Source organism: Salvelinus namaycush, chromosome 11 (genome assembly GCF_016432855.1).
Source record: "Salvelinus namaycush isolate Seneca chromosome 11, SaNama_1.0, whole genome shotgun sequence".
NCBI classification, from domain to species: Eukaryota; Metazoa; Chordata; class Actinopteri; order Salmoniformes; family Salmonidae; genus Salvelinus; species Salvelinus namaycush.
The window spans coordinates 32,299,839-32,410,334 of NC_052317.1; the positions used below are offsets into that span (position 1 = coordinate 32,299,839).

At 42.9% G+C, this 110,496-nt stretch overlaps 4 protein-coding genes and 1 pseudogene across 5 annotated transcripts; 2 read left to right on the forward strand and 3 right to left on the reverse strand.

Annotated features, from left to right (window-relative positions):
• The first annotated feature begins 9,198 nt into the window (after positions 1-9,198).
• LOC120055354 (relaxin-3 receptor 1-like) lies at positions 9,199-46,226 on the forward strand. The gene is made up of 6 exons (XM_039003223.1): positions 9,199-9,341; positions 9,504-9,609; positions 29,229-29,280; positions 43,962-44,101; positions 45,064-45,504; positions 45,636-46,226. The coding sequence occupies exons 1-6, from the start codon at positions 9,199-9,201 to the stop codon at positions 46,224-46,226; spliced, it is 1,473 nt and encodes a 490-aa protein (XP_038859151.1).
• A 13,412-nt stretch (positions 46,227-59,638) lies between these two features.
• LOC120055355 lies at positions 59,639-71,266 on the reverse strand (annotated as a pseudogene).
• Positions 71,267-73,030: 1,764 nt separating this feature from the next.
• Positions 73,031-79,297, reverse strand: LOC120056029 (ubiquitin-conjugating enzyme E2 R1-like). Of its 2 annotated transcripts, XM_039004163.1 has the most exons (5): positions 77,432-79,295; positions 76,972-77,058; positions 76,685-76,782; positions 74,793-74,921; positions 73,031-74,714 (listed from the first exon to the last, which is right to left on the reverse strand). In XM_039004163.1, the coding sequence occupies exons 1-5, from the start codon at positions 77,615-77,617 to the stop codon at positions 74,501-74,503; spliced, it is 714 nt and encodes a 237-aa protein (XP_038860091.1). In that variant the 5' UTR covers positions 77,618-79,295; the 3' UTR covers positions 73,031-74,500. The 2 variants fall into 2 exon arrangements, with proteins under 2 accessions (XP_038860091.1, XP_038860090.1); XM_039004162.1 differs by having other exon boundaries at positions 73,031-74,921; positions 77,432-79,297.
• On the forward strand, positions 78,593-84,920 carry LOC120056028 (cactin-like). The gene is made up of 10 exons (XM_039004161.1): positions 78,593-79,106; positions 80,015-80,699; positions 80,840-80,935; positions 81,053-81,198; positions 81,373-81,535; positions 82,785-82,899; positions 83,173-83,365; positions 83,464-83,583; positions 83,688-84,028; positions 84,134-84,920. Exons 1-10 carry the CDS (start codon positions 78,817-78,819, stop codon positions 84,622-84,624), a joined length of 2,640 nt encoding a protein of 879 aa, XP_038860089.1. The 5' UTR covers positions 78,593-78,816; the 3' UTR covers positions 84,625-84,920.
• Positions 84,921-86,893: 1,973 nt separating this feature from the next.
• On the reverse strand, positions 86,894-95,681 carry LOC120056030 (semaphorin-4E-like). The gene is made up of 15 exons (XM_039004164.1): positions 95,295-95,681; positions 93,311-93,690; positions 92,874-93,019; positions 91,867-91,926; positions 91,643-91,741; positions 91,442-91,541; positions 90,972-91,082; positions 90,623-90,774; positions 90,318-90,493; positions 89,499-89,655; positions 89,064-89,286; positions 88,861-88,976; positions 88,598-88,761; positions 88,421-88,473; positions 86,894-88,348 (listed from the first exon to the last, which is right to left on the reverse strand). The coding sequence occupies exons 2-15, from the start codon at positions 93,417-93,419 to the stop codon at positions 87,675-87,677; spliced, it is 2,340 nt and encodes a 779-aa protein (XP_038860092.1). The 5' UTR covers positions 93,420-93,690; positions 95,295-95,681; the 3' UTR covers positions 86,894-87,674.
• Positions 95,682-110,496: the final 14,815 nt, after the last annotated feature.

The window sequence follows — 110,496 nt, forward strand, 5'->3', positions numbered from 1 at the left end:
CCAGTTGGTGAGGACGGCTCGCTAACAGGCACAGCAGGAACGGAGGCTAGCCTCACTGTGTCCGCCTCCAGTTCCATCGGGCGCATTTTGAACTCCAACTGCCGCTGTTCTCTTTCTGCCTCAATTCTACACATTTCCAACTGGAGATTTTCTCGCCTAATTTGGGCTCTCTTCCGCCTCCAGTTGGAGCCGTGTCGCACGGACATCCCTCATGGCATCACCATTTGACAGTGGGGAGAGTGGATCAAAACGGGGCAATGTGGCTGGAGCTTTAGCCTCGCCCTCGTTCTCAGACACCAACGGGCTTACAGGAGCAGCAACATCCCCTATAGGGGTAGTAGGCTCAGGCAGCGGTAACACAAGAACTTGCTCTTCCAACAAAACATTTAACACCAGTTGTTTAACCTCCGCTTTAACTAAACTCCGCGGAATAGATACAGAATAATGGTCAGCCAAGGTCTGTAAATCAACTCTACGACTTTTGTCAAAAACGTCCCACGTAGGGCTATCCAAAAAGGATTTCAAATCGAAAGTAGCCATTTTGAACTACCACAAACACAAGAGCCAACAAATAGCAAACACTAATGTTACATCAGCGATTCCCAGCGGTGACGCTCAACACTGAACTAGACCACCACCATAATTTGCACGAGAGGCATGGGTGTCAGTAAAGACAGATCCCGGACGAGCCCCCACTTATGTTACAAACCCCTTTGGCCCTGCAGTCTAGGGGGGGATGGAAACGAGACCCGTAACATATCTCATGCTGGATACAGCACAAACAAGTAATGGTAAGGTTGTGGGTTTGATTCCTGTAGTGTCCACAATTAAACTCTTACTGTAAAGTAATTCTGGACTGGATCTTGTATTAGTACATGGGCAATGTATTGTAACATCTAACATCAATGACTAGGGTGGAAATATATGTATATAGCTACACAGCAAAATCAGAAGTGTTAAACTAACTCGCTGTCGTGTTAACAATTTTGAGGTGTGTATATGCATATACTCTCAACAGGGTGACGTTAACACTTTCAAATGTGTTAAAATGTTAACATTTAGACAGTGTTTCTGTAACTATACAGAGTAGAAAATTAACACTGGCTGTGTGAAATTCATAATAACTGGAGTGAAATATTAAGGATTTAACTATAAACTGGAGTGAACTAATAGGCATTTCAATATACACTGGAGTGAACTAATTAGTATTTCCCTCTACAGTGGAGTGAAATATAATGAAATGGTGTATGGTGTAAAGCAGGGGTGTCAAACTCATTCCACGGAGGGCCTAGTGTCTGCAGGTTTTTGGTTTTTCCTTTCAATAAAGCCCTAGACAACCAGGTGTGGGGAGTTCCTAACTAATTAGTGATGTTAATTCATCAATCAAGTACAAGGGAGGAGCGAAAACCCGCAGACACTCGGCCCCCCGTGGAATGAGTTTGACACCTGTGGTGTAAAGCCTAATTTGCATATTTCCCAGGGTGCCTTTTATTTTTGATTGAATTGTAGCGTTGCCACCCATGAGTGTATATATTGTATGTTAGTGACACAGACATGGTTATTGAAGTGAGTTCCTAGGTGAATGTTATCATTAAAATGAATCTCTATTCAAAATATATGTTAAAAATATATGTATATCATAAGGCCTTACTTTGATGGCCTAGTTTTATCCTAACTCAGTGGTGTTAGGATACTCCTGGTTTACAGGCCACATCAGGCGTGCAAGTGAAATTATGCTGGCTTACAAAATATGTGTAATTCCTATTGGAATCCAGACTGAGATAGGATACTCAATAGTTGGAATTTTATTCACCCACTGACCACATTCAGAATGACTTTTAAGATAATAGGAATTGGTAAAGGAGACTACCTAAACCATTTAAACTGGAACAATACATTTCGGTTACGGATGCAATATATCTAACTGATTGGATTAGTTTAGAAAGATATGTTATTTATTTTGTGCAGCATAAGATTAATAACTCAATCAATGTATATGCAAAGACACAGACATTTAAAAACAATCCTAAAAAAAATCTACTTGCGGAAAAATGATAATGATGGCTGCGGTTTTGATTGGACTGTTTTATTCTCCACAACACTAGGGGTTCACCAACACTAGGGGTTCTTTGACACCACTGAGTGTTAAATTCACTCTTGCAGAGTGAATTTAACTCCTGAGTCAACACTAGAAATGTAACACTGAAAAATCAACACTGGCCAATTTGCTGTGTACTATTTATTGCTGTTGTGTAATATCTATGTGCCCTTTGGAGCTCTCAATTCCCCATAGAACATCAATACAGATGAGAGAATTCAGCTAGCATACTGTTATTACAAATACAGATCATTCTGTGTCCCATTTCATAGATAAAAGTGCTACAATGGAGCAATAAATACACTTAGACAGAGATAGGGAGGGAGGGAGAGAGCGAGAGAGAAGTTATAGATAGGTGTTGCATGTTGTTTATTACATGCAGTCATTACAGGACAGTCATAATAATTTAATGGGACCAAAAGCTCTCCACACTGTGCCTGTGGGTGTGGTTACACTTACATCAGGGCCCGTGTTCATAAAGCATCTCAGAGTAAGGATCAGTTTTGCCTTTTAGATTATTAATGAACAGACAGTGGGAACTGATCCTAGATCAGTACTCTGAGACACTCTATGGATATGGACCCAGAGCAGCAACTCTCAACAAAGGGGGTCTGGGAGTGAATGTATTGCATTTGATGTAGTCTTACAAATTGTATCTCTGGGGTCAGATTTGTTTTAAACTGAGTCTCAGTGGGTGTTTGAGATTGAAAGCTTGAAAACAGAGAGACCCAATCTAAACACACTGTGCAATTCTAACTGTGAGTTGCTTGTGTAGTTGGGTTTTGTACACACACACATCATTTGTGTAATACATCTGCATGGAAAAAAACATATTCTGAAAGATGCAGCTCTGTTGATGTTTTTACATGAGAATGTGCTCTTTATGGTAGGTTTAATTCTGACACACACACACATTGGCAGGCAGACGCCCTCATACAAAACCGATAAGAAGACTAACGCACATTGATAAGGCATCAGGCATTGGCTAACTGAGAAATGGCTGTTATTATTCACTAAACACAACAAAAGATATTCAGATGTCAATGTCAATGAGTCATATATTATACCAGCAGAATTGTTATGTAATATTGGAAGAAAAAAAAAACATTGGTAACCTCTGTTGGATTAAATTCAAGATGGTACCTTGTATGATTGATATAGCAGGTACCCACCCCTGTGTCGATTGCGTTAATAGAATATCTAAAAGATGAAACATGGAAAGGAATTTAGGAGTTAACTATTCAGATTAATCTAAACTTTTTTTCTACCTATCTACCCATTAGTGGCTCCTGAGCCATCATTTGTGATACACTTGCCTAATGTTATGTCGAGAGTTTATCCTGGTCAGTAACTACTACCCATATTTTTTCCTGGTAAGTTCATGGGATAAGAAAAAACTCCTGGCCCGAGTAATAACCAATCAGTGTGTTTCTCCTCTATACGTAGGAATGTAATTTATAGATCTCCTGCTCAACCAGACAGATGGAACCCTCAGCTGCCATGGTAAACAGCCCTGGCAAATCACCCCGTGTGAGTGACATGACCATTCCACTCTCTCCTCCGGCCCTTACCAGCAGTGAAAGCACCCTAGGGATTCTACAGTCATACCTATGGAAAGTCAGTCACAACTGTAACCAATACGATTATGATCTGTCCATGTTGACCCCGTCCACCTGCCAATCATATTTTCCCACAGCCCCATTTTTTTTAAATAGTTTTTTTATTTTTAGCAGGGGCTCCCATTGAGATATTGCTATTTTTAACAAGGGAGCCCTGTATATACACAATTTATAAATACAACATAATACAAATAAACAAGATTACAAAACATACTCAAGAGAGACAATCACATTCCTTAGCAAAGAGGGCCCTAATCAACTATTTAAACTATTTAAACGTCCCAACTATTTAAACGTCCCTAGAGGCACCAGAACATGAAGTTGCAGCAAACTCTGTAGACTGTTCCATGTATCGGGTATAAAGAAACTACAAGATCATTTACCTAACTCAGTGGAGACCGAAGGGATCTTCAGAGTTAGCTATCCCTGAGACCGGGTCTGGTATCTCATACGTCTTTAAGTTAACAATGAAGTAAGGTACGGCGGACGTTTATGTAGGAGGGCTTTATAAATAAAATAGAGAGCAATGAATCAATCTACACAACTTCAAAGAGGGCCAGCCCACTGTCTGATACAGAATGCAGTGATGTGTACTGGACCTGACGCTCGTAATAAAGCATAGTGCGCTATGCTCTCTCTAATTCTCTCTCTCTTTTCTCTCTAATTCTCTCCTTTCTTTCTTTCTCTCTCTCTCTCTCTCTCTCTCTCTCTCTCTCTCTCTCTCTCGGAGGACCATGCCTCAGGACTACCTGGCCTGATGACTCCTTGCTGTCCCCAGTCCACCTGGCCGTGCTGCTCCAGTTTCAACTGTTCTGCCTGCGGCTATGGAACCCTGACCTGTTCACCGGATGTGCTACCTGTCCCAGACCTGCTGTTTTCAACTCTCTAGAGACAGCAGGAACGGTAGAGATACTCTGAATGATCGGCTATGAAAAGCCAACTGACATTTACTCCTAAGGTGCTGACCTGTTGCACCCTCGACAACCACTGTGATTATTATTATTTGACACTGCTGGTCATCTATGAACATTTGAACATCTTGGCCATGTTCTGTTATAATCTCCAACAAGCACAGCCAGAAGAGGACTGGCCACCCCTCATAGCCTGGTTCCTCTCTAGGTTTCTTCCTAGGTTCTGGCCTTTCTAGGGTGTTTTTCCTAGCCATCGGGCTTCTACACCTGCATTGCTTGCTGTTTGGGGTTTTAGGCTGGGTTTCTGTACAGCACTTTGTGACATCAACTGATGTCAGAAGGGTTTTATAAATACATTTGATTGCTTGATGATAAACTGTGTCTAGTCAATGGTTTCAATCATGCCAGTGATTGATTGACAGCAGAGCCATATACTTACAATTGTAAATATATTGCTCTGACTGGCACCTTGTGGGGTCAGGAGTCATGGACGATGGGACCTTCACTACAACTGTCAGACCTCAATCATAACACGTTATCTCCTTCATCTCTGGCCCCAGACAGTGGTATTATCTCTGGCCGGTGTGTGTGTGTGTGTTCGTGTGTGTGTGGCTGCATTATTCACGATAGTATAGTATACAGTAGTACTAAAGTATATAGTAACATAACCTGTAACCTGTTTGTATACTGCATGTATATCACACAGACACCACACACACACACACACTCACACAACCCCCTGCAGTCTCTGAGGCCAGTAGGTGGCAGTGATGATTTCCTGGATCCCCTGTTAAGTGGCAGTGACTCATCGTCTGCCCCTGCGGCCCTCCTTCCTCTCCTCGCCCAGTAACAGTGGCATCAGTGAGGTTTTCATCCCTCCCTCTAATCTGATTCGTCCCGGTGGGGACACTAGGGGAATTGACTCTACATTGAGTCTACCAATCATAGTATTTTCAATTGACTACCAGGGATAAAAGACAACCTGCAGTGGAGCTGCGGGCCTTGATTTCTGGATTTGAATACCCCTGTTCTAAGGAGTGTTCCTGCAATAGAAAGTATCTCTGTGATGAATCCATTAAACACTCCACATGGAGCACCATCAACGGCAGTCAGGACCACCGAATGTTGCTTTGAATGGAAATCCCCAGTCTACCCAACTCATTCTATTTCATTCCCCTTTTCTTATTCTAGCCACACAAAAGCATACAGCCAAAGAGATCCCCGAGAGACCATCACACTCTTCTAGCTTTGTTGAAGTCTTTTTGTTGGTGCATAACATAACAGCAGGCTCTAATCCCTCGGCAATACCTGATGGGAAATAGATGCAAAGAGTGTAAGGCCCACACTCAAAAAGAGATCCAAGTGCACTATACTGTTTTTGTGTGTGTGGGACTGTTTCTTTTTTAAGTAAATAAAGCCCTTTTAGTCTGAACTAGGACAATTCACAGGCAGTAGGAGATTACAACACATTATAGTCATCCTGCTTTCTGAGGCAGTCATAATAATAGGACACTTACTGTACAATACAGTGCTAAACCTCCAAGTTAACAGGTCACTTTGACCCATCAAGTGACCATATCTATATCAGAGGTTAAGGGAAAAGACTGACGCGTAAAAAAACTAAACTCAGATAACGTGTCACGTCCTGACCATAGAAAGCCTGTATTTTCTATGGTAGAGTAGGTCAGGGCGTGACTAGGGGTTTTAGTCTAGTTTATTATTTCTATGTGGGGTTCTAGGTTTCATTTTCTATGTTGGGGTTTGTGTATGATTCCCAATTAGAGGCAGCTGGTATTGTTGTCTCTAATTGGGGATCATACTTAATTTGCATTTTTTCCACCTGTGGGTTATGGGATATTGTTTATGTTTAGTTGCCTGTTAGCACTGCATTGTCGTCACGGTTCGTTTATTGTTTATTGTTTTTTGTTTTCTAAGTTTCACTTTCTAATAAAATATGTGGAACTCTACCTACGCTGCGCCTTGGTCCATACATCCTTCAAACAACGTGACATAACGGTGCTTTTTAGAGACTGAATTCCTAAATAAAGTACTCCTTCCATAAAAACTATTTCTTGAAAGGCGTGCCATGTGCAGTATGAAAATACTTTAATAAACATCTCTGTCACAAAGGTTTTTTTTTTACTAGGAGTGCACGTGATGAATTTGACCCAGTGCAGGAACCAAGCAGGACACAGCCAATGATGATACAGTTGAAGTCGGAAGTTTACATACACCTTAGCCAAATACATTTAAACTCAGTTTTTCACAATTCCTGACATTTAATTATAGTAAAAATTCCCTGTTTTAGGTCAGTTAGGATCACCACCTTATTTTAAGAATGTGAAATGTCAGAATAATAGTAGAGAGAATGATTTATTTCAGCTTTTATTTCTTTCATCACATTCCCAGTGGTTCAGGAGTTTACATACACTCAATTAATATTTGGTAGCATTGCCTTTAAATTGTTTAACTTGGGTCAAATGTTTCGGGTAGCCTTCCACAAGCTTCCCACAATAAGTTGGGTGAATTTTGGCCCATTCCTCCTGACAGAGCTGGTGTAACTGAGTCAGGTTTGTAGGCCTCCTTGCTCGCACATGCTTTTTCAGTTCTGCCCACAAATTTTCTATAGGATTGAGGTCAGGGCTTTGTGATGGCCACTCCAATACCTTGACTTTGTTGTCCTTAAGCCATTTTGCCACAACTTTGGAACTATGCTTGGGGTCATCGTCCATTTGGAAGACCCATTTGCGACCAAGCTTTAACTTCCTGACTGATGTCGTCAGATGTTGCTTCAATATATCCACATCATTTTCCTCCCTCATGATGCCATCTATTTTGTGAAGTGCACCAGCCCCTCCTGCAGCAAAGCACCCCCACAACATGATGCTGCCACCCCCGTGCTTCACGGTTGTGATGGTGTTCTTCGGCTTGCAAGCCTCGACCTTTTTCCTCCAAACATAACAATGGTCATTATGGCCATTTTTGTTTCATCAGACCAGAGGACATTTCTTCAAAATGTACAATCTTTGTCCCCATGTGCAGTTGCAAACCGTAGTCTGTTTTTTTTATGGCGGTTTTGGAGCAGTGGCTTCTTCCTTGCTGAGCTGCCTTCAGGTTATGTCGATATAGGACTCGTTTTACTGTGGATATAGATACTTTTGTACCTGTTTCTTCCAGCATCTTCACAAGGTCCTTTGCTGTTGTTCTGGGATTGATTTGCACTTTTCGCACCAAAGTATGTTCATCTCTAGGAGACAGAACGCGTCTCCTGCCTGAGCGGTATGACGGCTGCGTGGTCCCATGGTGTTTATACTTGCGTACTATTGTTTGTACAGATGAACATGGTACCTTCAGGCGTTTGGAAATTGCTCCCAAGGATGAACCAGACTTGTGGAGGTCTGCAATTTTTTTTCTGAGGTCTTGGGTGATTTCTTTTGATTCTCCCATGATGTCAAGCAAAGAGGCACTGAGTTTTAAGGTAGGCCTTGAAATACATCCACAGTTACACCTCCAATTGACTCAAATTATGTCAATTAGCCTATCAGAAGCTTCTAAAGCCATGACATCATTTTCCAAGCTGTTTAAAGGCACAGTCAACTTAGTGTATGTAAACTTATAACCCACTGGAATTGTGATACAGTGAATTATAAGTGAAATAATCTGTCTGTAAACAATTGATGGAAAAATTACTTGTATCATGCACAAAGTAGATGTCCTAACCAACTTGCCAAAACTACAGTTTGTTAACAAGGAATTTGTGGAGTGGTTGAAAAACGAGTTTTAATGACACCAACCTAAGTGTATGTAGACTTCAGACTTAAACTGTATAAAGCCTGGATTGCTGATGCTATGTATTGGCCAATTAGTGGGTTTGAAGCCACCGGTCGGCCATATTGCCACTCCCAAGAAGAACCAGTCCTCCATAGGAATGAAAGGAATTTCACACTATATCAATTAAATGGACACATTACTTGAGTATTTTCTTGTTGTAGTGGGGACAGTAACATTAGAACTTTGGTCTCCGAGCATCGCAGGTTCAATCCCAGTACAAGGCACTCATTTTGTAATTTCATACAGCAGATGAAAGCAATATGATGGAGCCTCAACTCCCCTGCCACTCTGACTCACCGCCTCTCTTATTCCTGTTTGTCTAAGCTAGATGGGAGTCTGGCCTCTTCCAAGAGAGCAATGGGAATACCCACAACCCCCGGCTGCCCTCTGGTTACCCTCACACTGTAATGGACTTGCTGCTGTCTGGAATAAGATAGAAGGTGAGTCAGAGGGGCAGGGGAGTTGAGGCTCCAACATATTGCCTTCATCTACTGTATGAAATCCATTCAGAACTGATAAAACTGTAACTGTATGTCTAGGTCCTAGGGGAGGAGGCAAGAGACAGAGAGAGACAGACAGAGAGAGAGAGACAGAGAGACAGAGAGAGACAGAGAGACAGAGAGACGGAGAGAGAGAGAGAGATGATACAACGTGATCCAGATGGAGAGTCAGACACAGAGAGAGATGAGGAGACAATAGGACATAAACACAGTGTGTGACTGTCTAAAGTCTTGCAGTTATGACTGTCTTTCCTCCCTCCGGTGATTGGCAGGCTCAGTGGGGCTCCCAGCATTCCCTGCAGGAGCTGGTCCTTAACGAGGATGAGAAGAAGTTGTTGTATAAAGAGGGGTCCACCTGCCCAGCCAACTGCCCCTTACTAAGGTAGGCTACTACAGGCCTTAATGTCCACCTGCCCAGCCAACTGCCGCTGAATTTGTTACAGTTGAACTTTAAATAACCGTTTGTACTCTCTCTATATCTCTCTCTATTTATCTTTGTCTCTCTCTCACTCCATCCCTTTCTCCTGTCTCTCCTGTCTGACAGTGTTCTCTTGGATCAGTATGATGAGAGGATTCTGAAGAAGATCCGCAGGAAGATCCCAGGAGAGCAGGAAGAAGAAGAGGGAGTACGTGGACAGTCTGGAGAGCAGGTAAGGACCAATGGACAGTCTGGATAGCAGATAAGGACCAATGGACAGTCTGGATAGCAGGTAAGGACCAATGGACAGTCTGGATAGCAGGTAAGGACCAATGGACAATCTGGATAGCAGGTAAGGACCAATGGACAATCTGGATAGCAGGTAAGGACCAATGGACAGTCTGGAGAGCAGGTAATGACAAATGGACAGTCTGGAGAGCAGGTAAGGACCAATGGACAGCCTCGAATCAGAACAGTAATTTAGCCCAGTTAAGGGTCCACCGCCCGGTGATTATTGTCATTATCTGGCAATCGATTGAGTATTACATTATCTACATTAAATTCACTTCTGAACTTCATCGATGGCCGTATTAGTCAGACACCACTTCCAAACGAGGTCATCACTTTTTTCATTAGAGTGATTTATTGTTTCTGAACAAAAACATCACAGCCAGCCATTCACACCCATCTGCACAGTGAGAGAGGACGTATTAAACAGTGATAGAGGAGGTATTAAACAGTGAGAGAGGAGGTATTAAACAGTGAGAGAGGAGATATTAAACAGTGAGAGAGGATGTATTAAACAGTGAGAGAGGACGTATTAAACAGTGAGAGAGGACGTATTAAACAGTGATAGAGGAGGTATTAAACAGTGAGAGAGGAGGTATTAAACAGTGAGAGAGGAGATATTAAACAGTGAGAGAGGATGTATTAAACAGTGAGAGAGGACGTATTAAACAGTGAGAGAGGACGTATTAAACAGTGAGAGAGGACGTATTAAACAGTGATAGAGGAGGTATTAAACAGTGATAGAGGAGGTATTAAACAGTGAGAGAGGACGTATTAAACAGTGAGAGAGGACGTATTAAACAGTGAGAGAGGACGTATTAAACAGTAAGAGAGGACGTATTAAACAGTGAGAGAGGACGTATTAAACAGTAAGAGAGGACGTATTAAACAGTGAGAGAGGACGTATTAAACAGTAAGAGAGGGCGTATTAAACAGTGACAGGAGGTATTAAACATTATGAGAGGACGTATTAAACTGTGAGAGAGGATGTATTAAACAGTCAGAGAGGACGTATTAAACTGTCAGAGAGGACATATTAAACAGTGAGATGATGTATTAAACAGTGAGATGATGTATTAAACAGTGACAGGAGGTATTAAACAGTGAGAGAGGAGGTATTAAACAGTGACAGGAGGTATTAAACAGTGACAGGAGTTATTAAACAGTGAGAGAGGACATATTAAACAGTGACAGGAGGTATTAAACAGTGAGAGTGGACGTATTAAACAGTGACAGGAAGTATTAAACAGTGAGAGGATGTATTAAACAGTGAGAGGATGTATTAAACAGTGACAGGAGGTATTAAACAGTGAGAGTGGACGTATTAAACAGTGACAGGAGGTATTAAACAGTGAGAGTGGACGTATTAAACAGTGACAGGAAGTATTAAACAGTGACAGGAGTTATTAAACAGTGAGAGGATGTATTAAACAGTGACAGGAGGTATTAAACAGTGAGAGAGGACGTATTAAACAGTGACAGGAGGTATTAAACAGTGAGAGTGGACGTATTAAACAGTGACAGGAAGTATTAAACAGTGACAGGAGTTATTAAACAGTGAGAGAGGACGTATTAAACAGTGAGAGAGGACGTATTAAACAGTGAGAGAGGACGTATTAAACAGTAAGAGAGGACGTATTAAACAGTGAGAGAGGACGTATTAAACAGTAAGAGAGGGCGTATTAAACAGTGACAGGAGGTATTAAACATTATGAGAGGACGTATTAAACAGTGACAGGAGGTATTAAACAGTGAGAGAGGACGTATTAAACAGTAAGAGAGGGCGTATTAAACAGTGAGAGAGGACGTATTAAACAGTGAGAGAGGAGGTATTAAACAGTGACAGGAGGTATTAAACAGTGACAGGAGTTATTAAACAGTGAGAGAGGACGTATTAAACAGTGACAGGAGGTATTAAACAGTGAGAGAGGACGTATTAAACAGTGACAGGAGGTATTAAACAGTGACAGGAGTTATTAAACAGTGAGAGAGGACGTATTAAACAGTGACAGGAGGTATTAAACAGTGAGAGTGGACGTATTAAACAGTGACAGGAGATATTAAACAGTGAGAGAGGACGTATTAAACAGTGACAGGAGGTATTAAACAGTGAGAGTGGACGTATTAAACAGTGAGAGAGGACGTATTAAACAGTGAGAGAGGACGTATTAAACAGTGATAGAGGAGGTATTAAACAGTGAGAGAGGAGGTATTAAACAGTGAGAGAGGAGATATTAAACAGTGAGAGGGGATGTATTAAACAGTGAGAGAGGACGTATTAAACAGTGAGAGAGGACGTATTAAACAGTGAGAGAGGAGGTATTAAACAGTGAGAGAGGAGGTATTAAACAGTGAGAGAGGAGATATTAAACAGTGAGAGAGGATGTATTAAACAGTGAGAGAGGACGTATTAAACAGTGAGAGAGGACGTATTAAACAGTGAGAGAGGACGTATTAAACAGTGATAGAGGAGGTATTAAACAGTGAGAGAGGAGGTATTAAACAGTGATAGAGGAGGTATTAAACAGTGAGAGAGGACGTATTAAACAGTGAGAGAGGACGTATTAAACAGTGAGAGAGGACGTATTAAACAGTGAGAGAGGACGTATTAAACAGTAAGAGAGGACGTATTAAACAGTGAGAGAGGACGTATTAAACAGTAAGAGAGGGCGTATTAAACAGTGACAGGAGGTATTAAACATTATGAGAGGACGTATTAAACAGTAAGAGAGGACGTATTAAACAGTGAGAGAGGACGTATTAAACAGTAAGAGAGGGCGTATTAAACAGTGACAGGAGGTATTAAACATTATGAGAGGACGTATTAAACTGTGAGAGAGGATGTATTAAACAGTCAGAGAGGACGTATTAAACTGTCAGAGAGGACATATTAAACAGTGAGATGATGTATTAAACAGTGAGATGATGTATTAAACAGTGACAGGAGGTATTAAACAGTGAGAGAGGAGGTATTAAACAGTGACAGGAGGTATTAAACAGTGAGAGAGGACGTATTAAACAGTGACAGGAGGTATTAAACAGTGAGAGAGGACGTATTAAACAGTGACAGGAGGTATTAAACAGTGACAGGAGTTATTAAACAGTGAGAGAGGACATATTAAACAGTGACAGGAGGTATTAAACAGTGAGAGTGGACGTATTAAACAGTGACAGGAAGTATTAAACAGTGACAGGAGTTATTAAACAGTGAGAGGATGTATTAAACAGTGACAGGAGTTATTAAACAGTGAGAGAGGACGTATTAAACAGTGATAGAGGAGGTATTAAACAGTGAGAGAGGAGGTATTAAACAGTGAGAGAGGAGATATTAAACAGTGAGAGAGGATGTATTAAACAGTGAGAGAGGACGTATTAAACAGTGAGAGAGGACGTATTAAACAGTGAGAGAGGACGTATTAAACAGTGATAGAGGAGGTATTAAACAGTGATAGAGGAGGTATTAAACAGTGAGAGAGGACGTATTAAACAGTGAGAGAGGACGTATTAAACAGTGAGAGAGGACGTATTAAACAGTAAGAGAGGACGTATTAAACAGTGAGAGAGGACGTATTAAACAGTAAGAGAGGGCGTATTAAACAGTGACAGGAGGTATTAAACATTATGAGAGGACGTATTAAACAGTAAGAGAGGACGTATTAAACAGTGAGAGAGGACGTATTAAACAGTAAGAGAGGGCGTATTAAACAGTGACAGGAGGTATTAAACATTATGAGAGGACGTATTAAACTGTGAGAGAGGATGTATTAAACAGTCAGAGAGGACGTATTAAACTGTCAGAGAGGACATATTAAACAGTGAGATGATGTATTAAACAGTGAGATGATGTATTAAACAGTGACAGGAGGTATTAAACAGTGAGAGAGGAGGTATTAAACAGTGACAGGAGGTATTAAACAGTGACAGGAGTTATTAAACAGTGAGAGAGGACATATTAAACAGTGACAGGAGGTATTAAACAGTGAGAGTGGACGTATTAAACAGTGACAGGAAGTATTAAACAGTGAGAGGATGTATTAAACAGTGAGAGGATGTATTAAACAGTGACAGGAGGTATTAAACAGTGAGAGTGGACGTATTAAACAGTGACAGGAGGTATTAAACAGTGAGAGTGGACGTATTAAACAGTGACAGGAAGTATTAAACAGTGACAGGAGTTATTAAACAGTGAGAGGATGTATTAAACAGTGACAGGAGGTATTAAACAGTGAGAGAGGACGTATTAAACAGTGACAGGAGGTATTAAACAGTGAGAGTGGACGTATTAAACAGTGACAGGAAGTATTAAACAGTGACAGGAGTTATTAAACAGTGAGAGAGGACGTATTAAACAGTGAGAGAGGACGTATTAAACAGTGAGAGAGGACGTATTAAACAGTAAGAGAGGACGTATTAAACAGTGAGAGAGGACGTATTAAACAGTAAGAGAGGGCGTATTAAACAGTGACAGGAGGTATTAAACATTATGAGAGGACGTATTAAACAGTGACAGGAGGTATTAAACAGTGAGAGAGGACGTATTAAACAGTAAGAGAGGGCGTATTAAACAGTGAGAGAGGACGTATTAAACAGTGAGAGAGGAGGTATTAAACAGTGACAGGAGGTATTAAACAGTGACAGGAGTTATTAAACAGTGAGAGAGGACGTATTAAACAGTGACAGGAGGTATTAAACAGTGAGAGAGGACGTATTAAACAGTGACAGGAGGTATTAAACAGTGACAGGAGTTATTAAACAGTGAGAGAGGACGTATTAAACAGTGACAGGAGGTATTAAACAGTGAGAGTGGACGTATTAAACAGTGACAGGAGATATTAAACAGTGAGAGAGGACGTATTAAACAGTGACAGGAGGTATTAAACAGTGAGAGTGGACGTATTAAACAGTGAGAGAGGACGTATTAAACAGTGAGAGAGGACGTATTAAACAGTGATAGAGGAGGTATTAAACAGTGAGAGAGGAGGTATTAAACAGTGAGAGAGGAGATATTAAACAGTGAGAGGGGATGTATTAAACAGTGAGAGAGGACGTATTAAACAGTGAGAGAGGACGTATTAAACAGTGAGAGAGGAGGTATTAAACAGTGAGAGAGGAGGTATTAAACAGTGAGAGAGGAGATATTAAACAGTGAGAGAGGATGTATTAAACAGTGAGAGAGGACGTATTAAACAGTGAGAGAGGACGTATTAAACAGTGAGAGAGGACGTATTAAACAGTGATAGAGGAGGTATTAAACAGTGAGAGAGGAGGTATTAAACAGTGAGAGAGGACGTATTAAACAGTGAGAGAGGACGTATTAAACAGTGAGAGAGGACGTATTAAACAGTGAGAGAGGACGTATTAAACAGTAAGAGAGGACGTATTAAACAGTGAGAGAGGACGTATTAAACAGTAAGAGAGGGCGTATTAAACAGTGACAGGAGGTATTAAACATTATGAGAGGACGTATTAAACAGTAAGAGAGGACGTATTAAACAGTGAGAGAGGACGTATTAAACAGTAAGAGAGGGCGTATTAAACAGTGACAGGAGGTATTAAACATTATGAGAGGACGTATTAAACTGTGAGAGAGGATGTATTAAACAGTCAGAGAGGACGTATTAAACTGTCAGAGAGGACATATTAAACAGTGAGATGATGTATTAAACAGTGAGATGATGTATTAAACAGTGACAGGAGGTATTAAACAGTGAGAGAGGAGGTATTAAACAGTGACAGGAGGTATTAAACAGTGAGAGAGGACGTATTAAACAGTGACAGGAGGTATTAAACAGTGAGAGAGGACGTATTAAACAGTGACAGGAGGTATTAAACAGTGACAGGAGTTATTAAACAGTGAGAGAGGACATATTAAACAGTGACAGGAGGTATTAAACAGTGAGAGTGGACGTATTAAACAGTGACAGGAAGTATTAAACAGTGACAGGAGTTATTAAACAGTGAGAGGATGTATTAAACAGTGACAGGAGTTATTAAACAGTGAGAGAGGACGTATTAAACAGTGACAGGAGGTATTAAACAGTGAGAGTGGACGTATTAAACAGTGACAGGAAGTATTAAACAGTGACAGGAGTTATTAAACAGTGAGAGAGGACGTATTAAACAGTGACAGGAGGTATTAAACAGTGAGAGTGGACGTATTAAACAGTGACAGTAGGTATTAAACAGTGACAGGAGGTATTAATAAACAGTGAGAGAGGACGTATTAAACAGTGACAGGAGTTATTAAACAGTGAGAGGACGTATTAAACAGTGACAGGAGGTATTAAACAGTGAGAGAGGACGTATTAAACAGTAAGAGAGGGCGTATTAAACAGTGAGAGAGGACGTATTAAACAGTGAGAGAGGAGGTATTAAACAGTGACAGGAGGTATTAAACAGTGACAGGAGTTATTAAACAGTGAGAGAGGACGTATTAAACAGTGACAGGAGGTATTAAACAGTGAGAGAGGACGTATTAAACAGTGACAGGAGGTATTAAACAGTGACAGGAGTTATTAAACAGTGAGAGAGGACGTATTAAACAGTGACAGGAGGTATTAAACAGTGAGAGTGGACGTATTAAACAGTGACAGGAAGTATTAAACAGTGACAGGAAGTATTAAACAGTGACAGGAGGTATTAAACAGTGAGAGTGGACGTATTAAACAGTGACAGGAGATATTAAACAGTGAGAGAGGACGTATTAAACAGTGACAGGAGGTATTAAACAGTGAGAGTGGACGTATTAAACAGTGAGAGAGGACGTATTAAACAGTGACAGGAGTTATTAAACAGTGGGAGTGGACGTATTAAACAGTGAGAGAGGACGTATTAAACAGTGACAGGAGGTATTAAACAGTGAGAGAGGACGTATTAAACAGTGACAGGAGTTATTAAACAGTGAGAGTGGACGTATTAAACAGTGAGAGGAGGTATTAAACAGTGAGAGAGGACGTATTAAACAGTGAGAGGATGTATTAAACAGTGACAGGAGGTATTAAACAGTGAAAGAGGACGTATTAAACGGTGACAGGAGTTATTAAACAGTGAGAGTGGACGTATTAAACAGTGAGAGGAGGTATTAAACAGTGACAGGAGGTATTAAACAGTGAGCGAGGACGTATTAAACAGTGACAGGAGTTATTAAACAGTGAGAGTGGACGTATTAAACAGTGACAGGAAGTATTAAACAGTGACAGGAGTTATTAAACAGTGAGAGAGGACGTATTAAACAGTGACAGGAGGTATTAAACAGTGAGAGTGGACGTATTAAACAGTGACAGGAAGTATTAAACAGTGACAGGAGTTATTAAACAGTGAGAGAGGACGTATTAAACAGTGACAGGAGGTATTAAACAGTGAGAGTGGACGTATTAAACAGTGACAGGAGGTATTAAACAGTGAGAGGATGTATTAAACAGTGACAAGAGGTATTAAACAGTGAGAGAGGACGTATTAAACAGTGACAGGAGTTATTAAACAGTGAGAGTGGTGGTATTAAACAGGGACAGGAGGTATTAAACAGTGACAGGAGGTATTATTAAACAGTGAGAGAGGACGTATTAAACAGTGACAGGAGTTATTAAACAGTGAGAGTGGACGTATTAAACAGTGACAGTAGGTATTAAACAGTGAGAGAGGACGTATTAATAAACAGTGAGAGAGGATGTATTAAACAGTGACAGGAGTTATTAAACAGTGAGAGTGGACGTATTAAACAGTGAGAGAGGACGTATTAAACAGTGAGAGAGGAGGTATTAAACAGTGAGAGAGGAGGTATTAAACAGTGACAGGAGGTATTAAACAGTGACAGGAGTTATTAAACAGTGAGAGAGGACGTATTAAACAGTGACAGGAGGTATTAAACAGTGAGAGAGGACGTATTAAACAGTGACAGGAGGTATTAAACAGTGAGAGAGGACGTATTAAACAGTGACAGGAGGTATTAAACAGTGAGAGGAGGTATTAAACAGTGACAGGAGGTATTAAACAGTGAGAGGATGTATTAAACAGTGAGAGTGGACGTATTAAACAGGGACAGGAGGTATTAAACAGTGACAGGAGGTATTAAACAGTGAGAGGATGTATTAAACAGTGACAGGAGGTATTAAACAGTGAGAGAGGACGTATTAAACAGTGACAGGAGTTATTAAACAGTGAGAGAGGACGTATTAAACAGTGACAGGAGGTATTAAACAGTGAGAGTGGACGTATTAAACAGTGACAGGAAGTATTAAACAGTGAGAGTGGACGTATTAAACAGTGACAGGAGGTATTAAACAGTGAGAGGATGTATTAAACAGTGACAAGAGGTATTAAACAGTGAGAGAGGATGTATTAAACAGTGAGAGAGGACGTATTAAACAGTGACAGGAGTTATTAAACAGTGAGAGTGGACGTATTAAACAGTGACAGTAGGTATTAAACAGTGACAGGAGGTATTAATAAACAGTGAGAGAGGATGTATTAAACAGTGACAGGAGGTATTAAACAGTGAGAGAGGGTGTATTTACAGTGAGAGAGGACGTATTAAACAGTGACAGGAGTTATTAAACAGTGAGAGTAGACGTATTAAACAGTGACAGGAGGTATTAAACAGTGAGAGAGGACGTATTAAACAGTGAGAGAGGACGTATTAAACAGTGAGAGAGGAGGTATTAAACAGTGAGAGAGGAGGTATTAAACAGTGAGAGAGGAGATATTAAACAGTGAGAGAGGATGTATTAAACAGTGAGAGAGGACGTATTAAACAGTGAGAGAGGACGTATTAAACAGTGAGAGAGGACGTATTAAACAGTGATAGAGGAGGTATTAAACAGTGAGAGAGGAGGTATTAAACAGTGATAGAGGAGGTATTAAACAGTGAGAGAGGACGTATTAAACAGTGAGAGAGGACGTATTAAACAGTGAGAGAGGATGTATTAAACAGTGAGAGAGGACGTATTAAACAGTAAGAGAGGACGTATTAAACAGTGAGAGAGGACGTATTAAACAGTAAGAGAGGGCGTATTAAACAGTGACAGGAGGTATTAAACATTATGAGAGGACGTATTAAACAGTAAGAGAGGACGTATTAAACAGTGAGAGAGGACGTATTAAACAGTAAGAGAGGGCGTATTAAACAGTGACAGGATGTATTAAACATTATGAGAGGACGTATTAAACTGTGAGAGAGGATGTATTAAACAGTCAGAGAGGACGTATTAAACTGTCAGAGAGGACATATTAAACAGTGAGATGATGTATTAAACAGTGAGATGATGTATTAAACAGTGACAGGAGGTATTAAACAGTGAGAGAGGAGGTATTAAACAGTGACAGGAGGTATTAAACAGTGAGAGAGGACGTATTAAACAGTGACAGGAGGTATTAAACAGTGAGAGAGGACGTATTAAACAGTGACAGGAGGTATTAAACAGTGACAGGAGTTATTAAACAGTGAGAGAGGACATATTAAACAGTGACAGGAGGTATTAAACAGTGAGAGTGGACGTATTAAACAGTGACAGGAAGTATTAAACAGTGACAGGAGTTATTAAACAGTGAGAGGATGTATTAAACAGTGACAGGAGGTATTAAACAGTGAGAGAGGACGTATTAAACAGTGACAGGAGGTATTAAACAGTGAGAGTGGACGTATTAAACAGTGACAGGAAGTATTAAACAGTGACAGGAGTTATTAAACAGTGAGAGAGGACGTATTAAACAGTGACAGGAGTTATTAAACAGTGAGAGTGGACGTATTAAACAGTGACAGTAGGTATTAAACAGTGACAGGAGGTATTAATAAACAGTGAGAGAGGACGTATTAAACAGTGACAGGAGTTATTAAACAGTGAGAGGACGTATTAAACAGTGACAGGAGGTATTAAACAGTGAGAGAGGACGTATTAAACAGTAAGAGAGGGCGTATTAAACAGTGAGAGAGGACGTATTAAACAGTGAGAGAGGAGGTATTAAACAGTGACAGGAGGTATTAAACAGTGACAGGAGTTATTAAACAGTGAGAGAGGACGTATTAAACAGTGACAGGAGGTATTAAACAGTGAGAGAGGACGTATTAAACAGTGACAGGAGGTATTAAACAGTGACAGGAGTTATTAAACAGTGAGAGAGGACGTATTAAACAGTGACAGGAGGTATTAAACAGTGAGAGTGGACGTATTAAACAGTGACAGGAAGTATTAAACAGTGACAGGAAGTATTAAACAGTGACAGGAGTTATTAAACAGTGAGAGAGGACGTATTAAACAGTGAGAGGATGTATTAAACAGTGAGAGTGGACGTATTAAACAGGGACAGGAGGTATTAAACAGTGACAGGAGGTATTAAACAGTGAGAGGATGTATTAAACAGTGACAGGAGGTATTAAACAGTGAGAGAGGACGTATTAAACAGTGACAGGAGTTATTAAACAGTGAGAGAGGACGTATTAAACAGTGACAGGAGGTATTAAACAGTGAGAGTGGACGTATTAAACAGTGACAGGAAGTATTAAACAGTGAGAGTGGACGTATTAAACAGTGACAGGAGGTATTAAACAGTGAGAGGATGTATTAAACAGTGACAAGAGGTATTAAACAGTGAGAGAGGATGTATTAAACAGTGAGAGAGGACGTATTAAACAGTGACAGGAGTTATTAAACAGTGAGAGTGGACGTATTAAACAGTGACAGTAGGTATTAAACAGTGACAGGAGGTATTAATAAACAGTGAGAGAGGATGTATTAAACGGTGACAGGAGGTATTAAACAGTGAGAGAGGGTGTATTTACAGTGAGAGAGGACGTATTAAACAGTGACAGGAGTTATTAAACATTGAGAGTAGACGTATTAAACAGTGACAGGAGGTATTAAACAGTGAGAGAGGACGTATTAAACAGTGAGAGAGGACGTATTAAACAGTGAGAGAGGAGGTATTAAACAGTGAGAGAGGAGGTATTAAACAGTGAGAGAGGAGATATTAAACAGTGAGAGAGGATGTATTAAACAGTGAGAGAGGACGTATTAAACAGTGAGAGAGGACGTATTAAACAGTGAGAGAGGACGTATTAAACAGTGATAGAGGAGGTATTAAACAGTGAGAGAGGAGGTATTAAACAGTGATAGAGGAGGTATTAAACAGTGAGAGAGGACGTATTAAACAGTGAGAGAGGACGTATTAAACAGTGAGAGAGGACGTATTAAACAGTGAGAGAGGACGTATTAAACAGTGAGAGAGGACGTATTAAACAGTAAGAGAGGACGTATTAAACAGTAAGAGAGGGCGTATTAAACAGTGACAGGAGGTATTAAACATTATGAGAGGACGTATTAAACAGTAAGAGAGGACGTATTAAACAGTGAGAGAGGACGTATTAAACAGTAAGAGAGGGCGTATTAAACAGTGACAGGATGTATTAAACATTATGAGAGGACGTATTAAACTGTGAGAGAGGATGTATTAAACAGTCAGAGAGGACGTATTAAACTGTCAGAGAGGACATATTAAACAGTGAGATGATGTATTAAACAGTGAGATGATGTATTAAACAGTGACAGGAGGTATTAAACAGTGAGAGAGGAGGTATTAAACAGTGACAGGAGGTATTAAACAGTGAGAGAGGACGTATTAAACAGTGACAGGAGGTATTAAACAGTGACAGGAGTTATTAAACAGTGAGAGAGGACATATTAAACAGTGACAGGAGGTATTAAACAGTGAGAGTGGACGTATTAAACAGTGACAGGAAGTATTAAACAGTGACAGGAGTTATTAAACAGTGAGAGGATGTATTAAACAGTGACAGGAGGTATTAAACAGTGAGAGAGGACGTATTAAACAGTGACAGGAGGTATTAAACAGTGAGAGTGGACGTATTAAACAGTGACAGGAAGTATTAAACAGTGACAGGAGTTATTAAACAGTGAGAGAGGACGTATTAAACAGTGACAGGAGTTATTAAACAGTGAGAGTGGACGTATTAAACAGTGACAGTAGGTATTAAACAGTGACAGGAGGTATTAATAAACAGTGAGAGAGGACGTATTAAACAGTGACAGGAGTTATTAAACAGTGAGAGGACGTATTAAACAGTGACAGGAGGTATTAAACAGTGAGAGAGGACGTATTAAACAGTAAGAGAGGGCGTATTAAACAGTGAGAGAGGACGTATTAAACAGTGAGAGAGGAGGTATTAAACAGTGACAGGAGTTATTAAACAGTGAGAGAGGACGTATTAAACAGTGACAGGAGGTATTAAACAGTGAGAGAGGACGTATTAAACAGTGACAGGAGGTATTAAACAGTGACAGGAGTTATTAAACAGTGAGAGAGGACGTATTAAACAGTGACAGGAGGTATTAAACAGTGAGAGTGGACGTATTAAACAGTGACAGGAAGTATTAAACAGTGACAGGAAGTATTAAACAGTGACAGGAGTTATTAAACAGTGAGAGAGGACGTATTAAACAGTGACAGGAGGTATTAAACAGTGAGAGTGGACGTATTAAACAGTGACAGGAGATATTAAACAGTGAGACAGGACGTATTAAACAGTGACAGGAGGTATTAAACAGTGAGAGTGGACGTATTAAACAGTGAGAGAGGACGTATTAAACAGTGACAGGAGTTATTAAACAGTGAGAGTGGACGTATTAAACAGTGAGAGAGGACGTATTAAACAGTGACAGGAGGTATTAAACAGTGAGAGAGGACGTATTAAACAGTGACAGGAGTTATTAAACAGTGAGAGTGGACGTATTAAACAGTGAGAGGAGGTATTAAACAGTGAGAGAGGACGTATTAAACAGTGAGAGGATGTATTAAACAGTGACAGGAGGTATTAAACAGTGAGAGAGGACGTATTAAACGGTGACAGGAGTTATTAAACAGTGAGAGTGGACGTATTAAACAGTGAGAGGAGGTATTAAACAGTGACAGGAGGTATTAAACAGTGAGCGAGGACGTATTAAACAGTGACAGGAGTTATTAAACAGTGAGAGTGGACGTATTAAACAGTGACAGGAAGTATTAAACAGTGACAGGAGTTATTAAACAGTGAGAGAGGACGTATTAAACAGTGACAGGAGGTATTAAACAGTGAGAGTGGACGTATTAAACAGTGACAGGAAGTATTAAACAGTGACAGGAGTTATGAAACAGTGAGAGAGGACGTATTAAACAGTGACAGGAGGTATTAAACAGTGAGAGTGGACGTATTAAACAGTGACAGGAGGTATTAAACAGTGAGAGGATGTATTAAACAGTGACAAGAGGTATTAAACAGTGAGAGGATGTATTAAACAGTGACAGGAGTTATTAAACAGTGAGAGTGGTGGTATTAAACAGGGACAGGAGGTATTAAACAGTGACAGGAGGTATTATTAAACAGTGAGAGAGGACGTATTAAACAGTGACAGGAGTTATTAAACAGTGAGAGTGGACGTATTAAACAGTGACAGTAGGTATTAAACAGTGAGAGAGGACGTATTAATAAACAGTGAGAGAGGATGTATTAAACAGTGAGAGAGGAGGTATTAAACAGTGAGAGAGGAGGTATTAAACAGTGACAGGAGGTATTAAACAGTGACAGGAGTTATTAAACAGTGAGAGAGGACGTATTAAACAGTGACAGGAGGTATTAAACAGTGAGAGAGGACGTATTAAACAGTGACAGGAGGTATTAAACAGTGAGAGGAGGTATTAAACAGTGACAGGAGGTATTAAACAGTGAGAGGATGTATTAAACAGTGAGAGTGGACGTATTAAACAGGGACAGGAGGTATTAAACAGTGACAGGAGGTATTAAACAGTGAGAGGATGTATTAAACAGTGACAGGAGGTATTAAACAGTGAGAGAGGACGTATTAAACAGTGACAGGAGTTATTAAACAGTGAGAGAGGACGTATTAAACAGTGACAGGAGGTATTAAACAGTGAGAGTGGACGTATTAAACAGTGACAGGAAGTATTAAACAGTGAGAGTGGACGTATTAAACAGTGACAGGAGGTATTAAACAGTGAGAGGATGTATTAAACAGTGACAAGAGGTATTAAACAGTGAGAGAGGATGTATTAAACAGTGAGAGAGGACGTATTAAACAGTGACAGGAGTTATTAAACAGTGAGAGTGGACGTATTAAACAGTGACAGTAGGTATTAAACAGTGACAGGAGGTATTAATAAACAGTGAGAGAGGACGTATTAAACAGTGACAGGAGGTATTAAACAGTGAGAGAGGGTGTATTTACAGTGAGAGAGGACGTATTAAACAGTGACAGGAGTTATTAAACAGTGAGAGTAGACGTATTAAACAGTGACAGGAGGTATTAAACAGTGAGAGAGGACGTATTAAACAGTAAGAGAGGGCGTATTAAACAGTGAGAGAGGACGTATTAAACAGTGAGAGAGGACGTATTAAACAGTGAGAGAGGAGGTATTAAACAGTGACAGGAGGTATTAAACAGTGACAGGAGTTATTAAACAGTGAGAGAGGACGTATTAAACAGTGACAGGAGGTATTAAACAGTGAGAGAGGACGTATTAAACAGTGACAGGAGGTATTAAACAGTGACAGGAGTTATTAAACAGTGAGAGAGGACGTATTAAACAGTGACAGGAGGTATTAAACAGTGAGAGTGGACGTATTAAACAGTGACAGGAGATATTAAACAGTGAGAGAGGAGGTATTAAACAGTGACAGGAGGTATTAAACAGTGACAGGAGGTATTAAACAGTAAGAGAGGGCGTATTAAACAGTGAGAGAGGACGTATTAAACAGTGAGAGAGGAGGTATTAAACAGTGACAGGAGGTATTAAACAGTGACAGGAGGTATTAAACAGTGACAGGAGTTATTAAACAGTGAGAGAGGACGTATTAAACAGTGACAGGAGGTATTAAACAGTGAGAGAGGACGTATTAAACAGTGACAGGAGGTATTAAACAGTGACAGGAGGTATTAAACAGTGACAGGAGGTATTAAACAGTGACAGGAGGTATTAAACAGTGAGAGAGGACGTATTAAACAGTGAGAGTGGACGTATTAAACAGTGACAGGAAGTATTAAACAGTGACAGGAAGTATTAAACAGTGACAGGAGTTATTAAACAGTGAGAGGGGACGTATTAAACAGTGACAGGAGGTATTAAACAGTGAGAGTGGACGTATTAAACAGTGAGAGTGGACGTATTAAACAGTGACAGGAAGTATTAAACAGTGACAGGAAGTATTAAACAGTGACAGGAGTTATTAAACAGTGAGAGGGGACGTATTAAACAGTGACAGGAGGTATTAAACAGTGAGAGTGGACGTATTAAACAGTGACAGGAGATATTAAACAGTGAGAGAGGACGTATTAAACAGTGACAGGAGGTAGTAAACAGTGAGAGTGGACGTATTAAACAGTGACAGGAGGTATTAAACAGTGAGAGAGGACGTATTAAACAGTGAGAGAGGACGTATTAAACAGTGACAGGAGTTATTGTCACACCCTGGCCTTAGTTATCTTTGTTTTCATTATTATTTTAGTTAGGTCAGGGTGTGACATGGTGAAGTATGTGTTTTGGTCTGTCTAGGGGTTTGTAGGTTTAATGGGGTAATGCCTTGTCTAGGTGTTTGTATGTCGATGGCTGCCTAGATTGGTTCTCAATTAGAGACAGCTGTGGTTTATTGTCTCTAATTGGGAGCCATATTTAAGGCAGCCATGGGCATCATGTGTTTGTGGGTAATTGTCTATGTTGAACGTTTGTGGCTTGTCTGTGCACTTACATTATTTAGCTTCACGGTCGTTTGTTGTTTTTGTTAGTTTGTGTATAGTGTTCGTTTTCGTGTTTTTCTCTCTTTCACAATAAAGAGATGTATTTTGCACACGCTGCGCCTTGGTCCAATCTCTCACAGCAAGACGATCGTGACAGAATTACCCACCAATCTAGGACCAAGCGGCGTGTCAAGCGGCAACAGGACCCACCTACACAGGATTCATGGACATGGGAGGAGATACTGGATGGTAAGGGACCTTGGGCACAACCGGGAGAATATCGCCTCCCTCGTGAAGAGCTGGAGGCAGCTAAAGCCGAGAGGAGGCGATATGAGGAGTTCACAATAAAGAGATGTATTTTGCACACGCTGCGCCTTGGTCCAATCTCTCTCAAGAAGACGGCCGTGACAGTTATTAAACAGTGAGAGTGGACGTATTAAACAGTGACAGGAGTTATTAAACAGTGAGAGTGGACGTATTAAACAGTGAGAGGATGTATTAAACAGTGACAGGAGGTATTAAACAGTGAGAGAGGACGTATTAAACAGTGACAGGAGTTATTAAACAGTGAGAGTGGACGTATTAAACAGTGACAGGAGTTATTAAACAGTGAGAGAGGACGTATTAAACAGTGACGGGAGGTATTAAACAGTGAGAGAGGACGTATTAAACAGTGAGAGGATGTATTAAACAGTGACAGGAGGTATTAAACAGTGAGAGAGGACGTATTAAACAGTGACAGGAGTTATTAAACAGTGAGAGTGGACGTATTAAACAGTGAGAGGAGGTATTAAACAGTGACAGGAGGTATTAAACAGTGAGAGAGGACATATTAAACAGTGACAGGAGTTATTAAACAGTGAGAGTGGACGTATTAAACAGTGACAGGAGGTATTAAACAGTGACAGGAGGTATTAAACAGTGAGAGAGGACATATTAAACAGTGACAGGAGTTATTAAACAGTGACAGGAGGTATTAAACAGTGAGAGGAGGTATTAAACAGTGACAGGAGGTATTAAACAGTGAGAGGATGTATTAAACAGTGAGAGTGGACGTATTAAACAGGGACAGGAGGTATTAAACAGTGACAGGAGGTATTAAACAGTGAGAGGAGTTATTAAACAGTGAGAGTGGACGTATTAAACAGTGACAGGAGGTATTAAACAGTGAGAGGAGTTATTAAACAGTGAGAGAGGACGTATTAAACAGTGACAGGAGGTATTAAACAGTGAGAGGATGTATTAAACAGTGACAGGAGGTATTAAACAGTGAGAGAGGACGTATTAAACAGTAAGAGTGGACGTATTAAACAGTGACAGGAGGTATTAAACAGTGACAGGAGGTATTAAACAGTGAGAGTGGACGTATTAAACAGTGAGAGAGGACGTATTAAACAGTAAGAGTGGACGTATTAAACAGTGACAGGAGGTATTAAACAGTGACAGGAGGTATTAAACAGTGAGAGGATGTATTAAACAGTGACAGGAGTTATTAAACAGTGAGAGAGGACGTATTAAACAGTGACAGGAGGTATTAAACAGTGACAGGAGGTATTAAACAGTGAGAGTGGACGTATTAAACAGTGAGAGAGGACGTATTAAACAGTGAGAGAGGACGTATTAAACAGTAAGAGTGGACGTATTAAACAGTGACAGGATGTATTAAACAGTGACAGGAGTTATTAAACAGTGAGAGAGGACGTATTAAACAGTGACAGGAGGTATTAAACAGTGACAGGAGGTATTAAACAGTGAGAGTGGACGTATTAAACAGTGAGCAAGGACGTATCAAACAGTGACAGGAGGTATTAAACAGTGAGAGTGGAGGTATTAAACAGTGACAGGAGGTATTAAACAGTGAGAGAGGACGTATTAAACAGTGACAGGAGTTAATAAACAGTGAGAGAGGACGTATTAAACAGTGACAGGAGGTATTAAACAGTGAGAGGACGTATTAAACAGTGACAGGAGGTATTAAACAGTGACAGGAGGTATTAAACAGTGACAGGAGGTATTAAACAGTGAGAGAGGACGTATTAAACAGTGACAGGAGGTATTAAACAGTGACAGGAGATATTAAACAGTGAGAGAGGACGTATTAAACAGTGACAGGAGGTATTAAACAGTGACAGGAGGTATTAAACAGTGACAGGGGGTATTAAACAGTGAGAGAGGACGTATTAAACAGTGACAGGAGGTATTAAACAGTGAGAGGAGGTATTAAACAGTGACAGGAGGTATTAAACAGTGACAGGAGGTATTAAACAGTGACAGGAGGTATTAAACAGTGACAGGAGGTATTAAACAGTGACAGGAGGTATTAAACAGTGACAGGAGGTATTAAACAGTGACAGGAGGTATTAAACAGTGAGAGGAGGTATTAAACAGTGAGAGGAGGTATTAAACAGTGACAGGAGGTATTAAACAGTGACAGGAGGTATTAAACAGTGAGAGGATGTATTAAACAGTGACAGGAGATATTAAACAGTGAGAGAGGACGTATTAAACAGTTACAGGAATTATTAAACAGTGAGAGGACGTATTAAACAGTGACCGGAGGTATTAAACAGTGACAGGACGTATTAAACAGTGACAGGAGGTATTAAACAGTGACAGGAGGTATTAAACAGTGAGAGGAGGTATTAAACAGTGACAGGACGTATTAAACAGTGACAGGAGTTATTAAACAGTGAGAGAGGACGTATCAAACAGTGACAGGAGGTATTAAACAGTGAGAGTGGACGTATCAAACAGTGACAGGAGGTATTAAACAGTGAGAGGATGTATTAAACAGTGAGAGTGGACGTATCAAACAGTGACAGGAGTTATTAAACAGTGAGAGTGGACGTATCAAACAGTGACAGGAGTTATTAAACAGTGAGAGAGGACGTATCAAACAGTGACAGGATGTATTAAACAGTGAGAGTGGACATATCAAACAGTGACAGGAGTTATTAAACAGTGAGAGGACGTATTAAACAGTTAGAGGAGGTATTAAGCAGAATAATAGAGGGAGAGAGAGAAGGAGAGAGAGAGGGAAAGATATTGAGAGAACAGGAGAATGGAGACAGAAAATAAAACAACACAAACTAGTTAGAGAGATGGAGAAAGAGAAAAGTAAGTGAATTGATAGAGAGACTGATGGAGTGTCTCTCTGTGCCCCGTCAGGATGAATGCCTGTAGTACACACAACCTAGAGCTGCAGAGTAAAGTTCACCAACTGGAGGGAACCAACACAAGGCATTACAAATCTTGTTTACAAGGGACACATGTTCAAGTCTTCTCCCCTAATCTCTTCCTCTTTCATTCCTCTCCTCTTCCTCCCCTCCTTGTCTACTCTCTTCCTTCCTCCCTTTCTACCTACCCTACACTCTCCTTTCTTTTTCTTCTTTCACACCTTCTCTACTCTCTCCCCCTTCTTTCCTGTCTTGAATGGAATGGACTTTGAATCATCTCTGACTATACAGCTCATGATCCTCTCTGTCTGTGTGTGGTACTGCAGTTCTCTGTTGGAGCGGCTGGCCAGGCTACAGACTCTTCTACCTAATGGCGCCAGTAAGACCGCCCAGAAAAGGACCTGTATCCTGGTAAGGAATATCCTCCATTAAAAATACAGTGTTTTACGTCACTGGGGTGCTCACTGGCCTGTTACCATGTCTGTGATTGAATACTCAGGCCTTGACCCAGATCCACAGTTGAACACTATAAAAATAAAATGGGCCAAGCAGAAGTTTATGCTCTCTCTCCCTTACTCTTTTTCCTTCTCTCTCCCTCTCTCTAGGTGCTGCTCCTCTCTTTCTCACTCCTCCTCTCTCCCCGTCTGCAGCCTGACCCACACAGCCATGTCAGCCAGGACGGAGGCTTCAGCGTGGTCAGAGGTAAGTGTACACACACACCCCAGCTAGCACATAACGTTCTGAGAACCATATGTTTCTTAGAGCTTGGTGCGAGTGTGGTTATCCTATGGTTATTTTGCATACAACCTTCCCACAACTCTCTGGGAATGGAGCAGGATAGTTGCTTGGCTTTGGAACATTCTCAGCACATTTAAGGATCTCGACAAAAACAAAACAAATCTTGTTATTTCATTACTTCAACAGAACATTTCCTAAAAGTTCAAACATTTAATTTCAATTTTGCTAATGTATAAGCTCTCAATTCTGTTCTCAGAACATGAAGAAAACTTTCCATAAAAAAACACAAGAAAACATTATTAACATTCAGAGAACGTTCTAAGAATGATATTTAAAAACATATACATTCCGTTCACAGTATCAACAAATTCTCTATCTGTTCGGGTGTGTTGGCCACACCCACTAATTAGCCACACCTAATCTATGAGTACTTGTTTCCTTTGAAATGGGTTCTGTTTGAATAGACTAAAATGAACAGCTTTGAATGAGTAAAAAAACATGGCATGCTAGCTCCATCCTGGTGGTGCAGTTGAATAATTCCATAGATAGAGAACAGAAGATCATACGTTCACTGATGCCGTGTCACCAGTTGTGGAAAAAGTACCCAATTGTCTTACTTGAGTAAACGTCTAAAAGTATTTGGTTTTAAATATACTTAAGTATCAAAAGTAAAAGTGCGAATAATAAAAAAATCCTTATATTAAGCCAACCAGACGGTACAATTTTCTTGATTTTTTAATTTACGGATAGCCGTACATTTAAAAACAATTCAGAACATTTAAAAAACATTCAGTTTCATCAGTCAGGAAACGTGTGGCTTCGTTCCCACAACCAATGTGAAACCAATGTTCCAACAACTTCAAGGGAACCAAATGTGCTAGCTTGGACACGCACACACTTTATTATCTGACTATACAGTTCATCTCTCTCTCTCTCTCTCTCTCTCTCGCAGTGCATGCTGGGTGTTTTTGGAGTTTGAGTGTTTGGTGTGGAAAGCTCTATCCTAACTAACTTTCTTGATTCCTTTCTTTACATGTTATTTTCTATGGTGGAGGGTTAATGCAATATTTGTTTTAGCGGTATCCAAAGTTTTTTTTTCAAAGTTAGGGTGGAAGAGGACAGAGAAACTTTCCTGGGGTTTGGAAGTTGTGGTGTGCGCGATGGCTTCTCAGCCTAGTGCGGAGGAGACGCTGTCTATACAGCATGGATTCAGGTGTGTTCCTGAGAACGGAGTTAAGGTGGAGGAGGTTCTGCTCGCGGTCGGTGAACAGGTAGGAGCTGAGTTTATACATTCTGCTTCTAGAATGAACAAAGCTGTGGTTGTGTTCATGAAAAGGGCTAATTTGGTTGGTAGGCTAATTGCTAGCGGAATATTTGTAAGGGATGTGTTGGTGTCAATTTCACCTCTCTCTACCCCTTCAACAAGAGTTGTAGTGGCAAATTTGCCTCCGTTTATTACGGATGATCAAATTAGGAAAGAGCTGAGTCGTTTTGGTAAGTTTGCTAGCGGTTTCCGTGTACTGTCAGCAGGGTTTCAGGCAGATGCCGTTAAACACGTTGTTTCGTTCCGGAGGCAAGTGTTTATGTTTCTGAACAACAACGAGCAACAGCTAAATGTGCACTTTAAAGTGAGACATGGGGAGGGGCTCTATGCAGGTTTTGCCAGCACAGATAGTCTACGGTGTTTTGAATGTGGGGATTTGGGGCACAAGAGTTTTGCGTGCCCACACAAAGGCCGTAGACAAGGTGAGGGTACAGGCGCCAGTGGGGGAAATCGAGGTCAAAGTGCAGGGGGTAAGGAGATGCAGACAGCAGAGGCTGGGCCTAGTCAGGCTAGAGATGGTGGTGTAGATGAGGTTGGGCCTAGTCAGGCTAGAGATGGTGGGGTAGCTGTAGCTGAGTTTAGTCAGGCTAGAGATGGTGGGGTAGTGGAGGCTGGGTCTAGTCAGGCTAGAGATGGTGGGGAAGCAGAGGCCGGGTCTAGTCAGGCTAGAGATGGTGGGGTAGCTGAGGCTGGGCCTAGTTATGCTATGGAGGGTGGTGTAAAGGGTGCTGGGTCTAGGCAGGATATGGATGGTGGTATAGAAGAGGCTGAGTCTAGTCAGGCTATGGATGGTGGGGTAGCTGAGGCTGGCCCTAGTCATGCTATGGAGGGTGGTGTAGATGATGCTGGGCCTAGTCATGCTATGGAGGGTGGTGTAGATGATACTGGGTCTAGTCAGGTTATTCTAGTGGATGAGGAGAGTATAGTGGGGAAGTGTAAGAGATTAGGGGTGGAGGAGGAGGGTGTCAAGCGGAAAAGGAAAAAGGGTGTGGGCAAAGGCACAATGGAAATGTTGCCTGTTGCTGTGGGTGAGGCCCTAACCAGAGAGAAAGAGCAGGTGGTCAGGGTGGGAGATAGAGAAGAGGAGGAAAGTGAGTCTGAGGAAGAGGATGAGGAGTTATTTTTTTCAGACTCTTCTTCAATTGGCCCGGAGCTGACAGCCAGTCAACCAGAGGGGTCTAAGTACACGTTGAGAGAACTGACAAGGTTCCTGAATGAGACTAAGGGGAAAAAAGTTAATCTTGAGGCTTTTTTTCCTGATCCTAGAAAGTTTGTAAGATCAGTAAAACATGCAATGAGAAATGAGGGGCATGGTGTCCTCTCACCCAGGAAACGGTTTAGGTTGAGGAAGTGGGTTACAACAGTGCGTAAAGGTTTACCTTCAGACACTGTTTAAATGTTTAATTTCTTTCTGACACTGGGGCTTTTTGAGCTTTGCTATTGGTCTATTTCTCTGCTGGCTTTTCTCCCACTTCTTATGGAGACTCTTCGGGTAGGCTCGCTTAATATAAATGGCGCCAGAGATGCGGGAAAGAGGAGTGTGTTGGGTGAATATGTAAAACAAAAAAAAGTACATGTGTTATTTCTGCAGGAGACGCATAGTGATGTGGTGAATGAAGTCGACTGGGGGCTCTGGTGGAAAGGGGCAAGTGTGTTGAGCCATGGGACAAATCTTAGTGCAGGGGTGGCAGTCCTTTTTGCACCGGGTCTGTCTGTAAAAATTTGCTCCTCAAAGGAAGTGTGTAAGGGTAGGTTGCTTGTTGTTAAAGCAGAAATTAACAGCATGGGTTTTGTTTTTATAAATGTGTATGCGCCTAACACAGGGAGAGAAAGAGGGGTTCTATTTGGGAGTCTTAGACAGGAACTCTCACAAGTAGCGCCTGAGGAGACGCTGGTGATCGGAGGTGACTGGAACTGTACAATGGATTTTACAAAAGACAGAAATGGGGAAGAGCCTCATTCAGTGTCAGTGGGAGTGTTAGGGGACATCATTAATCAGTTTGACCTAGTGGATGTTTGGAGAACTAAACATCCAAACACAAGACAGTATACATGGGTGAAGGTTTTTGGGGCTAGGGTGAGTGCAGCCCGACTTGATCGTTTTTACATATCTAGGAATCAGAGCAATAGGCTGCTGGGCGCTACCATTCTCCCAGTGGGTTTTTCGGACCATCACATAACCATGGCTCGGCTGTCTATTTCACCAGGGCCCCGGCAGGCATCTTATTGGAAGTTCAATGTAAAGCTCTTACAAGATGCCACTTTTTGCTCAGTTTTCCAGACCTTTTGGGAAAGGTGGGGGCAGCGAAGAGAGGAGTATGAGTCTCTGAGTCAATGGTGGGATGTGGGGAAAGTGCAGATTCGGCTTTTCTGTCAACAGTACACAGCTCTCTCATCATCAGAGGCTAGGAGAGTATTGGGGGAACTAGAGCGGTGTATTAGTGAGATGGAGGTAGAGATGGTGGGGCAAGGCAATGTAGGCCTCCAGGCTAATTTAGCCGAATTACGTAGGGACCTGGGCAGTTTTTTCCAGGTTAAAGCAAAGGGAGCACTTGTAAGAGCTAGGTTCTCCATGCTCAAGGAGATGGATGCTCCCAGCTCCTTCTTCTTTGGTTTGGAAAGACAGAGCAGTGAAGCCAAGGGTATGCATTGTCTACGGCTGTCTGATGGGCGGGTGACCTCTGTGGTGGGGGAGATGCGGGAGCGGACTGTGGAGTTTTATACTGAATTGTATAGGGCAGAAATGTGTGATCCTATGTGTGCTCAGGTCTTGTTCGCAGGACTCCCTAAGCTCTCTCGGGCACAGAGGGATGAAATGGACATTCCTCTGTTGTCACATGAACTGGCAGAGGCCGTAACCCAGATGTCCCCCGGTCGTGCACCGGGGGTCGATGGACTCCCAGTGGAGTTTTACAAAAAATTCTGGGGAATAATTGGACAGGATTTCTTTTGCGTCTTGCGTGAATGCATCGGGGTAGGAGAGTTGCCGATGAGCTGCCGTCGGGCGGCTCTGACTCTCCTGCCCAAAAAAGGGGACTTGTGTGAACTTAAGAACTGGAGGCCTGTGGCATTACTCTGTGCGGACTACAAGATTTTTGCCAAGGTCCTCTCTAACAGACTGAAGTCCCATCTGGACTCTATAATACACAAGGACCAGACATATTGTGTACCGGGACGCTCAATCACGGACAACTTGTTCTTGATTAGGGACATGTTGGACTTGTCGAGAGGTTCTAATGTGAACTTTGGACTGGTCTCTTTAGATCAAGAGAAGGCTTTTGATAGAGTGGATCATGAGTATCTGTTTAATGTGATGTCTGTGTTTGGGTTTGGGAAGAGTTTTGTGACCTGTGTGAAGCTGTTGTATGCTGGGGTGTCATGTATGGTTAAGGTGGGAGGGGGGCTCAGTAGGCCAGTCTGGGTGAGACGGGGCATTAGACAAGGATGCCCTCTATCTGGGCAGCTATACACACTAGCCATTGAGCCTTTTTTAGGACTGCTACGCAGGAGACTGCAGGGAGTGTGCTGGACAGGCATGGGGGTGGTGACAGGAATAGCAGTCTCAGCATACGCAGATGATGTTTCTGTGATGGTCAGGGATGGGCAAGATATGCAGGAACTAGAGACCAGTCTGAAGGTGTACGAGGGAGCTTCATCAGCTAAGGTAAACTGGGGAAAGAGCAAAGCTCTGTTATGTGGGGCATGGGGGGATAGGGCTCCTCCTCTGCTTCCAGGGGGTTTGCAGTGGGGTTGTGAAGGGCTTAAAGTGTTGGGGGTGTACCTGGGCTCGGAGAGGTGGGTCAGGAAGAACTGGGAGGGGCTGTCACAGGCAGTGGTGTCAAGACTGGCCAGGTGGAGGTGGCTCCTATCCCAAGTGTCATATAGAGGGAGGGTGCTGATAATTAACAACCTGGTGGCATCTTCCTTGTGGCATAAACTGGCTGTCCTCAACCCCCCCGCCGGTCTGCTTGCAGACCTGCAACGCAAGCTGGTGGATTTCTTTTGGTCGGGACATCACTGGCTGAAGGCAGCAGTGTTGTACATGACCGTCCACGAAGGAGGACAGGGCCTGGTGGAACTGGAGAGCAGGATGGCTGCTTTCCGGCTAAAGGCGGTACAGAGACTGCTGTATCATACCGATGTTGGCTGGAGGGAACCAGCATGCGCACTGCTGAGGAGAGCTGGTGGATTAGGGTTGGACCGGCAGCTGTTCCTCATGAAGCTGGAGAGGCTGAGTACAGCAGGTCTCTCAGAGTTTTACTCTGCGGTGCTGAGGGCCTGGCAGCTGCTAAGGCCCATACGAGAAGGGGGTGTGGAGCCTGGGCAGTGGGTGTGGGAGGAGCCTATTTTCCACAACCCAGCCATCCCTTTGAGATCGGTTCAGTCTGCCACCCTGCAGAGGCAACTGATGGCAGGGGGTTTACGAAGGCTAGGTGACCTGAGACTGCTGGGAGAGGAGGGGTGGAAAACCCCGGAGGTCTTGGCGCAACAAACAGGAATAACGTCTCTTAGACTGTTGGAGAGATTCCTGGAGGAGGTCCAGGAGGCACTGTCTGAGCAGGTAAGGGGGGTGTTTGAGAGGCCAAAGGGAGAGGGGCCACCAATGTTTCCGCCACTGCAGGTGACGGCAGAGACTGGAGACTGGCAAGGGGGTCTGGAGGACTTGTTAGATTTTAACACTCCGAGCCTGGGGGAATTTGAGGGGGTGGGAGGTAAAGCTCTCTACAACCTCTGCGTTAAGGTTAGGAACATTAGAAGTCTAACAGGAGTGAAGGCACATCAGTGGCAGGGGGTATGTGGGGCGGAGAGTATGGTGGGTTTTAGATGGAGGGCGCTCTACAAACCCCCAGTACCAAAGAGGTCAGGGGACCTCCAGTGGAGGGTTCTTCATGGAGCCCTGGCCACTAACAGCTGGTTGGCACGTGTTGATCCGGGAATTGGGCAGGGGTGTCCTTTCTGTCAAATGAATGAAACTGTGATTCATGTGTTTTCTGTGTGCACCAGGTTAATGCCATTAATGTCTCTGTTGGAATGTCTGTGTGAGAGGTTGGGGGTGGTTTTTGCTGTTGGGATGTTTATAATGGGATACAGGTATTCGAGTAAGGAGAAAGAAAAATGTGTTTTGTTGAATTTTCTGTTTGCTCAGGCAAAATTAGCTATTTGGCTAACAAGGAGAAACAGGGTCAAAGGTGGGGGGATAACAGACCCTTTACTATTGTTTAATGGGATGGTCTCTGCGCGCCTTAGGGTTGAGTTTGAGTTCTATAAACTGATCAAATGTGTGGAGATGTTTGAGGAGATATGGTGTGTTGGGGGGGCTGTCTGTATTGCTGGGGAAGATGTTTTGGATATACGGTTGTAGGAGAGGGTATTGTTTTTGTGTATGGTGATGTTGGTTTGTATCATGTGGTAGATGGAAAGGTGAGTATGGTACATGTATGCAGTACAGGATATATTTTTGTTTTTTTATTTTTAGGGGGGGGTGAGTGTTAAATGAAATGAGAATGTTTCAATAAAGAAAGACAAAAAGTCTCTCTCTCTCTCTCTCTCTCTCTCTCTCTCTCTCTCTCTCTCTCTCTCTCTCTCTCTCTCTCTCTCTCTCTCTCTCTCTCTCTCTCTCTCTCTCTCTCTCTCTCTCTCTCTCTCTCTCTCTCTCTCTCTCTCTCTCTCTCTCTCTCTCTCTCTCTCTCTCTCTCTCTCTCTCTCTCTCTCTCTCTCTCTCTCTCTCTCTCTCTCTCTCTCTCTCTCTCTCTCTCAAAATTCAATTCAAGGGGCTTTATTGGCATGGGAAACATGTGTTAACATTGCCAAAGCAAGTGAGGTAGATATTATACAAAAGTGAAATAAACAATACAAATTAACAGTAAACATTACACATACAGAAGTTTCAAAACAATAAAGACATTACAAATGTTATATTATATATATACAGTGTTGTAACAATGTACAAATGGTTAAAGCACACAAGTTAAAATAAATAAGCATAAATATGGGTTGTATTTACAATGGTGTTTGTTCTTCACTGGTTGCCCTTTTCTTGTGGCAACAGGTCACAAATCTTGCTGCTGTGATGGCACACTGTGGAATTTCTCCCAGTAGATATGGGAGTTTATCAAAATTGGATTTGTTTTCAAATTCTTTGTGGATCTGTGTAATCTGAGGGAAATATGTCTCTCTAATATGGTCATACATTGGGCAGGAGGTTAGGAAGTGCAGCTCAGTTTCCACCTCATTTTGTGGGCAGTGTGCACATAGCCTGTCTTCTCTTGAGAGCCATGTCTGCCTACGGCGGCCTTTCTCAATAGCAAGGCTATGCTCACTGAGTCTGTACATAGTCAAAGCTTTCCTTAAGTTTGGGTCAGTCACAGTGGTCAGGTATTCTGCCACTGTGTACTCTCTGTTTAGGGCCAAATAGCATTCTAGTTTGCTCTGTTTTTTTGTTAATTCTTTCCAATGTGTCAAGTAATTATCTTTTTGTTTTCTCATGATTTGGTTGGGTCTAATTGTGCTGTTGTCCTGGGGCTCTGTGGGGTGTGTTTGTGTTTGTGAACAGAGCCCTAGGACCAGCTTGCTTAGGGGACTCTTCTCCAGGTTCATCTCTCTGTAGGTGATGGCTTTGTTATGGAAGGTTTGGGAATCGCTTCCTTTTAGGTGGTTGTAGAATTTAACGGCTCTTTTCTGGATTTTGATAATTAGTGGGTATCTCTCTCTCTCTCTCTCTCTCTCTCAAATTTTTCAAATTCAAGCTGCTTTATTGGCATGAAAAACATTGTGTCAATATTGCCAAAGCAACAATGTGTACAATATACATTGTAATAAAATTATAAACAATGACAAATAATAATATAGAATGGCAGTAAATAATAATACAAAATTAAATATAAAAATAGTAACAATAAAATGGTAACACAGTCAATCTCTCTCTTATCTCTCTCTCTCTCTCTCTCTCTCTCTCTCTCTCTCTGTCTCTCTGTCTCTCTGTCTCTCTGTCTCTCTGTCTCTCTGTCTCTCTGTCTCTCTGTCTCTCTGTCTCTCTGTCTCTCTCTCTCTCTCTCTCTGTCTCTCTGTGGTGGTGGACACAGAGAGATCACCACCACCAGTCTTCTCAGTGCCCACAGGAGTGGAGGCCATGTCAACCCTGGTGAGGAAGCTCCGACTCGGGCAAGAGTATGCAGACTCAGACCTCCTTACCAACCATGACTATGACCACAGCTTCCGACTACTCTATCGCAAACCCGACCACGCAAATACGGAACTCCTTCTCAACCAACACCACCAACTTCCTATTCAACTACTAGGCTCCTGTAGCACCACCAGCTCTAACACACCTGATTCAGCTAATCAAGGTTTTAATGAGTAGTTGATGAGTTAAATCAGGTGTCTTAGTGCTGGGCTGGAACAAAAATGTACACTTGTTAGCTCCCCAGTTAGCACAGTGGATCTGGGCCGATTCCGGCTGAGAGTCGGGCACTTGGCTGAGAGTCAGACTCAGCTGACGTCATGTGGCCCGTGTCTGGGCCGCCTTCGGCAGTATTACTAGGATGTGGGGATTGAGCTCGGGCCGATTCCGGTGTGAGTTATCTGGCCCAAATGTATTACTTGGGGCTCAAACCGATTGTGGCTACTCTCTGGCAGATGATTACATTTGAAGTCGGAAATTTACATACCCTAAGGTTGGAGTCATTAAAACTCGTTTTTCAACCAAACTATAGTTTTGGCAAGTCGGTTAGGACATCTACTTTGTGCATGACACAAGTAATTTTTCCAACAATTGTTTACAGACAGATTATTTCACTTATAATTCACTGTATCACAATTCCAGTGGGTCAGAAGTTACATACACTAAATTGACTGTGCCTTTAGCTTGGAAAATTCCAGAAAATTATGTCATGGCTTTAGAAGCTTCTGATAGGCTAATTGACATAATTTGAGTCAATTGGAGGTGTATCTGTGGATATATTTCAAGGCCTACCTTCAAACTGAGTGCCTCTTTGCTTGACATCATGGGGAAATCAAAAGAAATCAGCCAAGACCTCAGAGAAAAAATTGTAGATCTCCACAAGTCTGGTTCATCCTTGGAAGCAATTTCCAAACGCCTGAAGGTACCAAGTTCTTCTGTACAAACAACAGTACGCAAGTATAAACATCATAGGACCACACAGCCGTCATACTGCTCAGGAAGGAGACTCGTTCTTTGGTTCGAAAAGTGCAAATCAATCCCAGAACAACAGCAAAGGACCTTGTGAAGATGCTGGAGGAAACAGGTACAAAAGTATCTATACCTACAGTAAAACGAGTCCTATATCAACATAACCTGAAAGGCCGCTCAGCAAGGAAAAAGCCACTGCAACAAAACCGCCATAAAAAGCCAGACTACGGTTTGGAACTGCACATGTGGATAAAGATTGTACTTTTTGGAGAAATGTCCTGTGGTCTGATGAAACACAAATAGAACTGTTTGGCCATAATGACCATTGTTATGTTTGGAGGAAAAAGGGGGAAGCTTGCAAGCCGAAGAACACCATCACAACCGTGAAGCACGGGGGTGGCAGCATCATGTTGTGGGGGAGCTTTGCTGCAGGAGGGACTGGTGCACTTCACAAAATAGATGGCATCATGAGGCAGGAAAATGATGTGGATATATTGAAGCAACATCTCAAGACATCAGTCAGGAAGTTAAAGCTTGGTCGCAAATGGGTCTTCCAAATGGACAATGACCCCAAGCATAGCCCATACATATGGGAAGCTTGTGGAAGGCTACCTGAAACGTTTGACCCAAGTTAAACAATTTAAAGGCAATGCCACCAAATACTAATTGAGTGTATGTAAACTTCTGACCCACTGGGAACGTGATGAAAGAAATAAATGCTGAAATAAATCATTCTCTCTACTATTATTCTGACATTTCACATTCTTAAAATAACGTGGTGATCCTAACTGACCTAAAACAGGGAATCTTTACTAGGATTAAATGTCAGGAATAGTGAAAAACTGAGTTTAAATGTATTTGGCCAAGGTGTATGTAAACTTCCAACTTCAACTGTATGTAAGAATGCTGTTCATTGACTACAGCTCAGCATTCAACACCATAGTACCCTCCAAGCTCATCATCAAGCTGGAGGCCCTGGGTCTCAACCACATCCTGTGCAACTGGGTGCTGGACTTTCTGACAGGCCACCCCCAGGTTGTGAAGGTAGGAAACAACATCTCCACTTCGCTGATCCTCAACACTGGGGCCCCATTAAGGGTGTGTGCTCAGCCCCTTCCTGTACTTCTGTTCACCCACGACTGCGTGGCCATGCACGCCTCCAACCCAATCATCAAGTTTGCAGACGACACAACAGTAGTGGACTTGATTACCAACAATGACGAGACAGCCTACAGGGAGGAGGTGAGGGCACCCGGAGTGTGGTGTCAGGAAAACAACGTCAACAAAACAAAAGAGATGATCGTGAACTTCAGGAAACAGCAGAGGGAGCACCGCCTATCCACATCGAAAGGACAGCAGTGGAGAAGGTGGAGAGTTTTAAGTTCCTGGGAGTACACATCACAGACAAACTGAATTGGTCCACCCACACAGACAGTGTGGTGAAGAAGGCGCAACAGCGCCTCTTCAACCTCAGGAGGCTGAAGAAATTTGGCTTGTCAACCAAAACCCTCACAAATTTTTACAGATGCACAATCGAGAGCATCCTGTCGGGCTGTATCACAGCCTGGTACTGCAACTGCACCGCCCACAACCGTAAGGCTCTCCAGAGGGTAGTGAGGTCTGCACAATGCATCACCGGGGGCAAACTACCTGCCCTCCAGGACACCTACAGTACCCAATGTCACAGGAAGGCCAAAAAGATCATCAAGGACAACAACCACCCGAGCCACTGCCTGTTCAACCCGCTATCATCCAGAAGGAGAGGTCAGTACAGGTGCATTAAAGCAGGGACCGAGAGATTGAAAACAGTTTATATCTCAAGGCCATCAGACTGCTAAACAGGAATCACTAACTCAGTGATGCTGCTTACATTGAGACCCAATCACTGGACACTTTAATAAATGGATCACTAGTCACTTTAATCAATGCCACTTTAAATAATGCCACTTTAATAATGTTTACATATCTTACATTACTCATATCACATGGTATAAAATACAGTATATACATCTATTGCACCTTGCCTATGCCGCTTGGCCATCGCTCATCCATATACTTATATGTACACATTCTCATTCACCCCTTTAGATTTGTGTGTATTAGGTAGTTGTTGGGGAATTTTTAGATTACTTGTTAGATATTACTGCACTGTCGGAACTAGAAGCACAAGCATTTCGCTACACTCTTATTAACATCTGCTAACCATGTGTATGTGACCAATAAAATTTGATTTGATTTGATTTTTTAAATGGAGGGGAAAAAGAAACGTCCCAAATAATATGAATTGCCCTGAGGCCAGGTTGCTGAACCCCAATATATGGTGTTATGTATTATAGAGATCCCGTAATATAGAGATTTACTGAATAATGTGGCTACTGAACAATGGCGGCAGATATTAATTTACTTACTTTCTTTTTTTGGACATACTTCACTTACTGTACTTTGATGTAATTTCTTATTTAAGTTTCATTGATGTGTCTGAGCTCAATAAATGATTATTTTAAAAGGTTTCCCTTGCACTGCTTCAGTCTGTACTAGGCAGAATAGGGAAATTATTGTTTTCCATGTAGTCATTGGAATGATGTAAATGTATGTTTTTGAATAAAGTCTTGAATGTTCGAGGCTGTTCAGAGACCCCCCCCCCCCCCCCCCACCCCCCCCCTTCTGGGTTCACACTGGATGAATCAATATTGTTTCCACATCATTTCAATTAAATTACATTGAACCAATGTGGAATAGATGTTGATTAGACGTCTGTGCCCAGTGGGCTAGGGATCCTGCTGGTGTTAATGAGGGTCCTTTGCCTCTCTCTCTGCTGCTGCAGGGATACTATAATCTTCTGATTGATGTTTTTCTCTAGCTTTAAAGCAGTGAACACAGGGCTGCAATAGATGTTTGTTTTGGTAACACTTTAAATGACCTCATCTGTATATGACAAATACTGAATATTCATAACGACTTTTAGCGCCCCATAGGCCTACTATGTTATTAAAAATCAGTAGCACTCAGAAAAATCTAAGTCCGGAACACACTCCAGGATTAAAGAACACTGGTCAAAATGAGTCTGGGATGTTGTGATGATGATTGCCCCTCAAACACAGAGTTGAGGAGCAGAGGTACTACCCCACCAAAGTCCCCAAGTACAGCAGAACAATCACATCCCACACACCACGTCTGCCGTACATCTTTGAGCAGTATGTACAGTCGTGGCCAAAAGTTTTGAGAATGACACAAATATACATTTTTACAAAGTCTGCTGCCTCAGTATGTATGATGGCAATTTGCATATACTCCAGAATGTTATGAAGAGTGATCAGATGAATTGCAATTAATTGCAAAGTCCCTCTTTGCCATACAAATGAACTGAATCCCTAAAAAACATTTCCACTGCATTTCAGTTCTGCCACAAAAGGACCAGCTGACATCATGTCAGTGATTCTCTCGTTAACACAGGTGTGAGTGTTTACGAGGACAAGGCTGGAGATCACTCTGTCATGCTGTCACGTCTCCTAAAGTTGATTCAGCTGTGGGATCGGGGCCCACCAGTACAGAGCTTGCTCAGGAATGGCAGCAGGCAGGTGTGAGTGCATCTGCACGCACAGTGAGGCGAAGACTTTTGGAGGATGGCCTGGTGTCAAGAAGGGCAGCAAAGAAGCCACTTCTCTCCAGGAAAAACATCAGGGACAGACTGATATTCTACAAAAGGTACAGGGATTGGACTGCTGAGGACTGGGGTAAAGTCATTTTCTCTGATGAATCCCCTTTCCGATTGTTTGGGGCATCCGGAAAAAAGCTTGCCCGGAGAAGACAAGGTGAGCGCTACCATCAGTCCTGTGTCATGCCAACAGTAAAGCATCCTGAGACCATTTATGTGTGGGGTTGCTTCTCAGCCAAGGAAGTCGGCTGACTCACAATTTTGCCTAAGAACACAGCCAAGAATAAAGAATGGTACCAACACATCCTCCGAGAGCAACTTCTCCCAACCATCCAGGAACAGTTTGGTGACGAACAATGCCTTTTCCAGCATGATGGAGCACCTTGCCATAAGGAAAAAGTGATAACTAAGTGGCTCGGGGAACAAAACATCGATATTTTGGGTCCATGGCCAGGAAACTCCCCAGACCTTAATCCCATTGAGAACTTGTGGTCAATCCTCAAGAGGTGGGTGGACAAACAAAAACCCACACATTCTGACAAACTCCAAGCATTGATTATGCAAGAATGGGCTGCCATCAGTCAGGATGTGGCCCAGAAGTTAATTGACAGCATGCCAGGGCGGATTGCAGAGGTCTTGAAAAAGAAGGGTAAACACTGCAAATATTGACTCTATGCATCAACTTCATGTAATTGTCAATAAAAGCCTTTGACAATTATGAAATGCTTGTAATTATACTTCAGGATTCCATAGTAACATCTGACAAAAATATCTAAAGACACTGAAGCAGCAAACTTTGTGAAAATTAATATTTGTGTCATTCTCAAAACTTTTGGCCACGACTGTATTGTAAACCTCTATTATGGACCAGTATCGCTGGACACAATTCGTAACATATTGTACGTTTAGCAAATAGGTAACATATAATACTAATTGTAATTCGGAACATATCATACTAAATGGGTGATGGACATCCACAAATGAATGCATACCATACGAAACATAACATATGATACTAAATGTAGTGCCTCGGCCTTATGTACAGAATAATACGAAATGCTTTGAGAGCAGGTTGCAGCCCTCCACATTCTCACCCCTACTCTCCCCCCATTTTATGCACGTGATGGAGTGATAGCAACCGCACAGCGCGAATTCTCGGAGACTTTACCCGCGCATAGCATCTCAAACGGTATAAAAAGCGCAGACTAGACACGTTATGCAACTCATTCGGAAACAAGTCGGACTTGAACAAACACATTCAAATGAAACGAAAAAAACAGTGAATATTTACTAACAATGACTGTTTCCTAAAACACAAAATGTGTCTTACAAAAACGGTGCGGTTGGAATTTGGATATGTTGAGTCTACTCTTAACTCGAAATGTTTGTACCATTACTTCACACTTTGGGTGATGTGAGACCCTGTTTTCATGCGGAGTGTTCTGCTGAATGATAGAGAAGAACCATGCATCAGAGTAACAGCAGTTTGCTACACCTGGGTCTGAGTGGGCGTGTAGGGGGTCAGGAGGACGCGGAGAGCCCAGAGCAGGCTAACCTGTCCGGAGAATCGCTCCACAACCTCTCGCTGGACTGCTGGCTCAATCTCCTCTCCAGAGAGTCTGCTCCGGAGCTGTATGGGGACAGCGCGAACATGACGGTGGGTGTGTGCTCCGAATACCCTCCAAAAGTCCTAACCATTAGGGTGACAAACGCAAAACTAAGTTTAGATCAGTTGTAACTTCATCCTACTTCATAGTAGCCCTGCTAGCGCATAGAGGAGTGATGCTCAGGGATCTGCAACTCTGGACCTAGAGAGCTACTACTGGTTGTGCAGGCTTTTGTTCCAGACTAGCACAAACTAATCTTTTGCAAGAAGTCTGACCAAGACACATTATTTTACCACATTGGCAGATATGTATGTACATATATATATATAATTATTATTTTACACTATATAAACAATAGAAACAGAATATTGTCAAGCTTAAAGATAGAATCCGCAGTATGTGGAAATGGTGCCACTGGTCGCCCCACCGAACTGAGGAGTGTAGCTCAGCATGTTAGTTGTTTTCAGTGACTTCTTTGTTGTTGTAATATCGCAAATGGACATGTCAGTTTCCCCATTAAAGATGCACTCTGCATAAATTGCTCAATTTCCTGGTTGCTAAAACTCGAATAGTTCGCTTAAGTTTTGTTTGTGACAAAACACGCAAGTATAGTGTAGAGAATCGTTGTACCATCTATCTAAACCTCTGTGAAATATATTTTTCATAACCACAAATATTGTATTTAGATTGAAGCTGGTGTACAAAACTGAAAATAAAAGATGCAGAAACGAAATTTAAGAACTGGAAGCATATAAATAGCACACCTACCGCTTCTTAGACTTGAATTCAATGAGAATGACAGAAAGTTACGTATTGCAAGTTTAAATATCCCAGCTTTAAAGTCCTAAAGGTAGATTATCTTGATATAAAATATATTTTTTGTTGTTGTGGGTTAGGATAAATCAATTTAAGATTAACTTCATTATTTTTCTTTTTGATTATTATTAATTAATGACAGTACCAAGCCATTATGTATCAGGATTTGACTCTTGACTGTGTTTCCTTCTTCCAGATGCGAGTGGTCATTGCTCTGGTCTACCTGGTGGTGTGTGCTCTGGGGCTGGTGGGAAACCTCCTGGCGCTGTTCCTTCTCCACTCCCGCCACCAGTTGCACCACTCGTCTATTGACTTCTTTGTGAGGAGCCTGGCAGTGACTGACCTCCAGTTCGTCCTCACCCTGCCCTTCTGGGCTGTGGACACTGCCCTGGACTTCCGCTGGCCCTTCGGCAGGGTCATGTGTAAGATTGTCAGCTCTGTGACGACCATGAACATGTACGCTAGCGTCTTCTTCCTGACGGCCATGAGCGTGGCTCGCTACTGCTCCCTCACCTCCTCACTGAGGATAAGCAGCCCCAAAATGGCTGCGGCTCGCGCCAAGTGGGCCAGTTTTGCCATCTGGGTGGTGTCACTGGCGGTCACGATGCCCCACGCCATCTACTCCACCACAGTCCAGGTTTGTTTGACTGATTTTATTTGCCAATTTAAAAATGCATGTATGGCTGTTTGTGTGTATATCAAAACAAAACACATCAATTGATGTCAAACACTTAATTCCATTGTGGTGCATGTTTTTGCTGTTTCTAGGTGTCTGCGGATGACGAGCTGTGTCTGGTCCGGTTTTCTGGATCTGCCTCGGGTCACTGGGACTCTCAGGTTCTACTGGGCCTCTACCAGACACAGAAGGTACTGCTGGGATTTGTGGTTCCCTTGGTAGTGATCAGTGTGTGTTACCTCCTCCTGAGCCGGCGAGTCAATGGCGTAGTTGGCAGCGTTGGGGTCATGGAGAGTTCAGAGAGGTCCCATCAACGGCGTCGCTCCAAAGTGACCTGCTCGGTTACCATCTTGGTGCTCTCCTTCTTCCTCTGCTGGCTGCCCAACCAGGCTCTTACACTGTGGGGAGTGCTGATAAAATTTGACCTGGTGCCCTTTAGTAAGGCCTTCTACAATGCCCAGGCCTATGCTTTCCCTCTGACTGTTTGCTTGGCTCACACCAACAGCTGCCTGAACCCCGTGCTGTACTGCCTGATGCGACAGGAGTACAGGGCCGGACTCAAGGAGCTGCTGCTCCGAGTCTTGCTGTCCATCAGGAACTTTCTCACCCTGGCTCTGAGAGGGAAGAGAGTGGAGGAGGCACCGCCTAGCATGGTGGTTATACACAGGGATGTCAACGTGTGACTGACTAGGGCCATAAGGATGTTAAGGATGCATTTCATTGACAAGTTTCTCATAGTCGAGGCTGCTGTACAGGTCAGGAACAGTCAAGTTGGAAAGTAGCCTACATGAGTAATTGATTAAACGTTTTCAGCTCGAGACCCAAATGAGAAATATACCGTCCTCCGGCGACCCAAATTAAGAAGAAACAGTGTGTGAATATAGATGTATTCTTTTAACTAGCGACCCACGTGCCCAGGGCCCACTTTGGGTCCTGACCGATAGTTTAAGAAACCCCAATGAATTATATACGACATATGCATTTTCTTGATTCATTGGACACACACATTATTGAGCTATTGTGGGAATGGAGCGGAGATATCAGTGTGAGACTACTTAATGGGCAGTGCAGTTAAAATGTGATTTCCTTGTTTTTTGTGTAAGAGCTGTTTGAAAATAATCCTGAAATGTCATCCTGGTCAGGTGGGATGGGACTTTGGGCCCCACATCATGACTTCACAATAAGATCTGACTATAATAGACCAATAACTGTTCATCTGGGTAAGGGGGTGGGCTCAAGAACATCCTATGAGCTAATCAGGGTTGTGTATGTCAGTATCTTCACATTTGTTTCCTAACGCCCACATGATCAGACTGAGCATTTTAAGGGCCAAAGGAGGCTCAGGGAAATACATAAAAAAAATATATATTTTGGAGTTGTTTTCATTAAATGAACACATACAGTGATTTATTAGACATACAGTGGTAACCAGTGGAAGCAAAATAGCCCCATAACATCAAAGATCCACCACTATATTTTACAGTAGGTACAGTGCCTTGCAAAAGTATTCACCCCCCTTGGTGTTTATCCTATTTTGTTGCATTACAACCTGTAATTTAAATGTATTTTTATTTGGATTTCATGTAATGGATATAAACAAAATAGTCCAAATTGGTGAAGTGAAATTTTAAAAATTACTTGTTTCAAAAAAGTTTTTAAAAAAAGGAATGAAGCCCCTAAATAAGATCTGGTGCAACCAATTACCTTCAGAAGTCACATAATTAGTTAAATCAAGTCCACCTGTGTGCAATCTAAGTGTCACATGATCTCAGTATATATACACCTGTTCTGAAAGGCCCCAGAGTCTGCAATACCACTAAGCAAGGGGCACCACCAAGCAACCAGCGCTATGAAGAGCTATGAAAGTACAGACCAGGGTTAGGTTATAAAGAAATATCAGAAACTTTGAACATCCCATGGAGCACCATTAAATCCATTATTAAAAAATGGAAAGAATATGCCACCACAACAAACCTGCCAAGAGAGGGCCGCCCACCAAAACTCACGGACCAGGCAAGGAGGGCATTAATCAGAGAGGCAACAAAGAGACCAAAGATAACCCTGAAGGAGCTGCAAAGCTCCACAGCGGAGATTGGAGTATCTCCATAGGACCACTTTAAGCTGTACACTCTCCAGAGCTGAGCTTTACGAAAGAGTGTCCAGAAAAAATAAGCAAACATGTTTGGTGTTCACCAAAAGGCATGTGGGAGACTCCCCAAACATATGGAAGAAGGTACTCTGGTCAGATGAGACTAAAATTGAGATTTTTGGCCATCATGGAAAACGCTATGTCTGGCGCAAACCCAACACCTCTCATCACGCCGAGAACACCATCCCAACAGTGAAGCAAGGTGGTGGCAGCATCATTCTGTGGGGATATTTTTCACCGGCAGGGACTGGGAAACTGGTCAGAATTGAAGGAATGATGGATGGCGCTAAATACAGGGAAATTCTTGAGGGAAACCTGTTTCAGTTTTCCAGAGATTTGAGACTGGGACGGAGGTTCACCTTCCAGCAGGACCATGACCCTAAGCATACTGCTAAAGCAACACTTGAGTGGTTTAAGGGGAAACATTTAAATGTCTTGGAATGGCCTAGTCAAAGCCCAGACCTCAATCCAATTGAGAATCTGTGGTATGACTTAAAGATTGCTGTACATCAGTGGAACCCATCCAACTTGAAGGAGCTGGAGCAGTTTTGCCTTGAAGAATGGGTTAGTTCCTTAGTTCCTTTTTTATGTCTATTTTAGTTTCGTCAGGGCGTGAGTTGGGGTGGGCATTCTATGTTGTTTTTCTATGTTTTGTTCTAGTCGTTATATTTCTATGTGTTTGGCCTAGTATGGTTCTCAATCAGAGGCAGGTGTCGATCGTTGTCTCTGATTGCGAATCATACTTAAGTTGCCTGTTTTCCCACTATGGGTTGTGGGTAGTTATTTTCTGTTTAGTGTTTTTGTTTGCACCTTACAGAACTGTTCGTTTGTCGGTTTGTTGTTTTTGTTCAGTATTCATTCTTTATTAAATGTATTATGAATACGTACCATGCTGCACTTTGGTCCTCTTCTCCTTCCACCAACGACAACCGTTACAATATTGACTTTGGGGGGGTGAATAGTTATGCACGCTCAAGTTTTCTGTTTTTTTTTGGTCTAATTTCTTGTTTGTTTCACAATTTAAAAAAAATTGCATCTTCAAAGTGGTAGGCATGTTGAGTTAAGCAAATGATACAAACCCCCCAGAAATCCATTTTAATTCCAGGTTGTAAGGCAACAAAATAGGAAAAATGCCAAGGGAGGTGAATACTTTCGCAAGCCACTGTATGAGGTTATTTTCTGCGTGTGGCCAAAGAGCTTTTCATTTCATCTGACCAAAGCACTGATTCCAAGATGAGTCTGCTAAAGGGCTTGGCACTTGGATTGGAACCAGTGCTTTGGTCAGATGACATGAAAATCAAGCTCTTTGGCCACGCACACCAGTGGTGGGTTTGTCGTTGAAATGAGAACGCATAAGCAGAAAGGAACCACATACCTACTGTAAAATATGGTGGTGGATCTTTGATGTTATGGGGCTATTTTACTTCCACTGGTCCTGGGGCCCGTGTTAAGGTCAACGTCATCATGAACTTTACCCAATACCAGGACATTTTAGCCAAAAACCTGATTGCCTCTGCCAGGAGGTTGAAACTTGGCTGCAAGTGTATCTTCCAGTAAGACAATAACCCCAAGCACACATCGAAAAACCCACAATCAAATGGTTAATTCAACGGGTATCTCAGTCTCCGGACTTGAAACCCATTGAAAACCTGGGGTTTGAAATTAAAAGGGCAGTCCATAAGCGCAGACTAAGGATATCAAGGATTTGGATGGATTCTGTGTGGAGGAATAGTCTAAGATCCCTCCCAATGTGTTCTAAAACATTTTAGAAAAAGTCTCAGTGCCATTATTCTCCCAATGTCAGGTATTGAAAACAAGTGTGCCAATAATTTTGACCCCTACCTTTTTGAGAAAAAAATGTATTATATTATTTTATACTCATACAATAGCTCAGAGAAAGAGATTTTGTTTAACAAATCATTTCAGCAACCAAAAAATTGCATATTTTATACAGTCATTTTTGCTCATATTTATCAAGGGTGGCGATCATTTCAGACCCCACTGTATATTCAGGATCAAAGTTTGTCATCTGTGGTAACTGAGCTGGCAAAGTCTGTGATATTTTGAAGTGGGACGGGGGAAGGGGGCAGAGATGAAAAGTTATGTGATGAGTGAGTTACCCCCATGTAATGTAAAGCGTTTTCAGTTTTAGAAAAGCACTATAAACGATCATATAACCGTGGATGGTTCATCATCAATACATCATCATTATGCTTGTTTGATTCAATAAATTCATCAATACATCATCATTATGCTTGTTTGTTTCAATAAATTAATCAATACATCATCATTATGCTTGTTTGTTTCAATAAATTAATCAATACATCATCATTATGCTTGTTTGTTTCAATAAATTAATCAATACATCATCATTATGCTTGTTTGTTTCAATAAATTAATCAATACATCATCATTGTGCTTGTTTGATTCAATAAATTCTTATCACATCATCTTGAATGTACATTTTTATCTTTTAAAATGAACCTTATTTGTTTATTTTTCTGCTCCAGGAATAGCAGCAAATCCCAAACATATTGATGAGATTGTTGTGGGTTGTCAGGTCATCTTAGCCAAAAATGCTAAAATACCTCCAGTAACTATGAATGTGAAACAATTATTTGAAAACTATTTTTAAAGTATAAAGTAAACTATACAGATAAACAACTATTCACCTACTATATTGCCATCAGGCTTGCAAAATAACACATTGACATCTTTTAATGAAGGGGCATCAGTTGATGTTAGTGATCTGTTTTGCTGTACATACAATGCTTTGATGTATGTTAAGGACTGTGAATGTAAATAAAAAGTGGCAAACTGATTTTCACATGCTAGAATAGTCTTTCTATACACCATCTATACACCATACACCATCTATCTATACACCATACACCATCTATACACCATCTATACACCATACACCATCTATACACCATATATACACCATACACCATCTATACACCATACACCATCTATACACCATCTATACACCATCCAACTAAATGCTTACTTGCAGGTTCCTTCTGGACAATGCAACAACAATAAGAAATAATAAAAGATAAGAATAGGAACATAAAGTAAATGGTTCAGTAGAAAACAAACATTTTAGCGTAAGCATAATACAGGAAGGCACAATTTATAGTCCAATATTTGCACGTGTTTTGGGGAAGTGGGGATTGGGGGGGGCAAGTGTTTAAATTGTGCAGTATTTAGCAATCATAATAAGAGTCTGGTAGCATAAGTTGTGAAGTGTAGCATGAATGTGTGTGTGTGTGTATATATGTGTAGGTGAGTCAGTGCACCTGGTCAGTCCAGTTCCAGTGTTTAGAAGTCTGATGCCTTGTAGATACCAACAGGCTCAGAGACTGTTTCTATCAGACCTCATGCTCCGATACCATCTGCCTGACGGTAAGGGGGTGAACAGCTCGTGGCTGGGGTGTTTGGGGTCCTTGATGATGCTGCAGGCCTTCCTCAGGCACTGTTTCGAGTAGATATCCTGGATGTATGGGAGCACGGTCCCAGTGATGTACTGAGCCGTTTTCACCAGTCGCTGGAGGGCTTTGCGGTTGTGGATGGAGCAATTCCTGTACCAGGCCGTGATGCAACTGGTCAGGACGCCCTCGATGGTGCAGCGGTAGAATTTGGAGGGGACCCGGGGTGGCATGCTGAATTTCTTCAGCCATCTTAGGAAGAAAATAAGCTGTTGCGCCCTCTTGACAAGAGTGGTGGTGTTGTTGGTCCATGTCAAGTCCTCGTGGTGTGGACGAGGAGGAACTTAAAATGGCTGACTCTTTGGAGGCCCTCTCTCTGAGTCAAGGCTCTGTACACGGAAATGACAAAGAGTAGGAAATTGAGACCCGGTCTTGACAGATGTTTGGCTCCATAGTTCCCCTATGACCTTTTATTCACAATAACACAATAACAACACGGCCAGGGTCTGAATACCCAACACCACACACATCCAGGCTCTGTATAGGCAAGCTCATGGCTCTAGGGCTAATTAACAGTCAGATAGCATCAGCCCAGCTCCAGCTAGATGTCCACATAACCCCTGTGTATGTCTGAGTCCTCACCTGCTGCCAGAGACAAGGTCAAAAATGTAAGATAGTGTCAATGTAATATTATAATATATTATATTATTATCTCGGGACCAGAACAAAAACAGATACTCTATTTACTGTTCAGGCTTTCACAAGACTTTAGTGGTAACAATCGAAAGAAAGTGGTGAAAAAGCTGTGATTTGATTCTAAACAGGTTATCTGCTTGCCAACTCACACAACCCATATTTTCTATTCCATTATTACTATTATCCGTGTGTCATTACTACCTGTGTGTATCATTACTACCTGTGTGTATCATTACTACCTGTGTGTATCATTACTACCTGTGTGTATCATTACTACCTATGTGTATCATTACTACCTGTGTGTATCATTACTACCTGTGTGTATCATTACTACCTGTGTGTATCATTACTGCATGTGTGTATCATTACTGCCTGTGTGTATCATTACTACCTGTGTGTATCATTACTACCTGTGTGTATCATTACTACCTGTGTGTATCATTACTACCTGTGTGTATCATTACTACCTGTGTGTATCATTACTACCTGTGTGTATCATTACTACCTGTGTGTATCATTACTACCTGTGTGTATCATTACTACCTGTATGTATCATTACTGCCTGTGTGTATCATTACTGCCTGTGTGTATCATTACTGCCTGTGTGTATCATTACTGCCTGTGTGTATCATTACTGCATGTGTGTATCATTACTGCCTGTGTGTACCATTACTGCCTGTGTGTATCATTACTGCCTGTGTGTATCATTACTGCCTGTGTGTATCATTACTACATGTGTGTATCATTACTGCCGGTATGTATCATTACTACCTGTGTGTATCATTACTACCTGTGTGTATCATTACTACATGTGTGTATCATTACTGCCTGTGTGTATCATTACTACCTGTGTGTATCATTACTACCTGTGTGTATCATTACTACCTATGTGTATCATTACTACCTGTGTTTATCATTACTACCTGTGTGTATCATTACTACCTGTGTGTATCATTACTACCTATGTGTATCATTACTACCTGTGTTTATCATTACTACCTATGTGTATCATTACTACCTGTGTTTATCATTACTACCTGTGTGTATCATTACTACATGTGTGTATCATTACTGCCTGTGTGTATCATTACTACCTGTGTGTATCATTACTACCTGTGTGTATCATTACTGCCGGTGTGTATCATTACTACCTGTGTGTACCATTACTGCCGGTGTGTATCATTACTGCCTGTGTGTATCATTACTACCTGTGTGTATCATTACTACCTGTATGTATCATTACTGCCTGTGTGTATCATTACTACCTGTGTGTATCATTACTACCTGTGTGTATCATTACTACATGTGTGTATCATTACTGCATGTGTGTATCATTACTACATGTGTGTACCATTACTGCCGGTGTGTATCATTACTGCCTGTGTGTATCATTACTACCTGTGTGTATCATTACTACCTGTGTGTATCATTACTACATGTGTGTATCATTACTACCTGTATGTATCATTACTACCTGTGTATATATAACAAGGTGGTCGAAGATGTATGACTAACCACTAGTGATTGTGTGTGTGTGTGTGTGTGTGTGTGTGTGTGTGTGTGTGTGTGTGTGTGTGTGTGTGTGTGTGTGTGTGTGTGTGTGTGTGTGTGTGTGTTCACTTCCGTGTTCATGCTCTGTTCTTCTATTCTTCTTTTGATTATTCATTGTGTTTAACATTGTAAAATATGTTTATATAAAATATAAAATATGTTCAGCCCATAACAGGATTGCGAAGCACGCTCTATCACTAAACTGTGTGTGTGTGTGTGTGTGTGTGTGTGTGTGTGTGTGTGTGTGTGTGTGTGTGTGTGTGTGTGTGTGTGTGTGTGTGTGTGTGTGTGTGTGTGTGTGTTCTTCAGTGTATTTAACAATGTACTATGAGGGTTTCAGGACCCTAAGGAAAACATGTTTTAGAGGAAATAATAGGACATTACCTGAATATCATCCATGGGCTGCATGTACATATATAGTAGCATAACAAAAAGCCATTAAAGAGGCTGTTGCTGGTGTAAAATGGTTGGCATTCAAAGGCCATTCAAAATCCATTTGAATGCAATGAGAATGATAAATGTATTATGTACAGTATATGTAAATGTACAAGTAAATTATTAATGTAATGTAAATGTTATGCAATATAAATATTTATGTAATGTGAAAGTTATATAAAAGTAATGGAGAGCGGAGCTGTCCATTCAGCACCACCACCACAGGATCTTAAATTGTCAGGCCCATGGACAGCTCCTTCTCCCTAATGTCAGCAGAGGGCACTCCACTGGTTCACTGTCCTGAAGAACTACAGAGTGCAGACTTTTGTTCCAGCCCAGCACTAAAACATCTGACATAACCTGGTATTTAGGAATAAGCTGAGTCAACAAGATAAGTTGAATCAGGTTTGGGGCAACACTTCCAAGACACAGGTAAACGGAAACCGTATGACATATCTATTATGTCCTCTGAAGATGCATGCACAGAGGACTCTTTTATTGTGATGATGTGCAGTCAAGTAAACACTACTCTAAACTCTAATTCCACAACACATCTCATCTTGAGGTTACCGTGACGCAAGCAGGAAGGGCCAGTATTGACTTGGGCCTCATTGTGTAGTGCTGACACCTGTGACTAATGTTTATCAACTATGAATCATACATAATGACACACAATGGAAACAGAGCGGTAGTGGGAGAGTCACACCTTCACTGGTATTTCATGCATGAGAAAGCTCAATTCAAAAGCAGATCATAAAAAAATGATTTGACGGGTAGTGTTTGTGTGATGATTACATGTCAGTGCTTTCACCACATCTCAGTCAGACCGTAAATTGATTTGTTTCTGAAATCCCCAAAATGTCTCCCTAAAAGCAACCTTGGATATCTAACAGACAGCCACTCTACGTCTCTGCACTGTTCTCACCTGAAAACAACAACCGCTGTGTGGAAATATGACCCATATCCACACTGCCCTAGACAATGGCATATTCCCTGTATAATCACTACTGTGTCACAATGACGCAAAGCCATATTTCCTGGAACAGAATAGGCAGAAGTGCATGTGTCCTTATATGGTGAATAAAAGTGCAGTAACGTCTATAACCTACATGGTGATCCTACTAAAGAGGCTTTCAGAACCTCTGTCCTTTCTTCCAGAGAGGGAGAAGATATGGAGTATGGTTTTTGCTTGTGGTAAATATTGAAGGCTTATCAACTCCAGTTCTTGAGGGCCACAAATTCTGTTGGTTTGCATTCATCCCTGGCACTAAATTGATCAACAAATGGTAAGTCAAGGATAAAGCAGACGCTGCACCCCTCAGGAATCAGAGCTAAGACCCCATGCTTTATCCCTGAATCTGACGTAACAATATTTTTGCCATATAACAAGCCAACTCAATTGTGTAAACCTCTCTTCTTTTCAAGATCACAGCAGCAGCCTTATACAGTCAACTGATTGTACCTCCACTCACAGTGGGCTTCCTTCTGCCATTGTCAGTCTGGCAGATTTGAGTCTGGGCTTACTTTCATTAATGGGGTCGGATGTGGATGACATTTGTATGAGCACCAGCGGACGTATTAAAGGGGACAGGATATGTACCTGTGGTGGCTAAGGCTTATTTAGCATTTTCTATGTGTTCTCTCTGTTGTGAAAACCCCATTAGACACACATCCATAGTAGACAGATAATGCATTTCCTTTCGAGGAAAAACAATTATGTTGATGACACTGTATAAAGATAAAAAAACAATGCCATGCTCAGAGAGGTAATCTTATAGATCCGTGCACATGAATTATAAACAGGTGATTATTATCGATTTAAGATAGCAACTATGGATGCTACATCAATTTTACTTGACTAATAAATGAATGATATACAGTACCAGTCAAAAGTTGACACCTACTCATTCAAGGGTTTTTCTTTATTTTTACTATTTTCTACATTGTAGAATAATAGTGAAGACATCAACACTATGAAATAACACATATGGACTCATGTAGTAAACAAAAAAGGTTCAACAAATCAAAATATATTTTAGATTTGAGATTCTTCAAAGTAGCCATCCTTTGCCTTGATGACAGCTTTGCACACTCTTGGCACTGTGTCCAAATGTTTGACTGGTACTGTGGACCCATTGATTCTTGAAGAATATCATTTAGAAATGCCTCATGATCTTAGTTCAACTGTCCTTCCCCAATAGAACCCCAAATATCAGCTTGTTTTACTCCAATGTTTGTAAACAACATAAATGTAAACAAACACTGTATAGCATCAAAACATGGTTATAACTATACATTTGATATTATGGATGGTCTGTCCTTGCATCCATAGCTCTGTCTATTATTTTGAGTGTGGTTACATTTCTCCAGCCCCATCTCTTAGCTTTTTAGCGAAACAGAGGCGTGGAGACGCACAGAAAACAATCACTCAATCATAGTAGTGATTGATATTTCATCGTTATTAAACATTGTTTTGGACGAGATGTTACCATTTCAACGCATGGACAAAAATTGAAATGAATGTTTGTGTCTCATTAATGAATTGTCATGTAAGAACAAATAATCAACATACATATTCTCCTCCCACACAGAGACTATGGCCCATGCAGTTACAATTGTATATCCACTTGAGTTTGAATGAAAACAGTATCCGGAAATCTTACGGCCAAAAGACATGGCAGCAGTTATTGTAGTAGAATGTGCTTTGACTAACGGCACATACTCTAATCACCTCAGCTCTCATAGAAGCCTTATGTTCCACATAGGAATGAATAGGCCTGAGAAAGTTATGACAAAAATTGTTTACTGGTGATCTTTACAATGTACCCTAGTGAACGATAAGTGGGGTCGACCTGCTCTCACAAGCTACCAGTTCTGTTAACTATCATTGATTATCATCACTCAAAGACAGAAACTTCCAAAGTAGTCTAATAAAAAACTGTTTTGATTCAGATTACAATTACCTATAGTGAGATGTCAATCACTTCCAAGTTGAGTACTTAGAATATGGCAGGAGCAATGCACTACAAAGATACAGGTGTAGGATCTTAATTTGATCACTATTTTGCAGGAAATGCAAACTTGTAGTGTATTCGAGGATTAAGAAGGCTTCTAAAGTTAGCAATTTCCACTTTAAAATGTCTGACTTGATTTGCCCTAACTGAAAATGTATCAACCCCTACAAAAAATGTCCATGAATTATAATCCGCATAATTCACATTTCCTGTTGCTGCATGATTATTTTCCTGCTGTGAAAAACTGGCTCAAATAAAGATCCTACAACTGTAGCTCAATTATAGGTCCTTTGTTCCCTTCTTTACGAAATTATACAGAAAAAAATACATAATTGTAATTTAAGTACACCTGTAGAGGAAATCTATTTAACATGTACGTCTCTCTACCTCTCTCCCACTCCCCTGTCATCCATCGCTACCATTCTCTGTGCATGAATACACCTGCATGAATACTAAACACAACAGAATAATCAACCCACTATGAGGCCCAGGCTTTAGTGGCGCAGCGAGTCTAGCACTTGTCTCTGCACAGCAGGATAGTTGGATCAGGGTGCCTTCAGCTGCTCACCCTTTCTCTCCAACAGTTACACAGAAACTGTTCCTTCGCTGATGTTTCTTTAAACTGGTTAGAATATCTCTGGGAAGCAGTCTGGGAAACCGCTATAGACCATTAGTCATCTAAACAACAGCAAGGACTGCAAGAGGAGCTCTGGAAAGAACGGGAGTGTGGAGAGGCATCTCATCTCTCCTCCACCCACTAAATGAGTTGAGTCAGAGCACATGCTTCCCATCAATGTACCTGCTTATACAACTGTCTTGAGAGATGGACAGAGAGCTGCTTATAATCACTCTTTCATCCCTTAAAGTTTAAAGTTATTATCATGTGCACAAGTACAGTGAAAATTGGTGTGTGTGTGTGTGAACACAGTGAAATCATAGCATTCTTAATAGATGATTTCTTTGGAGCTCCCTGGGGGAACCCCTACTCCCTACCCAATATGGTGTATCTAGTCCCCAACCCCTACCCCCTAGACCAGGCCTGGGCAATTATTTTCCATGGAGGGCCACATTAGAATATATTTTTGCCATCATGGGCCAGAATCTTATTACAGGATTATACATCATGTGTATGACTGTGTTGACAGATACATCTACTGTAAATCATGTCCAGATATGCTACTTATTTAACTTTTTAACATGCACAGAAATAAACCACATCCATGTTCTCCTTTTGGTAGGTATTTTCATTATTAAACATGCAATGAACTACACGGAGGGAAAAGTACACTGTGCATTCAGCACCACGGACAGAACTCTTGTTAACGGGTAGTTATGCACAAAAACACAAGAAAGAGAGAGAGCTCAACATTACATTTAAACTACCAAATCAGTGTGAGGAGTGAAGTCTCTGATCTGCATTGACTAGAGCAGTGAAGTCAGGTGTAGTTTCTGACATCGCTATGCACAGGATTGCTGAGAGGTGAGAGTCAGTAAGAGATGATCTGTGCCTTGACTTGTTATATTTCATCACTGAAAATGTCTGTTCACATACATAGGCTGACCCAAACAGTACAAACATCTTCTGAGCATGACTCCTAATCTTTGGAAAGTTTTGATCATCGAGAGATGCATGGAACCTCGTCAGTGACATTGTTTTGAATAGTTCTCCAATCACTGCATCAGACTGAAGAACGATAAATTGCAGGTCAGTGGGAGCGCTCTTGCTGGAACACCCTACATTCATTGTCTACTTTCCTTTGAAAATTTCTAGCTAGCTACAATATGTAACTGTGATTTATTTATACGTGCCTAAAAATTAAATGGCCCACAAGCGGTGGGAGTTAAATCATTAAAAATACCTTTTTCAAAACTTTACTATCGCAAATTCTTTATGTGATCTGAGCATGAAGACACTACCCCTAAATCTGGGGTGGCAGGTAGCCTAGTGGTTAAGAGCATTGGGCCAGTAACCGAAAGGCCGCTGGTTCGAATCTCCTAGATGACTAGGTGAAAAAACAGTTGATGTGCCCTTGAGCAAGGCACTTAACCCTAATTCAGTGTTCATTAAAAAAATGTACAGAATAAAACAGGTTACAACAAACATCATTCTTCAAAATAAATAAGAAGTTCAGGAGAAAGTAAACTAGGACAGTGGGCTTGACAGGGAGCAGAGACTATGCAACGATGACCCAACATTTTGATTTACTTACTGGCAAAGATAGGAGTTACCCATTTGCGAGGCAAAGACAAATTCTAGAATGTCTGCAAAATTAGGCTGCATTAGAAATCCCAGTGTTATGACCATCACCCCAATGAAGTGTCATTACTCTGAATAATATTATATTTGTCATTTAGTAGACACTTTTGTCTATAGAGTTTTACAGTCATGCATGTAAACGTTTTCAGTATTGTTGATGTGTGGTGTTGGGTGGCCTTGCTCTGGCTAGTGAACTGTCTTTCCTGGTCAGATTCCTATTATATTAAAGGTGCTTATTTCCCTTTCCTAGTTCTGTATTTCTGAGACATGTCCACTAGAGAGCCACAGTCCTGCTGGTTCTAGTCTCTTCCTGGTACGTAATCGTCCATCCCTACTGTATGTTCTGTCAGAGGTAAACATTCTCACCTAAACAGAGGTCTTTGCATTGGTCCCAGGCAGCCGGCTACTGCAACCACTGTTCTGGATCAGTCTGTATAACAACTGAGGGGTTGGGGGACACTAGTAAGATGATGGTTGTATCTTTGCTATAGGGGGCTGTCTGCACTGTTAGAGGTAGAGGGATGGGGAGCCTGGTTCTGTGTTGAGACTGGACCAGGGCTTATTACAGGCTCATTCTCATCCAGGGCTCATTCTCATCCTCCCCGTCCTTCTTTGGTTCTGCCAGTCTTTTCCTCCCCTCCCTTTCACCCTCTTTCTTCACCCCCCTCTTCACTTCCTTCTGTGCTGCGATGGCAGGAAGTGGTTTCTGGTCAGGGGTGAAGCTCTCGCAGAAGGTGGGCCCCTCCCCTTTTGGAATGTCCATTCCCAGCAGCTCCATCAGCTGATTCATGACCTCGTCCATGTAACCGTTAATACACAGGTGCGCGTGCTTGTCCTGCCAGACAGAAACAAACATGAGAATGAGACCTCGAACAGAAACAACAAGCTAGTTCCTACCACCTGAGTTTGCAGAACTGAAAGAACAGGCTAGATGTGAGCAGTATGGCTGAAGCCTCCCCAGACTGATTGGACTGGCATTACAAATTACAGAAAGGCCAGGAGTTTATACTTACCATGTAAACCCAGAAAAACTACTGGCTTCAAAATAAGATCATTCACCTGTGAAAATGTAACTTGTCCACCTTCAAAAGGTGAAACCACCCAGACATGGGCAGGATTAGACATCAAGACGATACTGCCTCTGCAGACGTTCAGTACGTAAACATTTTAAAGAGTATGTAAACATTGTAAAGAGTATGTAAACATTGTAAAGAGTATGTAAACATTGTAAAGAGTATGTAAACATTCTAAAGATACTACTTACTTAGGCCTTTGTATTCCTTATGGATGAATCGCCTTCAAACATTCTAAAGGTCCTGCCATGGGATTAGCTGTGAGAATGTGTAAAGTCATGAATCATGTGCAGGTCTATCCATCTCTCAGTGAGTCACTGACCACTGTGGCTGAATTTTTCATGCAACTGGTTTCTAATTCTATCACGGTCCCTACAGCCCTTCTCTAGAACACCCGACCCTAGAACTACACAGTTGTATGTGACAAAAGGAGAGTTCTGAAGATAATAGGCTCTAAACTATCATGGTCCAAACACACCAAGACAGTCGTGAAGAGTGCACGACAAAGCCTATTCCCCGGCAGGAGACTGAAAAGATTTGGCATGTGTCCTCAAATCCTCAAAAGGTTGCACCATCGAGAGCATCCTGACCGGTTGCATCACTGCCTGGTATGGCAACTGCTCAGCCTCCGACCGCAACACAATACAGAGAGTAGTGGGTATGGCCCAGTACATCAGTGGGGCCAAGCTTCCTGCCATCCAGGACCTCTATACTAGGCTGTGTCAGAGGAAGGCCCTAAAAATTGTCAAAGACTCCTGCCACCCTAGTCATAGACTGTTCTCTCTGCTACTGCACGGCAAGCGGTACGGAGCGCCAAGTCTAGGTCCAAAAGGCTTCTTAACAGCTTCTACCCCCAAGCCATAAGACTCCTGAACAGCCAATCAAAGGGCTACCCAGACCCGTCTTTTACGCTGCTGCTACTCTCTGTTTATAATCTATGCATAGTCACTTTAACTCTACCCACATGTACATATTACCTCAATTACCTCGACTAACCGGTGCCCCCGCACATCAACTCTGTACCCGGTATCCCCTGTATGTAGCCTTGCTTGTTATTGTACTGCTGCTGTTTAATTATTTGTTACTTTTATTTTCTATATATTTTTTTACTTAACTCCTTAAAGCGTTGTTGGTTACGGGCTTGTAAGTAAGAGTTTCACTGTAAGGTCTACACCGGTTGTGTTCGGCTCATGTGACAAATACAATTTGATTTGATACATCCGGGGGTTAATTGGGTCGAACTGTGGAAACAATTTACGTCTCATTCTCTTTCAACCACATTCGCGGAAAATGGAAGCTATTGTGTTCATGTTTACCGCTCATGTTTTGTGTGTTTGTGTTAATCACGTATGATTAGGTATTCAGCATATGAGTGTGTGACTCATGTTTTGTAAGTTGGAGGTTTTGTGAATGTGTGTGTGAGCAAGCGCATGTGTCTGTGACTCACTTGTCTGGTGGGCTGCAGGTTGACGATGACCACCTTGCCCCCCTTGCGTTTGGTGAGGAGGGGTAGGTCTCCTCTGGGCTTGATCTGTATCACAACCGGCCGTGATTGGGAGTACCATAGAGCGGCGCACAATTGGCCCAGTATCGCCCGGGATAGTGTTTGGCCAGGGTGGGCCGTCATTGTAAATAAGAATTTGTTCTTAACTGACGCGCCTGGTTAAATAAAGGTTCAATTTAAAAAATATAAAAGATCTGCAGAGATGTAGCCAGAGACAGCGCCAGGTCGGCCCGCCTTCACAGACAGAGAAACACAAAACGTCATTACCCATAATCATTACCTGCAACCAACCAGCCCATATGCATGATAGTATTTCTGTGTGTGTGTGTGTGTGTGTGTGTTACCTGCAGGTCCTGAGTCCTATTGAGCAGACCTCCTCACAATATTTTACAGTTGGTTTCAGCCCCATCACACCAATCACTTTTTTCCCGCAGATACGGCCTGAACCCATCAGAACCTGTGATGCCTTTCACCTCAAGCTACTGATCAAGGACATTCAGTGAGGCAGTGCCACAGAATTCAATATTAGAACTCTGATGGGTAGAGCCACCTAACAGGTGACTTATCAAAACAGATCTCTGAACAAACATTTCAGAGAGTTTAAAGAGTGTGTGAGATGGTTGCTGTAAATATTTGATGGTGCTCCGCTGATGTTGTTATGCCCGCTAGATAAGTCATCCCTATTAACAGATGGTTTCTGAAGGTTAGATAAGTCATCCCTATTAACAGATGGTTTCTGAAGGTTAGATAAGTCACCCCTATTAACAGATGGTTTCTGAAGGTTAGATAAGTCACCCCTATTAACAGATGGTTTCTGAAGGTTAGATAAGTCACCCCTATTAACAGATGATTTCTGAAGGTTAGATAAGTCACCCCTATTAACAGATGGTTTCTGAAGGTTAGATAAGTCATCCCTATTAACAGATGGTTTCTGAAGGTTAGATAAGTCACCCCTATTAACAGATGGTTTCTGAAGGTTAGATAAGTCATCCCTATTAACAGATGGTTTCTGAAGGTTAGATAAGTCACCCCTATTAACAGATGGTTTCTGAAGGTTAGATAAGTCATCCCTATTAACAGATGGTTTCTGAAGGTTAGATAAGTCACCCCTATTAACAGATGGTTTCTGAAGGTTAGATAAGTCATCCCTATTAACAGATGGTTTCTGAAGGTTAGATAAGTCACCCCTATTAACAGATGGTTTCTGAAGGTTAGATAAGTCATCCCTATTAACAGATGGTTTCTGAAGGTTAGATAAGTCACCCCTATTAACAGATGGTTTCTGAAGGTTAGATAAGTCATCCCTATTAACAGATGGTTTCTGAAGGTTAGATAAGTCATCCCTATTAACAGATGGTTTCTGAAGGTTAGATAAGTCATCCCTACTACTTTATTAGTATGCTGCTGGAATGGCGGCCCCGCTTTCAAGTCAGCCGTCCTTGCCCGAGTTGCCTCAGGTTGTTAACATATGGAAAGACAGAAGTTCTTTCTTTTTGTCAGATTGACAGATGAGTTAGGCAAACCGTGTTGGTAGAATTAGCATAAATTAAAAGTACAGGGTTAATCAATCTGGCTTTTAAATGACGTGTGTGTGTGTGTGTGTGACAAAGACAGAGGGTTATGAATGAACTTACCATTTGAGAGCACACAAAATATTCATTTTTGTTCAATTAACTGTGGACATATTTAAAAGAGCTCTTAAAAACACACCTTTTTCGCTTTGCTTTTCCTTCGGGTACTTTTTATTTATGTTGTGTAGTAAGTATTAGCATCTTTTATTTTCATTGTTTTTATTAGTTTTTCCTGTGAGGCACATTGTGTTGCATTCCATGTCTGAAATGTGCTGTTTAAATAAAGCTTGTTTTGATTTGATGAAGATAGGCTGAAGTGTGTTTCGGTACACTTTCATTCACATTTCTGTGTCTTTGTTGAGTGCTTCATGTGTGATATCATTTACACAAAGTGGTTTGAACTGACGCACTTGTCACACTTCCCTCACTCCTCCACAGACATGTTCCCATGCAACTCAGACAGCAGATCCCTGAGAGAGAGAGAGAGAGAGAGATTATTTCATGAGTATGTTACTGAAAGACAATTCATATGAATGTAAATGAGGGTGTAGAAGGAGTGGAGCACTTTAGTTTATCATTTCCTTCTCAACTCATTACCATATGGATTGGAATAATGATATTCTTCTGCTCATGTATTGAATGGTTTCCACTGCTCAGTAACATCTTCCAGGAACAAAATAGATTATTCATACAATAGATTGCTAATGTTCCAATTTGGAACGTTCCGAACGGATTCATACAACGTGGGAATTGACATGTTTTCTCTCTAGCTGTAGCCGTTCCAATTCCATGAATGCTACACTGGACAGAAATATCAACGCAACATGTAACGTGTTGATCCCATGTTTCACGAGCTGAAAAAAAATATCCCAGAAATGTTCCATACGTACGGAAAGCTTATTTGTCCCAAATTGTGCACAAATGTGTTTACTTCCCTGTTAGTGAGCATTTCTCCTTTGCCAAGATAATCCATCGACCTGACAGGTGTGGAATATCAAGAAGCTGATTAAGCAGCATGATCATTACACAGGTGCATCTTGTGCTGGGGACAATAAAAGGCCACTCTAAAATGTGCAATTTTGTCACAACACAATGCCACAGATGTCTCAAGTTTTGAGGGAGCGTGCAATCGGCATGCTGACTGCAGGAATGTCCACCAGAGCTGTTGCCAGGGAATTGAATGTTCATTTCTCTACCAACGTTGGAGGCCAACGTTGTTTTAGAGAATTTGGCAGTAATTTCAAAATTGGCCTAACAATCACAGACCACGTGTAACCACGCCAGCCCAGGACCTCCACATCTGGCTTCTTCACCTGCGGGATTATCTGAGACCAGCCACCCGGACAGCTAATGAAACTGTTGGTTTGCACAACCGAAGAATTTCAGCACAAACTGTCAGAAACCGTCGCAGGGAAGCTCATCTGCATTCTCGTCGTCCTCACCAGGGTTTTGACCTGACTGCAGTTCGGCGTCGTAACCGACTTCAGGAGGAAAATGTTCACCTTCAATGGCCACTGGCACGCTGGAGAAGTGTGCTCTTCACGGATTAATCCCGGTTTCAACAGTACCGGGCAAATGGCAGACAGCGTGTATGGTGTCGTGTGGGCCAGCGGTTTGCTGATGTCAACATTTTGATCAGAGTGCCCCATGGTGGCGATGGGGTTATGATATGGGCAGGCATAAGCTACGGACAACGAATACAATTGCATTTTATCAATGGCAATTTGAATGCACAGAGATGCCGTGACGAGATCCTGAGGCCAATTGTCGTGCCATTAATCCGCCGCCATGACCTCATGTTTCAGCATGATAAAACACAGCTCCATGTCTCAAGGATCTGTACACTTCCTGGAAGTTGAAAATGTCCCAGTTCTTCTATGGCCTGCAGTCACAAATTAAGCATTTTTGGGATTCTCTGGATCGATGTGTATGACAGCGTGTTCCAGTTCCCGCCAATATCCAGCAACTTCGCACAGCCATTGAAGAGGAGTGGGACAACATTCCACAGGCCACAATCAACTCTAGGCGAAGGAGACTTGTCACTGTGCATGAGGCAAATGGTGGTCACACCAGATACTGACTGGTTTTCTGATCCACGCCCCTACATGAAACTTTTTTTTAAGGCATCTGTGACCAACAGATACATATCTGTATTCCCAGTCATGTGAAATCCATAGATTAGTGCCTCATTTATTTCAATTGACCAATTTCCTTATATGAACTGTAACTCAGTAAAATCTTTGAAATCGTTGCATATTGTGCTTATATTTTTGCTCGTGTAACAAGTCTCTGAAACCTGAAGACTCTGAGCATTAACTGCTTGAGCATTAACTTCGTAAATCCTTTTCACAATAGAGACCAAGGCCTCTATTCATGAAGGCTGTGTTTACACAGGCAGCCAAATACTGAGATTTTACACAAATATTGGAAAGATGTGAGGTGATTGGTCAAATGGCCAATTAGCGGCAAAAGATAAGAATTGGGATGCCTGTGTAAATGCAGTCTCTCAGTGTAGGAGAGATAAACTAGAAATTAGGTCCCTCCTGTCATTAGAATCATATTATCCATGATCTAAAACGCAAAAATGATCCTAGATCTGCACTTCTACTCTGAGTCGCTTGATAAATACAGGTCCTGTTCAGAGAATGATTGTAGTGTTACATTGGGCTAGTGTAAAAAAAAAAGAAAAAAAAAGACCATGCCTGTGCGCGTGACTTTCCCCACAGTCCCGTTGGGGTGATTTCTCCATTTCTCAGCCATCTATCACAGCCTCCTGGTTTGCACCAATCAGTGTGCCCGAATGCAAATTTGGACTCTGACCCCTCCCACTCAAGGTAATAACGTTTTAGTAGTCATAAGAAGACAAGTTCTGGCTAGCGACCAAGTTGACTCTTTATATTAGGAAGATTGTGCGTGCAACCATAAAGTGAGTTGGGGGGGGTTCTATGGTGTTTAGCGATGCTTAACTATTTAATAGTTGCTTATAGGTCCTTTCCTACATTTTGTAACTGTATTGTAGTACTACTGTAATCCTGCATCTAATTCCTTTGTATATTTTGGATGGCCTACTGCTGGTGCATATTGTGTATATCATTGTTGTGTGATTATTTCTGCTGAATATGTTAGTTTAGAAATGGCTAATGTATATCCTGTAGTGTATCCAACTGCACATTCAGTTGGCGCTAGTGCTATGCCATGGCAAGTTTCTAGAACCTGATAGCAGTTTCAGAGACGGTCCTGAAGCTCAAGCAAGTCTGATTTACGACTCTGTCACCAGAGACAGATCAGATAAATCTACAATAGGCTGGAGAGAGAGGGCTATTAATCTTGCCTGTCCAAGTAATTAGTTCTCCCTCTCTCTCTATGGCGAGATGTGTGTATGTAATGTCATTCTACTAGGCTATGTACAGATCCTGTTGTATTGCTGCTTTACTATAGTTAATATGTATACATTTCTCCTTTCCCATAGTCCATTCTGTGTAAACTGAAGATTTCTGTGTTTGTTTGTGAATACTATAGTGTGTGGTGGTGATGAAAATAAAAGTCCTGGACTGAGAAGCATCCGTACTGTTGTAGCAGGAGAGCCTGTAGCGAATCAGAACCAAGTATATCAGCAGTCGGTCAGCGAATGAGGGCTCAGAAGCCAACCGCTCCAGCTACCTGTTTGTTTTCATGGCCCTTCGAGCCGGATTCAGACCTAGCTCCAGTGATGGTGTTCCAGTATCAAGAAGAGGAGGTGCTTCTGCGCCCCAGGATGCAGACTAGTTATCATGCATTTTATGACCATTTTTTTTCTTCCTTTAGATATCCAGGAAAAACCTAGAGATGCAGCACACACTCATTCTCAGAGGGCAATCTCAGAGGGCAATCTCTTGAGTCCGTTCTAATGAGGACGAGAGTGTGGAGAACACATAAAACATTACATCTGAGAAGCACTCCCCCTCCCCCTACTGTATTACCTCCCACTCCCCCTACTGTATTACCTCCCACTCCCCCTACTGTATTACCTCCCACTCCCCCTACTGTATTACCTCCCACTCCCCCTACTGTATTACCTCCCACTCCCACCACTGTATCACCTCCCACTCCCCCCACTGTATTCCCTCCCACCACTGTATTACCTCCCACTTCCCTACTGTACTACCTCCCACTCCCCTACTGTACTACCTCCCACTCCCCCCACTGTATTACCTCCCACTCCCCCTACTGTATTACCTCACACTCCCCCTACTGTATTACCTCACACTCCCCCCACTGTATTACCTCACACTCCCCCCACTGTATTACCTCACACTCCCCCCACTGTATTACCTCACACTCCCCCCACTGTATTACCTCACACTCCCCCCACTGTATTACCTCACACTCCCCCTACTGTATTACCTCCCACTCCCCCCACTGTATTACCTCCCACTCCCCCTACTGTATTACCTCCCACTCCCCCCACTGTATTACCTCCCACTCCCCCCACTGTATTACTTCCCACTCCCCCCACTGTATTACCTCCCACTCCCCCTACTGTATTACCTCCCACTCCCCCCACTGTATTACCTCCCACTCCCCCCACTGTATTACCTCCCACTCCCCCCACTGTATTACCTCACACTCCCCCCACTGTATTACCTCACACTCCCCCCACTGTATTACCTCCCACTCCCCCCACTGTATTACCTCCCACTCCCCCTACTGTATTACCTCCCACTCCCCCTACTGTATTACCTCCCACTCCCCCTACTGTATTACCTCCCCCTCCTGTATTACCTCCCACTCCCCCTACTGTATTACCTCCCACTCCCCCCACTGTATTACCTTCCACTCCCCCTACTGTATTACCCCCCACTCCCCCTACTGTATTACCCCCCACTCCCCCTACTGTATTACCTCATACTCCCCCTACTGTATTACCTCATATTCCCCCTACTGTATTTTCTCCCACTCCCCCTACTGTATTACCTCCCACTCCCCCCACTGTATTACCTCCCACTCCCCCTCCTGTATTACCTCCCACTCCCACCACTGTATTACCTCCCACTCCCCCTACTGTATTACCTCCCACTCCCCCTACTGTATTACCTCCCACTCCCCCTACTGTATTACCTCCCACTCCCCCTACTGTATTACCTCCCACTCCCCCCACTGTATTACCTCCCACTCCCCCTACTGTATTACCTCCCACTCCCCCTACTGTATTACCTCCCACTCCCCCCACTGTATTACCTCCCACTCCCCCTACTGTATTACCTCCCACTCCCCCCACTTTATTACCTCCCACTCCCCCTACTGTATTACCTCCCACTCCCCCTACTGTATTACCTCCCACTCCCCCCACTGTATTACCTCCCACTCCCCCTACTGTATTACCTCCCACTCCCCCTACTGTATTACCTCCCACTCCCCCTACTGTATTACCTCCCACTCCCCCTACTGTATTACCTCCCACTCCCCCTACTGTATTACCTCCCACTCCCCCCACTGTATTACCTCCCACTCCCCCTACTGTATTCCCTTACGCTGCATCTCCCCATTCACTGAACCTTCTTCCAGCCAGGACAATAGAGACGAAACAAGATATAGACACAAAGCAAACATTTTACAATTCTTCATGGCTAGCTAGCTAACAGTTGTAGTTAGCCAGTTCGCCCTATTGACTTACTATACCCACTACAGTGGGTATTGTAGGCAGGTAAACATGCCAAGATGAACACAGAACGTATTCATTAACGCTTTCAGTCAGGCAACATATGAGATGTGAACGGGCAACATTTCATTCCGATGTCAGAGTTAAATTCTCTCACTTCAGCTCAAATAATGGCTGCCACTGATTTCATTAAATGTTGCATCATTTTGTATGTGGTTGCGTCATATTTCTGTTGATACTTTTGGTTGAAGCTTGCATCGACGAATGCTTCTAAATGTTTACAAGCGGAGTACGCATCCGAGAAGTGCTGTCTGTGCTCCGTTTCGCGTACTGTGATTTTGACTTATGCTCCGAACCCTCCCGTGCTCGAAGCACAGTAGTATGCATATTGAGAAACACCCAGTCTCTTTTGCAAGGGAGTGTTAACTGGGGAAGCCGGAGTGGGCGTGGAGGTGGTCCTCATTCTGGCTGATGAGGAATTTGAGGTAGCTGGCTCTCTGCAACCCCAGCAGGACCATGTGAGTGAGGCTGGGCCAGGATTCCTTGAACGTGGTGTCAAAGTGGGGAGCCTCGCCCCTCTCCTCCACGGTCCACACTCTTTTGGGACCCCTGAGAGAGGTGTACACACACACACACACACACTCAGTCTGTCCAAGGTTATAGAAGGACAACACACAAGAGACTGTCAAGCCATCTCTTGACATCTCCGTAGTTATGAGCGACATCTGGGCTTCAAAAGGAAAGAGACTCATTTCTAGGCAAATGGCTGAGCGAGAATTACTGAGAATACTGAAGTCCTAGCATTCTCCTCTCCCATTCTCTCAACTTACACAGCCCCGTCTCTCACAGTGACTCATCCTCTGCTCACCCAAGACCAAATCAAAGCTAAATCAGCCATTTGGTGAGACAGGCACTAAGGCAGAGGAGGTAGCCAGGTATTACACACTTATCTTTTGGAGAAAAGGGCTGTGGTACATGAAAAGCAATGTAGGTCTGCAAATTGACTTTAGTGGGGGAACGTGTCCCTTTTTCACCGAGATTTTTCAGTGATGGACCATTAATTAAATTCCAGGCCATATCTCCCAGACAGACATGCAAACCAGTATGACAGAGGCAGGCAAGCAGATTGTTGAAATATGAATTTGACATCCTCTAGAGAGTTGAGGAGACTCATCTTGTTCCTCATGTTGAGCGTGGGAAATGTGCTCTACAAATGAAATATTATGGTTTACAACACACATTGCTCACACGAGACTGGGAAAATGAGTGAATACAAGCAGACTAAGAGCGCATAAGAATGAGAGTGTAATGAACTGTAATATGAAAGAAAACGGACCATTAGTGTGGAAGTCAACATCACAGAGCTCCAGCCTATAGTAGTCAGTGCGCTGGTAACAGAGCTATACTGCCCTCTGCTGAAACAGTGGTACTGCAGTCAAACAAGAGGGTGTTGACACATTTATTTCCTTACTGGAATCGTTTGAAAATGCATCCTTCCATCTTCCATTTCAAAAACATTAAATAAAAATCACTGATCCAATTCCAGGTAGGATATTTGAACAGACTGGGGCCCTTTACTGGTATAATAATATACTTGTAAAGGCAAACTCCAAGGATAGGAGGAGGTGTTCTTTAGCCTGTTGAGGTGCACTCAGCGGTTGAGCGGTACAGGGTCATGATCTTACTAACCAACTAAACTCACTAGTGTGGGTGGACTGGAGCTCCGATGTCACATAAAATGATGTTTTTTATCAAAAACTACAGATTTCAGTACCCGTTGAAGAGTATGTAATTACACAGCACAATTGGGCGCTTACGTCAGAGCTCCAGACCAACCCAATAGTCACAACTGGATTTGAGTTTAATTAGCCATGGTCTTTCCTGTCAGGTATGCCTGAAGAGGTTGATGCCCGCCCCAGAGTGGTCCACCAGGTACTGGGACTCCCTGATCAAACGACTGGGAGAAGGAGCGAGAGTGGTGAAGAGAGCGAATGGATGGGGGGAAGGCAGGGGGGGGGGAGGCAGAGAAGATGGGAAAATAGGACGAAAGAAGGGAGAACAGGGCAGGTTAGACTCCTCTATTTAAGTGTGGTTCAGTGGGTGGAGAACGGCCGAACATGTCAAAAGTAACAGTGGGCCGCGGCCTTAACAACAAAGTAATGCTTGGGGAAACACTGTTATCTTTGGTGTCTAGCCGCATCAGAGCTAGGATAGTAGCTAACTAGCTGAACGTCGTGTATATTGGCAGTAGTAAGATATTGCGATGGTAGTACATACACGTTTGGCTAGAGGGGATCCTCGAAAAGCTTTGTACCTAGTTCGTAAGCGGGAGTGCTTACCTCGGGGAGCCCGCATACACCGCGTCCGCATAAGAAGACAGTCCAGCAGCGTAGTTTACAGACATGACTGCTGCTCCTTAACCAAAACTCTGAAATAAACCTTAATTCTCTCATAAACATTAGAGTTCAACACAATGATCTGTAGTTTCTTTCGAAAACTAGCCCACTTGCTCGTTGTTGTCCGAGATTGGTGACGCAATCTATGAAGACTATATTAAAGGGAAATTCCACTCAAAATACAACATGGACTATGGTCTCCCTTTGCCTTGGCTGTAGTCAACCCATCCAGTTCCTACATTACAGTAAACCTGTTCCTTACATTGCATATTTATTTTGGCTAAAAGGCACAAGGCCTTAATTGAGAATGTCTAAAATGCATTCAAATTAAACAGGCCTATTCAAAAAGTAGTAGCTGAACTTCAATCTGTGGTTGATGCACTATAGAAAGTACACACTATTGTTACACTATAATTAGTCTCGGTTAACGCAGAATTAAAATCTGGTGTAATTTGGTCAACAGGAGATTTGTACTGTTGTGATGCATGCTGTATATTTCACACGGGGGTAGAAGGGAAGGGACAAAATAAAACTTGTTTCCAATAAAGAGCTTTATTTTTCCAGTTTTAAATAGGCCAAAAACAATAAAAAAGATACAGGTAAAAACGAAAAAGTGATGGTCCATATAGCCACAGGTGTAGATCAGTAAAGGTACATGTTACTGTAAACTACATGACCAAAAGTATGTGGACACCTGCTCGTCGAACATGTCATTCCAAAATCATGGGCATTAATATGGAGTTGGTACCCCCTTTGATGCTATAAGAGCCTCCACTCTTCTGGGAAGGCTTTCCACTGGATGTTTGATCATTGCTGCGGGGGACTTGCTTCCATTCAGCCACAAGAGCATTAGTGAGGTCAGGCACTGATTTTGGCCGATTAGGTCTGGCTCGCAGTCAATGCTCCAATTCATCCCAAAGGTGTTTGATGGGGTTGAGGTCAGAGCTCTGTGCAGGCCAGTCAAGTTCTTCCACACCGATCTCGACAAACCATGTATGTATGGACCTTGCTTTGTGCAAGGGGGCATTGTCATGCTGAAACAGGAAAGGGCCTTCCCCAAACTGTTGCCACAAAGTTGAAAGCACAGAATCGTCTAGAATGTCATTATATGATGTAGCGCTAAGATTTCCCTTCACTGGAACTAAGGGGCCGAGCCCAAACTATGAAAAACAGCCCCAGACCATTATTTCTCCTCCACCAAACTTTACAGTTGGCACTATGCATTTGGGCAGGTAGCGTTCTCCTGGCATCCGCCAAACCAGAATCGTCCGTCGGACTGCCAGATGGTGAAGCGCGATTCATCACTCCAGAGAACACGTTTCCACTGCTCCAGAGTCCAATGGCAGCGAGCTTCACACCACTCCAGCCGAAGCTTGGCTTTGCGCATGATCTTAGGCTTGTGTGTGGCTGCTCGGCCATGAAGACCCATTTCATGAAGCTCCCGACGAACAGTTGCTTCCAGAGGCAGTTTGGAACTCGGTAGTGAGTGTTGCAACCGAGGACAGGTGATTGTTATGCGCTTTAGCACTCGGCTGTCCCGTTCTGTGAGCTTGTGTGGACTACGACTTCGCGGCTGAGCCGTTGCTCCTAGACAGTTCCACTTCACAATAACAGCACTTACAGTTGACAGGGGCAGCTCTAGCAGGGCAGAAATGTGACAAATTGACTTGTTGGAAAGGTGGCATCCTATGACGGCACCACATTGAAAGTTACTGAGCTCTTCAGTAAGGCCATTCTACCGCCAATGTTTGTCTATGGCGATTGCATGGCTGTGTGCTCAATTTTATACACTTGTCAGCAACGAGCGTAGCTGAAATAGCCAAATCCACTAATTTGAAAGGGTGTCCACATACTTTTGTATATATAGTATATATCTGAAGCCCACCAGGAAAGAGACCATTTTATCTTAAAAGTTCTAATTTTTTTCTCATTCTTAAATATCCTGAGAGTTAAAGTTAAATGAAGCCAAATTAGAATAAAAGCAACATCCAATATTGCTGATACACACACGCAAACACATCGCTACTTGGAGATTCATGATAGCACCCTCCACTTGCACACACAAAAGTAAAAACAAAAGTGGCAGCCATTTTCTTTCCCCAATTCCCGAGGCTTGCTGACTGATACTGCCACAACATATTTTCAGCAGAGACACACAATCTTCCTACAGAAAACCACAAAGATCGACTCTATGACCCAAGGACATTTTAAATCATTCTCTAACAAAGACTACTGGCATAATTCTCAATGAAAGGAGAATAAAAACAGGAAACAGCAATTCATTACGCTAAACCCATAAAGCACTTTTCCCCTCCTCTCCATACAGTTGCTGGGCTATACCAAAGACTTGTCTCTGACTCCATCATGCTTTGCAGAGGAGAACCTTGAGGAGAAAGGTGTGGGTCTCAGAGAATTCTGTCCAGATGCAGGAAAACCAGTTGCCACGACAACGTTACATTGAGTGCTTTAGAGTCACTCACTCCACTCTCAAACAGAAAAATACCTCAGACAGTTACGGCTAGGCCAGCAAAATGTTTTTGAAACGCTGCTAAAACATTCAAACTGGGTTTGGCCCGCAGCTCAAGCGCATCCTGGAGTCCACCAGACAGTCATTGGTGTCTCCATGATCACAATAGTATTTTTTTCTAAATTCAATCAAACCAGTATGCCGGCACATATGATTGTGTACAAGATGTCTGACATGCAGAAACACCATGTTGACAGTCAGTTTTCCCCTCGCACAAAAATGTAAGAGAGGAGAGAAGCAAGACAGAACCTCATCTTGGAGATACATAAGTTCTGCTGTAGGTTCAGTGGCGTGTCGCTCACACAGACACCATGACAGGTGAAAAAGTCTTCAGTCGCCTGTTCAGGCAAAACACTATCTGAATATAGGTGTGAGTGAACTAGGAGGCGGCAAGTTGAGGAAGGGAAAACTTAGAGAGCCAACTCATGTGCCTGATTTACCAAGTGTTTTCACCAGCGCAATGTTTACACCTGTTTCTTCCAGATAGTCAAACAGGGTCATAAGGTAGCATGCCGAGTTTAGTTTAATTTTAGTCGATACTTCCTGCAAATAACAGGTGCAGACTTTGCACAGATGACAGTGTGCTTGGATTCTGAGGATAGAAAAAGTGAGAGGTTTAAAATATGTGAAGTAGTCCTTCCTGAAAAGTCTCTCCTACGGGAGGAGAGTTCAGGGAACGCACGCGTCAGCCGTCCAGGTTCCCAGGTAGAACGTGTCACGACTCCTCCGTCCCAGAGTCGTCTTCATCATAGCAGCAGTCGTCCTCGTCTTCGTCTTCCAGATCCTCGTCGTCATAGTAATCGTCGTAGAAGAGGTCGGAGCCCTCGTCGGGGGGCGGGGCCCGTGTGCGGACACAGTATTCGGCCAGTGTTGTGGGGACCTTCACCCCGTCGCGCTCCGCTTCAGCCTTAGTGGCCAATACCTGCTTCCTGAGACACACACAGAGATAGAGGGGCTGAATAAGTGTGTGTGCTGTACTCTCTGTCCTTGTGCATATGTTTACCGACCTGATTATCTCGGCGTACTCTCTGTCCTTGCTGTCCCTCCACTTGCGGTACATGACGGAGGCGTCCACGTTGGCCGGGGAGGAGGTGTTGGGCTCGTTCAGCAGAGAGATTACACTCAGAAGGATGGTCCTACAGGATACACAAACCGGGTTGGGTTTCAGAAAGTAGCACAAGGCTTTGTCTATCAGAGTTAGCTGGTTGGCTCATTGATCCTGCTTTGTGGGATACAGGATAGGATATTTCTGCAAAGTAAGACTTCTGAAATATGTCAACCTGTTGATATAAACCTAAAACAGTGCTGATAAAAATAAGACGTACTTTACCCCTACCTACATGCACAAATTACCTCGACTAACCTGTACCCCCTGTATATAGCCTCATTATTGTTATTTTGTGTTACTAAAGTAAAAAATAATTTGTAAAGTAAATATTTTCTTAAAACTGCATTGTTGGTTAATGGCTAGTAAGTAAACATTTCACAGTAAGGTCAACACCGGTTGTATTCGGCGTATGTGTCAAATGAATTGTGGATTTGAATTACTACTTCTAATTTAAGAACTCGCGTAAATAAATGTTTGTCAACTTGACTTATAGTAAACGTGTAACTGGGTAAACCACAGTGTAGAGGGGAGGAGAGAGAGAGAGTGGAGGAGAGAGAGAGAAGGGAGAAGAGAGAATGGAGGAGAGAGAGAGAGAGAGAATGGAGGAGAGAGAGAGAAGGGAGAAGAGAGAATGGAGGAGAGAGAGAGAGAGAGAATGGAGGAGAGAGAGAGAGAGGAGGAGAGAGAAAGAGAGAGAGAGAGAGGGGAGGAGAGGAGAGAGAGAGAGAATGGAGAGAGAATAGAGGAGAGAGAAATAGAATAGAGGAGAGAGAAAGAGAGAGAGAACGGAGGAGAGAGAAAACAGAGGAGACGAGAGAGAGAGAGACGAGAGAGAGAGACGGGGAGAAGAGAGCGAGACGGGGAGAAGAGAGCGAGACGGGGAGAAGAGAGCGAGACGGGGAGAAGAGAGCGAGACGGGGAGAAGAGAGCGAGACGGGGAGAAGAGAGCGAGACGGGGAGAAGAGAGCGAGACGGGGAGAAGAGAGCGAGACGGGGAGACGAGAGCGAGACGGGGAGACGAGAGCGAGACGAGAGCGAGACGGGGAGACGAGAGCGAGACGAGAGCGAGACGGGGAGACGAGAGCGAGACGGGGAGACGAGAGCGAGACGGGGAGACGAGAGCGAGACGGGAGCGAGACGAGAGCGAGACGGGAGCGAGACGGGAGCGAGACGGGAGCGAGACGGGAGCGAGACGGGGAGACGAGACGGGGGGGAGACGGGGAGACGAGACGGGGGGGAGACGAGACGGGGGGGAGACGGGGGGGAGACGGGGAGACGAGACGGGGGGACGAGACGGGGAGACGAGACGGGGAGACGAGACGGGGAGACGAGACGGGGAGACGAGAGCGAGAGCGAGAGCGAGAGCGAGACGGGGAGACGAGAGCGAGACGGGAGCGAGACGGGAGCGAGACGGGAGCGAGACGGGAGCGAGACGGGAGCGAGACGGGGAGACGAGACGGGGGGGAGACGGGGAGACGAGACGGGGGGGAGACGGGGAGACGAGACGGGGGGGAGACGGGGAGACGAGACGGGGGGGAGACGGGGAGACGAGACGGGGGGGAGACGGGGAGACGAGACGGGGGGGAGACGGGGAGACGAGACGGGGGGGAGACGGGGAGACGAGACGGGGGGACGAGACGGGGAGACGAGACGGGGAGACGAGACGGGGAGACGAGACGGGAGCGAGAGCGAGAGCGAGAGCGAGAGCGAGAGCGAGAGCGAGAGCGAGAGCGAGAGCGAGAGCGAGAGCGAGAGCGAGGAGACGAGAGAACATACTGAGAGGGCGTGTACCTGACGTTCTGGGTAGGGTTCCACCTCTCAGATGGCAGCTCCCCACTCTGAGGGTCATCAACTGGAGGGTGCAGAATGGATATACATACGTCCCCATTCTAACACAAGGGAGAAGCTAAAATGAACATACACAAACACTGTACTTATGCTCACAAATGACAGGTGTGACTAGGATTAAGCCACCTATATAGAGCAATAAAAATTGAGATTAGGACCACGACATTTGTTTGAAAATTAATTACATTAAGTTTGACTATTTTTCTAGAATTGGGTCAGTGATCCCTTACCTCATAGATGTTGGGGTGCCACATCTTGGTGAGGAAACGGAAGGCAGGTGGCGAGTAGGGGTAGTCAATGGGGAACTTGATACGAGCCTGTGGGACACACGGAGAGAAAGTCATATATCAACATATGTCGTCAGCAACAAGTCCTAACATGCGTCTGTGGGACCTAACCCGATTCAATGGTAAACCTGATGTTGCAACCCAGTGTTGAGTAGAACATATCCGAGAACAACAACAGCCTGACCCAGAAATAGGTTTGACAGTGTCACTGCAGGCTGGAAGTACAGCAATAGAAAGCAGATGCTATGTTACGTTTACGGGCCTACTACTAACGGAATCCAAACATGTAGTTGACCATAGCGCATGTCGACTAACTAGATAACAAAACAAACTAGACATGTAGGATTAGTGTATCTAAGACAGTTAGCAAAACAGGTGAATTTAGTTAGCTATACTTCCTTACCTTGAAATAGCCCCCTTCATAGTGAGTGTTAGGAGGTCCAAAAATGGCCACTTCCCAATTGTAGAGATCTGCTTCATCGACCAATGTTATTTTGAAGCCCTCGACTGGCTCCTCTTGAAGGCTCTTCATTTCTAGCATTAATGCTTTTTGTGAGCTTGCTACGTGAACAGGACCATGTTGCGCCATGGCAAAATAGCCAACTAGTTAATCTTGCTAACGTTTGGCGGGGCACGTCGTCGTTTACAACACAGCTCGCGAGCCAGCTGATCCAGCAAAACAAAAAACGTTTTCTTTGTTGCGATTTCCTCGATGCGCACAATGGCTAGTTAGTTAACCTCTCTTTTGATTCAAGTAGATGGATTTGTTTTGAAATCGCGCAATATGTTATCTAGCTAGTTATCAGTATCAAATAACTCATAAAAAAACTCATACTAAAAACGATGTGTTGGTATTTTAGTAACTAACTAGGCTCACCGACCTAGTTAAGCCGTGAAGCTAGCTAGTTAGCACAAGCTGCTAGCTATTGGTCCAGTGACAATGAATATATATGTTTTAAATGTTACTTTGAAACTGATAGTTATACAACAAATCGTTATGGACCAGCTAAAGACTATACAAACATAAATAAAAATTCACCAACAATGTGTTCCTGCTGGCTATAAATGAGGAGTTGAAAGCAGTCTCCTCTCCTCTCAAAACAGTCAATAAGATTGTAGTACCCTCTGGGAAATGTAGTTCCGATGTAACTATTGCATAAAATTCTCATGTCAGCGGTGCAAAAAGTATCCATTGTAATCACGATGTTTATTGTAAAAGTATTTCAATTAATTGAGAATAGCATGTTTTTTATTACTTGTTTTTTTCCGGGTGGGTTTTAAGAACTACACAAGACATTTCTGGAATACAGCCAATAGTGTGACACGTACAACAACGCCAACCTTGTTTAGCCTTTTCGATGGCAATTTATGTTGAAACTAAAACATGCCTAGACGACATACCTATAGATGGGGTGTAGTGGGCAGATTTCATTAATCATGATAAAATAATTGGGAAAGGCACATTGACGTTCTATGCTACCATTCTCCAAATGACCGATCAGATTATAATATGACGTTTACAAACTGCGCTGGGGCTCAATGCAAGTCCCAGCGGTTGGCTTTAAATATGCCTGAAAATGTAAACAACAAATGCGAACAAAATCAATATGAAAGTTAGTATGAGAGGGGATCCCGTCATGTTTTTTAAGTTAATAATTAGGTTTGTAATTGTCCTAACGATTCTTCGCCTCAAATACATTACAGTTGTGTGCTGCGAACAAAAATAATTATACAGCTCCGATTTACGCGACGTAGAACGGACCACAACGTTTTGGAAACCCATTTGCCATGGGTCCGGAAAAGTATAATCGGTCCCGTTCTGGATCTCGTAGTCGGAACCGAAACAGGTCCAAAATAAGTAGATCACGATCACCCGAAGAGAAAAGAGGCCGGAGTCGGTCCGTGAATCGGAACCAAAATCCCCGGAGAATTGCGCGTTCTGAGAGCGGAAGCTCGGACAGCAGTGGTGGATCTCCGGGGCGACAATGGCCCCCTAGCAGAGGCCATCCCGGGTCGAGAAGCGACTCAGACAGCGACAAGAGACGTAAACTGAAGGGCAAATCAAAAGACCGATCCAGGTAAACATTACAGGTTAAGCTATATTAAATTAAAATGCGCAGTGCATGTATTCTACATGGCCAAAGGTATGTGGACTCCCCTTCAAATTAGTGGATTCGGCTATTTTATCCACACGCGTTGCTGACAGGCGTATAAAATCGAACACACAGCCATACAATCTCCATAGACAAACACTCAAGTGACTTTCAACGTGGCACCGTGGTAGGATTCCACCTTTCCAACAAGTCAGTTCGTCAAATATGTGCCCTGCTAGAACTTCCCCGGTCAACTGTTAGTGCTGTTATTGTGACGTGGAAAATTCTAGGCACAGCAATGGGTCACAGCAAAGTGGTAGGCCACACAAACACACAGCATGGGACCGCTGAAGCGCATAGCCCATAAAAATTATCTGTCCTCGGTTGCAACACTCACTACCGAGTTCCAAACTGCCTCTGGAAGCAACGTCAGCACAAGAACTCTTCGTTGGGAGCTTCATGAAATGGGTTTCCATGGCCGAGCAGCCGCACACAAGCCTAAGATCATGCGCAATGACAAGCTTCGGCTGGAGTGGTGTGAAGCTCGCCGCCATTGGACTCTGGAGCAGTGGAAACGCGTTCTGAGTAATTAATTATGCTTCACCATCTGGCAGTCTGACGAATGAATCTGAGTTTGGCAGATGCATAGTGCCAACTATATAGTTTGGTGGAGGAGGAATAATGGTCTGGGGCTGTTTTTCATGGTTCGGGCTAGTCCCCTTATTTGTAGTGAAGGGAAATCTTAATGCTACAGCACACAATGACATTGTAGACAAAACTGTGCTTCCAACTTTGCTTGTTTTACTAGCGCATTACAGTGCAGCAAAATGTCAAACAAGTACAATATTAATCAAGGAATCACATGTCTGCAACTAAGTTTTTCTATCCATCAGCTCTGACTCAGATGATCCAAAGGAGAGGAAGGAAAGAGACAAAAAGAAAGGCAGAAGAGAAGACAAAGGAGAGAAGAGGAGGGGCTGGAGCCAGTCCCAGTCTGATTTAGGGTCCAGTGCAGACTGGAAGAGAGTGAGGGATGGGGGGAACATTGACCGGGAGAGGAGATGGCGGAGGAGTGCAGACAGAGGGAGCAGAAGCCCTAGCAGAGAGGGGGAACAACAGATCAGGGAGAGGACTAGGGACAGGGAGAGGATGAAAAGCCGAGAGAGGGACCCAAGCCGAGGTGAGGAGAGTAGTCGAGACAGAGAGAGAAGCAGCCGGAGGAGTGAAAACCGCGGGAGGAGAGAGGGAAGCAGAGATAGGGACAAAGATAGGAAAAGACGTCGCTCTGGCTCCTCTGACTCGTCTAAGAGCTCTGGGTCAGAGGGCCGGGCCCGTGGAGGCAGCCCAGGGTCTGGAGAGGCCAGGCCCTCGGTCCGAGATGAGAAGAAGAACCAGAGAGAGATGCTGAAGGCCCTGGAGACCCCAGAGGAGAAGAGGGCCAGACGACTGGCCAAGAAGGAGGCCAAGGAGAGGAAGAAGAGGGAGAAGATGGGCTGGAGTGAGGAGTACATGGGCTATACCAATGCAGACAACCCCTTTGGAGACAACAACCTGCTGGGCACCTTCAAATGGCAGAAGGTAAGAGAGGGAGAGGAGAGTGGGCACTTGAGAAATGGATGTATGTGGGACTATCAACATCCTCCTTTTAGAAGTAGAGTGGTTACATCTGACCAGGCTCTGAATAATCTGTGTTTCTGTGGTGGTGGTGTTGTGGTCAGGCTCTAGACAGGAAGGGCATTGGCCATCTGGGTGAGAAGGACCTGAAAGACAGAAACAAACGCATCCAGGAGGAGAATCGTAGAGAACTGCAGAAGGTATGCTTCTATGCAACACGAGCTGGTGTGTGTTTAATAGGTTCAGGAATGTATGTGCTTATGGAGAATGCAATGCAAGAGCAGGAACTTTGTATAAGTGGGTCTGTCTGTGTTTAGGTGAAGCAGCTGCGACTGGAGAGGGAGAGAGAGAAGGCCATGAGAGAGACGGAGCTAGAAATGCTGCAGAGAGAGAAGGAGGCAGAGCATTTCAAAACCTGGGCAGAGCAAGAGGATAACTTCCACCTGCACCAGGCCAAGCTACGGTGAGTGGTGACACCTTCATTACCGTCCCCCTGTAACCCTAACCCTCAACAACCTCACATAGTTCCATATACTCACTTGTACAGCCTGGTACATAAACAACATCTCACTGCTCTGGTGTTTGCTGATGTGGATTTGTGTGCAGATCTCTAACTAATAGATGTTTGTGTGTTTAGGTCTAAGATCCGTATCCGTGACGGCCGTGCTAAGCCCATAGACCTGTTGGCTAAGTACATCAGTGCTGAGGATGATGACCTGGCTGTGGAGATGCATGAACCTTACACCTTCCTCAATGGACTCACCGTCACTGACATGGACGACCTGCTCGAAGACATCAAGGTGTGTGAGTGTCAAGGTTTTTCCATTAGATGGTAAATGCCGACTTTTGGTAAAATAAGAAAAGCGGATAAATAAAATTGTTACTGGCCAAATTGTAAAAAACAAACAAACATCCATTGTGAAAAAATGCTTTTTTTATTCATTGATGGAAATACCGGTGGATTTTCTCCAACTTCTAAGGCAAATAAATATACTTCATAATAAATCCTCATGCTGCTGGGACATTAGTGTAGGGTGTGTGCCAACTATTCACATCTGTTAAAATGTTGCAATCACTAGGCAGCCAACTGTCTGTAGTAGGAAACAGAGTAGTTATCAATAAGCCACGTATATCACACATGACGTGAGTCACGACTCCAAGATAGTTCAAATTATAATAAACATTTATTAACATCATCTAGTAGAACTGTAAAGAGATATCATTTGATCTCTGGAAACAAGCGCTTTCATAAATGCATGGCGTGGGCCTCGCTTCACTGGAGCATTGTACAATAAGATTTCTATCAATGAACCAGCCTTAATGAATTTATTTACATATCGAATTTGATTGTCCAACATCAGGTGGATAATTTTTCATTTTGTGGCCTCTTTTCCCTGCTGTGGTGCTGAATGGCAGCGGGAGTGGGGCGGACAGACCCTGGTGTTCCTCCAACACCTCTCCCCAGTTGTTATTTATTAGGCCTATTTAAAATTAAAAGTTAAATTAGAGAGGCCTAGATTGTACTTGAAAACAGCTGAGTTTTTTATTTATTAATAAAAAAAATCATACAAATAGCCTATAGGACAGGTCGTTCGCAAATTATATTTAAAAGTTTTATTACTGTGTAGGCAACTTGTTCTAGGCTAAATGTTTTTTTCGTCTTTAATTTTTTTTAAATTAATTTATGATTTCTAGAAGGGGTAAAGATGCAACGGTAAATGTTTAGCATTTCAATAAAACCTGTCATGTTGGTATAAGAACATTGTTCTATATTTTTACAACTTTACAGGCTCATTTCTATTCTGTTAAGATGAATTGGGTGGACGCTCTAATGCGTCACGCAGACAACACATTAAGATGTCTGGTAAATACATGTTTTGCCTGTCAGGTTGTCCGGCACCAAATTTAGTATGAAACCCTGGTGTGTGTGTTTGTGTGACGCTTTGTTCAATGTTCTTAGAACTGGTTCTAGAAATTGTGGTTTGTAGCGGAAGAGAGAGACTGTGTGACATGTCTTTGTGTGACCTTGTGTATGCTTTTTCCCTGTAGGTGTACATGGAGCTGGAGCAGGGCAAGAATGTGGACTACTGGAGGGACATGACCACCATCACAGAGGACGAGATCAGCAAGCTCCGGAAACTGGAGGCATCTGGAAAAGGCCCAGGTACAGCAGCACCGCCACCACCGATAGGCCAAACTACAGTAACATCTCAGTATCGCTCTCTCTCATTGGCCCATATTCTGTCTTGACATTCCACCATCAACCTCTATATTCTGTGCCTACACCTAGGCATTTCTCCCCTTGTCCCTCTCTCCTAGGATGTGTCCAAAATGGTCCCCTGGTCAAAAGTAGTGTGATATAGGGAATATGGTGCCATTTCTTGCGCAGCCCCAGTCTGATGTTTTCTGGGTAGTTGACTGTCTCCCTCTTCCCCAGGTGACCGTCGTGATGGCATTAACACTTCAGTGAGCACCGATGTTCAGATAGTGTTTAAGGGAAAGACGTACAGCCAGCTCCAGGCGCTGAACCTCAACATGGAGACTAAGATCCGAGCTGGAGGATCCAACCTGGATATAGGCTACTGGGAGAGCCTGATGCAGCAAGTCAGGGTCTTCATGGGCCGAGCACGGTGAGGACCAGTGTGTGTGTGTGTGTATGCACGCTTACCCTACCGGTCTCTGGCATTTCTCTGTGTGTGTGTGTTAACCATCCCTATCTGTGTTGTAGGTTGAGAGAGAGGCACCAGGATGTGTTGCGTCAGAAGCTGTTCAAGCTGAAACAGGAGCAGGGAGTGGAGAGTGAGCCTCTCTTCCCCATTATCAAAGAGGAGCCTGAGGACGAGGATGTGTGAGTACATCGGCACACACACACAGGTTTCACCTTCAACCTCTTTCTTTACATGCTCATGTACACAAGGTTTGACCTTTGCCTCCTCTGTTTCTTCTCCACAGGACTGAGAAAGAAAACCCTCCCTCAAAGGAGCCTGGCGCCGCCTCTTCCTCCCCTTCCGCCAATCAGAAGAGAGCTACAGAGAAGGATGACCAAGTGGCAGGCCCATCCACAGAGAGAGACGGGGAAAAGGAGGGAGAAGAGGGAGAGGAGAAGGGTGAGGTGGTAGAGGCCGTTCTGACCGAGGAGGATTTGATCCAGCAGAGCCAGGCAGAGTATGACTCTGGCCGCTACAGTCCCACCCTGCTGCTGCCCTCAGAGCTACCTCTGGACACACACACCATCACACCTGATGAAGACACACACAAACTACACCTCTCACGCAGACAGCTCGCCGTCACAGGTAAGTGGCTTTGCATCAACACACCCATACACACCCATACAGAAACACTCGGACATCTCTACCCATCGTCATATTCATCTATCTCTCTCTCCTCTTGTTCTCCAGGTGATGCCAATGAGAATGCGGAGGATGAGTTTGTGCGTCGCGCCAAACAGGGCATGGGCGGGGACGAGGCTCAGTTTAGCGTGGAGCTTCCCCTAACGGGCAAGATGTACCTGTGGGCCGACAAATACCGTCCCCGGAAACCACGCTTCTTCAACAGGGTCCACACAGGCTTTGAATGGAACAAATATAACCAGACGCATTACGACTTCGACAACCCTCCGCCTAAGATCGTCCAGGGCTACAAGTTCAACATCTTCTACCCGGACCTGATCAACAAACGTTCCACGCCGCAGTACTTCCTAGAACCCAGTCCTGAGAACAAGGACTTCGGGGTTCTGCGGTTCCACGCGGGCCCGCCGTACGAGGACATTGCCTTTAAGATCGTGAACCGCGAGTGGGAGTACTCTCACCGTCATGGGTTCCGCTGTCAGTTCGCCAACGGGATTTTCCAGCTGTGGTTCCACTTCAAGAGGTACCGCTACAGGAGATAGAACCGGCTAACTGACCAACACCAACCCAGACTGGGAACCTCAGACTGCCAGGTTTTAACTATAGATATGGAATGTTAATGTACTTTGTATCTGTTGTCTTAGTGGTAACCTTTCTCTTTGTTATCACTATGGCAGCCCAGACCATTCCGTTGTCACAAAGAATGGTTTCCATTTCTGTTTGATCAGCTACTGCTTTTCAATGTACAGTTGAAGTCGGAAGTTTACATACACCTTAGCCAAATACATTTAAACTCAGTTTTTCACAATTCCTGACATTTAATCATCCTCGTAAAAATTCCCTGTTTTAGGTCAGTTGGGATCACTACTTTATTTTAAGAATGTGAAATGCCAGAATAATACTAGAGAGAATGATTTATTTCAGCTTTAATGCTTTCATCACATTCCCAGTGGGTCAGAAGGTTACATACACTCAATTAGTATTTGGTAGCATTGTCTTTTGAATTGTTTAACTTGGGTCAAATGTTTCTGGTAGCCATCCACAAGCTTCCCACAATAAATTGGGTGAATTTTGGCCCATTCCTCCTGACAGAGCTGGTGTAACTGAGTCAGGTTTGTAAGCCTCCTTGCTCGCACACGCTTTTTCAGTTCTTCCCACACATTTTCTATAGGATTGAGGTCAGGGCTTTGTGATGGCCACTCCAATACCTTGACTTTGTTGTCCTTAAGCCATTTTGCCACAACTTTGGAAGTATGCTTGGGGTCATTGTCCATTTGGAAGACCCATTTGCAACCAAGCTTAACTTCCTGACTGATGTCTTGAGATGTTGCTTCAATATATCCACATAATTTCCCTTCTTTCCTCATGAAGCCATCTATTTTATGAAGTGCACCAGTCCCTCCTGCAGCAAAGCACCCCCACAACATGATGCTGCCACCCCCGTGCTTCACTGTTGGGATGGTGTTCTTCGGCTTTTCCTCCAAACATAACGATGGTCATTATGGCCAAACAGTTCTATTTTTGTTTCATCAGACCAGAGGACATTTCTCCAAAAAGTATGATCTTTGTCCCCATGTGCAGTTGCAAACTGTAGTCTGGCTTTTTTATGGCGGTTTTGGAGCAGTGGCTTCTTCCTTGCTGAGCGGCCTTTCAGGTTATGTCGATATAGGACTAGTTTTACTGTGGATATAGATACTTTTGTACCTGTTTCCTCCAGCATCTTCACAGGGTCCTTTGCTGTTGTTCTGGGATTGATTTGCACTTTTCGCACCAGAGTACGTTCATCTCTAGGAGACAGAACACATCTCCTTCCTGAGCGGTATTACGGCTGCGTGGTCCCATAATGTTTATACTTGCATACTATTGTTTGTACAGATGAACATGGTACCTTCAGGCGTTTGGAAACTGCTCCCAAGGATGAATCAGACTTGTGGAGGTCTACAATTTTTTATTTTGTGATATCTTTTGATTTTCACATGATGTTAAGCAAAGAGGCACTGAGTTTGAAGGTAGGCCTTGAAATACATCCACATGTACACCTCCAATTGACTCAAATTATGTCAATTAGCCTATCAGAAGCTTCTAAGGCCATGACATCGTTTTCTGGAATTTTCCTACCTGTTTAAAGGCACAGTCAACTTAGTGTATGTAAACTTCTGACCCATTAGAATTGTGATACAGTGAATAAGTGAAATAATCTGTCTGTAAATTGTTGGAAAAATTACTTGTCATGCACAAAGTAATGTCCTAACCTCCTTGCCAAAACTATAGTTTGTTAACAAGAAATTTGTGGAGTGGTTGAAAAATGAGTTTTAATGACTCCAACCTAAGTGTATATAAACTTCTGAATTCAACTGTACCTGACTCCAAAATTACATAAAGATTATTTTCCTAGCTGGCTTCCATTTGATGCAATCAGAGCTGTGAGAGGTAAAACTGTCTAAATCATATTCAATTAAAGAAACATCCTAACTTACATTTTCCTCAGTGGCATTAAGTATGCCTCAATCAGGATGTCAACAAATCAGTAAGTAAAGTATCACATTTACCATTGGCTAAGGGAGGGATTCCATCTGTAATCTCATTCACAATAAACTCTGCATATGTTTTCTCAATCGGAAATTTGGCCACTATAGCGCTGAACTTCAGCGAAACGGATTGAATCCAGCCCTAACTGTAACGCTGACCTATCCACAGCTGTTCCATGTAAGACTAATTAACCCCCAATGTTAGCAAGTCCACTCCTGCCCCAGATGGAAACCTGTCAAGCCTATTGGCTATTCTATATACAGAGACATTGGTGACACCAAAAACAATACAGGTAGAAAGAGTTTTAATAAAGACAACACGATACAGTTAACAGGATCCTGAGAAGGCACGTACTTAGACAGGTTAGAAATGGCACGAGAGAGAGGGACCACCTAACAAAACATGTAATAAAGTGGATGATTCACTGAGAAAAATAAGATAAGATTGATATGACAATGTTTTACTATTAATTTAATTTGGATAATTCCTACCTATCCTTGTAGTTCTCTCTCAGTGCTTGTTAGAGGTTGGTGCTCTGCTTCCCCAAAATGTGGGTGCTGGATACCGGCAGAGATGGTTGTTCATTTGAGTGGGTCACACAAGTTTCTAATGCTTTAGGTGCGCGTAAATCTAAAAAAAGTTTGATAACCAGCCCCCTCCACCACAGTTCAACTTTTCCAATCCAGCACTAGAGCAGGAAAAGCTGGGTCTGATTGGCTGGTAACAGAATCATAGGGCGTGTTCCTCTGCTCAGGTGTTGCTGACACCTGCCAGATCTTACAACGCTTGGATAGGTATTTAACATATGTTATAGCAATCTGTCAGTCGATGACACAGTCAATGATGTGGCACGCAACCATTGGTTGATGCATGCAACGTCAGCAGAACGCAACCATAGTTTCACAAACAATACAGTTCTCTTCCAACCACTTTGTACAAAACGTTACAGGTGTGTTGGTCTGATCTAGTCACAGTTTATCTGCTGCATACTGTTCAGTCTCATTGAATACTGACTGCATACAGTCAAAAAATAAAGCAAACTGAAATACCATTGGCGGTAAGATCATATCTCTGATTCATCATCAATGAACTGCAATGAGGGGAAAGTAACTCTGGCTTCACTCTCCCCCTCCTCACCCACTCCTAATGCCACCTCCCCAGTAGAGTGGTTGTTATTACTGGTGCAGTTTCCTTCTCCAGACACCAGGGCCTTGCTCTCCGCCTCCCCAGGCTCTGAGACCTCTAGGTGGGCCACGGCAATGTGAGCAGCCCCCTCTGGGGCACCTTGGTTCTGCCCTCTCCCTGCTCCTATCACTCTCCCACAGGGCCCAGGCAGGGGCAGATGTCCCTTGTACAGGTTCCACCCCAGCAGGACAGCCAGCAGAATCGCCAGGAAGGCCACTGACACCTGCAGCGCTGCCAGGGAAGGGCTCTCAGTCCGGGCTTCAGGTCTGAGTGGGAGCCCTTCTAGACCTACTCTAAGCTGGTACTCAGCCACGGTGGTGGTGTACTTCCCGCTGTGGGAACGCTCCATGGACAGACAGCGGTAGCGGCCAGTGTCAGAGGCAGAGGCGTTGAGGATAAGGAGGCTGTCTCGGAGGATCTGGTTGCGGGGCGAGGAGGGCAGGGGCAGGGAGTCTTGCACCCAGTGGGTCTCTGCCAGGTTGGAAGTGGGGGGGCACTGGAGCTTCACGTTGCCACCCAGCCACACGGTCTGATTAACAGTCTTCACAGAGTCTGGAAGAGAATGTATTGGTTAGAAAACACACAAACAGACACACACAGAAAAGATAGAATAGACACACTCACCTGAGGCGGGGCAGAGAGAGAAGTCTCCAGCCCATAAACTTTGGATCAGTTCACTGAGACAGAAACGGGAAGATGTTCAGGGACGGAGTTAACCAACAGTACATCAGATCTCTGTTCTTCTACATGGGTTAAAAGTAATCAAAGGAAAAAGTACAATTGGTTTATGCAGCACCATACCTGTCTGTGTTAGCTGTAGACAGGGCGATACATTGGGCTGTAGTTCTGTCCCAGACACAGTAAGGGTCTCTGGCCAGGACACAGTCCACACAGGTGCGAGAACGACCACAGCTACTAAACGGCATCTGAACAGCACCGTACTCAGAGCCTGCGTACAGCTGACCCTACACACACACACACGTTACACACACCCTTTACACTGCCATACATACTGTACAGCAGATTTCAGCTGCCGACAGACAAGAAATAGAGCTTTACGTTACCGTTGTGTTGGAGAAACGGAGGACTTTGATTGGCTCACAGGGCTGGAAGAGCTGCACTTCCTCGATGATGAACATCTCCTTATCGTAGTTAACCGCTTTCAACACGCTGCCACCCTCTGAGACACGAAACACACATCAGTGCTGATACTGTATGTGGGCAACTAAGACAGCTGTTCAGAGTTATTAAACACACACACACACACCTGTGCCTATGAACATGACATGGTATTTCTTCCTGTCCAGGGCCTGTGTTCTGTGTACTATGATGCGTGTGAAGGCAGTGCCTCTCCTGACCAGCAAGGGGCGCTCTCCCATGGGCAAAACAGCCTGGTCCATGAGGGGCCGGTCTCTAATGAACTGCAAGGTCCGGTCTGGCAGGTCCAGAGTTTGACTGATGCCCTGGTTACGAGCCTCGTCATTGATACACTGGAAATGGGAGTGGGAGAGAAGGGAGGGAGGGTTTATTCAAACCTGGAAGAACGTACAACTTTTATCAGAAAACTTTCAAGGTTACGTTGGTCTGTTGAAAATCTATAGATAATCTGAAGGGATAGCCTGTGAATAAAAGTCATAATGAAAGAAATGTCACAGGAAAAGAGAGAGAAGACAAAAGGAAAAGAAGAGTCAGTCTGACTCACAGCTCCAGGTCTGGGGGAGGGCACGTCACCGCTGTACATCACCCACTTCACAAAGGACGTTTCCACGGTTACCGGGGTCTTGTACTTCCCCTCGGAGAACACCCTGCCGATGTCCAACACCCTGTATGCACACACTGCAGAGAGGTCCACCCTGTCCCTGGAATACAACCACACAGAGCATTAGACACACACACACACACTGCAGAGAGGTCCACCCTGTCCCTGGAATACAACCACACAGAGCATTAGACACACACACTGCAGAGAGATCCACCCTGTCCCTGGAATACAACCACACAGAGCATTAGACACACACACTGCAGAGAGATCCACCCTGACCCTGGAATACAACCACACAGAGCATTAGACACACACACTGCAGAGAGATCCACCCTGTCCCTGGAATACAACCACACAGAGCATTAGACACACACACTGCAGAGGTCCACCCTGTCCCTGGAATACAACCACACAGAGCATTAGACACACACACTGCAGAGAGGTCCACCCTGTCCCTGGAATACAACCACACAGAGCATTAGACACACACACTGCAGAGAGATCCACCCTGTCCCTGGAATACAACCACACAGAGCATTAGACACACACACTGCAGAGAGATCCACCCTGTCCCTGGAATACAACCACACAGAGCATTAGACACACACACTGCAGAGAGGTCCAGCCTGTCCTTGGAATACAACCACACAGAGCATTAGAGAGACACACACACAAACTAAAACAGTCAGGTCCATCCGTCGTGGTGCTCACATAAGCAAAACACACACACTCATACACACACTTCAGAGTTCAACTTACGACTGTGATGTGAATACAGCATAGAACACACAGCTTCTCCAGTCTCCCTCCTCACACCAGCGGTAGGTGTCCTGTATAATGTAGGGTAGCTGGGACTCCAGAACAGGACAGTCCACACGGGCCTTTAGAAATGACGTCCACTTCTTCTGCAGGGTCCTCTGGCCCCCAAGGTCCCCCTGAGACACAGAGACAGAGATTTACATGAAGCTGCCATTAGACAATAAGGGTATATCTTCATAGAATACAAGCACCCAAAAACCCCTTAAGCAGAGAAGTAATTCTCAATACCACCGTGGGACACACACCTTGCAGACACGTGCTACGCGGGACACCACCAGTTTGCTGTAGAAGTCGTACTCCACAGCGGTCTCAGTGAAGAACAGGTAGACCTTGTCATCGTCACCCGTTAAGCTGTTCCTACTCTCTGGCATCTGGGCCATGGAGATGAAGTTGGGCTCTGACAAAGACAAATATAGAAGACATCAACCTAAAGACTTCAGCCTGTTCTCAGATCGGTTTGTGCTGTCTTGTCAACTCCTTATGTTTCCTTTATAAGAGTTGGGAAGATGGCACAAACAGATCGGGCACCAGGCTATAAAGACTTAACTCTTGTTGAAAAACAAAGAAAAGGAAGTTGAAAGAAGACTGTCTTACCGTGTAGCCAGGAGCTCTTGAACTCAGTGCGTATGGAGGAGGGAGAGCTGCGCATCACCACAGGCTCAGAACCCAGGAAGTTCATTGAGGTGGCTGAGTAGAGGGTTTTGTCTAGAAGAGATAAAGCTTTTGTCAAAAACTGACTTTTTGTAGCAGGTTGGAAGAACTTACGCAGCAGGTAAGAATAATTCACATAGCAGGTTTGAGGAGAAGGTTAAGTTTAGGAAAAGGGTTTGGGTTAGCTAAAAAAATTAGAACACTTTTAACGTCAAATTGACAAAAGCTGTATCCCATCTAGACATGACCTGAGTACAGGTCCTCACCTGATAGCATTGTGAGTAAAGAGGGTTCAACTCAAACAAGCCATCAGATCAGGAATATCAGACCTGCATCACTAAACCTAGCCTTTTCTGACTTTAAGGAGATTGATATTCCCAGATTCCTGACAGAATTCCGGAGTAGTTACTCACCGATCATGACGGAAGAAAATCTCTGGAATGGATCGAAGGGACACTTCCCTTTGCCATCCTCTGCCTTATTTTCCAGAGTCAACTCTCCGTCTTTGTACGACTGCAAGGACAGAGATGAGCGGTACACTTGTGAATGATATCTACTATTACAGGTTATGACTGGAGTTGATCATAAGGAGTGTTGTGTTTCCATTGACTCACCATGTAGTCACACTCTGGGTTGAAGGCATTGGTCCCACACACATACATCCTACCATCCTCCATCGTATGCAGGACCCTGATGTAGTTCTGGCACTCTATCTGTAACACAGTATCTAGTTATTTAGATATTTGCATAGAATGCACATATTTAAATACAAATGAAACGGGAAAGGACCATGAAATATGCAGAGAAAGCATCAGTTCACTGACTGGTCTGGACCTACCTGATTTTTCCCTTTGGAGCTGCACTCCTTCTGCTGCTTCTCTGTCACTTTCCAACTTACCTGAAAAAGATGTGGAAGATAAAGTTGGAAGATGAACACTTTACGAGAGGTATTGACATGTTGAATGCACCGAGCTGCCTGTTTGAACTACTGGTGCATAGCTCGGCCACCCATGCATACCCCACAAGACATGCCACAAGAAGTCTCTTCACAGTCCCCAAGTCCAGAACAGACTATGAGAGGTGCACAGTACTACATAGAGCCATGACTACATGGAACTCTATTCCACATCAAGTAACTGACGTAAGCATTAAAATTTGATTTTTAAAAAACGATAAAAATACACCTTATAGAACAGCCGTGACTGTGAAGCAACACAAACATAGGCACAGACACATGTATACACACACACATACACATAGATTTTGTACTGTAGATATGTGGTAGTGGTGGAGTAGGGGCATGAGGGCACACAGTGTGTTGTGAAATCTGTGAATGTATTGTAATGTTTTTTTAAAAGTGTTTAAACTGTCAGAATATGTTATTGTTAGACACCGGGGATCCTATGGAAAGGAGAAGGGACACAATCTGGTACAGGTCAAAAGGACAGCCGTGAGTTGGGGAGGAGTGAGGAATTTGGGTCGAGGTCAGGTCAGATGAAGTGAGGAAGAACAGATATCACTAAAGTTCTGTCTAGCAACAGAGGTGTATTGGCTGTTCAGATGTGTAAGGAGGAGACTCAGCATAGGAGGAAGGGTTAAATACCAATGCTTGTGTGAATGTCTTGGTCTTATGCAGCTGTGTGACCCATTGGGTGAATAAACTTGGTTTGAGATTTTCTAATCGTCCAAGAGTTTTTACTCTTCATTTAGAACACAACACCAGGAAGAGTAGCTGCTGCAAAGGCATGTTGAACATGAGACATGAGTCTTCCAGGACATCATTTCATAGCTGTCAGTGTAAGTGCCAAAGCAATCTGTTAAACTGTAATAGTTCAGTGTTCTTACGGAGGACTTCTTGTTGGAGATGTTGTTGATGTCCAGGGCATAGATGTTCTCTCTGGCTCCCAGCAGCAACAGACCCAGGTCCTCTCTCAGCAGCATGGTGGAGTAGTTCCACACACCCTCTTCAGCGAACATACGACCATTCTCTCCTAGTACAGCAGAATGAGTGACATTGAATGATACAGGAAGTCGTACGGAGTGACACCAATAGTTACTCACAAAGACACCTGCAGTTACACCGGATGATAGTTATGTACACTTTTTTTGACACATATGACAGTTACATAAACTTATACCTTCCCTTAATCCAAATGACACCTGGTTGTAGCTGTAGCAGTAATATAATATGTAGATATATTCACCTGAGTTACACAAACAGTATAGACAGAAGCAGTGAATAAATATTGATGGACGCACTTAAATGCAAGAGCAGTACTTACTATGATAGGGTACAGTTTTACGCGGAACACAGTCCAGTGGCGAATGGGCATCCAGCGTCAGAGCGAGAGGGAGGAGCCAAAAGAAACTTACGACCACTAGAGGAAACATGGCTTGTTCCTTGTCAAAATGTAATTTAGTTCTCAAATGGCTCTTAAACGGAAATCCAGTCCAGTTTGTGTTAAATCCAGTCCAGTTTGTGTTGAATCCAGTCCGGTAGAGAGAAGGCAGGAGGCACTTATAGACCCAGGCTAAGTGTTAGGCCTACTCTGTGTTCAAAGGATAGATGGCTGTGTGATTGAGCCAATCTCCAGCACAGGCTTCTGATCCCTCTACAGGCCTCTGTCAGCAGTGAGTCCATGGTAAGATGGATGGCACGGACCTGAGAGAGAGAGAGCGAGGGGAGGGTCTATGGTAAGATGGATAGCATGGGCCTGAGAGAGAGAGAGGGAGGAGAGAGAGAAAGAGAGAGAAAGAGAGAGGGGGGGGGGGGGGGGTCTATGGTAAGATGGATAGCATGGGGAAAAGGCACAGGCACTGGCCCGCTAACTGCTTTGGCCCATCTGAGAGAGAGAGAAAGCGAGAGAAACACTGGAGAGGGGGGACATATTTTGATGGAGAGAAAGAAAGAGAAGAGCTAGAGAGAGGTATGGTTAAAGAGCGTGGAGTGAGCTACGGTCTGCGCAGCAGTAACTCTGTCACAGCCATAGTGATGGTAATGTGAGGGCATGAAAGGCTTTCAGTGGGGTGCAGGAGTGTCGACTTCAGCTCGTCTAGACCTAACACAACCACACAAAAAGAAATCGTTACAGAATACCAAATCCTGTGTGGACAGGGGAAATAGCAGTACAAAATGTGAAAAACACATATTGTTCAGTTCACACAAACAGTCTTGTTTTACTAACACAATTGATTCCATTCAAAATCCTATTTTCCCTAACCCTAACATAATCTTTAACCCTCAACTCTAATTCTAACCCTAAACCCCTTAGAAATAGCCTTTTTCCTTGTAGGGGCTGGAGAAATGCCCCCCGTTGGTCAAATTTTGGTTTGTGTGCTACTGTTGTTGGGACTTCTGGTCCCCACAAGTGTAGTTAAACATGTCCACACACACACAAATACAACTAACCCAGGTCTACCATCACAACAACATTGGCAGTTGTACAATCTTGTTCCATTAAATGTTGCAATGTTGCAACTCAATCCTTTTGAGGATCGGATTTCCCCACTACGGTGGGTGTGTCCAGGTGTGTCATTAGTCAGAGTGCTGGTTGTGTAGCTGATTAGCCACAGCATGTCACAGATGTTTCATATATCTACCCCTGAGGCAAGAGGCTCCATTCGTTCAAACACATGCTGCGGCTACACCAATGTCATTCATATTTAGACACATCTCTAATAAGAGACAGGTCTGTTTGCATGTCTGTGAGTGGTGCAACTGCAGAAAAAACCTTCCTGTGTAGTTTAATGCATTTCTTTGTCCAAATAGTTTATACCCTGGCATATTGAGAAACTTCAGCAGTGAATGGTGTAACGTTGTGGACTGTGTCACATCCGGCCGTGATTGGGAGTCCCATAGGGCCGAGCACAATTGGCCGAGCTTCGTCCGGGTATGGCCGTGATTGTAAATAATAATTTGTTCTTAACTGGCTTGCCTAGTTAAATAAAAGTTACATTTAAAATACATTTTAAAAACGTATTATTATAAAATGTCATACCTAATACCTCAACTGTTGGCAAACAAGTTAACGTAATAAACTATTGCGTAACTCAAAACCGGAAACAACTACTCTACTTCTGTCCCCTATCACTCACCTGTCTGGTGCATAAGGGCACAAATAAATGTACGCAGTAGTTTAGCATTTGTGAGATTTTATAATTTGTTCACACGTGTCAAGGCTCAAATTCATTAGGCCCACTATACATTTATGAAAAATGTAACAAAAATATCCCTTAAAAAAAATATTAATCAGAGACTAAACCTACCTTTAAAAATGAAAGGTGTTCTTTCTCGAGTGTGTACAAGAAACTGCCCAGGTCTGGTTGCTCTTTGGTTCAAACACAGTACAAACCCACAGCCAAGCGCTTTCCACAAAGAGGCAGTGGCTAAACGGCTGTCCTTGTTCCCCCTTCTGTCTCTGTCGGATCCGTTGAAAGGGACTGTTGTTGTCGGCTATATTGTTGGGAAAAGTTAAGGCGCTCAGATCCCGCGGTGAAGGACCTGAATAGATACCGCTGCTGCTATGGCTCCGTCAGCATGCCAGATTATTCTCTCTGATTGAGCAACCTGGTCTCTGAGCATTTCGTATTATTCTGTACATACATTCCGTTCAATTCCTTTTAGTATAATATGTTACATTTCGTATGGTATGTATTAATTTGTGGATGTCCATCACCCATTTTGTATAATATGCTAAAAAACTGGTGGGAGGAGCTATAGGAGGACGGGCTCATTGTAATGGCTGGAATAGAAGACATTGAATGGAGTCAAAGGTGGATTCCATATGTATGATGTGTTTGATACCGTTCCATTTATTCCATTTGAGACATTACAATGAGCTCGTCCTCCTATAGCTTCTCTCACCAGCCTCCACTGTGCAAAACATGTGATATGTTAGCTAGGCTAGGGGTTAGGGTTAAGGTTAGGGTAAAGTTTAGGAGTTAGGTTAAGGGTTAAAGTTAGGGGAAGGGTTAGCTAACATGTTCAGTAGTTGCAAAGTAGCAAAAAAGTAGGAAGTAGTTGAAGTTGCTAATTAGCTAAAATGCTAAAGTTGTCCATGATGAGATTTGAACTCGCAACCTTTGGGTTATAGGCCCACCCATCCACCCTGACCAACCAAGCTACTTATGTTTTTGCCTTAACTTCGGGATCGGTGTCCCTTCCATGGGACGGTTGAGCTAACATAGACTAATGCGATTAGCATGAGGTTGTAAGAAACAAGAACATTTCCCAGGACATAGACATATCTGATATTGGCAGAAAGCTTAAATTCTTGTTAATCTAACTGCACTGTCCAATTTACAGTAGCTATTACAGTGAAATAATACCATGTTATTGTTTGAGGAGAGTGCACAATTTTGAATATAAAAAGTTATTAATAAACAAATTAGGCATATTTGGGCAGTCTTGATACAACAATTTGAACAGAAATGCAATGGCTCATTGGATTAGTCTAAAACGTAGCACATACACTGCTGCCATCTACTGGCCAAAATATATATTGCACCTGGGCTGGAATAATACATTATGACCTTTCTCTTGCATTTCAAAGATGATGGTGCAAAAAAATTCAAAACAGTTGTTTTTTTCTTTGTATTATCTTTTACCAGATCTATTGTGTTATATTCTCCTACATTCCTTTCACATACAAACTTCAAAGTGTTTCCTTTCAAATGGTACCAAGAACATGCATAGCCTTGCTTCAGGGCCTGAGCTACAGGCAGTTAGATTTGAGTATGTCATTTCAGGTGAAAAAAAAAGAGGCAGATCCTTAAGAGGTTTTAAGTAACCATCTGTCTTATGGAACCATACCAAACGTAACATATCATACTAATTTGAGCGTCTCGGATTTACATTTACTATGTTATGTCTAGTCTATGAGACCAGGCTGTGAGCGAGGTAGAAAAGATGAGCGCGCTCTCTCGTAAAAAAAACAGGCGAGTCCCAACAGGTCTGACATAAAAATGACTGAAATATCACACTCCTCTTGAACAACACAACACTACAAATGCTAATGAAGACAGTTCCGACAACAATAATTATATTTTTCGTGTAGTTTAGTGTAGTGCTCAAGTCAAATTTGGACAGTACAGCAGTTGTGTAAAGTACTTAAGTAACAATACTTTAAAGTACTACTTAAGTTGTTTTTTTGTGGTATCTGTACTTTACTATTTATATTTTTGACAATTTTTACTTCACTACATTCCTAAAGAAAATAATGTACTTTTTACTCCATACATTTTCCCTGACACCCAAAAGTACTCCTTGCATGTTGAGTGCTTAGCAGGAGAGGGACATGGTCCAATTCAAGCACTTATCAAGTGAACACATGGTCATCCCTACTGCCTCTGATCTGGCAGACTCACTAAACACAAATGTAAATTATGTCTGAGTGTTCGAGTGTACCCCTGGCTATTTGTACATTTAAAAAACAAGAAAATGGTGCCATCCACTTTGCTTAATATAAGGAATTTGAAATGATTTATACTTTTACTTTTGGTACCAAATATATTTTACCAATTCCATTTACTTTTGATACTTAAGAATATTTAGAACCAAATACTTTTAGACTTTCACTTTTACTTGAGTAACTTTCTATTAAGGTATCTGTACTTTTACTCAAGTATGACAATTGGACACTTTTTCCAGCACTGTAATTGTGGGGACAGCGGGTTTTAGGGACCTATCTCGTTGGAAAGAAAATATGAAATAATTTAATGCTCCATCATTGATCCAAAACATTTAGCCTAACTACATCTTGAAGCAACTAACAATCGTATTGGTACTGCTAACTGTTTGCTTATATCATGCTTGAGTGCATAACTTGTTTTCCCATAAAGTTCTTGTGGACCTTACAAAAACCAGGGCAGCTTAAGATGCAGTCCAGAGTCCAGACAGAGTCATTCCCTCCGCAGAAGAATGTTCCATTAATTATTAACACAGTGAATGACCATCCTACTCTAATATCATGGAATCCATCACCGCAAACATTATCTTAATACAGTACCTATAATGGAATTTCCTCCCATTGCAGTGGTGAAACACTATGCACAGTGGTCTGTATTGTACTCACCTGCTCACTGCATGGGTGAACTGTGCATTGATTATGCGGCATAACCTGCCATGCTTTCATTACTCAGCCTTTCTCTCTTCCATTTCCTCATTGTCCTTTCTTTAAGGTAACACTTTCCCTCAACTTAACTTTCACTTAGTCAGTGTAGTTGTCTCCAACCAGACAGTTATAATGAGTTGGAATAAAATGTAAATGCACAAACCCTGCACACTAATACTCTTAACAAAATAAACAGACAATTAGCAAAATGTTAAGAGAGGGTCAAAAACAGCAGGTCTGGGACAAGGTAGCACATCCGGTGAACTGGTCAGAGTTTCATTGCCGCAGGCAGAACCGTTTAAACTGGAGCAGCAGCACAACAACGTAGCACGTCTGGTGAACAGGTGAGGATTCCATAGCCACAGGCAAAACAGCAGAAACTGGATCAGCAGCACAACCAGGTGGACTGGGAACGGGGACAGCCAGGAGTCATCAGGCCGGGTAGTCCTGAGGCATGGTCGTAGGGCTCAGGTGACTACCTCATGAAGCTGGTTGAGAGAATGCCAAGAGTGTGCAAAGCTGTCATCAAGGCAAAGGGTGGCTATATGAAGAATCTCAAATATAAAATATATTTTGATTTGTTTAACACTTTTTTGGTTACGACATGATTCCATGTGTTATTTCATAGTTTTGATGTCTTCACTATTATTCTACAATGTAGAAAGTAGTAAAAGAAGAAGAAATACCTTGAATGAGTAGGTATTTTAAAACTTTTGACCAGTAGTGTATCAACAGGCCACCAACTTACTACTCTGAGACAAGGCTGAGTATATCCCACAAATATCTCCTCCACTGCACACGGCCATTTATTAAATGTTCCTTTTAAGATGGCTTCTCATGGAGACCTAACATGCCCAGTTTGAGCTACTCCAAGAAGTGACGATGCAGGCTAGCTCAGTGCTGCCCCTCTTATTGAGTAACTTAAGTTGAAGACCGACTGGGGTACTGCAGGCTGGCAATATCAACTACACCTGCATTGCTTGCTGTTTGGGGTTTTAGGATTGGTTTCTGTACAGCACTTTGTGACATCAGCTGATGTAAGAAGGGCTTCATAAATACATGTATTGATTGATTGATTGATTGATCAACTAAATTATCCTTATAACTTCTTCTGTGAAAATAATCAGTTAAAGGACATAAATCTGGTATATCAGAAGCAATTATTGGTTACCATGATTGTCTTAGATTTTTTATATATATGCACGGAGATTGCCATTTTCCCATTCACTATAATGGGGATCCTGTTTTCTGCTAACAATGCCTGCAGTACTTTGGTCAGCGATGAACTTCTGTAGCTTCAATGAGAGGGGGCAGCCATTCTACTCTGTTTCCATCTCTCTACACCTGGAAAAACAGAACAGTTATTGTGTGTGTGTGTGTGTGGATGCATGATTCACAATGGTATCTCCCCCAGGAAAGGTACAGATAGAGGTGAAGGGGCAGTGCGGGTGGGGGCACGGGATGTGTGTGCTCTGCCTCTGTTTCTCTCTCTGTCCACCACCTAAACAGCTGTCCCTGCTTTGCCTTCTGTCTCTGGCAGGGCCGGCTCTAGTCCTTTTGGGGCCCTAAGTGAGATTTTGTTGGGGGCCCCCCCATCTCACGGCAAAACATTTTAGTGGACCCTCTCTTGAAGGCGGAGAGAACATTTTAGTTTCAAGTTCATTTCCTGCAATTCTACACATTTTACCATGGGGCGGAGAGAACATTTTGCAATTTTATAACAAATGGAATGATATTCTACTCATTTTGCCATGAGGCAGAGAGAAAAATTGCAGTTTTACAGCTAATTTCCTGCAATTTTGTGGAGACATTTGAGCAGTTTTAAATACCCAGTTTTAGCAAAAATTCACTTTTTTCCAGCTGAAAGACAGTGCTCATAGCTTACCCATGATGTTGCACAACAATTTAAGTCAATAAGTTATCATTTTAGTCAAGGTATGATATATTTGGGGTTGAAGTGGGAAATCCGAAGTGATAAATTCAGATATTTTCTGTGTCAATGGCGTGTTTCCCCTATGATGGGAGGTGCTAATACTTTTCAGTCTACGTTTATTTTCAGGGCTGGGTTTTACTTGAATGTTACCACCCACCAGCATGGCATTGTTTATTAATCAGAAACACCGGCAAAGTTCTTACTCTTGGCGAGTATTGACTGATCTGAGCATTTTAATCAATCCTCTCTGGAAGGCTACATAGCCTGTAGCCTGAGCCATGGAGCAAATTCAAATGTGGGTGCAAACTTGTGTTTTTGCACCTCCATTTTTTTACCAGCAAATTATCCCAATCCATTGGATAATTTGTCAAGTTTTACATATTATTTTAGCTAGTTTATATTCAAAATGTATATAAACATTTTATAAAATGGTAAAATTGCGTGTGAAATGATTGCATTTTGGAACCCCACTCCCCCCGTCGCCCCAAGATAAATGGTTTTGACCACGCTCCACTGCTTTGATTGGTGCAGCTAAAAGTCACAAGTGTCTATCCTATAATGAAAAGAAAGAAAATTCCACAAAGTTGTTAATCTATTTTGTGCTGTTGTTACATTTGTATTGGTGTTTCGTTTTGTGTCCGATGCGCTCAGGGTGTTGTTACATGTAATTTGCTGCGTGCATAATGAGCAAAGTCATTGTAGCCTATCATTTCACTGTGAGCTGTGAGAACCAAGGCATGAGTACTGGCTGACTTGGCATTGCTGTAGCATAGCCAAATAGCCTACCAGCAGTTTACCAAAGGTTGCGCCGTGTCCATTACAATGTAGAAAAACACGTCTCTTGTCCAAACCGTTCAATAGTTAGGCTATCCATATTACCGGAGTTTCATCTTATTCTTTCTATTTCTATGCTAGATTTGTGGCCGCAATTTATGCAACATGCCAAAACTTGAGATAACAATAGATGGCAAAGTCAAAGATACTGGTTTTCCCTATCCACCTGTGGTGATGTTTTCCCTACATGCTTATGACAAATCCAGCTCCAGAACCAGCCATAGCTTAGTCAGCCGACTAATCTTTTGAATACGGTGCAGCAACAACAGATAACATTAGCTAACTAGATAAGGTTAGCATGCTAGCTAGCAGCAGTCAGTGCCCTACTTGTTTTTATTTCTCCAATCCATGTGGAAATCACCACAAAATTCCCAGTCCCACCCCCAATTTGCAGCCTGGAACCTAACGTCAAAAAAAGGGGTGGCATTGCCCTCTGGTGAGGACGTTTAAAGAGAAATTCCCCAAATTCTACACATTTTGCAATGACTTATGCCATGTTAATACATCCTAGTAAATGTAAATCCGGGACACTCCAATTAGTAAGATATGTTACGTTTCCTATGGTATGTATTCATTTGTGGATGTCCATCATTCATTCATCATTCATCTGAAATTCGTACAATATGTTACGAATTTGTAAAATGTATGATATGTTTCGAATTCCAATTTGTTGTGGCTAACATTAGCTAGGTGGCTAACGTTAGCTAGGCTAGGGATAGGAGAGCTGCAACAAACACTTAAACTGGGCAGTTTTATCTCAATCTCTTCATTCAAAGACTCAATCATGGACACTCTTACTGACATTTGTGGCTGCTTGCGTGATGTATTTTTGTCTCTGCCTTCTTGCCCTTTATGCTGTTGTCTGTGCCTAATAATGTTTGTACCATGTTTTGTGCTGGTACCATGTTGTGCTGCTGCCATGTTGTGTTGCTACCATGTTGTTGTCATGTGTTGCTGCCTTGCTATGTCGAGCTGTATCACCGCCTGGTATGGCAACTGCACCGCCCACAACTCAGGGCTCTCTAGAGGGTGGTGCGGTCTGCACAAAGCATCACCGAGGGCAAACTACCTGCCCTCCAGGACACCTACAGCACCCGATGTCACAGGAAGGCCAAAAAGATCATCAAGGACAACAACCACCCAAGCCACTGCCTGTTCACCTCGCTATCATCCAGAAGGTGAGGTCAGTACAGCTGCATCAAAGCTGGGACCGAGAGACTGAAAACCAGCTTCTGTCTTAAGGCTGTCAGACTGTTAAATAGCCATCACTAACACAGAGAGGCTGCAGCCTACAAACACAGACTTGAAATCTTTGGCCACTTTAATAAATGGAACACTAGCCACTTTAATAATGTTTACATATCTTACATTACTCATCTCATATGTATATACTGTATTCTATCTACTGTATCAAAGTCTATGCTGCTCTTAATTCTTAATTCTTAATTCCATTCCTTTACTTAGATTTGTGTGTATTAAAAAAAGGTTAAATAAAAGTTAGGTTAAAGGGTTAAGGTTAGTGTTAGCTAAGTTGCTAATTAGCTAAAATTGTCCATGATGAGATTCAAACACACAACCTTTAGGTTGCTAGACGTTTGCATTATACACACACCCATTTCTTTTGTGCAGTTTAGTACTCAAGTCAAGTGTGGGCAGTACAGCGGGGGCAGGGGGTTTGGGGACCTATCCCGTAGGGCAGAAAAATATTTAATGCTCCATCATTGATCCAAAACATTTAGCCTAGCCTAACTACATCTTGAAGCAACTAACAATTGTATCTGTCCTGCTAACTGTTTGCTTATCTCATGCTTGAGTGCATAAAGTGTTTTCCCATAAAGTCCTTGTTGCCCTTACAAAAACCAGGGCAGCTTAAGACGCAGTCCAGAGTCCAGACGGAGTCACTCCCTCCGCAGAAGAATGTTCCATTAATTATTAACACAGCGAATGACCATCCTACTCTAATATCATGGAATCTATCACCGCAAACATGATCTTAACACAGTACCTATACTGGATTTCCCCCCATTGCAGTGGTGAAACACTATGCAACCTATGCACAGTGGTCTCCATTGTACTCACCACTGGATGAACTGTGCATTGATTATGGTGCATATTCTGGTACCAATTTCTCTCCTCCATTTTCCTAATTCTCTTCTTTTCACTATAAGATGACATTTTCCCCTCAACCTACACTTAAGATTAGTCCTTTTAGTTGGTTAGTCCCATGTAAGGAATGTAACATGGCAGTCATTATTGTTTGAAATGTGATATTATAGCCTAACAATGGCACAACAAACAAAACAGACTGACAATATGTTTTGAAGCCATTAGATTATGACTCTCCCATTCATGTTTGCTGTTGCTTCTAGTTGCTGGTATACATTGGTACAACCACAGCTGAGAGGGCAAGAACACTATGAATGCATCTGAGCAACCTACAGGAAGTATTTTTATTACCACAAATAAACAGTAGCGGTGCGTGGGTCAAATCACTGAGGAAGCCAAGCCAGTAGAAAAAAAAGCCATATTACAACCTATGTTGTGATAATTGCATTGTTTGCTCTACGATTTGTTCATACGCCACCGTGATATACAATATAGTCGAGAGAACTAAACGACAACAGTCCACAGTGGCGGAATAAATCAACCACACATGCATTTGTTTCATCACAAAACCGGAGAGCGACATCTGTCCGGTGAAGTCGACAAAGCATATTGCATGTAGCAAACAGTTATACCACCTGCAGCATGGTCAAGACAAGTTAATGTTTCCGACAGTTTACTAATCAATCAGTGATATAGAACCACGGAGAGTTACCACAAATCAGCACAAAGACAACAGTAGCACTGCCTCCGCTATTCCAGCACCATTTCAACATAAACATTTAAACATCGTCAAGTCGACAAGGCTTAATGCTTAGTTTAATACACCGAAAATTAACTTAAAGATCCCATTTAGTCCAATCAATGTTGCTAAATGTTTATGGTACTGATTTGTGTGTGTGCGTGCACAAATTGAAAAAACATACGTTTTTACATTCTGGAACATTCAATTGAACGGAAATGTTGCTGTACTGAACAACCAGTTAAAAACTGTGAGGGGCTGGGTTGTGGAAAGCTGTCAGTGTGGCCACTGCACGTCACTCATTGCTTCAAGCCACACCTCAGTACACCCACCAAACAGGAGAAAACGTACCTCAAAGTCAATTCAAGGATGTACAAGAACGTCTTGGGGAAACATGTTGTTCAGTACAAGACGTTCTGCAAAGTAGGAAGAGTTCAAGCTAAATGAATGCACCCCTGTTTTGCTGCGCCAGGACTACGTACAGTTGAGCTCAGCTCAACGCTGATTGGCTAATTATTTTATACTTCCTTTTATTATCAAGGGTGGCCAAATGCTTGCTGGCATCAATCAATGAAATGCTACAGCGGCAACATGTCATACTCTTTCTGTCCAGACAGCATCAGATACATAGGCTACACATACTGAGACAGAGGGGCACTGTTTCCCTCGCTTGGATGATTTCTCCAGGTGAGATAGATTCAGGGAATTTAAGGAAAATTATGAAAACACAGTAAAAAAAACCTGCTAGCTGGAGCTCGTCTGAGCAGTCAGTTGTGAATGCCCTCACCCGCTAGTACTTAATGCTGATTGTCAGTTGTGAATGCCCTCACCCGCTAGTACTTAATGCTGATTGTCAGTTGTGAATGCCCTCACCCGCTAGTACTTAATGCTGATTGTCAGTTGTGAATGCCCTCACCCGCTAGTACTTAATGCTGATTGTCAGTTGTGAATGCCCTCACCCGCTAGTACTTAATGCTGATTGTCAGTTGTGAATGCCCTCACCCGCTAGTACTTAATGCTGATTGTCAGTTGTGAATGCCCTCACCCGCTAGTACTTAATGCTGATTGTCAGTTGTGAATGCCCTCACCCGCTAGTACTTAATGCTGATTGTCAGTTGTGAATGCCCTCACCCGCTAGTACTTAATGCTGATTGTCAGTTGTGAATGCCCTCACCCGCTAGTACTTAATGCTGATTGTCAGTTGTGAATGCCCTCACCCGCTAGTACTTAATGCTGATTGTCAGTTGTGAATGCCCTCACCCGCTAGTACTTAATGCTGATTGTCAGTTGTGAATGCCCTCACCCGCTAGTACTTAATGCTGATTGTCAGTTGTGAATGCCCTCACCCGCTAGTACTTAATGCTGATTGTCAGTTGTGAATGCCCTCACCCGCTAGTACTTAATGCTGATTGTCAGTTGTGAATGCCCTCACCCGCTAGTACTTAATGCTGATTGTCAGTTGTGAATGCCCTCACCCGCTAGTACTTAATGCTGATTGCTTTTGGTTCTGCTGTCCGGTCAGAACATCATGCAGAGGCACACTTAATTGTAACCATTACCAAACACACACACACACACACACACACACACACACACACAGCTGCTTCCATTGAAGGGTTTATATAGATGTTGTAGTTACTGTATGATGGACACACAACACTTCAAGATAGAAAACAGCATGTGAGAGTCCGTCACTACAAAACTTGCATCTTCTCGAGGCGGCAGGTGAACATGCTCTGATTTGAGGTGTGCGGGCTGAGCTCTGGAATGCGCCCATGCACCCTGATTGAAGGCCGGCCTGATTGAAGGCCACCCTGATTGAAGGCCACCCTGATTGAAGGCCGGCTTGATTGAAGGCCACCCTGATTGAAGGCCACCCTGATTGAAGGCCACCCTGATTGAAGGCCACCCTGATTGAAGGCCGGCCTTTTTTTTACACCCAGAGACAAAAAATAAATTGTAAATAAACAATATAATTGTTATTGGTCAAATATTTGTGGAAGCCTGGCTTCCCTTGGCATCTATGAATACACACGCCACTGCAAATAAACAAATAAAGTAATTTATTTTCATAACCACACACAAGAACAAATGAAGCAAGATGAGGGTACAACATTTGTAACATTTATTACGTGAAGAAAACTGCTAGCTGGAGCTCGTCTGACTCACCACAGGCTGTCTGGAAAGAACATTGTGCATACCTCTGTCCAGGACTTTTATGTTCATCATCACCATACACTATAGTATTCACACACACAGTCTTGTACAGCTAACCATGTGGGGGGACACAATTCAGTCCCATTCAAAATCCTATTTTCCCTAACCCCTAACCCAAAAACCTAACTTTAACCCTAAAACTAACCCTTAACCTAATTCTAACCTTAACCCTAAACCCCCTAGAAATAGCATTTGACCTCATGGGGACTAACTAAATGTCCCTAATTGGTCACATGTTTGTTTGTTTTTTAAAACACACACTTCCACTGAAGGGTTTATATAGGTGTTGTAGATAAATCTTTAGCTTACAAAAGGAAGGACTTTGTGTTTTTTTGATGCACGCACAATCTTCCCATTTGATTGAACGTTCCAGAATGTGAAAACGTACTGAACGCAGCCCTGAGAAGGGTAGAAATCACCCTAATGGGACAGACATGGCTTTTTTTACATTACGTATATAAATATTTTCCTCATACCCGTTTGTATGTGGTGGGTAGTAAGGCCAGCAAGGAAACCCATGACAGTGAAATAGGATCTCACAGTAGGACATACCTCTAACTCACATAATGTGACTATCACAATAAGCAATGACTTATTAAGAAAATAGAGTTCACCCTTGTGACCTCTCTCATCGTCACGTAACACATAGGTTTACTTCCACTGTACTCACATCCTACCATACCCTTGTCTGTACATTATGCCTTTACACCCCGGCGCTTGACGTTGCAGGTTTACTAACCACCTGTCCTGGTGACCCATCATTACGCTCACCTGCGCCCCATCATTATGCACACCAGGACTTCATCACTACCTTCATTACTTCCCCTTTATCTAGTGTAACAGTGTAACAGTATAACTTTAGTACGTCCCCTCGCCCCGACCTCGGGCGCGAACCAGGGACCCTCTGCACACATCAACAACAGTCACCCACGAAGCATCGTTACCCATCGCTCCACAAAAGCTGTGGCCCTTGCAGAGCAAGGGGAACCACTACTTCTCGGTTTCAGAGCAAGTGACGTAACTGATTGAAATGCTATTAGCGCGTACCCGCTAACTAGCTAGCCATTTCACATCCGTTACACTAGCACTCTGTAGCCTCATGAATCAGGCATTATTGGTTCTGTTTTCATGTCCAGATGCTTCGCTTGTTTTGTATCGGTCCATGTTCGTTATTATTAAACTACCAGCTACTTCTAGGGCTACAATACCTCCTCTGCCAATTGGCCTGGACCCTTTATTGTCGACACGGAGCCCCGCCGATCCATCACGACTGGACTGCCGACGTGATCACCCGATGTGGTCTCAACAGGCTATTCTGTTACGATATCGCCGCAGAACCATCTACTAGCCCCGGCCCGCTAGCTTTTCTGAACGCTGTGTCCTCTGCTTGCCCAGCTAGTGTTCCCTGTTCGCCCAGCTACTAGTGACTACCGAACAGCATCCTGACTCACCTGTTGTTGCTCTTTTGACCCTATGATCACTCGGCTACACAGCTGATGCCCCCTGGACTATTTCAACACGGTACCTAACTTTGTTTACCTGTCGGCACCAGCCTCGAACTTAGGTCCTGTATGTACCTAACTGACCCGCTCTGCCCATTCATCGCCATTTACCCGTTGTTGTCTTAGCTCTCCCGATCAACTCCTGTGATTGCTTTATGACTGTCAATATGCTTTGTCTACTGCTGTCTTGGCTAGTTCTTAATGTTTTATTTCACTGTAGAGCCCTCAGTCCCACTCAAAAAGCCTTAGATAGCTCTTTCGTCCCACCCCACACATATGCTGAGACCTCAAATAGATTGATGCCTCCAGAGACGAAACCTCTCTCATCGTCACGTAACGCATAGGTTTACCTCCACTGTACTCACATCCTACCATACGCTTGTCTGTACATTATGCCTTTACACCCCAGGACTAGTACAACAAAAAAAATGAATGCATATTTGCCAAATTGTACTTTGTCCTACAGTGATGCATTACAATACGTCTGGCATGTAGTAAGGGAAAATGTCTAAATAAATGAGTTTGACCATATATAATATTTAACCCTACATAAAGTATGTAATTGCTATAAAAACACTGCAGGTTTTCACGACCAGACAAAGCTTCCCGTGGGATGATCACATTGTCTACGTTGTGTGTATCTCAATATACCACGGTGGGAGCATATCAGAATTACTTTTTGTCAAATTCTTAAGACAGTTATCCCATATAGTTAGTTATATTAACACTGAACAAAAATATAAAACGCAACATGCAACAATTTAAAAGATTTTACTGAGTGTAAATAAATTAGGCCTAACATGCTCACTAACAGGGATGTAAAGAGAGAAATACACTTTTTGTGTGTATGAAACATTTCTGTGATCTTTTATTCCAGCTCATGAAAAATGTGACCTATGTGTCGCGTTTCTATTTTTGTTCAGTATATGCTTTCACCTCTAACAGAGTGAGCAATGTGACTACAGTATCAATCATGTTTGTGTACTTATCATTAGTGTGGTACAGTTATTTTTTAGGTTATTCCAGGTTACACAGGGATGCTGATGTGTCAAACCACCAAACCCAAAACTCTGGATAGACGAATGTGGTGTGGAATGTGTGCAGGTGGGTCAGTGTGTCTGATGAGACACTGTAAAAGGACACATTACCAGCTGGCCAATGTAGGAGTGTTTTAATTCTGTGGGACTGAAGGGAGGGAGCAGGCATGGCAGTACTCATTATTGTGCCATGCAGTGTAACTTATCAAAGCACTTAGGACTTCGTATTGTATCCAAGCAAACAGTCAATAAAACTTCCTCTCCTGCTGATTCCTTTATATGCCACTCCTATACCAGCCCAAGCACTATACTCTGTCTCCTAGTAACACTGCCCAGTTAGGCCCTCTTCACACAGCACCTGACACCAGTCTTCAAATCTCTCTGGGTGATCAGGATGAGGCTGCTTCTCTCTCATAATTGTTACTTTCCTGTTGCCTTCAGACAGACACAGCTCTCTGCTTGCTGTGATTGGGTCCAATGTGAGCTCACAGGCATCTGGTTACATGAGAGAAATGAGAGAATAAGAATGTCATTATAAAATAAAATAAACTAACTTTCACATTCACTTTGAGTGTATTGATTGTAGTGTAGCACAATCTCCAGATGTTTGATCGTATGTTTTATATAATTATAGCAAATGTTTACCTTAAAAAATTATAATCTCTGCCTCCAGTAAGTATTCATACCACTTATTCCACATTTTGTTGTGTTACAGCCTATTTTCAAAATTGATTACATTCTCTCACCCATCTACACACAATACCCCATAATGACAAAGTTAAAATATGTTTTTAGACATTTTTACAAATGTATTAAACATGAAATACAGAAATATCTCATTTACATAAGTATTCACACAATCCTTACCGATTACAAGCATACCCATAACATGATGCAGCCACCCACTATGCTTGAAAATATGAAAAGTGGTACTCATTAATGTGTTGTATTGGATTTGCCCCAAACAAAAACTTTATATTCAGGACAAAAAGTGAATTGTTTTGCCCAGTTTTTTTGCCAGTATTACTTTAGTGCCTTGTTGTAAACAGGATGCAGGTTTTGGAATATTTGAGTTATGTGCATACTTCCATTTCACTCTGTCAATTAGGTTAGTATTTTGGAGTAACTACAATGTTGTTGGTTCATCCTCAGTTTGCACCTATCACAGGCATTAAACTCTGTAACTGTTTTAAAGTCACCATTGGCCTCATGGTGAAATCCCTGAACGGTTTCCTTCCTCTCCAGCAACTGAGTTAGGAAGGACGCCTGTATCTTTGTATTGACTGGGTGTATTGATACACCATCCAAAGTGTAACTAATAACTTCACCATGTTTAAAGGAATGTCTGCTTTTTAAAAATGTTTACCCATCTACCAATATGTGCCCTTCTTTGTGAGGCATTGGAAAACCTCCCTGTACTGAATCTGTGTTTTAAATTCACTGCTTGACTGAGAGACATTACAGATAATTGTATGTGTAGGGTACAGAGATGAGGTAGTCATTTAAAAATCTGCTAAACACTATTATTGCACACAGAGTGAGTCCATGAAACTTATTGTGACTTGATAAGCAACATTTTAATCCTGAACTTATTTAGACTTGCCATAACAAAGGGGTTAAATACTTATTGACTCAAGACATTTCAGCTTTTTAATGAATTTGTAAAAATGTCTAAAAACATAAGTCCACTTTCACAATATGTGTAGGCCAGTGACAAATATTTTTTTTATCCATTTTACATTCAAGCTGTAACACAACAACATTTGGAAAAAGTCAAGGGGTGTGAATTGTTTCTGAAGGCACTGTATATGTGAGATACATTTCCTCAGCCCAGACTTTAACCAACACTCTTCACTGTGAACAACTCTGTGGAAAAAACAGAGAACAGGGCTCCGGGCAGCCGAGCGGAAATGGAGGAAAACTCGCCTCCCTGCGGACCTGGCATCCTTTCACTCCCTCCTCTCTACATTCTCCTCTTCTGTCTCTGC

Bases quoted from the DNA above. Each gene is read 5' to 3' on its own strand.
- LOC120056029 (XM_039004162.1), bottom strand. From the start codon at position 77,617: ATGGCGCAACATGGTCCTGTTCACGTAGCAAGCTCACAAAAAGCATTA. The intron at 76,783-76,971 runs GTAAGGGATCAC...CCCTTGTGTTAG, and splicing joins GGCACCCCAACATCTATGAG to AATGGGGACGTATGTATATC. The intron at 74,922-76,684 runs GTACACGCCCTC...TGTATCCTGTAG, and splicing joins AACCCTACCCAGAACGTCAG to GACCATCCTTCTGAGTGTAA.
- LOC120055354 (XM_039003223.1), top strand. From the start codon at position 9,199: ATGACTGTCTTTCCTCCCTCCGGTGATTGGCAGGCTCAGTGGGGCTCC. The intron at 9,342-9,503 runs GTAGGCTACTAC...CCTGTCTGACAG, and splicing joins GCCAACTGCCCCTTACTAAG to TGTTCTCTTGGATCAGTATG. The intron at 44,102-45,063 runs GTGGGTGTGTGC...TCCTTCTTCCAG, and splicing joins GGGACAGCGCGAACATGACG to ATGCGAGTGGTCATTGCTCT.
- LOC120056030 (XM_039004164.1), bottom strand. From the start codon at position 93,419: ATGTTTCCTCTAGTGGTCGTAAGTTTCTTTTGGCTCCTCCCTCTCGCT. The intron at 91,927-92,873 runs GTAAGAACACTG...CATCTTTTTCAG, and splicing joins TCTCCAACAAGAAGTCCTCC to GTAAGTTGGAAAGTGACAGA. The intron at 88,349-88,420 runs GTGAGTGTGTCT...ATTCTCTTCCAG, and splicing joins CTCTCTCTGCCCCGCCTCAG to ACTCTGTGAAGACTGTTAAT.
- LOC120056028 (XM_039004161.1), top strand. From the start codon at position 78,817: ATGGGTCCGGAAAAGTATAATCGGTCCCGTTCTGGATCTCGTAGTCGG. The intron at 81,536-82,784 runs GTGTGTGAGTGT...TTTTCCCTGTAG, and splicing joins ACCTGCTCGAAGACATCAAG to GTGTACATGGAGCTGGAGCA. The intron at 84,029-84,133 runs GTAAGTGGCTTT...CTTGTTCTCCAG, and splicing joins CAGACAGCTCGCCGTCACAG to GTGATGCCAATGAGAATGCG.